This window comes from Sturnus vulgaris, chromosome Z (genome assembly GCF_052056855.1).
Source record: "Sturnus vulgaris isolate bStuVul1 chromosome Z, bStuVul1.hap1, whole genome shotgun sequence".
Lineage (NCBI taxonomy): Eukaryota > Metazoa > Chordata > Aves > Passeriformes > Sturnidae > Sturnus > Sturnus vulgaris.
Genome location: NC_142283.1, coordinates 23437950 through 23582128, shown reverse-complemented (window position 1 = coordinate 23582128; position 144179 = coordinate 23437950). Strand labels below are relative to the sequence as shown.

The following is a 144179-nucleotide window of genomic DNA, read 5'->3' as shown; positions in this document are numbered from 1 at the left end:
CTCCAGCACACCCTTTTGGAGCATCAGAACTGACACTGCTCTGGGACCCGTGAGCAGCGTCTCCCCTCCGCCCTTCCCATGTGGGACACAGATGCCATTCACCGCAGGGTCCTTCCAGCCCGGTGGAATCCCCGCATCTCCTCCCTGCTCACCGGGGCTGGCAGCGCCAGAGCGGAGACTGCACCGCAGGGGAAAGGTGTCCACAGCCGGAGAACTGCCCACCGGGCTGCCTGCTATTGTGCTGTTGATCTCGCAGTTATTGTTGTTGTGTTTCCCTTGTAACACACACACACACATATATATATATCAACATATATATATCACCACCATATATATATATATATATATATATCAGTAAAGAACTGTTATTCTTACCCCCATATCTTCGCCTGAGAGCCCTTTAATTTCAAAATCATAGTAGAGTGAAGGGAAGGGGGGGTTTATACTCTCCTTTTCAAAAAGAGAGGCCTCTGTCTCTTTTAGCAAATACCTGTCTTTTCAAACCAAGACACTTAAGTTGTAATAAATAACTTGGAAATAATAATAAATAACTTGAGGTACAGTGTGAAATTTCTTAATAGAAGAAATAATGCACACATATTTTCAAGAAGACTAGTTCATGCCAACTTACAGCTTCTTTGTGTTTTTATTTTTTTTCTAAACAATGTATTTTTTATACAGTCCACATTTTACAGATTCATAGGCTGTTATGGAGGCATAGTAACAGTGGGGGAGGATGTTATGAATTTTGTGTTAATCTTGAGGGATCTGAAGTAATTCACATTACTTCACATGTAATTGTGAAGTGATTCACAATCACAGTGATTTTTGACCACTCTTAAAAAGACTTTCTGTTTACTCTCACCTTTTCCTTCATTTCAGAAAATAAAATAGAGTTTTCACTCCTGAGAGGACTGAGCTTTGGCCAATGGTGTTGTGAATGCCAGCCTGGAAAATACCCCTGTTCAGTTCCTCCATGCAGAGATTGTCACCACCACTCGGTGAGCCCATGCTTAGGGAGGCATCCCCACAGAAAGCTCCATAGAGCTGTCTCAAACGGTTAATTCTTTTTTAGTCAGTATTCAAGGTTTTCTGAGCTTATACCTGGAAAAATTTCTGTATTATCATAATATATTCAATACATTATTTTTAACCAAATTTTTGTTTAACATACGGAATTCAGTAGAATTTTCGGGAACTAATTTTTCTTCCCCTTCTTGAGCAAAATTTACTCTCTATCCTCTTTCCAACTTCTGTCTTGGATTTAAGTGAGGCTAATTTTTCACAGGCCTTTACTTTCCTGTGCTACTTTCTGAATTGCAAATAAAAATTCATTAAAATGGAAATGGCTTCTTCTAAAAAACATTTTTTAAAAAATGTTTTGTCATTACGTAGGAGCAAAATGGAAGTTACAATAAGATAATCCATCAAATTAAATGCAAATGTATCTTTAAATCTCAAGATTTCCTTAGTTTTATGTTCAGGTGAACTATTGAAGCAAAAGTGAAAATTCAAGCAGCATATATAAGTGACATCAATCTGATCTTCTGGCAATGTTTTGTATTTAGTCAATTATACTGCAGTATTCACAGCAATGACTCTCTAACTGTAAAAATACCAATTAATCTTGACTTAATTTGTGTTACTATCCAAGGAGAGTTTTATCCTACATGTATATTAAAACAGTAATTTGATACCCTAACCTTAATTGACGATTCCACTGCTATGTTATCTCATGAGAAATGAATATCTTGCATCACACTTTATCGTGTCTGGAAAATTATCCTTGTAAGAATAAAGGTGAACCTACAGATCCATTACCTTTTGGCTGTGGCTGGATCATTACTGAGCAATTACAAATTTTATCAAGGGTTTATTTTACCTTTGGTTGCAATGCAAAGCAAGTTTATGCCATATACCCATGATTGCAATTGAGAAGCGATTTATGATACTAATCATAAATCCGTTTTTTTTTCTTGCCCTGCTATGAGGATACCATGTAGTGTAAAGCACCATGTGTAATATATATCATATATATGAATTATAAAGGTCGACTGCAGTGTTTTATTTTCTATTCAGTAGGTTAAAAATTATGAACTCATTTTTTAGTTACTATTCGTTGTGAGATTTTTTTAATCTGTCAGCATATGAATGGTACATTTGTTTTTCTGCTGACAATAGGGAAAGAGGAAACTCCCATGAGAATCTAAAACATACATGCTTATAGAAAAATGACTGTACCTCACTCTGTGTGTCAGTCTGCAGCATATTGAAGATGTAGGAAGTAATTTTCTCAAAATCAAAGACTCAACAAGCAATACTGACCAGCAGTCGTCACTTTGGGCAGATAAAGAAGCTTTTGTTCCTTGCTCTATCCCTGACTAGCCCTTCTATCAATCTTTGCTGTTCTTTACCTACACATTTTTCTGTCTCATGTGCAAGTCCTTAAGGGCACAAAGCATGTGTCTGTATGCTTTAGCATAAAATAGCAGTAATAATTTCATTTGAAATTTATTACAATAAAATATATAGCAATGCATTTAGAAAAAAAAATGTGTTAATGTTTCACAGCAATGCCAGATAAAACTGATTAAGTTAAGATTCTAATCACATTAACTGTGATTATTTTTCACATGGGTTTCAATATTTGCAATGAGGAACCAGTATTGCTGATTTCATTTTAGTGACTATGTTAATTGTCTGAATGAGAAAGATAGACAAAATTTTGCTATTGAGAAGAAATAATTGAACCTCTGTTACATTCCAAGAGATGCACTGCTACACAGCTTTGAAGAGCTTAAGATCAAGTGGTTCACCTGTTCTACCTTCTTGGCTAAGGTCAGACAAGCCATTAGATTTCTTCCAGGAACCAAAGAACACGTGTATTCTTAATACATATTTTATAAATAAACTGCTACTAGTGGTTTTAGAGTTTCATTTTTTCTGGTTAAGTCGTACATCAATACCCTAAGCAGGAGCCACAAGCCAAGACAGATCAAAGTTCAGGAAAAAGAAGGTTCAGGTTTCAGCAGAAATAAAGTACTCCAAAGTCATGATTTTAAAACTACTTTAGTGAATGCTTAGGCATGACATATGGTTAACAGAAGGAAAAGAGTTCAATATAAATACAAAAAGAGATAAATATATGTTTAATATATTTTTAAAGTTTAGCAGGAATTAAAAAAAAATAGTTTATTGATATTCTTCTAAAATTTGGGATATTAAGGAATACAAATATTGATCAACCCACTAAGAGTTGTCCTAGATGTCAGACATTAGGCTGTAAGAAATGAGTGCTTCATCATACCTGCAAGAGAGAACATGTACATAATCATAAAGTGGAAATATTGAATTTATTTTCTCATTTGTAGGCATTTTTCATTTTTTCTCAATTTTAAGCTTAAGGTGGTTTTTATGTCTTGTGGCTAGTTTGTCCTAAAGACAAAACTGTCCACGATTTTGTCCTAAGGTAGGTTAGTCACGGAATCACAGAATCTGTCAAGTTGGAAGAGATTCACATTGAGTCCAACTCCTGGCCCTGAACAGCACCATCCCCAAGAATCACACCATGTGCCCGAGAGCATTGATCAAATGTCCCTTGAACTCCTTCAGGCTGGTGCTGTAGCCACTTCCTTGAGGAGCCTGTTCCAGTGCCTAACCAAACTTTGGGTGGAGAAATTTTTAATATCCAACATAAACCTCCCCTAACACACTTCAAACATTCCCTCACATCCTGTCACTGTCACCACAGAGCAGGGATCAGTGCCTGTCCCTCCTCTTCCCCTCCCAAGGAAGCTGTAACTGCAGTGAGGTCTCCCCTCAGGTGCCCCTTCTCCAGGCTGAACAGACCAAGTGCCCTCAGCCACTCCTCACACCTTTGGCTTCCCCTCCAAACCCTTCCCCATCCTCATGGCCCTCCTTTGGACACTCTAATAGCTTAAACTTATTACAACCAAATGAAGTCAACATTTCCTTTAATTCTTGTTTTATTTTAATTTATTTTTGGTTGTTTAAGGTACTATTATTTAAAAGCAAAGCCTTTCTTTAAAAAATAGAAATACATCAAATCTTTTAGAACAGATAAAACATTTCACAAAATGTCCTGAAATAGTATATTAGTGTTGTTGCTAATACTTTTCATCCTGTCTATAGTGTGTGGGTTTAGATAGCTATGGACACATAAACAAATAAAATAAATAAATAAATAGACATATATGCATACATATGTGAAATATGTGTGTGTGTGTATCCATATAATGTACGTATGTCCTCTTTTATTCCCAGTCAATTCTGTTTCTCTAATCCATCATTTTAACCATTTGTATATTTATTAGACAATTTAAGTACAATCTAGATAATACTGTTATAAATTCAAATTAGTTTTATTTTATATATATATATATATGAAATACCCAATTATGATAGTAGTAAAGAATTAGTTGTTCTATTAATTAAGCGCATTCTAGAAGCTGAGGGGTATTAGCAGACATGAAGACACCGTGAAAAAGTGGAGATAGCTAAGCAATGGCTTATCCTGTTCTTTTGTACACATCAGAACAGGAAATCAGGCCTATATTTGTTTGAGATAAAGTGGTTAAAAATCATTCTGCCAAATGAGGTAGTTCCTGTAAAAGCTTTGTATGTGGAATGTTGCGGTTCAGGTTTTAATTTATGTGTTGTATAAGTTGTTGTACCCCTTGTTCATAATGGTTTTTCCCTTGGTTGTTACCCCTGTTTCAATGTACAATGGTTTTGCCCTTTCCAGCCGGTACCCCTTCTGTCACCCTAAGCCCTGCCCATTCTTCTAGAGCTTTCCCTGCCAGTTTCCTAATCCCCTCCCAAGCCTTTGTCAATGCCTCTTGACCCCTCCTATTGTTCTAGCACCTTCCGTGTCAGTTATTCCATCTTAAGTATATGATTTGATGCCATGTATAAGTCCCCGCCTATGTTTGCCCCTATTGGTTGTATGTATACTCAGTCCCGCCTTACGTTACACCCCTGAACTGTAGCGATTGGTTGCTGTATTGTACCCTCCCCTGTGGGAGGTCCCCTATTTAAGTTGCTGCACGCCTGTGCCTTTTTGGGTTCCCTTCCCTCATGTCCAGTTCTCCTCTCGCCTTCCCAATAAACCCTACCCTGGAACTTGAAAAGGTCTCCCTCTCATTCCTTTGCTTCTCCCCGGACGTTGGAAGTGGCCAAAGGGGGCTTGTAGCCCTAGCTACACTCCTGGTTCCGGGAACCTGGGAGGTAGCCCACTTGTGACGCCGGCAGTCAGCGGAGCTGGCTGGGCTTGCCAGGGTTCAGGTGGTCAAGGCTGTCGCATCAGTGGAAATCAAAGTCATGTTCTAGCTAGCCATGATCTTGGAGATAACTGGGAAAGAAATAGTTGAAAAAATTCCTTGTAGGCCACCAAAAGGCATCGTGGGATTGATTACTGAAATGGAAAATCTGAGTGGAACCTTGCAAAATGCTGAACACCTGGGAGATGTTGAATGAAGCAAGAGACACTGTCCTGTATATAGTACCTTCAAGGCAATATGGCACAGCCACTTTTTTTCTGCAGTACCTCTTGGAACTTTTGGATGCTGCAGGACTTACCCAAAGGCTCATACCCAAAGGCTTAGTTTGCTCAGTAATTTCTACTGTAGGCCTGGCACTCAGACAAGCTGCTCTTCCAGGTAACTCCCCCCAGTTTACACACTGTGTTTTGTGGTGTGAAGTAACCTTTTGGTCATCTTGGGTCACCTGTCCCAGCAAAGGCCCCTCCATTTCTTTCTTGTATTTTCTCACTGACAGATCATGAGACACACACACTCACAAACACCCAAAAAAGTCCTTGACTTAGAATAAACATGACTTAAAAAACCCCAGGATATTACCCAATGACGTGTTTTCAACATCATTCTCATTCCAAATCCAACACAGCACTAAAACAGCTATTGGAGAAGCCAAAATCAGGACAAGCTTTAAACAACTGTTGTCAGTGAATCATCTCTGTTTTCAGTGAAAATCTACCCTATTAGTAGGTCAAATGTTTTTCCACATTTTTTGATGCTAGTGGAAGGACACAATTAAGGTGTACTATGGGTGTTTTCTGGTCAAGCTTGTCAATTAGATAAGCATAAGAGAATAGCAAATTTTGCAGAAAACAAATATAAGATAGTTTTTTCCAACTTTTTGTAAAATATGACCTTTTCTTTATCTTTTCTGCAGTTACAGTGACTTGTGAAGCATGGAAATACATGATATATAATCTTAGAATGTAATCTGCTCATGGTTGAAAATAGAATATTTAGATATAGATTTAGAAAATTTCAAATTGGAAGATGCTTTTGTTCCCATATACATCAGCAAGCCTGTGTTCCTACTTAATAATGTCAATGAGTAGCTTGTTTGTGGCTGAAACAAGTGACTAATTTAGAGAAATTGTCTTATTTTTTGCCACAGATGTTCTAACAACAGTATTATTGAAAGAATTAGTTTTTAGGATGTCTTCTGTGAAACACATTTTTCCCTGGTATCTTCCAGAAGCGAGGATTTTTTAAGACAGAACTGATTTGTGATATGAATTGTCCAGTTCAGTGGTAAAGTTTGAATACATCGTTATCACCTTAATATTTTTAAAATTAATTTTAAGAAAACTGCAACAAACTTTCTTCTTTCTGACAGGTTTTGAATTTTGTTGGAGTTACGATTCAACAGTAAAGTACTGTTTATATTGTTGGTATGGTTTTTAAAGATATGTGAGAGTCTGATTGATTAGTTCATCAATACATTCATAATGCTAACTGAAAATTTTCACAATCAGTGACGAATTATTATGGACCATATACATGGCATATTAATAGCTATGTTCAACTTAAGTATTCAGCTGGGTAATTTATAAGCAAAGAGATTTATTTTCTCTCAACTGCATTTAAAGAGCAGCCAAAACCCAAAGCCTTTTCATTAGACTTTTAAGGGTATAGTATGTTTCTCAGAAACTGACAAGGAAAATGATTCTTATGAAATGTTTGTTTACCTACAAATCAAACATGAATTAATATGCTGAAGACAATTTTTGTACCTCATATCTGCTTCCCTAATCAGCCTTCCTTTTTTGTTTATAGCATGAAGAAAGGGACAAGCAGTTTTTTAAGCTTGTATAAAATCTTAGTCAGAGAGAGTCAGTATCATAGGAATTTCAGCTGCATGTGTTTCTGATGTAAGTTCTATGTCCTACAATAGCTATTTATCTTCTAAGAATTTTTAGATGTTGCTTCTGTGTATGACTATCGCTGAAGTCTATTTGATAGTACCAGTTGAAAGTGGTGCATGCCTTTGCTTTTCCCTTAGTTGTACAACTTCATCCTTGATGTCAGAAATTTGGCCCTACACAAAAGATTGCAAGATTGCAAGAAATTGCTCTAATCTAATATAATCTAGTCTATTATAAGAAATAGAATCTTTGTCAAGACATAATATAATGTGCATAGTAGGGTCATCTTGCTCTTATACTGCATTTTGGGTGAAGCTGCATATGCTGTGCACACAGTAACTTCCATTACTTTCTAGAAGTACTTCCAGGGTGAGGCAGAATCCTTAGGAGAATCTGCTTCCAGGCAGGTTCATTTAGGAATCTTCCTCATCCTCTTTCGAAAAAGAAAATATTTTTTTCTAAGTCCAGTTAGAAGAATGTTTTGATACAAGGACACAGAGGTTATCTAGCACTTAAAAATTTACTTGTACGAGATTAATTTTTTTCCCATTTGCTTCTCCTTTCTGAAATAGAGCATCAAAACAATTCTTTTTTTCCTAATTTTTTTTTCTAATAGTGTCTTTGTAATTTCCTGGTTTGACCAAGAGTTTCTCTTCAGAAAGTTAATCCACGCTGGAAAAAATTTGGTTAGTGCCACTGGGTTTTGCTTCTCCTGCCTCAGTAAGCAGTCCTCTTTCCTCTCAAACTACTGCCTGCAGAGAACAACCTCTTTTGCCATCATTTCAGCTTCATTGCCTCGAAAGCATTGGAAGAGCTCACTATAAACTGAAACTGACCCCAGGGTAACAGAGTGATTTTTTTCACAAATGATTTAATCCATGACTACATTTCATACAGATTTCCAACATGGCAAAACCATTATTTGTGTTGAATGGTACGTCACAGAGGCAGAATAATACTAGTTGTTTTTTTTTTTCTTTTTGCCTTTTTTTAATGTTGCAGTGGAAGATACTTAATTCTAAAGTGTTTGGATTTTTGATCACTTATAGTTTCTAAAGCTTTCAAATGAGGCCTGTCTCTACAAAAGCCTCATAATGTTAAAATGGAGCACAGCTTTCTGACACACCATCGTGTCCTCAAGTTCTTTTTAAGTAGATGGTGATCCTGCCCCATGATTCAAAAAACCTGAGAAGGAGCATAGCATATTCAAAGACATTATTTTTAATTATACTAGCAAATAGCTGTGTTTGGTGAAAAATAAACTTTAAAGGTTTGTACCTGTATGATGAGATGGGCAGAATGACAGTAGCACAAGTATCACTAGATGTGTTGAAAAAACCATTAAAAGGAACAATATTCTTTATCACCTGAACTGTGGTTATCTATACTATATGCAGTTTTGCTGGTTTTTTTATTGCACTACTATGGATTTTTAAAGAAATCTTATGACCAGTAACTTCAGTACAGAGAATACTGAACTTCTCTGCAAAATGATGAAGTATTGAGCTGTTTTTCTTGCCTCACTTTTTCCATCACCCTGAGGTAGGAAAAGCCACTATGACCTTTCTTAGGGTAAATTAACATTCATGTTACTTGACCTCTGAGCTCATTCCTCTCAGAACCTTTGTTCTTAACAACACTATTCACATCACATTCAATGTCCGGATGTGCCTTGAAAGTACTATTTGACTTGAATAACTACCCAAAATTTCAAATAAAATAGTATTTTCTGGGGGGGGGAAGAAGTGATGAGAGACAAAAATTCTGAACATGCACCAAAGCTGATTTTAAAACACAAAACAAAGCAAATAAAAAAAAAATTAAATCCCATTTCTTGAAAAAGTAAGGAATCAATAGCATAAAGTATTTTTTTCTTAACACTTCAGACCAGATTGTCTTTGTCTCCAAAATCATCTTCAAAATAGTGTTCCAACACTCTGCTTAGTCTTTTGGCCCTGTCATATAACTGCATAAATCAGTCTCTTCATCATGGTGTATCACTTTGTGACTTGGAATAAATAACACTTTCTTGAGCATTGTATCACTCTGTGTTTTGGGTTGATATGTTTTCACATTCCAGCTATTTCTATTGTATTTTAACACAGAAACTGAGAAAAAAAAGTTTACAGTCTCACCTTCATCTTTCATATTCAACCACCTGTAGTCCAACCTGTAATAGTAATGAAAATATGTTCACAAATGTAACTTATTTTTATTACAATGTTATTAATTTTTGGTTTGAAGGTTAATTTAACTAAAATGAAATGCTCACGTTTTAAAATCTAATTAAATTAATTGTACTTTCAGAATGAAAGCAGTATTTTTCTTTTAAAAGGGAAAACATAATCTTCAAACTTTTCATCCACTTTATCACCTTTTTACATCAGAGGAGATGGGGATGAAAATTGGTCATACTTTCAGTGGCTGACATTTCATTTTCAGAAATTTATTAATCTGCACTTTTTTGTCCCAATCATAATTATATACCAGAGGACTAAATTATTAGCTCATGGACAACAAGAGGTTCTGGTGTTGCCTGTGTTAGTTGTCAATTTTCTACATAAATCAAGTCCAACTAGAATCACTCATAAAGAAGATAAATTTTTTGATGTATGTTTATTCTTTTGTCATGGTGTCTATCTGTGGGAGGATCAAATTGTTTTTTACTGGACTTTTATTATTTGTATTTTGAGAAGGAAGTAGTGTCTCTGAATTGACATCTGAGCCATAGGAGAACACTATCACTAAAGATGTTTTTCCAAAAATCCATCATCTTTGATATGTCTTGATTGCATCTACACAAAACCAACATTGTCTGACTATAGTGATTTTGGTTCACCTATTTGAGATTTCCTGGCCAATGCACTAGTTCATATGGTGGGTTTAGTGCTGGCCAAATCACCACGGCACCTATTAGAATTATTTACTCATTTCCTGCTATGAGATAGGGTTAAGACGAAAAGCAAAGCAGGCTCTTTGAAGGGTATAAAGAAAAACTTTATTACCAGAAACTGAAAGAAAAAATAGTAAGAATCAGAGTAAAACCTTCAGAACACTTCTCCAATTTACTTAGGGAGAGGAGTCTCTCTCTTCTGTCCATGGAGATTTCTCCACAAGAAACAGTTTTCTTGTGGCCTCGATGTCACAGTGATCAGGTGCCCAGGAGAATGGACATCTCTGTGTAAAAGTCCCTCCCCATAACTTACAGCTTTCCCTACAAATGTTTTCGAGGGCTGTGTCAACTTATGGGGTACACTTTTAAGGATGAAGTGTTCAGAATCAAAGGTTCTCTTTATCTGAGATCATTTCTGGGAACAGAGGTCTTCTTTCCTTGGGGGCAAAGGGTCTTCATTACTCCTGTCTCTCTCTTTTCAAGCTTCTCATCAAATCACACTTATCTCACATCTGCTTGTTCAGAGTGAATACCTTTGCTCATGTCTACAATTTGAACGTTTCAAACACCCTATACTTTTCAATGAATTACAGGGAAAAAAGAGTTTGATGTATCAATCATATCTTCTCCATAGCCTTACAGTAGGATTTCAGCCCAAGACTGAGGCATCACCTCAATCCCTATCCCATCTAGGACCTGACACTTCCTTCTTGTCTGACCTCCATGTCTCCATGGTGTTTCTCTGCGTGTCTATAATCTCTGTCCTTTTCTTTCACTCAAGAGAGATGGAAGGTCTGCAAATCTCATCTGTGCAGTGAAAGAGTTCATATTTCACCTGAGACCTGCAGAGGGTCATGTGTTCCCTGCCGAGTGGCCAGAACTATTTACAGTGGAGAGTTTTCTGGCAGCCACGCTGGGGGAAAGGCTGGGATCTTAGCAGCCAGGCTAGAGCACAGCGGCACCATCCGTGGGGCTGATGGCTCCCCGTCCCCCTGCCCTGCACCTTCTGGTGAAACTCAGCAGCGGCAGCACTCCAGCCGAGCCACGGTCCTGCCGGGACAGGGCCTGGAGAGCTCCCCGGGAAGGGCCTGGTCCTGCCGGGACAGGGCCTGGCTGTGGCTCCCCGGGAAGGGCCTGGCCCTGCGGCAGAGCCTGCCTGGCCGGCCTGTTACCTCCACTCAGGCGGAAGAAAAAGAGAGTCCCAGGACTTAAGATGTGTGTTCACAGAGGCACGTTCAGCTTTCTCATTTGTTTAAAAGGTTGTCAATTCTCAAAACCAATCCCTGATTAGTTTTTGTCAGACATAGAGGAAGCTCTCAGCAGCTCCTCTCAGAAAAATCCCTTCCGTGGGTGGCTTCTTGCCTCCTCCCCACATGCCGTATGTGCAAAACCTGGACACTGACTTTGTTTATACTGTTCTGTTTCTCCACTGGTGGACACATTCTCATCAAAATCAAAAGCAAAAAAACCACTTGTCAAGTCTGAGCCTGCTCATGCCTTGGACATAAACTTGAAAGATGGTGTAAGAACAAAAAGGAGGTATGATTGAGTTTAGAAATTACTTGAAAAGAGTGGTGAAAAAAATTGTGGTTAATATTATCAAGCTAGCATAAATTCAAGAAGTGGTAACCCAAGCCACATTAATAGAAGATATTTTGAGTGTGAGCTTCACTGTAGAGAAAGAAACCACAAGAACTGTCAAAACCAATCACTTTATTATGGTTTTACTGCATGACCCTGAATTGTAAATTTGATATTCTGCTGTGCAGTATAGTTGTAGATGTTTCTAATAAAGCTCAAGAAAGACATATAAGGTTGTTGTGAAAGCAAATGAGAGTTTGCACTATGCTTCCAACTCAACAGCATACCATAGACTCCCCAGGATTGAGTCAAGGGTTTCAGGTCAAAAGAACAAAAGATGTACCAGAATACTATCAGCAGAATGAATGATACACAGAGTTTTACTTAACTTCCTAAATTATAATTATCTGTCAGAGGCATACACTGCATGCACAGAAAGAGATTTTTCAATACATGGAATTAGAAACTACCCCATGCCTCTGAGTATAATCACAGGATTTTAATGTATTTATCAGAATGGGCAAAAAACTAAAATAGTGTTATCCTTGACTGGAAAGTTCTTGCCTATTTATGAATATTTACTTTAGTAAAATGAGCTTCTCTTCCTATATTAAGAGGGTGTTATTGTAACCACTATGACTCCACAGTAGACAAATAAAATAACCTAGTCTCTGTCCTAAGAATACTGTATTCTCATCAGAAACAAAGCATACACAGTAAAAACATTATAAAGAAAAGTAAGAGGAAATATCACAGACCTTCTATGATAGTGACCACTTTTTGTGGTCATTTTTTCTGTACTTTCTTTTTTTTTTAAGGATTCTGTCTGGACTTTGTAGGATCATTTAGAAGAGGAAAAAAAACTGGCAGTCTTGAAATTAAGGAGAATATAACAAAATATGTGGCTTGCATTGGATGTACAGTCTGTAAAACTATAAGAACATTGACAGACTATTTAAACTGGTTATTTTCAGTGAAGTTGTTAGTTTTGATGATATTTCATATAGATGTGGGACTAATATTTGTTCTTTCTGATCTTTCAGTGTATGCCAGGATACTTTTGATGTCTTTAAACTCTCAGACATTTTACATTTTATGAAGTGAATGAAAGCTAGATTTTCTGATGTTTTCCAAATGTATTCTGTTATTTTTCCTCTCTTTTTAGACCACTTTAAGATGTTAAATCAAACTTTTTCTCATAAAAACTTCAAGTTTTTCAGAAATTAATTATTTTCTGATAAATTATTAGGAAAATTCCAGTTTGATTGTATTATTATCAGCTGGTCTAAGTCCTAGTGAAGCTACAAAGTCATAGGGTGTTACAAAAGAAATTTATTTTGAAACTGGATAGTGGTTATGTTAGTGCTAAATAGCCTTGAAACCTAATCTCACCACCTACATTCTTTCCAATTTTTCAATCACACATGTGGGAAAGGTAGGATTGCTCCACAGAAGAAAAGAGGAAGTGCTCCTGTCCAAGACTTTCCTTTCTACTTGTGTTTTGGGGATATTAATTTGGATTTAGTTCAGATCGATATTTCTTCTGTTATTTTATGGTTAAATCTGGAAGTCAAATAGTGAATTTGAAGTAAATTCAAAATGAAATAATTTTAAAGGAGTGACAGCATTTTTATTGATCTTAATAGCATCTATACAGTATCCATTAGAAAGATTTAACGTCTTAGTAATTTTTCTCAGATACCTTAGATTTCAAAAGATATGTCTGTTATGGAAAAAAAAAAAAAAAAAGGAAAGGGTAAATAGAGAAGTGTATCTTTTTATTCAGAAGGTTTCTCATTTAAGCTTCTGTGTCACAGACACATTATGAACAATATTGATTTTCTTGACCTCAGCTGAGCAACATGAAGACTTAGCCTACATTCATTCCTATCTTAAATTTATCATAAATCTCATATGCCAATATTCTATATTTCAGTGTTTTGTGCACATTAGCTATATTCTAAAATCATGTTGTATTAAGTGGCAAAGCACTAAATTTACTACACAATGGGTTAATCTTAGCACGTCATGAATTGTGAATAATAAAACACTTATTGATCCTAATGAAATATTATTATAACTTTTTTTTCATTGTGGAGGGTATTTGCCCAATTGATATTGTACAGGTTTTTGCTAAAACAGCACAGCCACAGGAAGCTTTCTTTATTGTATAACAAGGTTGTTCATCATAATTATGTTGTGTCAGCACACCCATATAGGTCAACTCGAGTTCAGAAAGATAGGATTATATTTCCTTCTGAGTGCAAGCATGTGTTTAAATACTTCCCTCCCTCTAAAAATAATCATAGTTGTACAACATTCTTAATAATGGCTAATCTAAGAGTTATTTCACCCTATAATTGAGAAAACAAGAGCTGTCACAGAAAGCAATGAGTATAATGTTAAGCAAACTACATTGTTTCAGTGACAGTATTTAGTCTTAAAAATGAATAGAAAATATATTTTGCCATAGTACTTTGGTATCTATTTACATGTATTTCCTGTTATGAGTCATTAGCATTAGTAAGCCTTTGCTGAAGTGGTACAAATTTGTTGTAAAGAACTGAAATGTTTTCAAAAGGCTCAGGAAAAAGTGTCTTTTTCTGCATATCATCTTCAGTCTTTTTCATAATTAATTTGAATATATTCAATTTCTTTCAAAACATGCCATGAATATCCTCCTTTTGGCTGAAAGCTAAGAGGAACTATTTTCAATTCAGCAGGCGTCATATTTTTGCATATTATTGTCATTACCACTGAATATAAATTGTCTTACTTCCTTGCTAGGGAAAAAAATGTTTCCAGAAGCATTTTGTCAGAAATTTCTTTTCATTGAATTATCCAGTGTTCATGTATGCTGGGACTTATATGGTTGTATGTTGTAATCTATTTAATGTGTGTGAGTTCTTCTCATTCCACTCCTTTTTAGGTAAATTTTGCACAAGTTAAAAAAAAGAGAAATGGCAAATGAGCCTAAAAAGTGATTGTGATTTAAAGCATGTGTTGTAGTACAATGTACCTTCTGTATTGCTACTCATAGGAAGAGGACATGGAAACAATATAAGGAAAATTTAAGTTTGCTGCAGTAATAATAATAATAATAATAATGAAAATGAAGTCTTTTTAAGCCATGAAAATCTCTGTGCGCTACTTTAAAACAGCCAATTAACTTGCATTGCATACTGGCTTAAATAAGCTGATCAAACACAGTAGCATTCCATCAGTCTTCATCTTGAACTCCAGGTCTCTAAAGGTTAATGTATCATCCTCCTTCATTGATTTCAATCCTTTCAGTTGTTGATATGTTAATGTATGTATTGGCAGTAGATTTTAATTTCTTTCTCATTTCTGTATGATGCAAAAGGCATAATACTTTTCATTAAAAAAAAGAGGAATAATTATGAGATGATTACTCTTCCCTGCGTCCTTTTCTTTCTCTCGGCAATTAAAAAAGAAAAGAAAAGAAAAGAAAAGAAAAGAAAAGAAAAGAAAAGAAAAGAAAAGAAAAGAAAAGAAAAGAAAAGAAAAGAAAAGAAAAGAAAAGAAAAGAAAAGAAAAGAAAAGAAAAGAAAAGAAAAGAAAAGAAAAGAAAAGAAAAGAAAAGAAGAAAAGGGAAAAAATACTATTCTGGGAGAAAAATCACAGGCAAGTTCTTATTGTGTCATTTCTCTTTTAGCTCATCATAAGTTAAAAAAATTATTAACACTTCCTTCATTTGAAAAGATGAGTGTTATTTCAAGCTACAGAAATACACTGAATGGAGATTTCATTTTAATTAGTCTATATTTCCCACTAGCGGAGCTTGTAATTCTCATCAGTCCTGAATCTTTTTTGGCGAGGAAAGCTTGCACATTCCAAACTTACTCTGATGAAGTGCTCTATTTATCCTAATGGTAGCGAGTATTGGGGATTTCTGTTCATATAGGTCTCACATAGTTGTCTATACTGATGAATGTCATTTTGAATGACATGTTGCAGCTCTCAGGTTGATTGGATGTGAGCCCAAGGGCATAGGTAGCAGGCAAAGATGATTTTACTAGGACAGTTTGCATAACAAGCAACTGTCATCTCATTAGCAAGCATAGGCATTTTTGCCACATGCTGTTTAACACATCATCACACCTGTTCACACTTCATTGTCCCACGAATTCAGTTAGGCAGCTTGTTATTGGCTTTATTTTTTCATTCCTTACTGAGAGTTGGTTATTTGGTGCCATATTCAGAGATGTGAGATAGGTGCAGTTTAGGGTTCCAAATATGATGTCCTGCGAATGCAGCTCTGAAGGGTGGTAGAGACAAGGATTACAGTTTGAATAATAACTACCATCAGTGACTGTTTTATTGTTCTTTTTGCTACATGCTGTTCTTTTGGAAACTGCATTACCTATCCTCATAGCCTATAAAACTGATAATTTGACCAATATTTGGTTTGATATGTAATCTGTCTTTTTTCTTCTTGCTATAAAATGCACATTGAAGCCCCAGAGAAAGACTTTTCTACAATAGGGAAGTGAAGGTCCCATCACTTTTTGCATAAGTCGTTCCTGTGTCCTGGCAGATCCTGGTGTACATTTACAGTGGTAGCTCAGACCCTGCACCAGCTTCAGCCCTGGGTTACATGCTGGTGGAAGTCTGTCACCAGCAGACTGGAGTTTTAGTGCACCCGTAGCTAAAATGCAACTTGTCACTGCTTCTGAGGTGTCTGGATGGCCAAAGAGGGCACCCAAGTCTTGACTGACCCCCAATTTAGCTTCTGGGTGGAGAAGTATTATCTTTTTTTCAGTCCTAAAACCAAGAAAAAAATTAGGTGGTACAGATTAGATGAGATGGGTCACTGAACCAGGTGGCTGGTAAGAAGGAAAACTAGAAGGGCATTGTTGCAGCTGCAGATTTGGAAAAGGTGCAAAGAAGGAAAATAAGGAGATCTGGGGAAAGGTTGATTTCACTAGTAAAACAGATGGAAGAGTGTGTTGAAGAAGTGGGAGCAGATGAAGCCAGCTTTGATAAATTGGAATTGCTTGTAGCCCACCTACTCAGTCAAGTTGTACTGCTTGTCCAACTCACTCTTTTCATTTGCTGATGACTGCAATTGTGGAGGCAGATGCATACACCTTCATTTGCTCAGAATAAGCATGTTAGCCACAGAAGGAGAGAGGAAAAATTATCTGCAATGTGCTATATCAATGGAGGTGTTTCTCACATTTTTTTTTGGTGAATGAGAAAAAGCTAAATATAATCTATATGTCTTACAGTGTTGTGCCAATGTAAAAATATTGTTTTATTCAGTTCATTTGATCCTTTCATGTATCCTGTTGGATGTACAGTACTCTGTGAGTGCTACAGCATCTCTGCGTTTTGTTTTATCTCATTGATTAATCAATCAGAAACAGAAAGCTTTAACAACGGAGTTCAGTGAATGAAACCTAAATCTTCCATTGCTCTTCTATAGAGAATATGCTGTATATTGGTGCCTACTAAATCTACATTGGTCCCTTCTCAGGACATTGATATTATCAAGTGGAAAATGTGTATAATTGCAAGTGTATAATTGTGTATAATTGCAAGTGACTTATATTTGAGCTACATAAAAATGTGGCATTCTTAACCCTCTTGGCAGGCATCTGGCCCCTGTTTTATTTATATAGGTCTCAAAAACAATGAGTAATTTTCTGTCACTGTTGCAATACAATTATAATTTCCCAAACAGAGAGTGAGACATGCATGTTTATTTCATAAAGAGCCATATTTGTATTGTTTCACTGCCATCTTGATGAATATTTACAGATTTTTTCTCTGCAATTATTCTGGATAAATGGAGTTTAGTTAATTAAATACCTGTGAGATATTCTGTGCTCTCAACCAGGAATGATTTGAAGAGCTCAACTCCTCTGTTTCTTTCAGTTTCTTTTCATAGGTTTTTCATTACAGAAAACTTGGAGGTGACCCATCAAAATGGATCAAGCGACCCACCTATTACTCACGTGTTGTGCAGCACAGACTCTTTTAGCACATTTTCAAATGGAAGTTTTGTGGCTTTTCTCTTGCAGTTAAGATTAGCATTTCTGAAATGCTCCAAAAGCACGTTACATTTTTTGTTCCCTTGTCTTAATATTGGACCAGCAGAAAGCTGGTACTTCTAGGATGAGGGTATAAGACTGAGATTCAATTACTGACTGTGGTCCCCATTTAGAAAGAGCTGAGCTGCTGCCAGAACTTCAAGACAAATAAAAGATAAAGAGAGGATCCAGAGTGGTTTCTGCTTGCTGCAGGGTTCACACAGTGCTGCTGCCTGCTGTTTCACAATGCTCTGCAAATACTTCTGTTCTCCCTAAGGAGAATATAGCTCACTGTGTTACAAAAAAAGAAAAAATTCCTCAAGTACAAAATATGACTCTGCATGCAGCAAGATGCTCTGGTTAGAATAGAGTAAAATAACTCAAACAATGCCCTATTTGCAAGGCTACCAGCAGTGAATGTAGAAGGAGACATCATGCTGCTTTTGGAGCTGAATAATGCTGAAACCAATCTGACTCATCAATCCCAAAGTTATACAACCTGATAGTGAGATGAAGATGTGGCAGGTATGGTAAAGTACACGGGCAAAAGAAGAAATAAGAGATACTACCAATAACTGAGCTGAGCGGACATAGCTGGCTGGGAGACATCTGACTGATAGTCAATCACTTTATACTATAAAAGCTCAATCCCACATTTTAAAGGCAGGATTTTCTAACATACCCCTTGGAGTGTCTGCAGATTCCTTCCCTGAGTGGAGATACCCTTCAAGATTATTTCTTGTGACTTTCCCACAGTCATTAGTACGTAAGTAACATCAATCTCTGCTTAATATTATTTTTTTTCTAGCTTTAATAAAATTGCTTTAATATAATTGCTTTAATATTGTTTCAAAATGGTGCATTATACTATACTAGTAGATATAGCTCTTACACTCTGTAGTAAATAATTCTGATTAAGATATTTTTGTCAAATCACTATCAAAATAAATATTTATGTAAATATATCTGGTTTCCATCCTTAATTCTGTGAGTGGAAGTTGTAGAATGGATCAAACACAACTCTGGAATTCATTAGACTTAAGTCATTGACAGTCTGAGGGTAAGATTACAGCCAGTGGTACCTAGGTTGCTGTCTGAGGAGGAGTTTAGAAAGTAAGAGAGTTCTTTCTACACTTCATGTCTCAGCAGAAAGGCTTTTCTATTAAAGTTTGTCTGAAACTCCCATTTTGCCCATGACACTGCAATCCTTAGTTACTGCAAAGCAGCACAAAGTGAAAAAGCACTGTCCTTCCTACCCCTAGTCTGCTGGCTGTGTAGCTGTTAGGACTTGATTTCAGAGAAGTAAATTCATAATTCCTTTTGTTATTAGGAAAACATGAATATTTCAGGAAAGGTTCACCCATCTCATTTTTCTTAGTAGTATCCTGCTATTTAAGTGTGTACAAAGAGTGGTCAAATTATTGCATCCAAACTCATACATCCTCTAATGTGTCACACCATTATGCCTTTGAGATGGATCATGGGACTTCTTAATCTTCTGTTTCTTTTTTACCCTAGGTGGTCCTTTCATTTATTTAGCCCTTTGGTCTTACGTTCTGGCCAATCTTTATGAACCTCAGCTTCTCTTTCACCCATGTACATAGCATTAGCTTTGATTCTGTTTCATAATTCACATAGGAACAATGAAGATCCTGCTAGTTTTGAAGAAAGTGCAGTATTTTTTTGTGAAAAGGCGAAGTTCACAATCTTCAATCAAATTATATGCACAATCATTGTGTGATTGTTGCAGCCTCTCCAGAAAGGGGCAGATTTCCCATATTGATGTCACTGCTTTGGAAACACCCCTCGCAATTGCACTTGGTACATGTTTATGTGCATCTGGGTTGACTCCATAGAACCATCTTCAAGGTATAAGCCATGTTGATAGGAGCTGATCATACTGCACACTGCAAAAATGCAACAGATAAATATGTCTAAATATCTGTTTCTGTGGAGAATTCAGGGGACGTTTCAAGGAATATATGTTGTTCCCTTCCCTTCTTCTCCGTGTCTTCATAGAGTATCACTTTCAAAGCACTATGTTTAAAAATTAACTGCCATTAATTTCTTCTACACTCTCAGAAATATTGTCAGATCATAACAGTACTCTGCAGCAGCAGTCACATTCTCTGTTTCACCCTTCTTCCAGGGAGTCAGTGTGGTTCAAAAGTTTATTGACAGGTATGGGGAAAGAAAATTGCATCTCATGGAAATCAGATTCTCTTATGGGATCAAATGCTAGAAAAAAAGCCAGATGAGAAGTCACACATTTAGGAGCAAAGACCATGGGATATTTTTATAAAAAGCAATAATACTTTTCTTTGTAAGTATTTCTGATAGGGGTCTCAATGCAATAATACTGCCAAAAGCACTTCTTGTTCTTGGGAGCAAGTGAGAGGAGAAATGTGTTTTTATCTGCAAGGAACACTGCAAGTGAAACTGCTCTTACAATACTGTGCTCAATTCTAGTATGTATGTTTTAGAAGTGTTCTTTAAAAATTGAAAATGTGTGAAAAGAGGCAACAGAAATGTTTTTGAGGAATTTAGATTCATGTGATAATTCGCCACAAGGAGATTGAGAGATGACTTGATGATATAGCTTAAGCACTCTCACTGAGGGGGAAAACTAAATTTTAAGTGTTGTTTCATCTACCAGAGAAGACAACAAGGATCAGTGGCTGTAAGTCAAAAACGGATAATAAGTGACATCTAGTTTTCTTTTAAAAGTGAGGCTGTTAAACTCTTGGGAACATTTGTGAACTGTTGACATGTTACTATATGCACAGTGAAATCTTACTAGGAAATACAGTTAGAATGAACATAAATTTTGCTCTGACCAAATCTAAGTTAATAAGCTCAATTCAAAACTAACTAAATGAAATTTAAGAAGTTCTGATGATCCCTTTGGCCTCAATCTCTGTAAATTCTGAGTGCTAATTAAGCAACCATTTTTCCTGAGTAAGGAGTTCCGTGTCTAACCACAAATTATGAACACGTAATGTCTTACTGCCCGCTAGAAAACATATTTGTCTGACATGGGTAACTGTATGCTAGCTTGTTAGAGAATTTGCATAGCTGTTCAATATACAAAGTCTTTGTGAGAACATCTCTTTTCTAAGAAATAAAATGAAAAGCACTTGCTGCTTGAAAATTATAAGAATCTGATTTGAATGCCATTGGGGGATTTTCTCTCACATACTATATTACAGGAGTCAAAAGTGTAGCCCAGGAACTGTGCTTGTGTTATGTTTGGTTTAGAAAACTGAATATAGATCCCTCAGGCACCGTTTTTTCAGGCGATCCCCATGTGAGACAGAGCAGAGGTGGAAAAGCAAAGCAAAATCTCTCTCTGACAGATCCTCTCCAGACAACTTTTTTCAACTGATAGGAGAAAAGGAGAGTCTATGTTTAGCTTCCAACCAAAATCCGACTGCTCTGTAGTTTTCAGGCTGTTTGGCTAGGCCACTTTCTTTCCCACTGAGAAAGACTCATAAAACTCATGTGGTTTATTTGAAGAATAGTGTGGAAAACATTGAACATCTGTCTCCTATCTTCTGGCAGACTGTGTAAATGTGTATTTCAACAAAGTGGATTGCAAAATTCATGATCTCAACTTGAGCTATTTTATGCTGGCTGTATCTTTGCAGAGAGGAATAAGTATGAGAGATGAGTAATTAATTTTCTTTTAAAATGAGTCTTATTTTCAATTAGCCTTTGGGAGACCTCCCCTATGTATTGACATCAGTGTTTTTTCCTAACATGTCAAAACGATTCACTGCATTGAAAAGAAAACTTAGGAATACAAGTAAAAATAGTCTTGAAAAGCTCACAATAAAGGAGGCTCAGGGAGGACGCCTCCATGGAGACTTTGCTGGACAATGAGGAGAATTCCTCATTTTGAATAAAAATCCTCAATCTGGAATACCATGAAAAGAGATTTTTAGGTCATTAATATTTTCCTCTCATTGTTTCGTTTTTTCTTATTAGGTTACTCTGTACCTTTGAAATTTTGAGTTCAGATTTGTCAGCTTCAAATCATGCAAGAAAGAAAAAAATCCAGGAATGGAAATGTCACTTCTATTTGACTTAGTTTATGCTTTCTCCCGTTTTCTTTTTTTCCCCTTCTCCTTTCTTTCCTGCCTCCCAGGTCTGGAATTTCAGAATATTTTGATGGTTAGGTACTTATTTTGTGCATGAGGTTAGAATCTTTCTGGGAGAACCATGTGTAATCTCAGATCCAATACAGCAACATTTGTCTTAACACATTTTATTGCTGTAGTTGTATCCGTAAGCTCTCACTCAAATTCTTATCCTTATGTACTCCCCATCTTTGTCAAGGCTTTGAAGATAGTCCTAGTAAGAATCAATATTTGTCTTTTAGGGTTACATCTTGTGTTTCCATTTACTGAACTTTAACTCTCCTTGAATGCCTTCATCCTATGACTGAAATGAAAAAAAATATTAAGCTTGGGAAGGCACAGGCTAGTGCAAAAGAAGACGTTAAGTGTGAGGGATTTCCCTCTTCAGGATATTAAAATTTTTTTTTAGAAAAGATTACTAAGGCAACTTTCAAAATCTGATACTGGCATATCACTCACAGTTTTCATCCTTTTCACTCACATATTCCTTCTTTCTTGGGATGTCTTAGACACACAGATGTAAAAAGGTATTTCTGAATAGAGTTTTTTGGTACTGTTTATTGGTTTGTCCAGTGTTAACTAGGACTGGTCTCTACCTTGCTAATGCTCATTCACCCTGTGAAGGTATCCTTTCAGGGAGGCAACTGTGTGTGACTGAGGGTTAAATTCCAGCCAGGAAAGGGTTGGAATTTAAGTCAATGTGATTATTAAGTCACTCAACATACAGACTGTATACAGAGGCATGATTATTACCACTTACCAGCAGCTGTTAGGTCACTGGTGTGCCTTGTATTGCAGTTCAGTGGTGCATTTTAAGAACTAAATCAGGATTTTTTTGGATGAGCTTCCCAATTTAGAGATTTTATTCAAGACAACACACAATGATGTTTTAAGGCAGCATGAAGTTCAAATTACTGCAGTAATGGATCATCTGAAAATGTATAAATCCAATTCCTTTTTATTTTTGGAACTCTTAATACCATTGCCATTGTAAAAGTACAGACTGAGTCCACCTCTGCAGGAATAAGTTGTACTTTTTTTTGCTGGTAAGACTCTTTCTCCTCCTAAATTCCCAAAGCAGTATTTTTTTCTACTGGTGATGTGATGACAGCTCAGAGATGGTGGCTTCAGTTCAACATTGAAAATATTAGAAAATTTATCCCTGATTTTACTACACATGTTGGAACATCCAATTTCACAGGAACACCCAATCATTTCGTGTATTTGCTGATCTGCCAAGTGATGAGAGGAAGATGTGATTTTTTATGACTTCCATTATCTCTTCTTCTTTTGTCCAGTGGATGCTGGAGGCAAGTCTCAACCATTAGCCCTTAGGATTTTCTGTAAACACATATGGTTTTCATAGTGATATTTTAGGATGAGATCATCTTAGTGGCAAAAACATTGCACAAAATCTTCCTTGTCACTAAACATATTATAAAATGTAGATGATTTCAGAGCAGGCAAGCAATTAAAGGAAAAAATGGTGAGCTATTTTTAAACGTCTGGATTTTAATTTTCTGTTTCTTGTCTGCTAGTTTAGCAGCCAAGACTGGAAGGTAGCAATTGCAAAGCTCGTTTAAATGATGTGCTTTAAAACAGTTGGCAATTGACTTTAACTGTAATTACTGGCTTCTTACCAGTATTTGCAGCTGTATAGTTAAGATTGGTGTTTTGAACCTAATTTTTGGCATTTATCTATATTGTTATATTACTTGCCTAATTACCTTTTCATCAGTTTTATTTAGAGCTTGCACTGAGATATAATTACTTGAATCCAAAAATTCTCTATAGATTGATTTCCATAAAATGGAAAATATGTCATTTGTTATTTTACCAGACAAAAGGTCAGCAAGAAATTTTTTTTCTCCTACTACAGAATTTGCTAGAGATTGTACAATGACCCTCTGCAAAAATCTGGCTTTGCTACTGTTAATCTTGTCTTCTATTCTGGGTAGAATAATATTTTGTCTGATTGTGGAACAGAGCCAAAAACCCTGTCAAAAAAAATACATTCAAAGTTTTCTAGCAGTTCCTAGTGCTGTGAATGGCTAACCTTTGCAGTAACTGGTGAAATAGAAGCACACACACAATTGTTTTGAGAGATCAGTGGCATAGATTGATAATCCTCTTTTAAAACATTTTAAATCTGCTCTGGTTATTACTCTGTTGTTATCTGTTGAAAGCTTGTATTTACTGGAAGGAAATCAGTCATGTGAGCGAAGAATTCAGGATCAGACCCAGTAGAGACAGAAAATTATTTTGCTCTCAGTTGATTAAAATATCTTTGCATACAGGGACTAGGTTGAGAGGATATGAGTTTAGAAAGAATAAATTCGTTGTTCAGGCACTGGAATGGGATTCAATTTCCCATTCTGCCACTCAGCACCTCTGTTCCTAGGCTCTCCTACTGTTGAATAGATAATAGCACACATTCATCCCTGCATTTAGTACGTGCATGTACCTTGCCATGCACAGTGTGCTGCTGATCTTGTCAGCTGAATATGTTGATATAATACAAGTGACAACACTGATAGCAATAATAGTGGGGAATAGGGCTGACAGACCTCATGAGGAGCAGAGCGTGAGAGGCAGGGTGCCCTCTAGCAGGTTGCCCTTCGCTCAGTACCAGCAAGAGATGGGCAGCAATGTCAGAGGTGAATGAGGACAGGGTGGAGGTAGCCTGTGAAGTCTCCCAAGGAGAACATCTGTGTCTCCCCAGGGCCTAGGTGTGATGCTGCCACATGCAAATTCAGTGTTTAGCTCTTCCACCTTTAACAGGCTTGTGCTTCTTGTCCATGGTACCTCCTGTGCTGAGCTGTGGCATCAGTCACAATGTCAAGATAAAATGACCATGAAGATCAGAGGCAGATGAAGAATGAGTCATGGTGTTTCTGCCATTAAAAAATACTTTTTTTCAACTTAAAATATACTATATTGTTCACAGAAGGATTTCTGCTATTTCTCTCATCAGCCCTTTGGCACTTAAAAGCTTCCTTTGTTTTATAAAAGGCCCAGATGCTGATTCAAAATTACAATATTAATTGGTGCAATAGCTGGATGGTAAAATTCTGTGTTACTGACAATCCTATCTTCATGGCTTGAGTTCTGAGCTTAGAGTCCTGCAGTGCAGATCAAAGTGCCAAAATGAGCCCAGTGGTGGAGCAGCTCCTAGTTGGAGTGCTTTAAAAACCTTGTCTTGCTCTGAGTGACAACTGATAAAAATGTTTTCTCATGCCCCAGAAGCCTGACATTGTCAGAGGTCTAAAGGATGGTGCTGTGTTAGTGTTATAGACCTGAGCTTGGCCCTGCAATTGCTGCTGTAACAAGCAAGCTGTGAGGCAGCCTCTGACGCCTCTTTGTCTTCCCTGCTCTGGTGAATCTTTCATGTGCTTTTCTCCCTGATTTTCCTCCCTCCTTACTGCTTTACTAATTAAAATTCTAATCACTCTGACAGCCAGAGCTAGGGGGAGAAAAAAATCATTCTTCCATGCTGCAGAAGGTAATTTCAAGGTGTTTTAGCTGCCAAAGAAACGAATGGAAATTAGACAAAGAAACTGGTTGTCAGAAGGGGGTGAGTTAGCTGCTGTGTGCCTTTCTACTGTAATAAAATATTAAACTTCCAAAGGAAAAAAGTAAAACGGGATTCATCCTATACATTATTGCCGTATATTTAGAGATAATATAGCCTAATTTACCTTTCTGAATAGGGAAAGCTTTTGGTATGTTTATTGACATCAGAATGATTTACTTACCTTGTAGTGAATGCAATGTCAAACATTTAACTTGGTTTGATGTGTGATTGCTGATGATATGTGCTACTTGCTTTTGCAAGCTGTGGTTAAGAATATTTATTTTAAATGTACAGCAGCCTGCAGACACGTATTTAAAATGATAAATAGTTCTTGTTGCAGTGCTGTGTGGTTCATGCTGCAGATACTGTGATACTAGAAATTATAAAATGTAGAATATTATCGCGGTCAAATCTCACCACCTGCTTTTTCAGACATTTTTCTGGCTTCAAATCAGTAATTTTTAGACCTACGTATTTCTTCAACGTGTATGCTTTTGTAACGAAGTTTAATAGCACACAGTTGTTTTAAGATGCAAAACATCCCCCCCACCTCGGTAATCTCAATTGTACAAATATATGAGCCGAATATAACCTCTCAAGAGTTTGCAGCAATTCAGTTTAAATAAACACTGCATCAGCTTTTAGCTACTGCTCGATCTAAATCCAAAGCTTACTCTCTGAGATATCAAAAAATATATGGCTTATTTCTGTTGCTACTGTTTTGTTTCGGCACTGAAGCGTGGAGTTAGGGAGTTTTACAGATAAGCAACTCTCATGGTATTTAGAGCCAGAGCATTTCAACATGTCTGAACCTTTTTCTTCAGCTTCAAGATAAAATGGGACAAGTAGATGATCATACTTGGACTACGAGGATGGTACTGTGCTCTGCTCTTTGTGTCAGAGCCAGTTTTGCACAATGTGGAAATGCTTCTGCAATGCCAGCCTTGTAACCAGAAGAGCCACAGAGTTTTGTCTGTGTTGCATCTGCAGATGCTTGCATGGCAGGTGTTTCAGGAAATGCATATCCTCTTCCTTATCATCCTCCCAACCTTTTCATAAACATACAATGGCAGAATCGTAGCACTTACTTCTGCTATTTTGACACGTCTTCAACAACTTTGCTAGAGTTCGTCATTTGTCTTTTACTGATGGATGAAGAGGATCCTCTACTCAAAGCTATTTCATTTTGCTTGTCACTCCCACAATACTTTTTCATTTGCAAGAGCAATTGTGACTCCCAGTTTTATCTTGAAAATGCCAACTGACTACTGGACCTTTCCCTTCTGGAACAGATATTGTGTGATTGAGGTAATGCATGCTTGCTATAATCACTTTTTAAAAGCCCTCATGAGACTTTTTTCGAAATCCAGCTAGTTCCACTTGAGCAGTTCACTCAGTCAGATGAAATTTTACCACAGTTACATGGTTGAACATATTTTTAATCAAGAAGTAGCAGTCTTTGAATGTACAACATACAGCGGTACTGAAAGAAGAATTGTTCTTCATTCTGCACAACAAAACTCTTTTTTTCCTGAAGCTCCTTCATTTTCACTGGGAAAAAAAAAGAGGAAAATCAGAAAAAAAAAAAAGTGTGGAATCCTTTACTTCCCACCAAGGGTGAAGAGAAGCTATACCTGGGAAAATGGAAACCACAGACAATTTGGTTTACACCTATTTATAAACCAGTTTATACTTTTTCTTCACTCTTCTCGATTTTCCTCAACCCAACATATCAAAAATATAAAAAAAAGGGGCATAAATATGTGTACGGAAGTGTGGTGACGCAGCAGGAGCTGCTGGGGCCACTGCCTTCCTGAGAGCATTGTCTCCATGGGAAAGGGATGGCTCTGAGCACCAGACGCTCACACACCGTAATGTGAGGGTCAACAAACAAAACAAGAGGGGTTCTTTGGGCTTCCTGTGCAGTTTACTGATCTCACACAGAACGGAACCAGGGACAAAGAGCCCAGAACAAAGGAAGGTCCAGGATTATATGTGGGATCGCGGAAGGCGGGGTATCAGAACTTAGGGCCAATGGACTGAGGGAACAGGGGTGGTGCAGAGGCGGGACTAAGGGGTAACAACCAACTGGGATTCAGAGGAGGAGTGACTAGGAGCAGGGACCAATAGGGGAATCAGAGGGTGAGGAACATTCTAGAGCTGGAGTGTGTGAAAAGGATGACATAACTGGGTACTCTAACATACGATTACAAAGAATTGTGGGAGAACATTCCTCCATGTCTTTAAAGGGGCATTTTCTGCCAAGGCTTCTGGATCACAGCGTCCCATACCACAACTCATGGGATGCAACAGAAGAGGAACTGGGAAACTGAAGAAACTCAGTTACGAGAACTGCTTGTTTTTAAATGAAAGCACTAACATTGACACAGGACTTATTTTACTTGGACAGTTGCTGAGCCAGCTCTTACATGCAGGTTTTACCAAATGAATGTGTGCAGTTATCTTTGAAAATGTCACTTAATTGTCAGTGTTAAAACTGTGTAGGAAGTGTTTAGATCGTACCTTTATTGAGGACTCTATCAGTTGATCAAAAATCTCTGAGCAAGAGGCAGGGATGTGTCTTTAGGCAAAAATTACTGAAAAAAACCCAAACCCCACTAGATTTTTAAAACTGGCAATGATTCAGGAAGGTGTTTATTTTGACTGATCTGATTCATGCATGATGACTAAAAATTTGTCATCTACATTAAAATAAAAAGCAAGACTAACAGCTGTTAGCTGTGGCCACCTCACTGACCTCTGATATTACAATTCCTCCTTCTAAGTATTAACTGTTTCACATTTGCCTCTGAAATCAAATAATGAGCCCTACTTAAAGAGAATTGGTCTTTGCAAAAATAAGTTTTTAAGGGAATAATTATTTACCAGCATTATCTTCTTGACATTGTCATCAAGATGACATGGATGGCATGGAGAGCTGATGTTAACTACAAAATTTATTACAATAGATGCAGTTCTTAGATGGTGTAAATCTGACATTTATGTTGTTTTCATGTATCAAGTATCAAATGACGATATATTATTTGTCTTATGGATATCAAAAACAGTGTGCTAAGCCTTTAAGGGATAGCTATGAGATAAAAATTAATTGAGTAAAAGTGGTGGAAATGCTATGCATTGGAAAAAGAGGGTTTAGACTCACTGAATTCTTAACCCAGAAAGTGGAAAAATAGCCAGAAAAAGTTCTTGAGAAAGAGTTTAAGATGAAGTTTTGAGATGCCAGCAGAGAAATCTGTAAAAATGTTAGTCAGCTTTTCTTTACCAGGGAGATACAGGGACACAGGAGGTCCAGGGATCCTAGGGAGCTCTGACGGTCATGTTTCTCAGCCTCATACTCAGAGCAGGGAAAGATGAGGCAAGGTTCATCAAGTCAGCCATGGCCTTATCTATTGGAGCTTTGGAAGCTTCAAGAGTGAAGCTTTCACCTCATCTCTGCCTCAAAACTATATCTGAGCTTACAGTTCCCTTCCCTTGTAGGTGTGCCTGAACTCTGTTGTTACAGAGTGTTCTGGTTAGGGCTCCCTCAGTCCTTTTGGCTGGAGACCTTCCACCTTCGCATAAAATAAAGAAATACTCACTGAATTAGAAAGAGGAAATTAATCTCATCAGTGGTGGCTGGTCCTCAGTCTAATGAGTACTTAATTTTTTATACACAAGGAGAGAACACTGACACCATGACTTGAAAGACTTCTCCCCTTTGAATACCCTTGTTGTCTCTTGGAACAGAGGGATCTAAATGCCTTCAGGCAGAGGTGAGATTGAACCCATCCAGGACAGAAGTCCTAATCACTCAACTATTAAGTAAAACAGAGCTACTACAGTTCCCTCCCATTCTTGGAAACGATGTCATTTAATTGCCCTTACTTTTCTTACAAACTAGCCAGAATTTATAAGTTTCCCTGAAGGTAAAATATGAAAATGAAGACGTGTGGGAGGAGTGGGAGCAGAGGAGCAGATTTACAGGATAGAAAACAAAGAAAAAAATAGTACATAGTTTTATTTAAATGTATCAAATGCTTTTTTTGTTTGTTTGGGTTTTTTTTTTTTTTGTTGGTTTTGTTTTCTTTTTTTGTTCATTGTTTGTCCACCCATCTGAAAAATTAATATTTTGCACAGTCATAATCAGGGCTACTACTATGTCCATATCCTCATAAAAAGAGACAGTTGCATAATGAGTATTTAAAATCTGTCTTTTTAAATATTATGTGTAAGTTTGCTTCAGTATCTGAAGGGCTAAAGAAAGAAATTTGCAGATTTGTGTCAAGTGGCAGTTGCAAGAAAGGATTTTGGCAGCATTTCATGCAGCAGTTTCTGAATTCTCCTTCCCTTCATTTCCTCTCTCAGCAGCCAACAAAATGAGTTGACACAAGGCAAATGCTTGCCAAAGAACTTTAACAAGAGGCAGTTTTTAATTAACAGGGGCCAAAGAAGGTGATAACCCCAAGGGTAGCAAGGAGAAATTAACATGGAAAAGCAGTTCCACGCTTCCGTGGGTCCCAAAAGGCCATTCGTATTAGTGGTGTCTGTTCTGATTGAACCTTTTCCATGTCTTTTTATTGATTCCCTTGTCAGAGTCTAACAAAAACACTGCTGGCCGTCAGTTGTTTGCTCGTGGTGGCAGCTTACGGCTCCAAACAGCTTCCTTGTAAAACATTCAGCACAGCAAGGTCTGTCACTGTGGTTAGCATTTCCCAGAAATGATTAATTTTCTGAAACCCAGAATAAAACCCAACAAAATTAAAGCTAAAGCCTACTGAAATGAAAGAAATTCAGTTCACAGTTTCTCTCCAAGTAACTATTTCATCCTATTAGCTGTTTGCCTGGCTTAGAGTAAAATGTTTTAATTATTAACCTTTTTAAAGTGAGATTTCAGAGCAGATAATCATGCTGGCTGTTTCAGAAAGGATTTAGCCATTTAGCATATCTGGCACTTGCGGAAAGTACTTTTAAAAAATAATATCCTGTGGATAAATATTTCAAGTTTCTCTTCCTGGGATGAAAATGAATAATAAATAAAGCTTGTAAGAGCTTGAGGAAAAACCTGCCTAGCAAGCAAATATAAATAAGTAAAAAAAGAAATGTAATAAATAAATGAAAAGCTGGCACTTTTATGTGTATCAGTGCCTGTTCCAAATTCAACTAATGCCAAAAGGTGGAGGACCGTTCTTTACAACATCTCAGGAAAATCCATGCTTATTTTTGTATATTTCTGTTGAACAGTCAACTCCAGATAATAAATACTATAATTCAATAATATTTGAATGACTTTATAGAGGAGTGCCAGTGTTTACCTTCCTACTTCTTAGAGACATAGAAGAAGGGTGTCATTATATGAAATATGTTCTTATTTTCTTCTTCAGAGGTGGGCCTAAGTGTTGATGTTCACTTGGTTAGTTGACTTATTCAAAGAAAGTGTGGTTCTCCCATTCCACTTGAAAGAATGTCAGCCTCAGCCCTTCAGACATGTTAGGTATTTGAGTAGACAGTGTTGGAGTCAGTAAATCAAGACTCTCTGATTTTTTCAGAGTAAAATTAGAGTGCAAGGATTGAATTAAAGTTTTTGAATGAAATAAGTAAGTGAATAGATGGAATGAATAAGTAAGTAAGTAAACGGAATAAGTTTTAAGTGTTTTTAGTGAGTAAAAGGTCTTAGATGCCTGAGAAATAGTATATGTTCTAATGAAGGTTAAAAAACATACTAGTGTTTCCTTAGAGGCTCCAAGAACCTAGCTTCAGACATAATAGAGTTAGAGTTAAGAATATTGCTTACATTTTTCAGTTAGAACAAGATAGGCCATGTACGTAGTCTATACATAGTCTGGCATGCTAAGAAACTAGGATTCTAATAGATTAAGAAGTAGTGGTCCGAGTTTGTGTCTTAGCTAGTTGGAAAGTTTCTATAAAATAACATGCATTAAGGAGAGCTTGTGCTCTATGCCATAGCTTTATGCCATGTGCATTTTGCCATTGCATTTTGCCACTGCAGTTTTGCCATTGCTTTTTGCCACTGCTTTGCTTTGTTTTTGCCTTTGAGACTGATGTGCTTCTGCAATAAATAACTTTATAGCAACTATTAACTTGCTTGGCCTTTTAAAGAAAAATAAGCCCGACAGTGTGGGTGCCCTAGAGGCACCTGGAAATTTGCCTAAACCTCACAGACAGACTCTGTCCTTGGAAAAGCATGCACAGCTCCCACTGACTTCAGTGGCAGTGACACCTTCTTCAGGGTACAAAGTTGGCCTCTATACCACATCCAACTTTCTTTTCAGCCCTCTTTACAAGAGCGAAGACTGATTGTTGTTTATTTGCACTTATTGTTTCCAGTGTTTTCAGAGTGCACTTTACCAGGAGTGCACATTAATGCCAAAAAAAAAATCTAGTCTGAGATCAAACACTCCATCATACTGTGAGTGAAAATATCTGAGACAAGTGAGAGTGGAAAAATGCCAATGAACTTACTGGGGAAAAATCCAGTGCACATAGAAGACAATATGTACATCTATTTAATGAGACATGTACCCATATATACAAAATGTTTGAATGTTTCATGTAATGATGCCAAAATTATATCCTTTTTTGCAATGGGCTAGAAATGTAAAACATTGAAGTATTTTATCTTCTATCTCCCTTTTTAAAACATCATGGGAGTGACAAATAATTTAATCTTTGTTCCCTTGGCTGACTGCAGACGTCAGTGGATAGTAAGATCTCTGTGATGATCTGCGACCTGCACAATGAGACTCCTTGCTAGTCACAGTTTCTTTTGATTGCTTACATTGTATTAGCTGATAATGTTCTCCTCTCTGACTGTTTGACTAAAAAGTCAAAGTGGAAAGAACACAGTAGATAGTAAACCATGAATAATTAATCTTTCAGATTGATTTTCAGTGTATAATCATTACTAGGGTGATGTACTCTATCTTCAGGAGTCAGAAAGAATGGCAACTTTGTGCTCATGCTTTTATTATTTAGCAGATGCACATATGTAAACATTTTAATAGGAGAAGTTTTCATGTTCTGCAAGAACACCATTTTGTATCAAAATACATTCAAAAGCAGCTGTGGATTTTGAGTATTGCAGTGTTTTGTTTCATTGAAAATGGGAGCTGGGGAAGCTGGGCCATCCTCAGACATCTGCAGTAACTGTCCTGACCAGCCTAATGTCCTTTAATGAGCAGGTGAAACGCCTGGTGGATGAGGAAGAGCGTTGGGTGTAATCTACCTGGACATCAGCTAGGCCTTCAATGCTGCCACCCACATCATTCTCCTGGGAAAGCTATAAACCCACACCCTGGAGGGGTGCACACTTCACTGGGTTAAGGATGGGCTGGATGGCCAGGTCCAGGGAGTGGTGGTGAATGGAGTTACACCCAGCTGGTGGCCAGTCATGAGGAGCATTCTTCAAGGCTCAGTATTGGGGATAGCCCTGTCTTTATCAACAACATGAATAAGGGGATCAGTGAGTTCACAGATGAATAAGTTGGGAGGAAGTGTTGATCTGCATGATAGCAAGAAAATTTTGCAGAGAGATCTGGAAGGCTTGATGGATGAGCTGAGGCCAATTGAATGAGGTTCAATGGGCAAAGGGCTGAGTCCTGCCCTTAGGTCTCAAAAACCTCATGCAGAGCTACAGGCTTGAAGGCAGAGTGGCTGAAAAACTGCCTGGTGGAAAAGGACCTGGGGGTGCTGGTTGATAGTGGTGGAACTGTGCCCAGGTGGCCAAGAATGCCAATGGCATCCAGGCCTGTATCAGCAATAGTGTGGCCAGCAGGAGCAGGGTAGAGTCTCCCTGTACTGGGCCAGATCTTGAGTCCTGTGTTCAGTTTTGGGCCCCCCTCTACGAGAGAGATTGAGAGGCAGCAGAGCTGGGGAAGGGTCTTAAGCACAAGTCTGATGAGGAGCAGCTGAGAGAGTTGAGGGAGTTTATGCCAGAGAAAAGAAGGCTCAGGGGACACTTTATCACTCTCTACAACTGCCTCAAAGGAGGTTGTAGCCCGGTGGGAATTAACCTATTTTCACAGGCATCTAGCGACCGGATGAGACAACAGAGCCTCAGGCTGTGCCAGGGAAGATTCAGTTTGGACATTGAGGAATAATTTCTTCACAGGAAGGGTGTTTAAGCATTGGAATGGACTGCCCAGGGAGATGGTAAAATCTCCATCCCTGGCAGTGTTCAAGAAACAATTGTGTTATGGTTATGGCACTCTGTGTTATGGTTTGGTTGATATAGTGGTGTTGGGTCCAAGGTTGGACTTGGTCTTGGAGGTCTTTTCCAGTCTTAATGATTCTATGATTCTATGATCTTCAACCCATTTCCAAGACTGCTATAGTTTAAGTAGCTATTGTTAACTCTTATAATTTGTAATTCAGTCTCAGTACTATTACAGAAGAACTTTATGAAAATCATTTTGAGCAGTGTCGCTAACAGTTTATTTCCATTAAATTGCACATTATTACCAGCACTATTGATATTAGTATTATTTGTACTATGATCCAAAAAGCATAACTCAGAAATAGACTAAGATCTGTTGTTTATCTCACATAGCTGATTAAGTGTGATTTTAAGTGCAGTGTCCTTTTCTTGCTCTTTTTGGAGATATTTTCACCCCCTCAGAGGAGGTCATCCAAGGTAAATGTTGTCACTGATGCTTGACTTGCCATGACTAAAATGGCAGCTGTGTAACAGCTATGTAACAAGCGCTGTTTGTTTATCTATTTTTTATATTTAGAGGAGATGGTAATTGACATTAAACAGTAGCAGCTATGGTAACGAGATTATTGCAACTAGAGAGACTGTAGATATCAGCATCCATTGTACACTGGAACCCATGAGACTTCATAGCTGCTCTTTGTTACTTGGCAATACGTATTCTCAGAGATAACCCTTTCTCAGCCCAAAGAAAAGAGAGATCTTGTTGTGTTAGATTTTTTTTAAACCTTTTTAAGTTTTCCAAATAAAAACTCTACATAGTTTCCAGCTGAAAAACCCTATAATGCATCTAGGCTGGCAGTGTTTTTTATTATCTCCGTATGTCACCATTTAAATAAAGACAATGAACACTGAGAAAACATTAATCTCCTCTTCCCCCCTCTTGAAAATAAATCTCAGAGAAAATACTGACAAATGATATTTTAATTTGTTTGACTTCTAAAATTATTAAATAATTATGAAACTTCTCTTTAACAACTGGTTGAAGTACTTTATATGCTTTGCTCAAAGAGATGCAGTTTCCAGCTAGTAGCAGTGTGATTGATTTTTCCATATCAGATACATTGTTATGGTCTATTGCTTCCATAGCAAACCTATAACATCTGTCTTCAAACTCAGGCTGCAGTCCTGCACTACTCGGTGATACTTTATGCAACCACATCCTTCCATTACAAGTATGACTGGATTAATATTGATTTTTCCCTCTTGTCCAAGACAGAAGGTCCATCTTAACAGCAATAAATTACACATCTGAGATATGAGGACATGCTTGGTCCTCCTTGGTCTTCATGCCACAGATTATTACTTTGCCTTGAAACCAATTTCTGATTTTTTTAACCCATTACAAGGGCTGAAGTTGAAAGTTGTCTCCAGGTTTAAATACTTTTTGTGTTATGTTGACAATAAAAATTCACAGTCGCTGGTCCTAGAAACAGCTTTTAAGTCTAATCATGAGTGGTGAGAGTGATCTTCCAAAGACTGTGCACAGGCAGGCTTGGAAATAAAACTGTGAAGAACAGCACTAGAGCAGGAATGACAGGCAGTGAGAGCTGACCGCTTGCTCAGAAAGTCAGTCTAATGAGGGCAGTACCAAAGAGAGTAACAAGGTAGCACTGAGCAGCAGTACTGAGTAGCAGACACAGCTCTGTTTCAAGGGTGAGGATGCACTGAGTTAATGATGCACCTTTTATGGATGTCATGTATGATACTGCTGTCAAATCCCTCTAGACTGGTGAAACTTCTCAGAGTTTCCTTTTCCAGCCTTACTTGGCTGATGAAGGGACACAAAATTTTCAGATCCACAATTTGGAATGGGGAACAAATCTGCAGGAAATTGTTCAGTATAGACAGTTTTATGGCTCCTACTCGATTTCACTTGAAACACCAGATCCCTAATGGTGCTTTGCATACTTTGTGGTGTTCTGCAGTGGTACTGACTGGTCACTCTGGTGCTTTTAGGCAATGTTTCATTAATATGAGTTTTATTTTGCTGTTTTCCTGGTTCGTTTGAAGTATTTTTGAAGCAGGAAAGACATTTTTAATATGCTGTTAAGAGATACAGGCTTTTTAGTCTGACAGAGACATGTATGTAAAGATTGAAATTAATGTATTGGGCTGAATTCTGGTGTAGAAGGAAATGATGGAGCTGCAGGGATGTCATAATAACCAGTTGCAAACACAAGATCCCTCTCAGGAAAGGAATTGCTGAGCCAGTGGCTCCTGAAAGCCCTGGACTACCACAGAGGTGGTACCACTGTGTGTGCTCAGTCCTCATGAGGGCATCATCTTTTCCCTTACAGGTAACTCACCCTGGGCCTGGGGTGACTATCTTCCCTTCCCTTCCCTTCCCTTCCCTTCCCTTCCCTTCCCTTCCCTTCCCTTCCCTTCCCTTCCCTTCCCTTCCCTTCCCTTCCCTTCCCTTCCCTTCCCTTCCCTTCCCTTCCCTTCCCTTCCCTTCCCTTCCCTTCCCTTCCCTTCCCTTCCCTTCCCTTCCCTTCCCTTCCCTTCCCTTCCCTTCCCTTCCCTTCCCTTCCCTTCCCTTCCCTTCCCTTCCCTTCCCTTCCCTGTTCAAGCAGCAGTTTCACCAGTTTGCTGTAATCTAGAACCATCTAAACAGGTCTTCCTGTACAATAATAGTTTTTCTAACCCAGAAGCCTATTTTTAACTGCATTGAGAAGCTGTACTTCTAGACAAGTTGAAGGCTACTGAGTTTATTAGTTTAGAGAAAGTATAAAAAAAGGCTAAAAATGGTTAAAATCCAGAAAAAATCCTAGTCTACTTCTTTAAAATATAAAATGTACTTTTTGCTTTTCCTGTTGGCCTCCTTTTTTCTTTTTATAGAACATATAAACTTCTCTATTAACCACCAATTGTATGTGGTCAGAATAAAAAACAGCCATAACTCAATAATAGTTTTTCTCAGGCTTCAAGTTGTGCTGATGGTTCAGCAAGTATTTCTTATTAAATCAAAATTCTCCTGGATAAAATAATGATAGAAACAGCAGGAAAAAATATCATCTTACCAGCTATATCTTTTACAGAACATACCTGTATAGGACCGTCCTTTTAGTGAATTATATCTGTAACTTGGAAAGGTGTTCTCCTCAGCAATCATTGTCTAGCACTGAAGAATATTAGCAAGAAATGTCTCTAGTAGAATATGAACAAGAGGGATAGCAAACTTTATTCAAAATACAGACTGAAATCTATATTCAAAATATTTTCTAATGCTTATGCAATATATTCAAAGCACATCTGCTAGAAGAAACCCTGTTCACAAGCGTGAGATGAGGATAGATATAGTTTTTCTCCAAAGACAGCAGCTCTAATATTCTTAGGGAAAAAGAAAAAAAAAAGAAGGAACAAAACTCTATGTTAAAGTTCTGCTAAAGTACAACAATGATAACTAAAACGAAAAACATTGAGCCTGTAGCAATTTTAGATTCTGCAAAAAGCCTTGGCTAAGCACACCAGCAGCTTTCTGAAGACAGTTCTGAAGCTTTATATTTTCTTGAAGATTTTCTATGCAGTTAGGAAGCTTAGACAGAAATCTTTCTAGTTACTGGAGAGAAAAATGCTTTTGGAGTGGGCTCAAAGTTCAAGCTAGCCAAATATATGCATAAGGTTGGAACAGCTTACCTCAGTTATCTCTAAGTTCACTGGTAGATGGGGAAATGAAGAGTAAACGAAGAGAAATTGCCACCAATGTGAAGGGAACATGCATTTCTTATGTTGTTATAGTGAACATGGAAGTTGAAATACTTTGTAAACAAAATCACTGTATATAAAGCTGCCATAGTTTGAATGCTAATAGTAATGTGATAAAAGTTTAGATTACACTCCCAACCAAGCAAATACAACAGTTTTTTAATGTGTTTATAAACTGATTTTATTCACAAATTATTTGCAAATGAGTTTTTTTCATCATTTGCTGTTTAGAATTTCTTGACAGTATTTTATGTGAAGAAACTTCATTCAGATTTGTATCATACAGATTTTTGACTGGGAGCAACTATTTGTGTATTCATTCATTTGTCCTGTGACAGGCATATTGCACAGGTGGCTAGCCTTATGTCTTAATGTGGCCGTCTGAGCTACCTAGGGGCGTAAGTGCCTTCCCTTTTGTCAAGAAAAGGCTAGAGATATTTCTTTCTTTGTTAGTCTTTTTCCTCTTGTTTTTTTTTTTTTTTTTTTTTTTTTTTTTAATAAACTTGTTATCTTGGTGCTTAAGTGTTTTGTCCTCATGGCAAAGTGTTAATAGCTGTTATTCATGTCACAATGTTTCAAACGGGACCTTTAAATTGTTATGGTTTTCTCATTTCCATTAAAAAGAAATATTTTTGTATACTGATGTACTCAAGATTTAAAAGTCTTGCTGGTCGACAGGAGTGAAACATTTTTCTAGGAACAGAGATTGGGTTACTAAGTTTTTAAACAAATATAGTTTATATTAGGGTAGGTTTTGGGTGAAAAGTCCTTTTTGGTTAGGAATATTGGTGTAAATAGAAAAATATATTAGATTTGTGGTATCAAAAAAAAATCTTTCTTATGCCATAGAGGTTTATAGCATGATTTTAATATGTAACTTGATGACTCTCTTATGAAAGAATTGTTGGAGCTAATAATTTCTTAGATAGGTGAAAAACGCCTCCAGTCTTTTTCTTGCAGGAGTATTTAATTGTTTTCACTAGAAATGCAGTGATTATTTCCTTCACAATAATACCATACTGTGATACTGTATTTGATTAGCATGAAAAATTATTTCAGCGTAGTCCTATTTGAAAATGTATTTGTGATATTTTAAAATAACCATTAAACAATTCTTAAGATGACATTGTTCTTAAGAAGACATATTATTCTACTAGATTACATTTTCCTTCAGCATTACTAAACGCTTTGCTTATTACTTTATTGTGTTGCATAAACTGTCAATATGCATAACTAAAATCTAAAATGGGAAAGGGTGGCACATGATAGAAACTGCAATCATAGTTTCAAACCCCAGCTATATTTATTCTCATATTTGGTTTTGTAATATTTAAAGCATTAGTACATGAGATACAATATTGCAATTTTATGAGTCTCATTAGCGCCTTCAATCAGTGAAAACAAGGCTAAGGTGCGTGAGGTGCTGCTGCTGTTTGAAGGCAGTGAGGAAATCCAGTGTTCCAAGGCAGATATAATCTGTCAGGTTTTGAAGACGAGCAACACTTGTATTCTACTTCTAGCCAGGTGAGAGTGAAGGTTCTATGACTCTAACTTCCTTTGACTTTTTATCTTTGTACATCCGCTAAAATTAACCCAAACCCCTTCCTGCAAACCTGGTCTTGGCAGAGGAGTCTGGGTGCCTTGCATTTTGTGAGGAGTGATGTGCTCAGATGGGATACCAAGGCTGATCTCCTCCAGAGGCCCCTCCATGCTCCTGTGCATGCTCCAGCCTTAGTGTGCTGCCACCCCAAACGAGGATTAGCCTGGATATTTTTATTGTCTCAAATTATTTCAAATTCTCTTAACAGAGGTGATAATGAGGGATTTTCATATTCATAGACTCAAAGCCATCTTCCTCCTAGCCATGGAAGAATTGTAAAGGGGTTATTATAAAATCAAGCCTGCACTGTGTATAGTGTAGCTCTGAAACATAGTTTTTTATTCCTTGAATAAATTAATTGTTTTGGAGAAGTATATTTTTATATTTGAACACAAAACAAAGGCAAATTGGAATATAGCCTTATCTATCCTTATTAATATAGCTTCAAGAGTGTTCTTTCACAATACCATTAAGATTACAAGCAATATACTGAAAAGTTACAGAAAAACTACTGCAAATAAGTATTCTTTGTTACTATGTATTACAATAAAATCCTTAAGTGTAGTGATCAAATACTACTTATTCTAAGATTTCAATATGTATGCTGTGTTCCAAGGAAATCTCAGCACAGTGTGGAAAAGACCTGAAAGAGTCTAGCCATCTCCATTGCTTCCCATAATAACTTGAGTTTGCCCTAAGGCAGAAGCTTCAGAAGGAACTGAATAGATCCATTACTTATGAAAACTTTGAAACACTATAAGAACCTGGAGTGATATTTCATGGAAGAAAAAAAAACTGTGGCAGATTTCATATCATTTATAGGCTCCCAAAAGACAAACACCATTTCCTAAAAGGGGATATATATACAGAGGCAGATGTTATAAATACATGACTCATATCAATTCAGCAGTATTCCCTGAAATGACCTTGCAAATCAGAGAAGACAAGTTGGGTATTCCACTGAGGAAACATTGAATGTGCCTACATGAGCTTTTAGTTTTCATCAGGAGTGTGCTTTTGAAGCAAATCTCCAGGTTGTCTCTACTTACTTCACTTTGGTCCACGGCACACAGACATCAGCTTACTTAGTCTGGTTTTCTTTTAGATGAAACTAAAATGAAATACACTTGGAAAAGCCACTTCATGCATCCCAGCCACAGCCTAGGAGAAATAGTCCCCAGAAGAAAAAGTAAGAAAGAGTACACAAACCCCCCTGAAATGTGTGTTGTGTGTGTTTCAGGCCCTTGCCATCAGCTACAGCTCCCCAGGGCTGTTTGGTTGCTCATGTAGACCCAGCAAAAGCTGGTGCAGATTGCTGTTGGGGATGTACACTGAGAAAGAGTGTATCACTCAAAAGAAAGATCCTGTGGAATATTACATTTCACAGTAAAGAAGTGTAGATAGGATGGGGAAAAAACACAGTCAATGAATTTTTGTAAGAATATTAAAGCTATGGGTAGCAGTCAATGAACCTTGCAGTGGGATTACTGTGCATTATTAATAGCCTGCTTATTTACAGTGGTAAAAATGCTTTTACTTTCTCAAAAACCTATATAATTTTGAGTTGACATATTAAAGGCTTCAGAATCTGTCTACGTGTGCACATTTTTCTTATATTTTTTGAGTTTTCCTTTGTGAAAGGGTGAGTTAATATTTTCTTTATTTAAGAAAAATGAGAAAAAAATGTTGGCTAAGATATTTTCTGTGGCTGCTGAAATTAATAATAAACTGCAAGTATCTGTGTGATACAGAAATGTGTATGACTTTGTGTGGTTAGAAAGATGTGCCTTCTCCCACATGCCTTTATCAAAGGAGTTTCTAGAGAAAGCCAAGTACCTTAAAGGACTTTAATGAAAAATATAGCAGCAACTGTGAACATATCTATGACGTTTGCCAGATTGTTGATTGTGCCCCACTGGACATGAAACAGTAAAAAAGAGAATAAATGAAATTATAAGGAAAAATCTGGTGTGTTTTTCTTGTAAGAAGACTACGTATATGCTGGAGAATTCCTGATGGAGCCCTTGGACTGTGTCTCATCCTCATGCTGCTGTTAAAGGAGACAGGCTGGTTATTCTGGTTGTCTAAGTTCATGGCCCATCGTGAGGTGGCCTTCCCAGGTATGGTTGTAAAATCATTGAATCATAGCATTTGGGTTGAAAGGGAATTTTAAAACCATGGCTGCAACTCATCATTTTGGGCTGGGACACCTTCCACTAGACCAGGCCCCATCCAACTGTCCTTGAACACTTCCAGGAATGGGGCATCCACATCTTCTCTGGGCAGCCTGTAGCAGTGCCTCACTAACTCCGTAGGAAAGACTTTCTTCTTCATATTTAATTTAAATCTATCCCATTTCAGTTTGTAGACATTTTCCCTCATGCCCTTGGAAGAAGTCAATCTCCAGCTTTTTTGTAGACCTTTCTGGAAGCTCTCATTGGGACTTAAAACCCCAGCTCCCTTAGCCTGCCTCCAACAGAGGACATGATGACAAAGCATTTTAGTTTGCTACACACTTGAAACAGTGCAACTCAGAACACTTTTTTATAGCTTTAGACATTTCTTTCTGCCACCTGGCAAAACTATCTTACTGCCTAATCTTGTTGGGAATAGGCATAGGTACAACAAGATTATCATATCATTTCTGCTAGAGTGGGATGTTTTAGTGATTCTCTGTCATTAAAGTCAATAAGGTTAATTATAATCATCATAAGGTGCAGCAACACTGGGTTTAAACTAGAGTTTTCCTGTCCTCGAGGAATGGTTGGTAACTACAACAAGAAAAATTAAACCAAAAGAGGCACAAGTTGGTGTATTATACCATATGCAATTATATGTCATCACACATAAGAGGGGGAATATTACTAAAGAAGAAGAGAGATCCAGGGGGAGTATAAGTGAAGTCTGGTGGCTTAAATACTGTGAAATTTTATAGAATCATCAAGACTTATCATGAACACTATTCACTATCAGGCAACTGATATCACAGTTGGGAATCATTTGGCTTAACAGGATCCTTTGGGAGTCACCATTTTATAATAAATTCTTTGCTAGTCTGGCTCTGCCAAAATGAGGTGGTACATTCTGCATTTTCTGAGTCTTGCAAAACTCACCATGGCTTCTTCTGGAGCATTTTATAAACTGTGGTACATTGAAGTGCAGTGTAAAACAACAGAGTACAAAAAACCCTGAAACAATTCCACAAAAGAAACCACAACAAATCAGGGTGCTATTTTTAATAAGGTACTTGACTAAAGTGATGTTGTTGACACTGGAATGACATCTCTCACTCATATAGTATAAATGTTTTGCATTTAGATTTTACTGAATCTGTCTGCTTCTGCTTTCAGTGACACATCCTTACTAAACAAGCATCATAGAGAGGAGACAGTGCTTGTATTTTTGTTTTTCTTTAAATCTGAACTTCAGTGTTTTTTTTAAAGAAGAGAAAGAATTCTGCTAGTTTTCTGTTTGTTTGCTTTTTCCATACTGTAATCATTAGGGCAAATATCTTGGCTCAGGTTAAATACAACATTTAGTTGTTATCTTTGGCAGATGGATATTTTTGATGGTAGAATGAATTTGAAGCCCTGTGCTCAGAGTTCAGAGGTCATGTGTGAATTTGTTATGCTTTCTGGTTAACTCAACAAAATAAATGAATCTGGTGAAATTCTCATGAAGTGTTTATTTTTTAATGTTTCCATAGTATAGAGTAAATTATAATTTATGAAGTGTAATTGAAGAAAAGTCTAGAGGAAGTTGTGTATATGATTAGGGGATTATTAAATCAACTTTATTGTGTTTTCAAAACTTAAAATATTTTACAGTTACAATAAATTGTTTGAGAGTGCTATCAACTCACAAATTTTAATAATTTACTAAATATTCTGCTGTGAAGTGGAGTATGTGGCCAAATCCCAGGGTGGTTTGTAGACAGAGTATTGTAATAGTAATACAATATTTTGTTTTTACCTAGATAATGGAAAAGTGATCTGTTTTTATCCGTAACACATGGTGATTGTTCATTAGTTTTAATGAACTGTATCTAAGAACTTGCAAGAGTTAGGAGGATGGTTGACATCCCCCTGCTTTTTCTCCATCTGTTGCAGGCTGTTAGATACTGCTGTTGAATGCAAGGAGGGAGCATCACTTATTACCTCTCTTTAAGCATGTTGACCTTTTAGGTTCTTGGAAAAGTGACTGCAATGTCAATATACATCTTACGGGAGATGGCAATTATTCATCTCTCAGTGCTTGCCCAGAAGGAAACAAATAGGAAAAATGTGAATTTATTTATCATGAAGGAGGATGAGACTAAACAGAACGAAAAAGCTGCTGCTGAAATTGGGGGGTGTGTGTGTTCCTTACTTTTTGAAAAATTATTCTTACTATGTTTTGATCATAATTATGATTTTGAAACAGTAGATGAAAATAATCTGCAGGAATTTTTTTGCACGTAGCCTTGGCACACTGTCCTGATTGTAGAATGTAACATAATGAAAGATCTGAGATCTTCTCCAACAGTAGCTGTTCAGCACAGGATGGTGGGAGCTGTGGGGTCAAAGAGATTCAGAGCAGGACTCTTTCCAGATCTTAATAAGGAAGGTCCAACAACAACTGCTGTAATAAGATAGCTGCTTTAATGGGAAGAGGAATATAGATACCCCACAAATCTTAAGTGCCTCACATTATGTGCAGCTCAGTACAGCACAGTTCAGCACAGTCCTGTGCTTCCTTAAGTTCTGTTTATCACTGGTTCCAAAAGGTGCAACACTCTCCACATCAGGATCAATAGTGTAGGTATGCAGCAATGGCATCACTGAGTGTAGAGTGACACCTGCATTTATTGACAATACAGCACCTAGAAATCATAATTTATTTTAATAATATCATTTATGATAAATATTTCAATGTTACACTGTGTTTTTTCTGAAAATTTAAGTAACTAACTCTAAAATAAAAAGAAATCCCTCAGTTTCTGCTACTTCTCCCATGTTAGAAAAACCCTACAGATGAGATGGATGAGATTTGATCCAATTTGCAGTGATTTAATAGAGGGAAGAGTTGTATGATAGCTGGTAATCTATACAGACTATTTGCATCATATACAAATACAATTTCAGAATCTACTGAAAAGATTTGCACGTGTGCATTAATTCATCCATTTATTGCAAAGGGAGAATCCATTTTCTTTCAGATTATGCATATCTCATCTGAAAGGAATCCTCATTTATTAGTGGATAAGACCATGTATCAAGTGACTGTTCCTACCTTTGAAGCAATTTCATTTGTGACTGTATATATATATATATTTGTGTGTGCACACTTCAGATACATTTTGACTTAATGAAGAGCTTAATAAAATCAGGATTCATAGCTTCTGTATAGTCAGATAAATTAGTTAATGCACAAACTGAGCTCTTATGTATTATGCAAAAGATTAGTTCTAAGATTTGCATAATGTGCTACAAATGACCTACTGTTTCAAATAGTAGCAGCTTGGGTAAAAGTGGGTTGAAAGCTGAAGTGACGTCAATAAAGTAATTACTACTAACTTGGCACATCTCATTCATTGTCAAAAGTTCAAGTCCCTGTAGTGCTGAGAGAACAGCTGAAAGACATTGAAGGCAGGTTAAAGCGAAAATACTACAACAATAGTCAGCAGGAAGGGCAGGGAATGGTCAGTGTGATTGGGATAGCAGGGATTCTTAGCTCTTCAGCATCTGATCCAAAACCCCATTAAAATGAAAAGCAGTCCTTGTGCCTCCTTAAAGAGTGTTATTATTCTGAACCACAAGCTGCAGATCTGAGTTATGAGATTGTACTAATTCAGACCTGACTACACTGTTAACTAGGCCTTAAATCAGTGCAATTTCTGAGAAGGGGGGGAAATACTCTTTCCTTACAAATCTTGAAGAAATTATGTAGTGGATTCACTACGTGAGAAACAGCAAGTGCCTGAATTTTCATAACGAGTTTGATCATATTAGGGGGCAGCACCTAGAGTGGATTGGAAACACATGGACTTCAGTCATTCCTTCATTTGGTTCCTGACATGGTCAAAGCCCTTACTTTCTCTTTCCTCAGGTGTCACATAGGAGAAATTTTTGTAAAAACGTCACACAAAATTTTGTCTTGCTATGGCAAACAGCTTACAAGACCAAGTCCACGGCACTAACACTACTCAGCATAGATTTTCTGAATCAGCGTTAGTCTAAAAATATTACTATATAGGCAGCCTATACTGAAGGCATTTCAATCTCTCTGCACACCTGGGGGCCAAAAAAGCTCTTGAATCAGTGCTATTAAAAGACCTTTTTAATTTGCTCTCAAAAAATGATTAAATGGATATTAGAAATGTTAACTCCAGATTGACTGAGGCATGTGAACAGAGGAATTAAAAGAGATGCATACCACCACTGACTGAGTAATGGGCTTCCCTATGTCAGATTCCAAAGAAGCATAAAGGCATTTTGTGTTGGGTGTTGGTCAGGCATGCAGGTACATAAATTCATTTACTGTCATTTTAATCTAATTTTTAACGGGATTATTAATAAATTTTTAAAATAATCAATATGGAAAGTATTATTATTTTACTTATTTTGTTCTTACTGAAGAAGAAAATAGCCATTATTTTTTTTTTTTTTTGCATTAGGGGCAAGAAGAGTTTCAGTCCAAATAATTCTTGGCTGAGGCCGTCTTAAATTATGGTTTTCTCAAGGTAGAATAAGGTCTAATTCACTCTTGTAGTACAAAAATGTGAGCTGCAGCAGTTGAATTTCTGTGTTGCCAATTTCTGCAGTTTGTTAGCATGGCTCTTACAATGTCTAACTGTTCCAGTGAAGCCTCAGGCACAAATGTTGTGTGAAAACATAAGCAAAAGAGATTAATAGGTCTTCAGGTTAGAGAAAAGAAGCTTTGAGAACCAGACGTATTTGCAGAACTGAAAAAATAAGTAATTTTTGTGGCGAGGGGCAGAAAGAATGGCGTGGTGCATCAGCAGAGTGGAGTGGGGGCACTGTGGCTTCCAGAGGGAATGGGTGCCACGTGTGCTGGGCTTTGCTCTTAGCTGCATTCTCAATGTGCCATGTGCTTCTGCTGTCAACAGGGCTTTGTTTGGGGAGGCTTGGTCGGCCAAGAGCCTCTGCATCCTCCAGAAAGGGAGCTCAGCCCAGCTCGCCACCCAGGGCTGGTGAATGTGTTGACCTGCACGCTCTGTTCAGCATCAGCACTTGGCTCCTACTGTGACTTCTGCTGTTCCTCTGAGCAGTGCACAGTGCTGCTCAAATGATTGACTTTTAAATAAAACCCTGTGTTGCTCAAGAACAAATGGGAGAGTGAGCACCCCTTCCTTTCATTAACTCACACAAGCACAGCAGACGGAATGAAAGGACCAGCTGCTTTCAGTACTGAGGTACCTGAATTTACTCCAGCCACTCTATCAGGAGAAAAATCACGTGCTTGAATGTCTGGTTAAAACCTCTTTGAAAGAAGCAAGAATTTGAAAATTGTATACTTCATTCAAAAATCATATAATTTCAATCTTTGATCATCATGGGGAGTAGTAAAAAAGCAAGTAGGGTATCTAATGGTAACTCTTTTCAGAGACTTGGTAACAGCCACAAGCACAGTGTAGTGCAGTCAGGTCATTTTTATCAATAAGATGAAGTCTCATTTTTTCACTAGGAAGCAGTGTTTGTAGCTACCTTGATGACAGCCAGTGTTCTGTCTTAATTAGTAATATCATTTCTACTTCACCTAAAATAGCTGAAGGGTTCTCCTGGGATCTGTTCTTGGATACAATTTTGTTTAATCTTATTATTAATGGTAATAATTTTTTTTCTTGCTTGGATTATCATCTGTATGCCAATGATTCTATTATTTAAACAAATAATTATTACACATTACAATTCCATTTACAGCATGACAATAACAAATCATAGTTACAGCTCATTCAAAGTAAATTAGTTCTAAACCACTAATAAAATTAATTGCAAGATGCTTGATTAAAAATAGAAACAGTTAAAACAGGAGCTCTTTATCATGGTCTTTGATAGTATGTTACTTACTGGAATAAAGCTACTAGCCTTAAATATCTTGGTGATTGTTAGCAAACAAAGAGTAATTGAAACTTAGTTGCTAAGAAACATTATTTTTCATTGTTGACAATAATGATTTTCTTTGATTGCTGCTTCTATTGTTGTTCATTGCACAAACTAAATGTTTTCTCATAACATTGTGAAAACATTCTTTGGATTCCAGTTATTTTATGTGATACCACTAGATTTGTTTTAAAAGCTTACAGCAGCATGGTATGCTCTGGGAAGAGTGGTGGTGTGGGATTTTCTGTGGTAGATGTAAATTTTTAGAATGCCAAAGATACATGAATGAAAGCTGGAACTGCAGTCCAAGGTTCACAAAGCCTTCTCTCATATACTGCAGGTGGAAAAATTTGTACCAATACTTTTCTTGATGTCTAAATATCTTAGCAGTACTAGGTACATTTTTCAGATGTTAACACTGGCTTTTGGGGAAGCAATTTTAGTAATCTAAAATCTGTAGTAATTTAGTAATTTAGGCTTTATTTTTATAGTTTTTTAAGTCCCAAAAAAAGTGGCTTTAGTGCCGCTCAAATAATTAATCAAAATCCATAAAAAATGTAGCCACATTTGTAGCTGGAAAAGCATTATTTGATAAAATTCAGAGCTCTTTGATTGCTGACACAGGCAGCCACCTACAATTTGTTCCCCAAAAATTCTGCTTGATCAGATCATGTAGCTGGCAGATTCTATTCCAAATTCCTTTGTGATTAATGCAAGGGATGAAAAATTAACAGCAAAAATCCTCACTCATATTAGTTGATTGTTTTGACCGATTAAATAGACAAGTTTTGTTTGAGGTGAAAACTCTGCTCTGTGAAAATTGTGTTAATATTCAAATAGCAAATGTTTAAAAAAACAATTTAAATATCTTAATTTTTTTAAGTTTTGGAGTGTTTTTTTAATGTATACATTGTCTTTGAAATGAAATAAAGTGCAATGCATGGCTATTCTAATTCTAAGAGGAAATATTAGGAAAAGAGGAAAAACTTAGAATAAAGTCTTGCACTATGAACTAGAAGAGTCAGTGAGGACTTTTCATTCTCCAGGTGATGCATGTTTTTCTTAGTAGAGAGTTATGCCATATCCCTTTTCTCTTGTCTGCTGAGGTGTCTTTTAGTTATTAACTTCTTCAGGATGACTGAGTGTTGCTTATACCTCTAAGAGCAAAGAGTCTGCAAGTACAGGAAGTGCACACTGCAACAATTTACATGACAGGATTGGTTTACGGAGCAATTTGCAGCATAAATTTTCCGACTGGGAATGTATGCTTTGGAGAGCTGCCAGCTGCAGTTTAAAGAGGAAGGAGGTATTAGCTATTTTGTTTTGACTACAGGTTTTCTCAGATCAGGAGTTATAATCTTGTGTCTGTGAAGTACCTTGAAAAATTAAGTTGGAACCCATCCGGTGCTACAGAGCACAACTGTTACACACATCAGTCCTTGTGCTATAAAGAAAACATATATCATAAGAGAGATGTTTCTGCCAGAAAGAGAAATTAAATTTGTGTCTGTATGTGTGTGCATATGTGCCTGATTATTGGGTTCACATTGTGGCAAAGAGCATTATTAATTTTAGTCCTCTAAAGACTGAATTTCCATTCTGAAAAGTTTGAGATTGAACTCTCAAATAATTTCTGTATTTGAAGATTTTTTTTTTCTTTTTGTTCTGACAAGCTGGTTTTTTTTCATTTATTTAGAGAGGGATAGCTGCTACTTCTTGAAAATGTTGGGAAATGATGCTTGTATTTTTTTGTGTAAAAAGAGGACCGTGTGGGAAAACATCAGACTTGATTTTCTTCTGAAAGGAAAATCACTTCTGCAATACATCTCAGCATCTCCTTTGTGTGTTTTCATGTGTAGTAAATATATGCTGATGTTGATAAAATCTGTTTTCCTAATGAGTGTTTTAGTATTTTTTTGTTCTTTTTTATTAAGTTCCTATTAACTGGCTTACTGTTTAGGTACTGTGACTAATTCTTAGTTTCTAGTTTCTGATTTGATTACTTAATTAATGGTTTCCAGAGTTCCAGAATGATGGTACTTTTATAAATGAAATGCAGCTACCACTGTTTTTGAGTATGGCAGGAAAGGACTAAATGTCAGTCTAAGTTCCTATTGAAATATCTTAAGAGAAAATCAAGAGGAAGAGAAGAGAAGAGAAGAGAAGAGAAGAGAAGAGAAGAGAAGAGAAGAGAAGAGAAGAGAAGAGAAGAGAAGAGAAGAGAAGAGAAGAGAAGAGAAGAGAAGAGAAGAGAAGAGAAGCTATAGGTGAGAATCAGAATTCATCCAGTAGTCAAGGCAAAATTTTAATGGATTTTAGGTGATCTGAATGAGGTAATTACACATTTGAGGGGAGTTTCTCTGTTAGAGTAAGCCAGACTGAGTCTCTCTTGAGAATCTCTCAAGTTTTCAGCCTATGTATTCTACATGCAGTATATGATTTTGCACAGGAGCCAAGCTATAAATTCTGCTATCTGTTTTCTGTGTAGAATAACAGAATGTGATGCTACCTAGTCTTTTGGGATTTTATTCTTTCAGAAGAGAAAGTGTATTCATAAAATCTAGTCACCAAGTAACAATGAGGAAGTACTGTCTGTGAACAGAAAGCAGATTAGGCTGGGGTCGGTGGCTTTATGACTGCTATTCCGGTATATTTTATGTAAAAGGCAAAATGCCAGAGATTTAGTGCTTTTGAAAATAGTGCTATGTAAAGCCTGTGTTGTATGATGAACACAATAGAGGAACAGCAGTGACAGCAAAGAGTGATTTTAATTTCTTTTAATGTTCCCTCTTTCCATAACAGTCCCTGTGTCACATCATCCTTATAAACTGCTGAGTCTCTCAGTAGGACATTTACTCTTGAGAGATGTTTGTCACATGTGGACTGCCTTCAAGCCAGGAATTCAGTTGCATTTAAGGCAATAGGCTGAAGGAAGGCAGTTTGGTAAAAAAGGAAGAAAGGCTTGAAATGCCTCAATAAAACCATCATCTTCTGTGCAGGTTAGCTTCACCTAGGTAGTGAGCATCACTAAGCAAAAGAGAAGACCACAAACATTAGTATGCTCTATCCATGCTGCAAGAATGATTATAAAGCAAGATGCTGAACAGATGTGATATAATAGGAGAAGTCAGTGTAAAGAGCAAAGAGAAGAGCTCATGTTATTGGGTTTTGCCACATGTTTTGTGGAAGCTGATATCTACATCAAAACGTGACCCCCACCTGGCATGTCATCTCTGTCTAGGTGTTTGTTCTCCAGACATCGTAGTTGTACGGGGATGAATGGGTACAACTGTAATGTGGTAATTTATGTATTTGTGTTCATAGTCATATCTATACATAGATATGCTATCTATGAGACCAGTACTGATGCTTGCATTCCCAGTTTACTTCAGAAATGATTCCATTAAAATCAATGAACATATTGGTCCAATTCAAGGGAAAGGAATCCAGTGTCATACCAGTTGAGAAGTGTGTGTGAAAATTCACTTGCTCATGAAAGAGACACCAAGGACATTCAAGGCTGCTACTGCTACCCAAAACAGGAAAGTGAGAATTTTCTGTCTTTTATATGAACTAAAAGGAAGACTTTTAATATCTAGATCCTTATCTAGTTATGATGCTGTGCATCTGTGGGCACTGGGTTAAATTCACTGCACTTTGTAATGGCTCCTGTGAATGTCAAACGATGATAGGACATGTCTGAGCTCTCTCACCTTCTTATGGCTATGGCCTCTTCATTCTGGTTTGAAAAGAAATTTAATCCTTCAGCAAGTCTCATTAAAAGAAAAAAATCGGAGAGGCGAGGAGAGGTCAGGATCTTAAGTTGGGGGCATGATTTAGAGTAGCCTGAAAATATTACAATATTTATGTGCATTTTATTCTGTGTAGACACAAAGCACTTGTCATCCTGAGTCAAGAGAATGAGATGTTTGAGTGTTATGAAAAATGAAACAATGTTCTGCTACCAATGCTTGCACCTTGGTCTTCTTAGTGCAAAGTAGATTTGGTGTATTTACCAGCCCAGATATGTAATGTTTTATTCCTGCATTATAATAATATAAGCACCTATGAACAGCAGAAGGTAAACAAGTTGTAATGTTGCCAATTTTTGAGACATAACTCTGACCTTCATGCTTTTTTGTTTCTTAGGGTGCCAAAAGGGAGAAACTTGACCTTTATTTAAGAAAACTTATAAACCGTACTTTTATAAAAAGGTTCTTGAAAACAGATGGAGAAACATACATAAGCTATATATTCAGATGTCTTTCAAGCTGCATACAATGAAACATCATATAACTCTGTGATAAATTTAGTATCTATAGTTTTTTTCAATGGATAAAATTCTTCTTTGGATTTATTTTTTATAATGGGTATTTTCAGTGCAAGAAGTATGAAGCTGAGGAACTTAATTATTTTATACGTTTTTTTATTTTAATATGTCTCTGTTTCTATCACATTTCTGTACCTGGCATAGTTCCATACTCAGTGTTTGTTTCACAACAGATAGTTGGGCTTCAGGCAGTCCTGAAAATCTTCCTGCATATGTTTAAATTGGAGGCATAAGTGCATGTATTCAGTTACCACATGTGGAGATACTATTTGGTGTGAGTAAAGAGAACAGGAGCTGTGTATTGCCTACCACTTATCTAACAAAATGGCTTATGCCTCCAACATAAATTAGTCATTCAAATTGTGGGAGTCAGAACCTCACAATCCCTCAAAGTCAAATTTTGATGGAGTCAGTATCTCCCTCTGGGATATACAAGACTCTATTTGTAATGCTTTGCGCTTCCACTATTTCTACTTTCACATAAATCTTTTTTGGATACTGTTTATGTTTTGGGTTTCAGATATTTTAGTGTGGCTGTAACTTTTCATTTGCACCACATGCTTTTCCAGGGGAATATAATTGATCTATTCCCTTTTGCAATATTCTGTATTTTATATTCACTTTAGCTGCCTGCCTTTCTTCCTCCACCCCAATAAATTCTTTATTGCAGATTTTTTTTTCCTCAAAAGCTTCCAGATTTATTGTTTGTGTTTTAAAGAAATGTGTAAAACGATAATTGGTGAAGGCATTACTGCTTTCAGTTTACAATGTTACTAACTAGAATGACATTCACTTTGCTGATAAATGTGAGGTGAACTAGAAATTTAGAATAAAGAAGTTGTTTTTTTTTTTTTTTAACTTTTTTTTTTCTTGCAAAAGATTATTAAATGCCCTGCACCATAACTTGTCAATGAAGAATTTTTAGCAGCCAAGGCTTTTACCTATAGTGAATACATGGTTCAGGGTAAGAGGTCAAGGACAAAGACCTCTCTCAGCTGTCAATATTCAGGCAATTGATCTTCTCCTTTTATTTAATCTCACCAGCCACTTCCCTTCCTTTCCTCTCCTTTCCCTCTGTCTTTTTTCCCATCCCCCATTCCACTCAGGGAAACTAAATGTTCCTGCTGCCAGCAGAGCTTAGTGTAAGTGTAATATTACATGAATCAAAGGCCCTTTAGGCCATGATATAGACTGGTAATTTATTACTGAAGAACAGAGGCTTTTTTGAAATTTCCTTTAGTTCAGGCAGATCGCTATGAATTAACTAGGCAAGAGGGCAGCAGGTGCTCTCATTAAATTTACAGTCACTGCCAGCAGACAGGGAAGCATTTAAAAAAAGAATATGCAGCTGTGCTGACACATGTAATTGCAACCATCCACAGACTCACAAGATGTGTGGGGGTAGCCACAGACTTTAGGTCACTGTGCTCGAGCTGTGCTGGCACACAAGGACCAATGCACATTGTGCTTATGATTAGGTCCCTAAAACGGCAAATTGCTTTTACTAGACCTCCAAATGTTGTGTGAGAAACAAATGAACTACTGGCAGGGCTGGGTTTAGTCAAACCTCCCAGCTGAAGTGACCTTGAACTTCAGAGAAGTTCATAGCCTGATTGCAGCTTTGTGGTTTTGGCATTTCTCCACTTACCCTTTGTAAAATAACAGCTTCAACAGATCTCCCCTTGATCTATGTTCTTGGCTCAGATTCTTCAGTCATCAGATAGTGTTTTGTGTATAGCTGCTATTTGAAACTAATGAAATGACATTTTTTGCAGAACCAAACCTATATTTTCCTTAAAATAAAGGAAATTCCATGCAAAGCTTCCCACTAATGATACCTTCTTAGTTTTCCTTTGTAATTGCTTATTACAAAAAAATAGTATAGAAATGCTTATTTTGCACCCCAGACATTCCTTGGGGAAATGCTAACAGAGTAAACTCTTGGCATTGATCCAGAGCTCCTTTGAGTAAAGACTTCTACTGACTTCAGTGAGGTTTTACATCTGGCCTTTAAAACCTAGTTTTAGCTTTAGACATATGTGTTTTGTTTTCGTTACGACTTTTCATAGAAGTTTCACATGCATGTCTGAGGTTCTACACTAACCAAGGTCTTATGCCTTGTTATCTAAGTTCAAAACAATCCTGAAATGCAAATACAGTGGAGTCAGTGCTCTGTATTCAAAATATGTTGTACTTTGTCTATCGCTGTGCATCATAAGCTGTTTGTATTCTGCATGCTGTTACAAAAAATGTGCCTTTTCCTCTTATTTTAACTAAAAAAACCCCGAAAATATTACTTTGATTGATTAGAAAATCACATCTACATCATGTAATTCACCATGTATAACTAAAAAGATATTTGATTTTTTGTTTATAGAAAATTTGACTTTTGATTCTTTCTTTCTCTCTCTCTTTTTCTCCATCCTCTCTTCTTCCTTTCTATTTTCAGAGTGCATTAGGCAAATAATAAGGTATAGTTTCAAGATTTTTGTTCCCTTTAATCTTAAAAAATAAAGATGATTTATATTGCTTTTTTAGTGTGTCTCAGCCTTAAAACAAATAAAAGGAAATATTGGCTCAATTCCCCAATATTTTTCTATATGTAAACTTCTTTTCGGGATTATAAATCAGCAAATACCTCTATATACAGTCATCTATACAAGGCTTTCAGAAGAAGTTTCTTCTTTATTGTCTTGTATTTACAATTTCCCTGCATTCATAAAATAGTCTGATGCTATAGAGCTATGAACAAATTACACTTCTTTTAATAGAGCCATTTATCTGTTTTAAAGATTAGCATGCAATCCCTAGAGACATTTCTCAGCTAATAAGAATAAAATGAATGCCGCTTGAGCACCTGTAATCAAATTATTTTTTATTCCTTAAACCCTTGACAGACTGCAAGTCTTGTAGTTTCCTAGGTGGGCCTTTTACAGACCCTGGTAGTGTACTGCTGGGATTTCTCCTTTCTGTCCTATCACATTTTTCCCTCTCACCAACCATCATTTCTTGAGAGAAAAGTGCACCAACCAACCAACTAACCAGTTAACCAGAAGACTCCTCACAGGATGAAAATCCCAGCATTTTGGGTGAATGAAGCCCCCCACCAGCCATTCCTCAATAGGTGTCACAGCCCGGTCTGAAATGCTGGTGGGAAAAGGGCACAAATCTTTTATGTCCTGTTGAGGAATGTTGTTGCTGCAGACTTGATTGTTCCCTGACAGCTGTCACCGCAAGACCGCTGCACCTACAAAAACCAAAACATAAACAAAAAAATCAAACCAACCCAACCAAATAAAAGGTTAAATTAAGGAAGGAAAAAATCTTATTTGGGCATACTAAAGTCTCTCACAGTTCAAACGAAAACCAATGTGTAAAACTAATTCTATTCAATATAAATTGATTTTTAAGAATAATATTGGTCTCAAATTTAGTCTGATGTTTTCAGACAGAATTCTGTCGTTTTAATTCAAAAAAAATAGGTATTCTGAGCTTGTTACATGTATATTCAAAACTTAAATGGAGCTTCCTTGTATAGCTCTGATGGACTTTTCTATTATCGCCACAGGAAGAGATTTGGTTTTGTCTCATGATATAAAAATGACCTAGATGTGATACATAAATCCATTTTCCAGGCTGGGAAACAGAAGTTATGTTTCTGCACAAAGTTAATGTGTTCTTCAAGCTGGAAGCCCATTTGGGTTTATTCTTGTCCCTCTGAAAATGAATTAATTTAATTAATTTTCTATGTTTTTAATTAACATTATTACCAGAAAGAAGGCCAACAGAACAGACACAGCTTGATTTAAAAAGAAGGCAAGTACTATATGTTGGTTGAAAAGTTACTATATAAGCAGATGTCCATGTCAGGATGTTGCTTTACGGATTTCAGATCAGATATAATACCAGCTTGAGATCGAATCTTTTATTTTCATCTCACTCTCTGTAATATCTCAGCATGGGATTCCCTAGCACTTGTGCTGTCTTCACAATGTCAATCATACTTGCATCTCAGGTGAAACTGATGAAAAAGATTCAAGTGAAAAGAAGTTCTCCAGGTGCCCTCTTCATTTTGTAAGGATAACCTCACCTGTCTGGAAAATGATGGAGTAAAGCAGGAATTAACAAATCCTGATCAAGATGCCTGCGTATCATTTCAATACTAAAAACTTCCCACAGTATATTTCCACATCTTAGACATGCTTTATAACTCCATTTTTACATTAACTCATTAGATGAAATGTCTAATGAAACAGTGGCTAATTTGCCATCTAGGATTTTTTTTCCCTTCTTATAATTATTTGTTAATATTTTTTATCTTTTAAAACAATTAAGATGTGTCCTGTATAGTGAGCAGGAGTCAGAGCACGTTACCAGCAAGGAGCTTATTTACATAACAATGAGTCAATATCTTACTGGCTGTTGAAAACAGATGAGTCCATACTCACACCAAAAGCAAAAGGGGTCCTACAATGAGGGCCCTTTTGATGGGGAGCTGCAGGAAATCTTTGCTAGGAGTTTTTTGGTTTGTTTTTTTAAATGGAAATAAAATATTTTCCTTTTTAATTTTCCTACTACTTTTTAGCTATCTTGAGATCATTTTCTCATGGGTACTGCAAGGTCATACAAAACAAAGGGAAAAAAACCTTGCATGGTCTTCATTAGGATTGAAATAATAATAATAGTTCTTGAAAACACATTCTCAGTCCAGAAAGTCCCTTAATAGTGTAATAGTGGTCTATGACCATCAAAATATATGAACCTCTTAATAACTCTTGAACGTTTATTTTAGACAATTTACTTGGAGCTTAAATATCCTTGATGAGTCACCTGTGGTATCGAAAACCTAGAGCAAATATTGTTACAAATTTATAAAGGAATAGAAGTGTTACCAAAATCTGACATATTTTTTTTCATTATTAGGTGAAATTCTGCAATGGGAAAACACAATATGTTGCCAGCTACCTCTTTGCACTGTCCAGGAATTTCATTTTGCTGATACTGAGATTTCCTTTATAACAGAAACAAAAGCCATTAGGCATAAACCTTCACTCATTATTGTCAGATGCAAAAATCTGCACCTAACCCTGTATTTTTATGTACCTGCTTCTACAGAACATTTATTTTTACAATCTGAGACAATATGATGGTCAGTCAGCAGCTAAGATTATTTGCTTTTCCTCAAAACTTGAGAAAATACAAATATATTTTAAAAAAAGAAAGAAACAAACTAATAAAGCAGTGGTTGGCACAATATCCATGCTGTGGAATAATGAATGGCTGAGATGTACCAAAATCTGGTGGGTTTTTTAAAAATATATTTTAAATAGATGATTTGAATGTCACTGTCTCATTCTAATACAAATACCCATGTTAAATGCAAATTCTTAGGTTTTTAAGTTCGTGTAGGGGACCAAGAAGTATCTTTCTAAAATCAAAATCAGTAATTCATCTTTACTGTAGCAGACATATTATATTATATTATATTATATTATATTATATTATATTATATTATATTATATTATATTATATTATATTATATTATATTATATTATATTATATTATATTATATTATATTATATTATATTATATTATATTATATTATATTATATTATATCATATCATATCATATCATATCATATCATATCATATCATATCATATCATATCATATTTATTATATTGTATACATGTACATATACATATACATGTACATATTATATGATAATATTCTTTCTGTGAAAGAAGAAGAATTTCAAAAATCTTGTTGTAATGCCTTGTCTCAAGGGACTCTGACAAAAGGAAAAGCAGTTTCTTGTTTTTCAGTGGAGCTTCAGTTGAAACTGCCTAACAATTGAAAACAACAGTCAAGTTTATATTTGCTTAATCTTGATCCACGATGAGAAGAATTTGAATGACTGTTTATTGCTGTGCTATATGTCTGAAACACAAAATTCGTGGAAACATTGTGAGCCTTACCTAGTGGGTGTTCTGGTTGGCAACCTTTGAAAACTTCACCTCTACACAGTGCCTGAGCAGGGCACAGATTGGGTGTGAGCAGTGAGCTGACTCCCTGCAGTGATGACCAGAGAGTAGGAGACTTCTCTGAGGGCTCACAGGTTGGGTGAAGGCCACCTGCCAGTCAGTTAGAGGTGTTGAATCTCATCCAACACATGCATGAATGTGTGACGAAAGCCATCCAAGCATATTTTAACCTGCATTTGATAAAAGTATGTTGCTAAGTAATTCTTTCTGAGAAAGCAGATATTTTCCTTGGGAATTTGGAAGACTATTGTAATGTATATTGATATATTGCATAAAGCACTCAATGGGCATTGCAGGTAGGGCAAGGATAACTCATCTCATAACAGGAGATTGCTTTGCCTCTAGTTCTGATAAAGTGATGATTTCAAGGTTTCAAGGGACTTCTTTACACCTGTTTTTTTTCTTTCCTTGGGTTGTGAATAGTTCTATGCAAACTGAGAAGTCACTCTACACCACAGCACTGGTTCCTGCCATGTGCTTGTACTGGAAAAATTCAGGTATGGGTTTGCTCAAAAACATGTTTGACCAAAAGTGATATGCTCATCGCAAGAACATTTTCTTCTAAGCCTACAAATGTTGCCAGAAAGAAATAGTTTTTTGAGTTCATTCAGATATGTGGATTGCAGTTCTAATAATCTCTCTCTCTCTTTCTCTTGCCAACTCTCTTCCACTTCCTTTCCACTTACCTTTATTTTTGATTTTCTTAGTCCTTCTGGTTCAGCCATTTGCACTGTTTCTGTAGACAGATTAAAGTCTCACACATCTGCCATGTGGGCAAGTGACGTACTAGGCTGTCAAAGCCTCCTATGGCTTTAATAAAACTCATCAAGTTCAATTCCTACTTTGGCAGAGTTGGTTGTTGTGGTACCATGGCAGGGTAATGTGACTAAATGTCTGCTTCTTTAACATCCTCACACTTGAATTTTAATTGCTCCCTAGTTGGCTACAGTCTTTGATTATATTTGGCCCCTCTACAGCACCTGTGGCACTCCAGCTACAGACTTCTACTCCAGAATGGATTTGGCATCTCTTCTGAGAGTGTCTCTGTTCCCACTGAAGTACTTCTATCTCTCTGTTACATACACACACATATATATGGTACTCTTTTGCACACACTTCATCTTAATATCATCAATGCATTGAGGAAGCACATGCAGCTCCTCCTATGTTATCTGCCTATTCTGGCAGAATGATAGAAGTGAGACCTTTATCATAAATGTCCCGTATTTTTATAAAGCTAGAAAGTAAACCCTGATGGTTTATTTCCCCTCAAATTATTTCTTGTCCCTACCTTGAAGCCAACACACACTTGCTTTGATTGATGCTCTTTATCAGACTAAAAATCCTTTATTCTATTCAGCTGCCATATTTCTGGGCTGCAAAACTGTTCTTCAGTCAGCTACATACATAAAAGCACAGAAGATAGGACTTGAATACTAGTCCGTTTTTTCATGGCAGGACAAACCATACAAATCTGTTTCAAAAACTCTCCAGTGATTAATATTTGACTATCTCCCCAGGCAATCTGTTCTAGTACTTCACCTTCCTTATCCTTAGGAAATTTTTCCTAGTCTAACTTTTTTCTTTCTCATGCAATTTAAGTGCATTACCTCTTGTTCTAACTGCCATTGATGTGGAGAACAAGGTATTTTCCTCTTCCTTTGTCTATCTTTTTCTAATATGTTTGAACATTGCTACCACATTCCCCTATCAATTTTATCTTTGAGACATGCAATGCCAGTTCTTTTAATCCTTCCCCATGGGTCATGTTTTCCAGACATCTGACTATTTTCAGTTTCTCTCCTCTGGCTTTTTCAACTTTTTTTCCTTTTTTCTGGAATTTTTTTTCTTCCACATCCCACCTCCCTGCTCCAGACTCCTACATACACATATACTCCTATGAGGAGGCTGAGGAGCCTGAATATGTTTAACCAAGATAAGAAAAGGCTGGAGGGAAATAGTTCACAGAATCATAGAATGGGTCAGACTGCAAAGGACCACAGTGGATCATCTGGCCCAATATCCCTGCTCAAACAGGGCGTAAAGCACATTGCACAAGATTGTGTCCAGACTTTTCTTGAATATCTCCAGACAGGGAGAATCCACAGCCTCTGGGCAATCTTTTCCAGTGCTCAGTCACCTGCACAGTAAAGTTCTTCCTCATATTCAGGTTCTATACATCAGTTTCTGCCTGCTGCCTTTTGTCCTATTGCTTGGCACCACCAAGCAGAGTCTGGATCCATTCCCCTGACATCTTCCTTCACATAGTCATAGACGTTGATGTAGTTCCATCTCAGTCACCTCTTATCAAGGTGGAATGGACCCTGCCCCCTCAGCCCTTCCTCATAAGAGAGATCCAATCCCTTAATCACCTTCATAGTCTTCTGCTGGCCCCTCTCCAGGAGCTCCATGCCTCTTGTACTGAGCATTTCATAAGTGGTTGCTGTCTTCAATGCTCTAACACTATGTAGAGAGGACAAATTCTTCTAAGGTGCTTAGTGAGGGGATGAGAGACAAAGGTCACAGATTGAACCAATGGGAATTGCAATTGAATATCTAGAGTGAGAATGGTAAAGCATTGAAACAGGAACTCTGATAGGCCATGAATTCTCTATCGTTGAGAATTTCAAAACTCAGCAGGAATTTCAACAATCTGACCTAGATTGGAAGCTAGTGCCACTTTGATTGGAAGGTTTGACTAGACGATTTTGAGTGGTTCTTTCCAACCTAAATGATTCTGTGAATCTTTGTTGCTTACAACTGATCATATTACACTGTGCTTCAGTAATGCCCATAGAGGTAGTCACAGAATAACAGAATGGTTAGTTTTGGAAGGGATTTCTGGAGATCATTTAGTGGATCTTTTCAGGGTCACCAGGACAGCAAGTTACACAGGAATTGGTCTGAGTGGATTTTGAGTGTCTGCAGAGACTCCCTGACAACCCTGGGCAATCTGTTCCAGTGCTCTGCCACCCTGAACAAAAAGTTCTTCCTCATCTTTATGTGGAAGTTCTTGTGCTTTATTTTATGGCCATTACTCCTTGTCCTGTCTCTGGGCACCAGTGAAAAGAGTCTGCCACCATCCTCTTGGCAACTGCCTTTGAGATATTTTTATGTATTTATGAGTTCCCCACTCAGCCTTCTCTTCTGTGGACTAGACTGGCTCAGCTCTCACAAGAGAGCATTGCTTGTAAGAGAGATGTTCCAGGCCCACCACTGTCTTTGTGGACTCCACTGGGCCCTCTTCAGTAGTTCCTTTCTTGATCTGTGGAGACCAGCACTGAATACAGCACTCCTGATGTGACCTCACTTGACCTGCTGGCCATGCTGCTCCTGATGCATCCCAGGACACCATTGGCTCTCCTGGCCATAAGGACAAACTGCCTTCTCATGATCAACTTGATTTCCAGATCTCCACAAAACTACTCTAGTAGGTCAGCCCTGAAAATGGTGAGGGATTAGTTCTGTTGTTAAAAATTATGGCCCTCAGGTATCTCTAAATTATACTTGACTTTTGCAATTTTATTGACTAAAGTTCATGATTTCACTATACTCCCAGAAATCCAGTAGGACTGCTCTCCCAGAGGCTTTGCATCATTCGCTTATTCAGCTGACTCTGACTACTTAACCCTTCCAAAACTTCCCTGGCTCTTTGCATCCCTCTTTGTTTTTTTCTTCACTTAGTGAGGATTCTTTTAAGTTTGAATCCAGCCCTTTAGAAAGTTTGCAGGCCCTACCAGATTTCTTAGTAAAGGATAATTTACCAAACTTTTTCCTCATCTAAATAATTAATAACACTATGATATTACAGTAGCAGGATAAATAACTTCCACTTTAGTCAATCCCTTCCTTAAGACAAAACAAAACAAAAACAAAACAAAACAACAACAATAAAAAAGCTGCTGTTTGAGTACAGCTTTCTAGTAATCTTTTTTATCTACCTTAAACAATTTCATCTCTATATTTTGAAATTTTTCTGTGAGCATGTTATATGAGATAGAGGTGGTTTTTTTGGCTTGTTTAGTCTTGTCTTTTTGTTTGTTTGTATGTTTTGGTTGGGTTTTTATTTTTTTGGCTGGTTTTGGTTTGTTGGTTTTGGTATTGTCTTTTAATGGTAATTTCTAATGAGGTGGGCAAAGTATCTGGCTGGTTCAATATTTCTTTCTCAGTACTGAAGCTACATGTCTGCACTAAAATTTTCTGTGACTTCTTTTACTTTTTAAGTTAACCAGATCTGCCTTTGCCAGTTTACTGGTGCCCTTTACACCTTCCACATTTTCCTCATGATCCCAGATGATTCTGCTTCCCTGTGAACCAAGAATGGTAAAACACATCAGAGCTATATATTAAAAATATTTTTTTTTCTGATAACTTAAGATATTTTCTTTCATAATTGCTTTGATTTTTCTACCTTTTTTGAAATCTTGGAATTCATTCATGTGAATATGTTGATTGTTGGGCTACCATGTTCTGCCTTGATCACTACCAGAGCCATAACATCTGTATTTTCCCAAAGTTGGAACTTGCTTCTTGAGACACATATCAATATATTCTAAATAATTCCTTCTAATCATATCACTCTTCCTAACAAATATCTGTTAGGTCAGTTAAATTGCAGCTTTTATCTTATGCTACTTATACATCTTCTTGATTGTTTCCCAATCTGTTTCCATCGGTGCACAGAAATCACAAACATGTAACAGTGAGTTCATTCACTGAACTCTCTTCCTTCATATGATGCTGCTATGAATAACTTTATCCTTCTTACTTTAAGGGACTTTATCCAGAGTGTTGCAGTTTCTTCTTGCCAGTCAGTCACAGCTGAAGATATTCTCCTGTAAAGCTAGTGAATGTCACGCAATATGTGTAAACCCCTTTCATGCCATAGAAACCACCCTCCCACAATAACTTATGGACCATCTTCCCAAAGTCAAGGAAACTAAAGCCCTCCTGGTGAACCATCTGTGCAACCCTGCTTTCATCTGTTGGATGAATCTGTCCTGGTTTGATCCTTTGACCCTTGATAGAAGGATTAATGAAAATACTGTCTGAACCTCTGACTTCTTCACCCTTGCTCTGAGCCTCATTGTCACTTTTGATCCATTTAGAGGCATTCATAGTAGTATTGTTAGCATTCAGGTCTTTTGTTAAATCACATTCACTTCAATAGCATATGCTATTGAATAACCATTTTGGAGAGTTTTTCAAAGAATTTGTCATTAGTCTCTGTGCAATAATTATCTAGGGACACTGCAAAATCTTTTTTACACACCAACACTATCATAAGGTATTGTTTTTTGGTCTGAATTAGTTCATGCTTTCTTGATGCAAAAGTCCTTCATTAGAAAGCCAAGAATGACTGTTTTCTAGTAGTTATTCCTTAGTAGTTCCTCACTGTGAATGTATGAGAGCTGGCTTGTTGACGCCATGAAATGTCAAGATGTGACTGCTATGGATGAGCATCAGGGAAATTGCAAAGCCTGGAAATTTCTTCATTTCTCCACTTTTATGGAGGTGACCATCAGGAATGAAATCAAAACACAGAAGTCAAAGTCTCCTCAGGGATAATATTTTACTTACTCTTAACATTTTTTTCCTTATTTTCAAAATAAATTTCTTATCTATTGACGGACTATAGCAAGCAAACGTGGGAATGATCATGCTGGTGCCAAATTATCTTCATTTCCATGATCCATGTATATTTGGTTAAAATTCTGATTGAAAAATATTTGCAAATATTTTTCTTTGGTATTAAATATACAGAGATAGAATGTATGTGATTTTTTTTTCTCCACTGGTAATAATGGTGATATCAAGGAGTAGGGATGGAATACTCAATCAATTATTAATGTTAAATTCTTTTAGGAGGACTCCTGAACTAAAGGGAAGACTTTTTGGTTTAATATTTAGTTTTTAGACACTTCATCAACATTTTCAAAATAATACCATTTATTTCAGAAGTGCCTTTTTTTTTAATACTACAAAAAAGTTTTTCATTAAAATAATATGGCATTTTTATCTTCAACATAGCTTAAAATGTTAAACAAAATGTCTAATTTAGTATTAACCAAGATAAAGTTTTATTCCTTCTTAATAAATTTCAGAATCAGAAAACGTATCATCCCAAAAGATGCAGAAGAAAAGAAAATCCAAGTTATTATAAGTCAGATATTGCACACTCATATTGACATTCATGTGTCAAAGGAAGTGAATTAGAGACTGTTTATAAAATGTGAATTAGGAAAGGAATACAGTTTAGGTTGGGAACATGTTGCTGCTGGGTTAAAGGTTGGACTCGATGATCTTAGAGGTCTTTTCCAACCTTAATGTTTCTATGATAAGTTAGACTATTATGTTATATTAGGGAAGAAGAATTTTAGTAAGATTATATGATTACATGTCTATTGAAAGAGTAACCAATTGTGCTAGGTCTAGACTACATAAAACGAGGAAGAAATAAAACTGAAAATTACTTTAATAGCTGAATAAGTCTTCTCAAAATAATTTCATCTGTTGCTTCTGAAGAGAGGTCTGTAGGGCAGGAAGGAGGGATGCTGCTCATTCCAACTGGATTTGCAGGAAGGGACAGCCAACAGATATCTGTGACAAACAGCATTGCTGGTTTTGTTTCAGGTGCTGCTGAGTCGCTGTGGAGCAGGGCTGTGTCATCACTGTAGAACAGACACCATGAGCTATGCTATCAGCCATCACTCTGCGTGCCAGAGCAAGACGGCAGCCTCTGAGTTTTCTGTCTGCATAGTGAACGGAGGAATCAACTTGCATTACAGGTGTGAAAAATTTAGTTTGATTGATTTAAACTTAATGAGAGTAGTAGACTTAGATTAAATTCTGTGAAAAAATTCTTTGATATGAGGATGGTGATGCACTGGAGATGCCCAGAGAAATTTTGGATTCCCATCCCTCTAAGTGTTCAATGCCAGGTTCAATGAGGTTTTGATTCTAGTCTAGTTTGGTTTTCCTGGTCTAGTGTCCCTACCCATGGTGGGAAGTATGTGTGTGTGTCTCTGTGTGTGTGTAATTAGATGACCTCTGAGGTTCTACGACTGACATTTTGGTTCTAATTTTGTTGGGATACAATTTTCTCAAAAAGGTCTAGAAGTTATTACTGACAATTTTTTAACTTAAAAATAGCTATATTCAACACATGGAAACTTATTCATCAGCTCAGCTTACCATCCTGAATAAACATGATGGTACATGTTTAAATGCTGATGCATTTCTTCTGGGGGAAAAAAAAAAAAAGATGACTAAATGTCAGCATTCATCTTTAAGTATCTGTGTGTCTTAGAGAAGAAAAATATGTGTGGTAACTGAATCCTGCTGTGAAAGTATCATAGGAAATGCTCCCAAACTTCATATTTGGCATTAGCACAAAAAGCAGGACCCTTTATGCTATAAAATAATAGAAGGTAAGTAAAAGTATAATTTAGAGTTGATCATTAAATATTCAAGCAACATATAAAAAGTATGCAAAATGTACAGCAAGTAGGAGAGAGAATTGTTAAAAAATTGACCGAAATGTATTTTAAATTAAACTGTGTGTTTAAAGATTACAAGGATCAACATGAAGCCTAAAAACTGTATTATTCATGGAAATAACATGGAAATCATAGAATACCACAGAATATTCCAAGTTATAAGGAACACACAAGGATCATCAAGTCCAACTCAGCCTTGTACATGGCTTCCTCAAGAATCACAGCATGTGACTGTCAGCAGTAAAGTAGAGGAGGTGCTTAATAAATATTATGTCACAATCAGCTATTGTACATCTTATGGTAGTAGTGGACATGATATTTTTTTCCATTCTCTAAGTAATTCTGAAGCATATTAAGCAGTTAAATCATCAGGTCTAAAGCATTTGAAATGTTTTAAAATATTTTAAACAAGATTGATGTAAAAAACCTAGCTGGTGACCTCTGATCCTCTGATTTTCCATATTTTTTGAAAGACAGGAAGTTCCACAGAACTTGAATAAAACTGATATCAAACCAATGATTTTAAAGGTGATTTTGATGCTGTGCATAATTAAAGGTATATAAAATAAAATAATAGATTAGGACTTGAGGAATACAAAGTTTGCCAATGACACTAAATTTGCAGATGTTGACTCCCTCAAAGACAGAAAGGCTCAACAAGTCAGAGAGCTACAAGTGCAATCAGCAACCTATGAAGTTTAACAAAGGCAAGTGTCAGACTCTGCACCTGGGATTAGGCAGCCCTGTTTGTGTATATAAGCATGGAATCAAAAGGCTGGAGAGCTCTGCTGCAGAAAGGGCCTGGGGTTCCTGATTGATGGAAGCTGAACATGAGCCCGCAGTGCCCTGGCAGCCAGGAGGGCCAGCATGGTCCTGGGGAGCATCAGGCACAGCATCACAACCGGGCAAGGGAGGGGATTGTCCTGCTCTGCTCTGAGCTGGGGCAGCCTCACCTCCAGTGCTGGGGGCAGGTCTGGGTGCCACAACACAGAAAAGACATTGAGCTGTTGGAGAGTGTCCAAAGGAGGGCCATGAGGATGGGGAAGGGTTTGGAGGGGAAGCCAAAGGTGTGAGGAGTGGCTGAGGGCAATTGGTCTGTTCAGCCTGGAGAAGGGGCACCTGAAGGGAGACCTTCCTTCCTCTTGAGGGCAAGCAGGAGGGGCAGATACAGATCTGTTCTCTGTGGTGACCAGTGACAGGACTCAAGGAAAAGGCATGAAACTGAGTCAGGGAAGGTTTAGGCTGGATACCAGGAAAAGGTTTTTCACCCAAAGGGTGTTTGGGCACTAGAGGAGACTCCCTAGGGAAATGGTGACAGCACCAAGCCTGACAGAGGTCAAGAAGACAACTCAGAGGCACACGGTGTGATTTTTGGCATGTCCTGTGCAGGGCCGGGAGTTGATCTGTAATCTCAACATGGGAGAATCGTCCTTGCTGTAGACCTTCTCCCTGGTTCTCTCATCACTGCCTTGGCAGTGAAGTCTGAAGCAGAGGTGTTCAGTGTCTTTGCCTTCTCTGCAACCTCTGTTTCAAGGGTTCTCATTGTATTCTCTACGAAATCCACATTTTCCATAGTATTTGTTTTGTTATTGATGTATTTGAACAAGGCCTACTTGCTGTGCTTGATAGATTTAACTCCAGATGGGCCTTGGTCTTTCTCATTGTATTTCTGCATCCTCTGACAACATCCCAATATTCATCCCTTCATTCATTCTACCTTGTGCATCTTCTGCTTACATCTGTGTTTTAACAGGAGTTCCTTCTTCACCCAGGTGCCAGCCATTTTTGCTCAATTTCTTCCTTGGGGATGCACCATTCTTGAGCCTTGAGAAAGTGAACCCTGAGCGTCAACCAGCTCTCTTGCTGCTTTTGTATAGAGCTTTTTGCATTTTCAGATTTTTCTCATTGTTGTCTGAAAACTATCCATTTGCAAACACTTCCACCTCTGTGGCCATCTGCTCTGTTTTCTTACTTCCTTTTTATTTCACTCTCCCTCTCCACACTCCAGTTTCTGATTTCAGCAATCTGCAGAAGCTGATTAGGCTCAATGATGACCCCATATTCAATGTTCCCAAGTACAGAAAGAGAGAAAGAGTCAAGGCAGTGGCATATTCCATGCTTCCTTTTTTTAAAAATTATTATTATTACACATATTTACACTCTTTTTGGTAAGTACTTCCTGAAAATATATTTCTCAACATTTGTAGATATAAGAGTCTATTAAGAATATCTTTAACTTTTTTATTCCATGTTGATGAGCTATCTCTTGTATTTGATATGACTTGTATATTGCACTAAGTAACTTTCAGTGTTTTGAAGTGAATTCTGTAGCATAAAAAAATTTAAGGTCCATGCAGTATAGAAATATCTCATTTTTTTTCTGATGGTATGTACGATGATAACTCACTGTGGACTATTATTGGCACTTAGAACTGTCTGGTTGCAAATTACACTTTTTTGCTTACTACTTTCGTGAAGTTTTATGCTGCCTTTTCCTTTTGTGTGTGAATTTCTTTACTTCAATATTATTTCAAAGAGGTATCTTCCTGCATATCATCCTGATGTACAGTTAGAAGTCAGTTTAAAAAGACAAAAGTTTGCAGACACACTTTTCTTTTCTTTGGAACAGTTTGTGAAAATGTCATCAAATTTGCAGGAAACAAAGCGGCATGGAGGAGTAAGGGGATAGTTTTGATCATTGCCAAGAACTAGTGCAGCTTTTGGAACTCCAGAAAAAAATAATCCATCTGTTTATCTAATACAACTTTTAATATTAACATTAAAAATCTGCTTCCTATTGTTAGTGTTATTATTTCTCCTGTCTTGTCAAAATCATTCAACTTGCAGGAGAGAAATGGAGAATTTTATCCCACAAGTAACTAGAAGAATTCTTAACAATTCAATACTTGTCTTAAAGAATTAAAAATTATATATTTAGAAAAGGTGCCAGTCAATCTCCTCCAAAACAGCTCTGATATAAAATTCTACTTTCTTCAAATTTATAAACATTGTAATAGCCATACTAATGTTTCATAAGGCACAGAAATTTATTGTTAAGTAAATTAAAGGTGATTTTCTTCACATATCTTCTTCTGTTCTACACACCCATCCTCTATCCAGGCTCAGCCCCTATGCAGAGTTCATGCATTTGAATGATGATACTCCAGAAATTGCTATTGTAGAGTGAAGTGACATACATAAATGTGGAAGGAAGAGTCTTTTGCAAGTTGAGGAAAATTACTGTCTATTTTCTTCATCTGAAAAGATAGGCAATAATAAGGAGATGGTCAGGCAGACCTGACCAGGTAGGAGCAGAATTTCACAGACATAGCTGGTATTTCAGAGGTTTGTGGGGGATGGTGCAAAAATTGGTAACCTGGAGGAGTTGAATATTTTTGTGAAGTGAGCTCCATTGAATATTATTTTTCAAGCATTAAGAAAAATTCACAAGGATTGTGTACATCTACATGCATATTCCAGCAACTGGCTGATCCTTTCCCCTCAGTGTTTGCCAGTTTGCAGCTACATGTTTTATTTTCCATGTGTTGATACAGATTTAAGATGCAAGTGTTTCTTCTGACCCTTTCAATAAAGGTTAATCTCAGTTGGGTATTTCCCAAGCCCTGGGCTCTGGGAAATGAGCCTCCTTAGATTGGGCAGAGTAGGAAGGGAAGATGGTCACTGTGAGGCATCTATGGGATTTAAGGGGAATGACAGAGAAATAGGCAGTGAGCCTGGAGAGGAAGGCTGTCACATGTTGTCTCTGGAAAGCACACTTTTGTGTTAATTGACACCCGTGGCCACACTATTCCTTTTACAGGCCTGGTCTAGCCCTTAATCACTGCCTGTTATAAGCCCAAATGGGACCATTTCCAGTGCTACACTTTAATATTATTTATTAGAAGGCCCAATAAAGCTTTCCTCTGTAGCCAGGCTCTTATTGTATGGTGTCATTACATAAACAAGATTTGGAAGACTGCTTCCACTTACAGACATGTAGCAGAAGGCTTAATCTGAGAGGCCAAGTAGGATGTGATTTTAAGCTTTTTTTCCATCAACATTACAGCAGACTAAATATTGAGGATGATTTGGGGACTAGAGAGTTTCAGCCAAAAACATTTCTTGCAATAAATTATTTCCCTGTTTTCATTCCTTCACTTACGAGACTTGGAAGGTTGGGAGTTTGTTTCTTGATTTTTTTATTTTATTTTATTTTATTTGGGTTTTTTTTTGTTGGTTTTTTTTGTTTTTTTTTTTTTAATTCTTTGGCGTCTGTACCAGCATCAGCTTCCCATATGTTAGAGGCATCTCAGGGTTTATTAGTCAGCCTAAGTCAACTGAGATTTGTTGTATTTGCTTTCATAAAAGCTGTGAGTACTATATACTTCTTGAACTGGAAATCACACAATGCGTCTTATTTGCCTTCAATCACTCACAGATGCAGAATGGTCAGACCATTTCCCTTTAAATTGACCTGAGGGATTAGAGAAATTCAAAGGAATTTCCAGCTAACTAGTGCCTCTGATTTCCCTGACTTTATTTCTTGAGCCTTCGAGGTCAGAGTCTCTGGTAACTTAATCTGTCTCTGCCTCCCTGATTTGTTCACTTCCTTCCTTTTGTTTGCCTCCAGAGCAGTAACTGAGTAGCCAGGCTCAACTCCCGTGTTTGTGTGCTTCCAGAATTTTAAACCAAACAGTTGTGTAAATCTGGTGGGAGGAGGGTGCTCTGTTAAAAGCACAGGAGTCTGAAATTCTCCTTCATAGCAGTTTACGCCCTTTAATCTGCGAGCATCGATAGGTGTAGAATCACATCAAAGGCAGATGTGAAAAACAAGCCTCTTGGCAGTAGTTTCAATCTGGCATGCAAGGACCCCAGCTTCCACTGAAAAAAATCCTGTAGAGATTGGAGAAAGACTAAAAACTGGTCCCAATGCAGCAGAGTATTGGGAACAAGTGAAGGTCTTTCAGCACTCATAAATCTGTCCTGAAGAAGAGGATTCAAGATGTTCTGACTCACAGCAGAAGATACAAAATCCAAGGAGGGGAAGAGGGGAGTTGGGAAGAGGAGAGCAAGGCCACAATCTGCTTTCAATCAGGGATGCCTAAGGCACTTCTCCATCTTTTGTTGGTTTTTGTTTCAGAAACTGTTCAGGAGTCTTTGTGTGGATTGTCTCAATTTTATCAGGGGACAGGAGCTTACTTAGCAAACAGGCATCTGAAAAGTGGCTGATGCTATTAAAAATACCTCTAACTGCTTTGTTTTTTACCTGCTGACATAACTATGATATTTTTAGTTTTGACATCTGCTCTTCATTCAATTACTCATTTTGACTAATACTAAGTACTTGTAGGGAATGAAAGGGGCTTCCTTTGAATGTCTTTGTATGTCATTACATAGCTGACTGCCATCTACTCTATAAACCAGTTTTTATTTTAAAAAATAAATTAGAAACCAAAACCCAGTAAACTTCCAATCAGATTGGTGAATAAAAAAAAAACTAAAAAAAAGGCTTTCTCTTTTGTTTTTCCTTGATTTTTTTAAACATGAAAAGTATTCATAAAGAGTATTGATTCTAAAAATGTAGTTATTTAAAAATCTCACAGTGCATCAATATGATCAATGGAGTAAAAATCTTCAGATATTAACATAACATAACCTTAACATAACATAATCTTCAAAATATAGAACAAGATCTTTCCAAGGAAGACAGTAATTTTTGACTTGTGTTTGCCAAGTAAAGGAAAACGAAACCTTTTATCATTGGTTAAACTGCCACCTTCCTGTCCAATGTGTTATGGTGATTCCCCAAAAACTAATTTAAATGCATGTTTTACCCACTCATCCTGACTAAAATGAGGAAAGCAAGTAAGATATGAGAAAAAAAAGTACAATGTATGATTGTCCTGGAATAATGTTGGATTTTTAAATACCAACAGTTGCCACTTCAAAGTTATAATTTATGTTATTTCTTCATGCTGCCCAGACAGGCAGGTTGTGTAAGGATGAAACAAAGCTTGAGGTACCTCTGAATCTATCTAAAGTACCCAGAAGTGTTTCCAGCAATTTTGTCAATATTTCTTTGGAATTGAAAGAGCCTGAGAAAACTCAGGAAAATATTAAGTTTAGAAATCAATGGGATCTAAGAACATATATGGAGAGAAAATGTAGATGATGAACTCAAAGGAAAAAAAATATATCAGTCTGGTTTTGAAGTTCAGTCTTATCTTTACTTGTTCAAGTTTTAGAAAGGAGGAAACAAATGTTAATGAAGCTGCTGTATCCACAAAGCTTCCTTTTATCCTGTGTCCTCTTTTTTTGCTCTAGCGAGCCATTGCATTGCTCTGTCCTGTCATTTATTGCTTTCTGGCAAAAAGAAAGTAAAACCTTAACTGTGTGAAATATTTTTTCTTCATTTTCATACAAGCATCTTTCCATAAATTTTACAAGTAAATTGTCTCAGATGAAATTCAAAAATCTAAATTCGCTTCAGAGTATTGTTATTGTTTCTAGGAGCCTGTGTAAGTCTATGTGCTTTTGGCTTATCCCCAGTGCACATCCCTCTGAATCAAAAATATGGTCTGTGGTTCTTTTATACGAAATTTCTTCCGTGTTATACTGGTGAATGAGGCACACTTGTTACCTCCCCTCAGCAGAGAAGGATTGGCTGTTTTCTCCCATCCATCTCGGTTTGGGAAAGAGGTATTGACAGTTTAATAGAAGTGACCTCTATCGATAAGACTGTGAACAGAAGTGTGAAGGGGGCTTTGGAACAATGACTTTACTGAAGAAAAATGTGGGGGAATTTAGTTGGCCCTTGGAAATCCAAGGCAGGCTAGCAGGCTGCTAGAGCCAAAGCGGGAAGTTACACACCCACAGTTGTGCCACACAAAGGCATCAAGTGATGATCTAAACAGCAAGTGGAGTATGAGACATGCAGAGAGACAACCATCATATAAAATTGCAAAACTATGTATTTTGTAGTGTGCTTTTTAAATGATAGTACAGATGGTAGTACATTTTTCTTAGTCTTCAGCGGCTAGACTTAGATTTCAGAGCAGGAAAGTTTTTTCTGTTATTCAGTCTACATTTATTTTGGCTTCTTTCCATCTTCTGACTCCCAGTTATACCTTCATGGACAAAGAAGCATGGGCAGATCTATGCTTCAGACCACCATGTACTCTCTGAACTTGTAGCCTTCTGAGATGGTGAAGAGAAGAAGAGGGTCTGGAAGGGTCACTTGTAGTCAGTCCTTGACTTGAATAATTGTGATGTCTCCCTGGTGCCTGCATCCTGCAGTTAATCATAGCAGTATTTAGCTGCATTTTAAGTCTGTGAAAAGAATGAAATTGAGTTCCATAGATTAAAGCCTAGAACCTGTGGTTTTGATCATGCTAATTAATCCTTCATTTATGGAAGTTCTCTGAACTTCCTCTGACATCTTAGCAACTTTTTATTTTACCTGAGTTTCCAAGAAATTAATATTGATGTTTGAGTTCAGTCACACCACTGCTATACAGAGAACTGTCACTTCTTGTATATGAGAAATGATGGCTTTTTCACAAAGTGTATTGATCTCTTTTGCCACCAATTTTCTATTACAAGTTCTTTGCTAATTTTGACTTTCCTATTAGTCTTCTTGAGTTTTTTCCTTCACTGTTTTGCAAATACCTCCTTCCTGCTGAGTATCTGTTTCAATTTATTTTCCCTCAAACACTTTAACTTGTCTTTTTCACAAGACTCTCATTTTGTAACTTCCTGCCTATATTTCTGACCCCTCTAGGACACTCTGGTTTATGATCAAACAAACCTGTTCATAGGCTCCATGAAAAAAGAGACTGTGCATTTGTAGGTTTATTTTTATTGAATCATAGTGAAAATTGCACCTTGAGGGAGGGCTTCATTACATTTAACTACTTAACCAGGATTTATTAAAAATAAACAGCATAGGAGTCAAGACCTTCCAGATGGGATCTCACTTTAAATTTTGCTTCAAAATATATACAGACTTATGCGTTATCTACATATAACTCCTCTGATTAATGAATCTTAAATCAGCCTTGATTAGTTGCTCATTATTTTTGGTTCAGATGCTCCAAAAGTCTTTGTATACCATGGATTTGAAGAGGCTGAATGTGGTTGAATGAAGAGGAGTTTCCCTTCTCAAGGCACTTTTATGTGGGAAAAAATAATTAAAAACACCACATAGGAAAGAATTGACCTGTGCCTCGTCTTATGTCATAATTAAGGTCATTACAGCAGTTCTGGGGACTCTGCCATTTTTAGGAAGTTAGTGGTTGTCCTCCAGTGCTAAATAGGTAAACTCCAGCTTGAGATCAATATTTGTGGGAGTTGAAGGACAACTGGACCTTGGCAGTGAAAGCATCTTTTACCGGATCCTAACTCACAGATTATTTATACTATAAGAAAAAAAAAAATGTATTTTTCTCCTGGTATTTTGAAGAGTCAAAAAATTCTGTTAAAAAATCAGTGGTTTGATTTTATAGAATTTTTTTAGGAGAAGAAGGTATTTTGGTATATAATGGAAAGATTTCACTGAGTCAGGTTTTCATCTGTTGCATCAGTGTAATGCTAAACAAATTCTACTGATCCTAGTGCAATGACATGGGATTTTTTGCTGGATTCACACTGTACTTACAGAGATCAGACTCTAAATTTCTATTTTTTGAATGGACTTTAAGGAAAGTATTGACACTATTTGAAGGATTTCTGCAACACACATGGACTGTGTGTATATGACATATTTTTCTTCACATGCTCATATGACAACCTTTTAGAGACAACAGTAGGGAAAAAAGTCCTTGGCAGAAGTGACTTACAGGCAAAATACATTTTTTTAAAATTTCTTTTCTTTCTGCTAACACTGCAGTGTTGGTAAAGTTTAAATAAGCATACTGCACAGCTATAGAAGAAATAGTCACAACTATATTACATCAAAAACCTGGAGCTCAGGCAAGCAAAAATCAAAGCCTGTGTCAAGTACATCAAGATCACCATCAGGCTTTGTCTGGCTGCTAAAAAAGAGCTTACTCTTGATAAAGGGGGAAAAGGCAGGAGGAAGCAAGGTTTTACAATCATAACTCACATTCCATATCACATAACAGCTACTCCAGGCTTTGTCTCATCCTTTAAATCTGTTCTTTACTGAGGAATTAAAGAAAAGAATGAGAAATCCACAGAAGGAGGTGTGCAGTGCCTGTGCAGAGAATCTCTCTGTGCTGACATCTTGCTGTAATGCCATTTAGACATCACCACTACCAGCCAAAGAAGAAAGAACACGCTGTGTGTGCCTTCCCCTTACCCCCTGCACACTTGTGCTCATTACAGCTCTTTCTTTAAACTGCTGGCTAGACAGCTGGCCATGCCTCAGAGGAGCGTGGGGTAAGGGAGCATATAAATTACTGTTGCATTTTATGGCCAAGATAAACTCAAACTGCAGGGTTATAGCTTGAGCTGACACACAAAAAAGAGAACCTTGCAGGCCTCTGAAAAGCAAAGGGAAGGAAAAGGAACGTAAATGTATTTCAGCTAATCTAGCAGTGGTGGGGGGTAGGGAAAAGAAAAGACACATAAAAGATCTTCTCTAGGTCTAAAGAGAAGAACTAGGTTAATACTTCTGTGCTTGTAACTGTAAATCTGTAATTTCAAATTAGTATTTTTTAAGAAAATTTTGGCTTCTCTGTATTATGTTATCATTGTGTATTCTCAAAGATGGCAAAGAATATGGCGTGATAATTTTAAAATTATGAATTTGATTAAACGAGGTTTAACATTTATATGTTTTCAAGTAGCTAAGTGCTTGGATAACACAGACTAACATTATGCAGGTTGGTCTACTTGGACCTGTCTGTGGTGGCTTCATGCCTCTCACAAATGATAGGCCTGGTTTTTGGGGTTTTTTTTAAAGATTCAAGATACATCTGAGTGTGAAAGAGTTATTAAGAAAATATAATTTCATCCATGTTAATTTCTGATTGATTTTACACAGTAGAGAAAAAATAGTGGTTCATAATTTCACAGAATCACAGGATGGCTCAGGTTGGACAGGACAACAGTGGGTCATCTGGTCCAACTTCCCTGCTCAAGTAGGGTTATCCCAGGGCACCTGACATGAGATTGTATCTAGACAAGTACGGAATATCTGCAGATATCCACACATTCTGTGGGAACTCTGTGTCAGTGTGTGGTCACTTGCTCAGTAAAAATATTCTTCCTCATATTCAAGTGGAACTTCCTGTGCATCAGTTTCTGCCTGTTGTGCTATTGCTGGGCACCACTGAAGAGCTTGGACCCATCTTCTTGACACCCTCCCTCCAGATACACATAGACATTGATGAGGTCCCCTCTCAGTTGTCTTTTCCTGAGGCTGAACAGGCACAGCTCCCTCAGCCTTTCCATTCGTAAAATAAATACTCCAGACGCTTAATCATCTTGTTGCTCATACCTCAACCCACTCCAGGAACTCTGTGTCTCTCATGAACTGAGAAGTCCTTCACTGAACACAGCACTCCAGGTGAGGCTTAACTGGGGGCTGAGCAGAGGCTGATCTCCTTTGACCTCCTGGCAATTCTCTTCCTAATGCACCCTTAAATACCATTGACCCTGGCCACCAAGACACACTGCTGGCTCATGGGGAGCTTGTTGCCCACCACCAGCTCCTTCTCCACAGAGCTGCTTTCCAGCAGCTCACCCCAGCCTGTGCTGGTGCCTGGGGTTGTTCCTCCCCAGGTGCAGGACCTTGCATTTGCCTTTGCTGAATTTCAGAAGGTTCCTCTCTGCCCATCTCTCCAGGCTGTTGAGGTCTTTCTGAAGGGCTGCACAGCCCTCTGGGGTATCAGCCACTCCTCCCAGCTTTGTGCTGTCAGTGAAATTGCTGAGGAGACCTCTGCCCCTTCATCCAAGTCATTGATGGATAAGTTAAACAGGAACGGGCCCACTATTGGACCTTGGGATAAACCACCACAGACAGGGCTCCAACTACAGCCTGTGCCACTGATTATGATCTCTGGGATCTGCTGTTCAGCCAGTTCTCAATTCACCTCCCTGTCCACTCACCCAGTCCACTCTCCCTGAGTTTGCCTGTGAGGACATTGTTAGAGACTGTGTCGACAGCCTTGAAGTTGAGGTAGCACAAGATCTGTTCCCCCCTCATCCATCCAGGTAATTGTTATTGTGGAAGGCAATCAGGGTGGTCAAGCAAGATTTGCCTTTAGTGAATCCGTGCTGACTACTCCTGATCACCTTCTTGTCTTTCCTGTGGATAGAGGTGGCCTCCAGAATGAGGTGCTTTCCAGGGACTGAGGTGAGACTGACTGGATGCAGTTCCCTGCATCCTCCTTCTTGCCCTGATTGAGGACTGAGATGACATTTATTTTCTTCAGTCCTCAGGCACTAGTCCTGATCTCCATGACCTTTCAAAGATGATTGTAAGGAGCACAGATATGATGTCCATCAGCTGTCTCATCACTCCTGTGTGCATCCTGCCAGGGGTAATGGATTTGTAGATGTCAAGTTTGCTTAGGTGTTCTCCAACCCAATCCTTCTTGACCAAGAAAACCTTTTCCAGCATTCCTTTACCCTGATCTGGCTCAGAGATTCCTGCAGGCTGGTCTTGCCAGTGAAGACCAAAACAAGGATGTCATTCAGTAACTCTGCCTTCTCTGTGTCCTCTGTTACCAAGGTCCCCACTTCATTTAGTAATGGGCCCACATTATCCTTAGTTTTCCTTTGGTTACTGATGTATTTGTAGACACTTGTGTTGTTGTTCTTGACATCCTTGTCCAGATTTAATTCCAGATGGTCCTTCGACTTCCACATCTCATTTATACTTACCCTGGCAACCTCCCTATGTTCATTACAAGTGGCTTGTTGCTGTTTCCATCTCCTATGTATTTTCTGCTCAAACTTAAGTTACGACAGGAATTCTTGATTCATCTATGTGTGTATCTTGCTTTCTTTTCCCAGTTTCTTGCTCACTGGGATGCATTGTTCTTGAGCCTGGAGGAAGTGATCCTTGAATACCAACTGAGTCTCTTGGATCGCCCCTCCCTGCAGGGCCTGTTCACTTGTGATTCTTCCAAGAAGATCCCTGAAGAGACTAAAGTCAGCTCTTTAGCCTCAAACAATCCACAATCTCTTGATCTCCACAGCAAGCTACCTTCCTCCCCAACCATCACATCTGCAGCAAGGCTTTTCCCCTTTGTTTGCATAAGTTTCAGCAGCACATGATCCTTGTGGGATCCTCCACTGCCTGTGTCAGGAAGTTGTCAATGCTTTCCAGAAAACTCCTGGACTGTTTGTGATTCACTGTGTTGCTTCTCCAGCAGTTGTTAAGGTAGTTGATAATTGGTCTTTGAGAAGATTTATTTAATTTTGCACCCAGTACTAGGTAGGTTATTCGGAGAACAAAGGATTTGTTTGAATGCCAGCATGGATTTATGCTCCAACCTGTAATACCAGGTGCCAAATATTCAGATAGTTGTATATAAAACCTCCAGTCCATTACCTCACACTACGTAAGTATTCCCTGGGAGTGCCACATAGTTTGTGGAACAAAGAGAAGCTGAAGTATATACAGCTTGGCCCCTTTCCTCAGGAAACTGTGCTCCAGTGCCAGAAGACCAACAAAATAAGTACTGGGTGGACTTGTTTTCAAAAACGTATGGGCTGGAGAACAGTGTGTGGTGTGTAATACTGCTCTGCTGCAAGAAAACATAAAGCATGAAGCTTTATCTTTCAGCCAGAAACCCTGGGACCTGTTGGAGACCACAGTCTAAATCAAGAATCAAAACCCCAGCACAACTGCAAATTGAAAAGAAGTCCATGTACTCTTTTGGCAAATATACAGACGGAGGATGACTTCTAAATGCTTAAAAGGTTCTCAGAACAATTTTGTGGCTTTTGTAGGTGAAAAGAATAAAAATGCCAGATACATATTTGTTATGCTTTTGTGGAGATCTGACAGGTCAGGAAGAAAGCTTTTAAGAAAAATAATTATTTGTTTGCTGTATACTAATAGTATGATGATTGTCACTTAAATAGATTATATTGTATAAATAGAATATCTGAAAATGAGGCAAAATATTTCGCACAATTTATTATAATACAAATTCTACAAAGACAAGCCATAACAATCAACACTATGCACTTCAACAAATGTGGTATTCTCTACACCAAGATTAGTGACTGAGTTTAAGAAAATCCTTTTGATTTCTGTTGAAATATCATAGCACTGTATCATGGTTACAGGAACAAGAGTGCCAAAGATGTAAACAAACTATGTCTTCTGCACCCATCTCCAATATTCCTGGCAAAATGTTAATGGTGGGTCGATTGCAGCAGCTGTCCAGTGCACACCCCACCCCTCAGGCTATGAGCTGGTGTTAAATGAGAGAAGGAAAAACAGACAACCCTGTGAGGCTGGGTAATGCTTCTTCTCCTTCACACTGATGACTCAGCCCTGGTAACTCCCTCTGGGGAAGAGGCAGCCCCGTCCCACCCATCCTGAGGGGGCCATCTCTGCTAATGGCCATAATGGACCTCAGTGGCACCAGCAGAATAGATAGCTGCAATGAACATCAAGGATTCCAAAACCATCTTGTGATTCGTGGGACTACATCATCCTGTTGTGAAACTCCCTGTCCCGAGGGAAGTACTGAACAATGCTTCCTGGATTTTGAGGGTATATAATCCTGCGATTTGGGAACTTAGACTCCATCACCACTGGATATCCAGAGGAGAACCTGAACTTCCACAGGACCACCACTTTTGACAAGACTACAAACATCACTTCAACAGCACTGCAACCATTGCTTAATTGGACTATGACCACCACCCTTACTAAGAGGGGCCAAGTTGTACTCTGATTTGTGGGTTTAAACAAGTTTTTTCTATCATTGTATTTATTGTAATCTTTCAATTGAATTTTAACTCTGACCTGAAATCGCTTGCAAGGTATTTGTGTGGAGTTAATTTCTCCCACTGGTTTACTTTCAAACCAACACACACTAGCAGTTTAAATAAGTTTAAATAAGGTTCAAATGTCGAAATATACTCCCTACCAAAGTCTAGTAGTCTTCCTACCAAAGTCTAATAGTCTAATCTAGTAGTATCAATGTCCTGAATCAGGCATTGATATATAGAGAATTACAAGTGTGTGACTGGACGTAAAAGCTATCTAAGTACTGTAATCTGTTCTCAGCCCACAATAATACAGTATTCATGCATCTTTTCTGCTGTTTGTCATGAATCATGATTGTTGACAAATACAGGTGGAAGGTCTCACAACACTGCATGCAAGCAGGTAGTTCCTTTGTGGGGTTTTTTATCTGTAAGTCAATTAAGTAATTAGAGTTCTGTGGCCATGAGCTCTCCCAGTCATTAAGAGGCAGCTATGAAAAATGTTTTGCATTACAAAAAAAAATACACAGATTTTCCATTACTTCTGGGTTCTCCTATTAGATTATTTTCATTATAAACAAGCCATAAGTCTTACCTGGAATTCACTGTAAGTTCTATTTGTGAAGCAATTATTGAATAGATTAAAATTTAGTGGCTTTATAGTTAAGAAGCAGTTCAAAACCAATGTTGATAAGGTTCTAATACTAACTCTGCTTTGGAGATAGGCTTCAAATGACAAAATTAAGCTTCTGATCAATAAATTTAAAAACACACATTTCTGTTAAATTATTAAATTCTACATCAGGAGATGTTCCATACTAATATTGTGAAGTATTTTTGCAGAAAAAATATAGAACAATTCTTCAAAGGAAATTTAAATTTATGTCATGATTTGTTCTGCTAAAAATTAGATTCATTCAAGACAGATTTTAGCAGTTTGAATATTTCAACATCTAAACCAAGGCAGTAGCTTTTTGAAGACAATGCTGCAATCTAAAGGATGTAGTAACAGGAAGCCTTGTGATCGAAAGAGACAGACTATTTCCTAAAAAAACAAACCCTCCAACATTTATTTTATTTCTTTTGAAGCCAGACATTTACTGGAGTGTCTGTCACCTGATAATGTGTTTTCAAGATAGGCTGGCTTTACAAAGACTCAGGAGAGTCATGAAGCTATTCTCTTGAGAAAACACTTACTTCCTATGGCACTAAGGCATCAAATGATATCAGAGGTCAGATATTATTCTGACTTTGCTACTAAATATTAATTCTCTCATCTGTGCTTCATATATTATTCCTATTCCTATTATTGCTCTCTTTTCCAAAATTAATCTCCATTCTTCCACAATTGCATCTTATTACTCTTTGCTTTGTTCCACTTATGCTCTGTAGGTTGTGTTGTATCATATGGCTTCCCCAGTCGAATGTAATTCTCTTCACTCACTTGGCTTTCCAAATCGTATAAGAAAGTCTAAAATTATGGCCAATGGTTTAAGCTTATTTTTGTTTATGGAGTTTAATTTACTGAGATAAAGTCTAGAGGATGACCATCGAAGTGCTGGTATTGTAAAGCACAGACCAGTTGAAAATCAAAACATTGCTCTGAATTTTGGATTCCAATCTTCCTGCATCTATATTAAATTTATTTTGAGACTATTTCTGATGACCTTACATATTCCATCATCTCATCTTTATTTTGTGTATATAGAAATTATTTGATTGGTTTTGATAGTAATGCAGTTTTGGCAACAACTTTCAATAACATTTGCAGTTTATCCTTTTTACGAAGGAGTGTAAGAGAACTTTAATAAGAAGAAGTGAGGTTATCCAAAGGCTAGCATCATTGAACTAAATAGACACTGTTTTCTATTTTAATTTATTAATTTTTAGTCAATTGCATAGGATATGGATATGCAGCTCACCTGGGCTCACCGTGTAAAACTTCATTTTTCCTGTCTGTCACACCCTGTGAGACAACGTAAGTATTTCTTGTTATGTGTGTGAAGATATGCAGATTTTGTAGGTGCTGAAGAGTGCTTCCTCCCCATAAATGGTAATGATAGAGAAAAGAACGGTCTCAATGAAAAAAGGCACATGTACAGTAATGTTATTGTTAATGTTATTGTTCAAATAGAAACTCAGTCTTTCAAAATAAAAAAGTGTGTGGTCTCTAAAATCCATCCTGTAAGAAACTGTGCATAGCCATAGCAGAAGTATGTCAATCAATTCCTTGCCGGTTTTTCTTTGAAGAAGAAATAAAATTGCTGGAAGCATGGATGTAGATCAATTATTCATCATTTATTACAAAATAGAATAGCTCAACAATTCATAAATGAAAGGCAAGATAAATACCCAAACCATTATTATTACATATGGATTTATTTCTGTCTTTATTACATTTTGCTTTTGGCAGAGACTTTTAAAAGAAAATTTTTATGTGAAAAATTTACTGGGGAAAAAATTCCATTCCTTTTTTGGTTGTTTCGTGTACCTGCGATTTCACTCTTCCATAAAACTCCTCTGGAATAATGGAAATTTTTCATATTGAATCACACAAATGTTTTCAAAGCCACTTCTGTGTGAAATGTCATGCTCTGTAGTTCTGACGAGACACTTAAGAGGAATTGTGACCACATCCTAAATTTCTATCTTGAAGGAAGAAAGCAATAAAAATGAAGAAATGATCATTATATAGACCAACTGGCTGTAGAAATGCTCTTATGTATTTCTAATTTGCTGCAGGACTGAAAAAACAAAAATCATGTTTCTTAAAGAAAGTAAATAGTGGTCCTGGTATTCCAAGAGAAAATTAATATATGACTTATTTGTAAACAGAGTGGTATGATTTCATAGAGCCTTGTCTGCTGATAGATCATCTGCCAGAGTGTGAGCTGTTGATAAATTCCTTAGGTCAGAGAAAAATAAGGACATAGTGTCATTTTAGTTGGGCAAGAGGAAATTGAGCCCAGCTTTGATTTCTAAGGATTTTGCTTTTGGGATATAGGTCTTGGAAAAACTGGTTGTTTCCTCTTGCTTCTCAGATGAGAAATTTTGTCACGGACCACATAGGACAAGAATGCAGCAACTCTTAAAGCAGTATCCTCATTCCACATTGGTGGTCCCTTTCCTGAGGGATTAAAGGGTCAGAATGCAAGGAAAGAATCCTAAACCATTGCTTCCTAGAAGGATTGCATGGCAGGCAAGCTCAAGTGAAAAAATTTCTGCTTAGAAAGAGAGAGCAAGCAGGAAGGGCCGCGCTGCCTCCGCTAGATATCAGAGCTCAGAGTGGTGCATAGAGTCTGCTGGGAGGCAGGCATGATCCTAGGACTACTCTAGGACCTCTCCAGGTCCTGGACCAGCAAAAATGAGTCTGAAAGCCATTTTCCTGGCTGTCTTCACCCTTGGCTGCAAGCTCTCTGTTGGCTCCTTACAAGACATCGCTGCAGAGATCTGAAGTAACAACAGCCAGCTTTAACTGATTACACAGACTGAGCAGGTTTGCCCTGCCTCTCTAGCTGAAGCACAGGAAGGTGGGATGCTGTCCACAAGGAAGTACCAAAACAAACAACATACACAAGTTCCTAATGTGGGAATCTCCAAATGCTGTATGAATCACTCCATTCAACAGCCCTTCCTGAAGTGTTAATTTATGTTGTAGTTAATGCTCTGAATAACTTTGAATCAGTCTGAAGACAAGACACAAAATTTTTATAGGATTAAGTTTTTCTGGCTTTGCTGAATCATATTCATCGGTCCAGTTCATCCATTTTGCCAATTAATCTGGAAATTAACCAATATGTGTAAAGTATCATGTCTCAAAGGTAAAGTAGAATTTTAAAGCAATCAATCTGCCTATTAAGGACTCTAAATGACAGAAGAATAGGGAAAAAACCCCAAGTAATAGAGATTAAAGATTTTCTGAAGTCTTTTTAAATAGACTGGATTATTATCTACAAAAGACAAATGTTTTTAACAGAATTGCAGATATATATTCTTCACAGATTTCAATGCTTCCTGAAATTATAACCTCTCTCATTATCAGAACATCAAGAAATACTACGTTGGTTGATGTCAGGATTGATTTTTCAGTGCTGATCTGAAATCTGTAGTAGAATACAACTGAACAATGGGCAATTACATGCAAGTGGACAGCTCTGCAACTCCTAATGCTGCAAGTTCTGCTGCTCCTGGGGTTGAAGAAAGGACAGCAAAACCTGTCAGATAAGTATAGTGATTTTGTTTGCAACAACAGTTGATCAGAGAAGCAAAAAATAAGCTTTGAACAGAAGAAATGACCTTATTTCTCAAATTTATTTCCCACGATTTATATTCAAGTTTGCAAATATCAAATAATTGAGCTGTAAAGGGGACAGGTGATTGACAAATCCAGAAAATGTAACTGAATTCTTGTTTACCCTGAGTTTTCCAGTGAGTGAGTCACTACAGTTTTTCAGAAGCTGTGATGCCAGGCAGAGCTTCATGTGGAGATAAGACTTTTTTAAAAATATACTTGTTAAGAATTTCCTCTTCATATCTGATGCATGCCTCAGTGGATGTCATAATATTTAAGTGGTTGCTGACTATTACTGTGTAAAATGCACAGCTTGGGAATGTACTCAGTCACTTGTACTGAACTGTAAAGCCAAGGGCAAAAGGCAAGAGAGTTTCCAGGGTGAAGACTAAACTGCTGCATGACAATAAAGATGGTGTTGGATAGAGGCTCACAGCACCAGCCTTACATTCCTAAACAGATCTTTGTTAGGCACAAGATCCACAGTCCCCACAGTAATAATAAAGCAGCATGCCTTCTGTTTTTTTTACACACTTCTCTCTTTGAAGAACTGTTTTCAGTAGTCAAACCTTCTGACAGATTTGATGAATTGTTATTACAATTTGTGCTCTGTGTCCAGCACAAACAGTTCTCAAAATACTCAGAAAAGAGAAAAAAAGAAAATCTATTACAAAACACAGAGGTGCTTTCAGATTCAGTCAAGTGAGATTAGTCAGTTTAATGCGGCTGCATGGCTGCAGCCATTAATTGAGAGCCAAGGGAGATATATTCTACAGAGAGCAGAGCATTTTACAGCATATCTTGGATAAAACATCTCCTGGTCAGTATTAACTCCCAAGCCTTGTTAAACAGCATAATTGAAAGAAAAATGTCACATAATTTTTCTCCTAAATAATTGATGGTGGCTGAGCACTAGACAAAAGACCTGGTTCTCCCTCCCCTCTTTAAGGTTCTCCAGGCCCTGTCTGCAAAAACCTGCCAGCAGTCAATGGAATTTATGGGGATGTAAAAATATTGTAGCTGATCAGAGAAACAGGCTGCATACATGCCTTCACAGCATTTGTTTACTACACTATTTCTATTCTTTTGAGTTTTCGTAGAACCATTTTCCTTTGCTGAATAAAAGATATATCCAAACGAGTTTAGGAAAATACCTTAAAATATAAAAACACTGCTGGCTTTTCTGTTGCGCTTAAAGAAGCTTATGACCTAAAGAAATCTGGGATCAAGTTTTCTGTTTGCTAACAACAGAAGGGAAAATCCATAAAATCAGATTACAAGCTAAAAACTAAGAATAAAAAAAATATATTGTATAAAAAACAGATGGACTTTAGAAAGAGAGATTATAAATCTTTTTTCTTTTTTTTTTTTTTTTTATTTTACATAGGAATTTTGGAAGCAATTAATTTACCTACTTGGAAATAATTTCCTCTAATACTAGGAGGACCTTTTGAGCATTTTGGGTTCAAAAAGAACCTTATACACAGCATGCAATTCATACATAGTTATGAAATTTTGCATAATGAAAGTGACACTTCATCCATTTTCGTCTTCTTCTTTCTTGTGAATTGCAGCTGTTACATCTGTGGCAGTTTCCATAGTAACACTCAATTTTGGACTTTACAAAAGGGTGGGAACAAGTAGCTTGAGAATGATTGACCAGGAAATAGGTTTAAAATGAAAAATTATAAAACATTTAGGGCCTATTAGGGGGAAAAAAATAAAAAAACACACACAACTGAAAAACTTTGAACCCTTTCCAGCCCCTTAGAGGGTTTAAACTAGCCTTCTAAAACTACTCCAAACAGCAGTTCTGGACACATAAAACATTAACACTGTGACCTGAGATTTGGCAGTTTGATGAGACAGTGGTTTCTGCTGTGAAGATTACAGCACTGTAACTTTGTACTAAATTTTCAATATAAAGAGTCCTGTAATTTTTGCAATCATTCCACTTTCTCTCAGGAAGTGATCTTGCCTCAGCAACATGTGTGCTGGAGTCACATGTGATAGCACTGAGGTGGTCTGGACAGGCACTAGAGTATGATCTCAGCGCAGTAAGATTTAATAATGATCACATGGCAGTTGCACGGGAAAAAAAGTTCATAAATTACAAGAATGCTTCCCCTCTATTTGCCCCAAAGTCTGTTTTAAGGACCAGCTCTGTTTTAAAGCTGTGCCTATATATTTAGCTAAAGCTCAAAAGAATAATGGGAGTAGGAACTAGTAGAAACATAAAGAGCTCGGAAGACAGTCTACCATGACTGCTGCACAAGCCCTCCCCATGGAGTGAATACTCTCTAGAAATAACTGTTGCTAATAACTTCAAAGGGAGGGAAAATGGAAGAGAGAGCAGATATTTGGTGGTTTAGCAGCTAAAACTTTGAACCTTTCACCTCTGTATCCATGATGAAAGCCCAGCTTGAAGTTCTCAGAAAAAGTATTTTCTACTTCAAAATGGAAAGACCTTACCATACATAATTGGAAGTGATTTAGGATAAGGAGTTAAAATAGTAGTTTTATGGGGTCACGACCTTTTAACCTCCACATTTTGTCATGGTACTTTTTTACAGCTGGTGACATTTAGTCCAGGGAATAATTTGTCTTGACATGTTTTTGTTTTGCTCTGTGTTCAGTTTTGTAGCAGTGTTCGGTTTTGCAGCAGTGGCACATAAATACTTCTTACGAGTGTTTAGATGCTCTAAATTGGATTATTAGAAGGTTGATTATTTGTCTCATCTTCTGATTTATTACAGTACATGACTTACTATGCAAGCTCATATCTAAAATCAGCATTACAAAGGCATGATTGGAATTCCATGGGAAGAAACCAGACTAAACAGAGAAGGCAGACTGTGTGCTCTAACAAATGGACCCTATAGCTGTTCCAAGCTACCTATAAGTCTTAATTTCATGCAATAACAGTAGATACCTGTTACGAGACTAAAGAAAATAATGGGACTGAGCCTAAAGAGCTTTTATTTCCTGCTATCATCCTTTTCATGATACAATTGCTGCTGTATAAGATGACTGGGCCTCGTCTCAAGTTGTGCAACTCTCTCACGGCTGGGTTTCTGTGTAAGCAACGAAGATGCTTGGAAACACAGACACTATGTGTCTGCGAGTGTGGGCAGGGACTGCCGTTCGGTTAGCAGAGCCTTCACTCAAGTCTTCACCAGAAGAGACTTTCTGTTATATGTAAAAATTAACTAACATATTTATGCATGCATGCATAGACCTGTGAATAAGAGAGTTTAATGGTTTGAAAGGCATTTCAGCTTACCTTGATATGACTTTGCTAACCTTTTGCAGAAACACTGTGACGAGAAAAGTAAGGCATCTTAAAAAACGACTGAGAAGTTTAGCTTTATGAATCATGATAACTGAGGGAAGGCAGGAGAAGGAAAAAGAAAACCAACCCAAACTGAGAAGAAAACTGAAGTACAGCAAGATGACTAGTGAAAGAGTTAAGTTCTTTGCTTCATGCAGCTTGGCAAATGGAAGAACACAAATCACTGCAAAGGAAAAAAATGCTCTTGGAAATCTCTGGAGACTGGCTTCACATGGCTAATTTACAACCACATGCAGCATCTGTCACTTTTACAAATCAATGAGAGTGCCTACTCTCTAACAGCACAGGTTCACTGGTAAAGGTTGCTGGTGTCGGCCATACAGATGAGACCTTTCAGGATGTCAGAAAAGAATGTCGGTGACGCACATTAACACCCACACGCTCCTTTATGTCACTTCCAATTTACTTTATCTTAAATTGTCAGCTAGCAGAGCTCACTCTGATATTAATAACTGGAGGTTTGCATCCAAGCCAGGAAAAATAAACCCTGCTGATAGCTCCATGAGACATCTGGCTTGCTCTAAGGAAAGCCAAAAGTGAAAGATAGAGCTCTTAGTCCTTCTTAGTAGAGTCTGCAGTATTCAGAAAGGAAAAAGATGGTATGACTTACAGATGGCCCGTGTGTAATATACAGAGAAACACTTGCATTTTGTCATTTTTTGTAGATGTTGTTCAACAGGAGAATGATTCAATTCTTTTACAGTACTGGAGTACAAAAGAAAATGTTAAAGCCACATACTGATATAAAATGTTCCCATGAGCTAGAGGTAGTTTCCCCAGCTCTGAGTGTATATTTCTCCATGGTACTACTAGAAATTTCATCCTCTTTCTCACTTTTTTTCCTGTCTTATTGGAGAGACTTAATGGTCTTGATTCACTTTTTGAATTCAGGGGGTGTAAGCTGAGATGTGGGACTTGATGACGGAAATATTATTCGGGTAAATCAACAATGCCAAGCTTGTCTCAGACCAGCTAGCAGGCAGTCACCCAAAGCACTTGTCCATCATTGCTCTTTGGAAGCAGAGGGCAGGATCCCCAGCCAGCTGCAGGGGAGAAGTGCTGATACTCCTAGTCCCCACAAGGTGTACTTTGCCACAGTTACTCCGTGACACTGCAGCTTTCCATTAAGGGAAATCACAGAGGGCCTTGTACCACTCCCCGTGGTAATTGCAACTCTCTTCTTTCATGTACTTAATCAGGTGAATAAAACCATAACTTTATTTTCTGTCTCCCTCGCCTAAGGAAGGGGAGATATTTATCTACAATTTTGAATGAATCTACACATAAGGACCTTGCTCTTGCAGACGAAACTTTAGTATGTTCATTGAAAGGCTAAGAAAATAATATGTTCCCATTTGGATGATTGTTAAACCTGTTTCTCAAGTAATAGGGCTCATTCCCTATTTGTAATTTTATTAACTGCATCTCTACCCTTTTGGTCATATTATTTTCAAGATGAAACATCCTAGAAAGCTTTTTCTTTTTCCATCAGAGCCTTTCCCTGCCTCTAATGTTGTCCACAGGTTGTATCACTTACCTCATTGTCTTCTTTTCCTGATTGTTTATGTAAAATGCATAGATGTCAGTAACAACCTTGTGGCATCCTCTCCCTCAACAAAAATATAAATTTTTTTCTATATTTTATTTTTTGGTTTTAATATATTTTTATTTCCTGGGCTTGTCTCCTCTCCTGTCTTGTAACACCTTTGGAACCAACCTTTGACAGAGAGCAAGACTGAAAGCTTACCTGAAACCTCAGCTACGTAGTATTAGCCAGCTCATGCTTACTTGCATGTTTTAGGTGACTTATTCCAATAAATCTAGTGGCTATATTAGTGATGATTCTGAGCTACAAAAGTAACACTTTATTTACAAGTATGTCAAATTGATCCCAGTGATCATTACCTCTTTTTGTCAGCTTCCTAGAAACAAATTCCAGTGCTCTAAAGTTTGACTCTCAATTACATAATTTTCAGGACTACCCTTGAAGCAACTTTAAAGATTGATGACATGCTTGTCATCCCTTTTTCCTCTAAAAGATAGGTTAAATATGTTTGAGTCATCAGTAGGCACCCTTGGACTGCAGAATAGACATAGCCTCAGTAGCAGTAAATTTAGCAAATGGATGCATGTCAGGATGGCAAAAAAGATTCAACTATCTTTGAAATGTTAAGACATAAATAGGAGACCCCACCCATGTCCTGGGGTGCATCAGGCCCAGCATCTTCAGCTGGGTAAGGGAGGGGATTATCCTGCTCTCTTCTGCACTGGGGAAGACACTCATCTCTTCTTCTTGGTGATCAGCACCTGAGGGAATGGCCTGAAGTTGTGTTGGGGGAGGTTTAGGTTGGAAAATTCTTCACTCAGATGGTGGCTGGGCACTGGAACAGGCTCCTCAGGGAAGTGGTCACAGCACCAGCCTGACAGAGCTCAAAAGGTATTTGGACAATGTTCTCAGGCACATGGTGTGACTTTTGAGGCTGGTACTTTGCAGGGTAAGGAGCTGGACTCGGTGATCTTTGTGAGCCCTTGTGGTTCCCTTCTCACCTTATTCTGTGATTCTGTGATTGATTCTGTGACTCTGTGACTAATTACATCTCTACAGAGAAAGATGTGACATTTACTCAGACTTCTAAGCTTTCTGTAAGAACTGTCTCGATTCTTCCACTTCTGTTTAGGTGATGGAGTTTTGCATTGGAAAAAATAACTGACCTAGTTGTCAATCACCTAAACTACATACATTTCAATAACCTATGTCAGGTGTTAGACAGGGGGAGAAAGTGAGCAGTAAGTACACAAGGCAGAGACTCCCCAAAACAAGGATGTTGCAGAAGTCATTTACGCATTGCAGTGAAAATGTTGCCCCTGGATTTACCTCATTTGGCTGTTACACTGGAGCAGTCACACTTCTTGATATGATAAGAAAACAGAAAAAACCTTGTGGGATTTTTGTTGTTATTGTTGGCAACAAAGCACAATATAGCTCTCCCCAAGTGAAGCCAAACATTTTCTCTGAGTGATTTGCAAAGTATACAATGGGTTGTTAATGAAAAAACATACAGCTATGAAGGACATCTCTGGAATTTTATGTTTTGAAACTGAAGGCAAGAATTCAAGCAGTCATTTCTGCTCTCCAGCTCCAATGGAATCTTCATTTTCATAATGGGGCTTGACATACACAGGCTACAGAAGAAGACAGACCCTGCTCTTGTTTAGAACAGATTCCTGTGATTCCATGTGATGTAGCAGTATGTCATCCCAGACTTAAAATTTGGTCGTTTCCTCGGGATTTTCAGCACTATTATTCTGTGGTAATAACTAAAGTAATTGGAATAATAAGAATTATTTTACTGATGATGCTCTATGATGACTATGTACATTGCTTAGTGAATGCTGGAAATTTTGGCCATATTTTCATTTAAACACTCAGGAATTTTAAACTTAATAGAACCAAAAGGAGTACTGGCAGCAATAAATAGCACATAGGTACAATAGAGAAGGCACAGTTCCTGTTGTTCTGTACAGGTAGGAACTAGTGTTGCTTAATTAGCCGGGGTTGGTGTTTTCATTTATCACCAGTGATTTCCAGAAGGACAAAATGGTACGTAACCTGTGCAAGATACACAGCCTGATACATCTGCTTAGCACCTTTAGTGACCTATACTCAACTTTTACTCAGTTGCTCTTCCTGCACCACTGTCAATCGTTCAGGCCAAGCTGACAGTCTGAATCACGCCTCACTGGCTTCAGTTCAAGTCTATAAAAAACAGACCTCCTACTTGTGGCTAAAATGGAGAAACTGTTCCCAATTTTTTATTCTCTTACATTAATTAAAATATATTTTGGATAAAGCACTGTTAAAAGTATTTTATCTCACAGGAAATCCACACATCTGGTGAAATCTTTCTAACCTACATTCTCAGAGAGGAAACAAACACTGGATGTAACATAAAGACATCCAATGAAGTTCAGAAATCATTGCATAAGATCAATTTTAGCTATTTCCCTGTCTCTATCCAGAAGATGTTGTGCACAGGAGTGATCTTGATATACCATATTGAAATCTATAATTTTCATGACCTGTCAATAAGTGCAAAACTCTGAAACCACAGCAACAGCTGCTGAGGCATGTAGAAATTTCGCTTAAAACTCATGGGTTTACATGGCAAACTCTTGTTTTTTTGATGCAATTGGCGCTTCAAGGACTAACAATATTCCAAATGCCTCATATGGGACAAGTTGCTTTTTTGTGCTGAATAATCATCTTAGGCCAAAATAAGCTGTCCTACAGGCCACACAGTCCAGAAAAATAAAACCAAAAAATTACAAAGAAAAATTTAAAAATAGTCTATGCAGACACAGGCTGCTTTGAATCAACAATAACAGTGTTAAAATTACAAGACTTCTGTTTTATATATTGTGATCAAAGAAGTATATCTTTTTAAATTTAGGTCCTAAGAAGAATGGACATTGTCTGTATTTCTCAGATCTCTTGCCCAGAAAGAATTTTGCTTTATTGTTTTAGATCCAGTTTTCACTATTCTATTTTTTTTCCTTAATTCAAAGTGCTCCGAGGGTTTGTGGTTTTTTTGTTTTGGTTTTTGTTTTGGTTTGTTGGTTTTTAAATAATTTCTTCTTCCTTCCTTTTATAATCTTTTTATGTTCTCTAGAGAATATAGGCAGTTAAATAATACCCGTTTTATCTGTGCATCATGATGCCACAGAAGAAAATTGAAGGAATAATAGACATTGGTCTAGGAGCTAAAGGCTGAACTTGATTCATAAGTGAACAATACTTTCGCATGACTGAGGGAAGAGCAAGCAGTTATCACTGATCTTTTTTATAAGACTCATGTCCATTTGGAAGCTTACTTTAATATTGGGTTTTTTCCTGCTATAATTTTCAGCAAAATTTTAGACAGTGCTCTAGATAAAGAATTTTTTTTTCTTTATATATTCATAATACTTTTTCATTTGTTGACACAGAATTCTATGCCAGAAAAGTGAGAATGCACTGAAATTCAAAGAAATATTTGAACAAATAATGTAAGAATTGAACACCCTTTGTCCCCACTCCTAGGAGTTTGAAGTAGAAATTGCCCAGAAGAGATCTGCACTCTTCAATTGTTCAGGGCGCTGTGGAGAAGAAGAGGTACAGATTGGCCAGGACTGGCAGAAAAGATGCTGCCCAGAAACCATATGCTCTTCGAGCATTCTCAGGGCACTGGCAAGGTTCCTGAAATAGTGTATCAGAGCAAAATAAACTCAAAGCCAAAAATTAAACCTGAGAAATACTTTCAACTGCTCTTACTGTTTGTGCTCAAGACGATGGTCTTCTTGAATAGATCTCCTTGCATGGGAAATTACTTCTCAGCACTGCTGGTGTCATTCCAAACTTTCATTCTCCAATTGTGCATGCAAATCAGAATTCAAAAGCCTAGTGCAAGTCCTGAAGGCTCTCTCTGACTACAGGTGTGCTCAACGCCTACCTTGGAGATGGTGTTCCAGTGAGGTTTTCTCATTGTAGTGCTTACTCAAGAAGTTTTGATTTTTCATTGCTTTTTAACCTAAATGCTGCAATAGCCTAGTACCTAACCAAGCTCTAACAAATCAAATGACATTCAACACAATGTAGAAAAAATGTGTCATCTCCATCTAGATTAAGCAGATATTAAACAATGTGTTTTTCAAAACTAATCAGATGGCAAATGAAAATATAAGCATCATTTAAATACTGATGTTCTTCAAATAGATTTCATGGTGTAACCCCAGCTCTCAATCAGGTAAACAGAGTCACTCACCTCCCCAGGATGAACTCTAACCTGCTATTGAAAAATTTAGTTTCATAGCAGGGTTCTACATGGAGCATTGCCATTTAGATATAGGTTTTCACCCCTCATTTGTGTCCTAAATTCTCCAGAAATGTCTCAGTCTTCAATATATTTACCCATTCTGTATCTAGTCTACTCCATATCACTCTCTGTTTGGATCACACATTCTTCAAAGCCTGTGAGTGGGTGCATGCAGCAGTGAGAGAAAGGTTAGGTCATATAAGTGGTCTTGCTCAGTTGGTTTATAAAGAAATTTAAGGCAGTCTTCTGCCTCCTAATCCTGGTGGTTCAGACCACTGGTCCATTTGTTGACAGATTTTGTTCAAAGTGACTTATTCTGAGTGAATAAGGATTTTTGCCTATATAAACCTGGTCAATGCTTTTTATCTTAGCCATAAAATTCTGTACCCTTCACTGACATAATAGACCTGTGATGCACATAGGCACAAACCCAACATCTTTTGCACATTAACTTCAGTCATTGCTATTTTGAGAAAAAAAATTTACATGGAAATTGTGCAACAATTTGGGGGTTTAAAAAATAGTACAATATTTCTCAAAAATTTTAATCTTATTTGAAATTTTTCCTAAAGTATTTTTGGAAGCATGGACCTCCACTCTATATCTATAGGGGAAAAGTTAATCAAGGAAACTCTAGACTTGAACCCAAGACTCACTCCTTTTTTTTTTCTTTTTTTTTTAACTTCCACCATATTAAATTCTTCCAGCGTATCAGAAGGTTTACATTCTTATTTTTCTTTTTTACTTGAAAAAATATTTACATAGGTATGTTTCCTTCAACCTCCATTTCCTTGGAGCATAGCAATACATATTACTAAAGAAGGTAAGTTACAGTGTATTCTTCATTTCTCGTACCTGGAAATGATGGTACTAATTGGTGGTAGTGATTACTGCTATACTTATGGAAAAGCACCCTTTGGATAAAATCATACTGAATATTTTAGTAATGGACAAACCTGATTCCTTTGGTTTTGTTCCCAGCTCAAATTCTGTCACTTCTACAACCCAAATGCACAAGAGAGGTGTTCGTACATACCAGTCTTTTTGATACTGTAATATAGAAAACATGAAAAAGAATTTTGGCCTCTGGGATTATTTTTTTCTTTCTACTGAAGAGAAGGGAAGAAAAGAATGTTGTGAAATCAACTACTCAGAATTGACCAGAACTTAACCAAGAAAGCAAAAGAATGAGGGGAAAACAAATAATTACAGTGACTCAGAAATGAAGGTACTTACAGGGCTTATGTCTGTGTATTGAGATAATATGCCTTTCAAGGTCCAGTCTCTATTTTTCTGATAATCATTAATATATAAGTAGCTTTAGCTGTAATACAATATATCTGATACTGTTGTAAATACTTTACCTGTATTATCATAATAACTAGTTATTGAGTTATTCATAACACGTTAAGGCATAAGTAACCTATGAAAATTACTACCATTGTAAGACAGAAGCTTTACAGAACAAAAGGTGCAAAGGCATAGGCACTGAATTTACTATAATGACAAAGACATAGAACCTCCACTGAAAAGCTGCTGCATTCTGAGTGTGATACATAATAAGATATTAATACTGTGGAATATAGGCTTGAGAACAAGGCTGTAGAATGTTATGGTTCGCAAAAGAAATAACAGCAGAAAACAGGATAATTGACCATAGAAAACAGAGGAAAGAAGAGAAAGCAAGATTAAATTCTAACAAGTAATCTATTTCTGGAAGACATGGTTAGAAATTGTTCTCCCTCCCCCTTTCATTTAGAAGAAGCTTAGAAATGGCTAATAAGTGTAAAGCAGGTGTTGTGGAAGCATATGATGTGGATTTAAACCATGCATTTGATCAAAATTATTCAGAGAATTGATGGTGGAAGTCAGAAAGGAGTAAGGCAGACACAGGTTCTTTTATTTGCTTAAAGGATGAAGTGATCCTAATTAAATAATCTCCCATGATTTGTGTTGAGTAGTAATGAAATTTTCTTCCCCTGGCACCGAAGTGTGTTTTACAGTTTCTGCAGCACTCTGGGTTTAAATCCTATTATTACTTACCAGAATAAACAAGAAGTTTAATATGATTATTTGGGATGTTCCGCTTACTTAAAGCTGAATTTGTTACTACAGCTATCAATAGGTTCAACATTTTCTTAGACCATAAGATAGAGGGTGAGCATCTGTTAGCCTTTCTGTAATACTTAGAATGCTGCTTAATGAAAATTATGCTCATCTGGGGAGAAATCCTCTCAGAATAGTTTAAAAGGCCTATTTCTAAATATACTTATCTTGAGAGTTGTAACTTTTGAAGATGCATAACACAACAGTCTTGTACAAATGCTTAAGAAATAGGAATAAAATGTATACATGGGGAGGAGCTCCTCTAAAGCAAAAAATAAAACCTTCTGAGCACTTCAAGCATACACTGCCTCTCCCATCCTTTGGTTATAAGGTGACAGAGCGACCACATATTTGTTTCAAACTGAGTGTTTAAAAATAGCTGTGTAAAACAGGGTTGTCAAGTCCAACTGAGGAAAATGCTGAAGTCTTTTTCAGAATAGAAGGATGATATCAAGTGAGGCTGCCTTATGCTTAGTACCAGCCTTCAAACATCCTGTCTTCACTGCCTGTGCTGAGCTGCAAGTAAATGAACCCTGGGAAAGCTGCAGTATTCCTGTATTGAGGTGTTTGGAGTGGCTGGATGGATATTTTAAGTAGGTAATGATGTTCTAGTCTATCATCAGATGACCTTTGTGATGTGACTACTTCTGCTAATTAGGTCCTGTAACAGCACCCTTTTCTCCTATGGACAGAGTGTGACCACTTCAGGACCTGAGACCGTGTCTACCCTGTTGCAAGTTCCATGGCTTAATTAGCCAAGCAGCCCAGGGAAGAGAAAACCTGTGCAGTGTTCGAGGGGTCTGGGTGAGGGCCAGGGCAAGCAGCAGCCTCCTGCTCACAGTGCTCTGCAGAGTGGGCACAGGTGTGATCCTGGAAGATTTCAGCTTGTCCTCTCTGTTTGGTGCCACCACCCTGCCACCCCCTCGGTGCCCCTCCCAGGGGAGCCTTGAAGGACCAGAAGGTAAGGGTGATAGATGGCTTTAAAAAACACTGCTGTATTCTAAAAATGCGATTTCCTCCTAGTTAAACCATGTTTCTTGAAAGCAATAGTCCAGAACTCCTTGAGATCCCAGTTCTCACTGATTTTTTGAATACGTCAAGTGAGTTTTTTCACTCATTAGAACTCATTAGCTAGTTTACAGCATATCACAATCATTAGAGAGTTATTCATTGCTAATTCAACATTTAAGACTTTTGCAATTCATACAGAGTAAGTTTGTCTTATGCACAAAAACATTCTTGATAGTTTTCCTCATTTTTTAATTTTACAGTCATGTTGTAAATTAAGATTTTTCTCTGTTAATATACAAATATTGTAATATAGGTGCTACTTTTGAAAGTAGATTTTGAGCAATATAGAAAGAGGAGAGGATGTATTACAAATTTTTAGTGGATTTAAGTTGGCTTCTGATGATAATTTTCCAAAACTCTTTCCAGCCTGAAGTCATTAATTGGCAGGTGATAAAGTCAGCCTCTAATTTTGGTTTTCTTTTGTGGTTTGAACTTCTGGGACTGTGGCTCTTTTTTCCATTTCATTCTTACAAACCATGGAACAGAGATAATGCAATAATACACAAAACCTTCCTGTTCTTTGTTGGGAAAGCTGTAGTTTAATGTGATCATATTAAATTCAGTACTGAATGCAACTGTGCTCGAAGATTGTTTCAGCTGCTATTAGCAATATTGAACATTTTCTCATGCAAAGTGTTGGAATAGACAGACTCTAGCAAGCGTTATTACTGTGTTAGGATTCCAAGATATAGGTATTAAGATACTTTTTATATATAAGTATTAGGATACCTCATATATAAATATTGATATTAGGATACCTATATGAATATATCATAATCCTACGTAAAAGATTTTGATACCTGGCTAGAACTGTAGTACCTCTGTGTTTAAAATCATATTATATTATCAGCATGGAATGAGAAGTCCATGAAAGATGATGCCATAATGTGACCTCATGCAAACACTTGCATCAGTTGGGTTACTGTAATAGATAAAGTAATCCTTACTCCACCTATTGCAACAACTTTATGCTGTTTAAGGTAGTTTACACTGCATTTTTACTGGGTACTGATCTTCCAAATCTAAATTTCAGTCAAAGAGAACTGAGTTATGTTTTGGTTTTCTATGATCACTTGTCACAGGGTTTCATTAATTTTCATCATGATTATTTTTAAGTTTTATAGAGTCATAAAATCATATAATGGTTTGTGTTGGAAGGGATGTTAAGACAATCTAGTGCCAACTTCCCTGCCTTAGACAGGGACACCTTTTAGCAAAACAGGCTGCTGAGAGCCCTATCCATCCTGGCCTTGAACATTGCTGGGGATGGGACAGCCACAATCCTGCATTATGGTGCCTCACCACCCTCACAGTAAAAACTTCTTTCCTAATATCCAGTCTTAGCCTGTTCTCTTTTTGTTTGATAGTTTGAAGCCATCCCCCCTTGTCCTGTCAATAGGTACACTTATAAATAGTCTCTATCCCTCTGTCTTGTAGGCTCCCTTCAGGTACTGGAAGAAGGCAATCACATCACCTTGAAGCTTTCTCTTTTTGTAACAGCACTATTTCTCTTTATGTAATAGCACAGGAAACAAACAAACACAAAATATTCTGCCTTTTTATAAAAAGGATTTTGCTTTTGAAGGGGAGGTCGCTGGCACTCTAAACTGGCTGCAGTAATTTACAAGTAAAACCAGCAAAAACGAGTGTGATATGAATTGTACCTCCTCAGTGAACAGCACCTATGATCATCAATATACCACAGAAATTCAGGCATCTGTTCTGTTAAACATCTGATTGTTCAAAAATTGGTCTTACCTAAAAAAATCCCTCTGACTAGAGTATGCGAGTATCTTTAGAGCTGCAATTGTCAGCTCTAGTTAGATATAATAGAAATGAACTGTATTATGCTTTAGAGAGCCTTGTATTAGGAAGTCCATGATGTCTTGAAAAGTAGAAATTTCATGTGTCTCTGCTACCATGTTCCAGTGGATATAATTGAACCTCATCAGGTAATTCTGTTGTCTGTGATAGATTCTGTTTTCAAAACTACACGTGTAAAAAAATTTGAATATCTTTAGATATTACTTTGGTGTTTGAAATCCTTTTGGGCTGTCACCTCGGAAAAACGTTAATAGTTTTGGACCAGAACTTTCAAAACTGGCTTTAACAGTCAGTTTTTCATCTTGTCAAATGGAGCCCAATTTTCTGAGATCTCCTGAACAGTGTTTTTTGAGAACAGCCTTTAGACATCGCTGAGTTTATAATTCCTTTAAAGCCTTACATCATGGCTTTACCTCTGAAAACCATTCTTTTTAGACATCATATTCTGATTTTTTCTTAAATTTATTCATCGGTCTCAGTCTAAGTCTGAGCTGATACTCATCTGACCTGATTACTGGTGTTGCTTTGGCTGTTGTTTCCAGCCAGTAGAGTGATAGCACTTCTCTGTTCTTGAGAAGAGAGTCTTTGCTGATATGAATTAATGTCATTCAATGATGAGGTGACCCAGTGGGCATTTTTCCTGGTTTTCTTATATTCTTATATTTTAAGAAGCAGATTTTTCTTAATCTCCTTGAGTATTGTAAATACACCTTCTGAAATATTTCAGAAAAAATTTGGATAGTATAACAAGTGGTTAATTTGCTTGACATGTGGAATAAATTTACTGTACTAGCATCCTATACTTCATCTTCTTTCCTCCAGCTTTTGAAGACATGCTGTATGACATGTATGTACCTCAGGTCACTTCTTCTGACACCTTGGAAGATACTAGGTATATTAATCTACAATTCCAATTTCTTTCCAACATAGTTGATTTTGTTTCAATCACTGAAAGATTTCTTCTATAGACCAAGAGCTAATACTTCTTACACATTCATTTTTGGTATATCTACTGTTTGGGTTTTGTTTTGCTTCCTTTGCTTCCTTTGGCGTTCCTTATGTACAAAATTTGCATGAAGTGCAGATTATAATAATTTTGCTTTTCTCTTTTACAAAGCAATTTTAGTCAGATGAAGTCTGTGAGGTATTTTAAATATCAACAGGCAGCACGGGACTGGCCTCAGTAAAAGTATAGTGATGGATGGGGACCAGAAACTTGTGTTTCCCCAAGGCTGCAAAAAGCTGCAGAGCTGCCTGCTGAGAGCCCTCTCTGCCTGGGCAGAGCCTTCCTCTGAGCCCAACACTGAATAAATGAGCACAACTCAACTTGAAAATGTCATAAACTGGGACGCTGGGGAACCTACCACATGTAGAAGATTCTTTTGGGGCCTACATACAATTATGGCCCATGTTCATTTCTTTTTTTAGCTTCAGTAGCATTAGACACTCTCTTAGTAAGTAAATTACTAGATATTATGAAATTAAAGCTGAAGCTGCTGCAAATCTAGATAATGATGACAGGAATCTTCCCATCCATCATATTTTACATCTCTAGGCACATAACTATGTGTGTATGGTCATGTATATAAATGCATGCAAAATGATATATGCTAAATATTATGTTTACTCAATTATATATTGTAATCAATAATAATTTTTGGTATAATTTTAAATAGAGATAATCATATAAATCACCATATTTTTGGGAGATCTTTGCACAGCTATTATCAATTAATAATAATATTCTAGGTCTCTCTACCAAATGTAGATATCAGAATCCATATGCATTATTTTTGTCTTACTTGAAAAGTGCAAAGGCCAGTCCTTAGTGTTCAGTTATTAAGGTTTCAGGGTGATATTTAGAATTTCATATTGAAACTCATTTCCATGAAATTTTATTGCTACCTCTTGCCAAAACAGAGTTCTCTCATGAAAATAAGGATTCTTGGTTATAAACAAATGATTTAACTAGAATCAATGCCGAAATAAAACCCCCAAATCTTGACTGAGCACTGCACTCTAGCTTTATCCACACAGTTCTTAAACCTGAACCAATGTTACTGTCCTTAGTATTGAAAAATAAGTGTTGTCACCAAATCTATTGTGTAAACACAAAATAAACTCTGTGATTCTTCAGTCCTTTCAAGTGTACAGCTGCACTGGACCAGTTTAGGGAGTTACAGTTAACCTGTGGGATGTAATATGCCAAAGAATAAGGAGGATCGTGCCTCTGGCAAAGTGCTTTCTTTGTATTAATTGCATTCTAAGCAAACAAGCTTATGAGAGAAAGGCAGGAACATTTTTAAAAAAAAAACTATGAAAGTCTAAATTGAAAGCAAAATTTGTTTGAAAAAGAAGGAAGAGATTTGATCCTTTACATAGTCTGATGAAAAAAATTAAAGCAAAAAAATTATTTAATTCATTCTATTTCTGTCTCATGAGACAATGATCATTATGAAGCAGGTTTACTTTAAAAACCTGACAATTAGCATTTGTCTACTTGCCATGTGTATTAACACTCTCCGGTGGAGATTTTAGTCAAGTAGAAAGAAATTGTTAAGTTCTTGTTCTGTTTCAATTTGATATTTGCAGATTGCCTTGTGGAATTTCACTGTTCTATCATTGACATATATTTTCAAGTTCTGTTAAGATTGGTCTATGGCTTGAAAGTTATTTTTTGTTTTGAATTATATTACATTTTTTTATATTTAAATATTCCTACATGATCAAGTGAAAAAAATCTATAATCTTATACCTTCTGAAGTCACTCTCCTAGAAAAATTACCGCTGATTTAATATTAAGTATATTTTCAAAATTGATCACATTACATTGTTTTATAGGCAAAGATACCTCTCCTTCACTGTGAGTCCCACATCCAAGCCAACAAATATACCGTGGTGTAGTCTAATATACCAAACGTAGCCCTTTGTGGCACATGCACTACATTAATTTATTCAATCTATACCTGTCTCTAAATGAAGACTTCTCAGAAACTACCACAGGACAAAAGTGTTTGATTCTTATGCAGGTTGGGAACAGCTTCAAAAATGATGACTGCTCCCCCTCAGGTCGCATGGCACCCAGCCCTGAGTTTGGAAGGAAGGAAGGAAGAAAGGAAGGAAGGGCTTGATGTGCCCGTGAGTCCCAGTGCCAGACCTCAGGTGGTCTCAGTTTAGTGGTGCCATAGGACCAGTGGGGTCTCCCTGGGAGCTGAAAGACACTCAGGTCCAAAACTGCTTTTAGTCATGAGGGTGATGAAGTGTTCTGAAGGGACCAGCACCCCTGGCAAAGCGTTCCCAATGCATGTGTGTGTGCCTCGACTTTGGAGCAGAGGGTGTTTGGTAACTCTCTCCAGCTGTAAAAAGGTTTTTGATGGTTTGACCTTGGGGTTTTCTTTGACTTTGAAAGACTCAATGCTTTGTGCCATCATGTATTAACACTGCTAACACTGGGTGTTCTAACACTATACATGTGTGCTCCTAGTCCTTCATTTTCCAGATCTTTCTTACATCTGAGTCCATGAGACAGAAATACAGAATCAGAATATCCTGAGTTGGAAGGGACCCACAAGGATTCTCAAAGTCCAAGTCCTGGCCCTGCACAAGACATCCACAAGAATCACAACATGTGCCTGAAAGTGCTGTCCAACACCTCTTGAGTTCTGTCAGGCTGGTGCTGTGACCACTTCCCTGGGGAAGGATAGCTGATTTAGAAATATTGGAATTCATTGTCATTGTCATTGTCATTGTCATTGTCCTGCATAGGTGGCCTGGCATATAATCCATATTATCTGATAATCTCAAATCATGTGATTGTAATACCTTCATCTTAAAGTTCTGAAAGTTCTTTATTTCTTAAAAGGTGTATTTTCATAATTATGCATTTTGTTGGCATTTCCTTTGCAAATTCTTTGAGATTTTGAATGGACTCTAATAAGCTTTTAACCGGATCCCAAAGATTAAAGCTAAATAATTTCATGGTCTCCAATTTTCTGACTTACATCATTAAAAAAATGTAATTACCTTTCTTTTTCTTTATTAATCTAAAATCTTTTTATAGGCTAGTGGTCTTCAGTGGCCCTAATCACCAAAGCTTTTAATTTTTTTTTAAACTTGGTTAGAAATTTAAAAAAACCCCAAACCTATATGACTATAAGATGAATGCTAAAAATTATTTTATAAAGTACCAATTCAAATGTTATGAAATAACATCCAAAAGAATGAAAACTATTTTTGATGTTATATTGTCAATTCAATATAAAGTAGAACTACACAAATTCTCATATCAGCAATTTACAAGTTAACATTTAGTTCAAAGGAACTTGGATATGTTTTTCTTCTTCTCTGAAAGGATTGTTATACAGAGCAAGTATGTCTACTTTTTCCAAGAGTTTGGCATGTTCACAATGTAGACTTCATTAATATTGGAAATGGGCTGAAACAAAACCTTCACTGCGATAGTCCCAAAAGGTATGAGAACAATATCTTTTGGTTTGAATCTAATGTCAGACCCATCATTTTCTAATGGAGATAAACTAAAACATTGACCTCCGTGGAACTTGTGTTCAGAGATGATTCTTTTTTATTCAGCACCATCAATGATCACATCACATTAATAAAGATTGCTCAATGCAAAGGGAGTCTGGATTTTTAGACCTTTTGCATTGCTTTGGTTCCCTTTCTGTGCAGACAGTAGCTTTACTTCAAAAAATATTAAGAAAAATAAAAGCCATGTTAAAGTTTTTGCCCATCTTGTTTAATAGAATAAACAAGAGGAGTTTGCTGGTTGACAAATGGCTGAACAAGAGCTGTTAGTGTGCCCAGGTAGCCAAGAAGGCCAAGGGCACGGTGGCCTGTGTCAGCAATAGTGTGGCCAGCAGGAGCAGGCACTTGACTGCTGCCCCTGTAGTGAGCTCCAGTGAGGCTGTGCCGTGAGTGCTGTGTCCAGTTTTGGAGCCCTCATGGTAAAAAAGACCTTGAGGTGCTGGAGCATGTCCAGAGAAGGGCAGTGGAGCTGGGAAAGGATCTGGAGCACAAGTCCTGACGAGCTGGGGGTGTTTAGCCTGGATAAAAGGAAGATGAGGAAGGACTTCACCTGACCTGGGGGTGTACCACGAGGGGATCAGCCACTTCTTGCATGTGACAAGCAACAAGGGGAAACGGCCTCAAGCTGCACCAGAGGAGCTTTAGGTTAGATATTATTAAAAAGTTTCTTCATGAAAAGGAAGAACATTGAGACAAAGAGCAAACCACACAGGAAGGTGGTGGAATCACAATCCCCAGAACCATTAAAAAAGGTGGATGTGGCACTTGTGAACATGATTTGCTGGTGAACATGGTTGTGGAGTTAGGATGACGGTAGGACTTGATTGTTAGTCTTTTTCTGACCTTAGCAATTCCATGATTCTATGAATAAAATAATTTTAAAGGATATCTTTGTGAACACTTTATCACGTATTTACAAAATATAAGATAAGCAGGGAAATCACAAATTACACATCTTCATTTTTAAAAGTTTGTTTCTTTTTTTGAACCTTATTTCAGCTCCATCTTCATAAATGAAAACAATTTACATTCTCTATTTGCAAAAATGTATCATAATAATATTATTGCATGAGAAATTGTTCATCCTATGCAGATTTTTTGACTGTATATCTTTTGTTTCAATGCCTTCCTACTTTTGAGCTTAATTTGGTCCAGAAAGAAGTTTTAGCAAAATTGCCCTATATAAAGCTACTTCAGTGATGCCTCTAGCCTAGATTAAACGAGAAAATTTTTAAAAATAGTCCAAGAGAGTCAAGATCTGACTCCTAGACTACTTTGGTTAACATTAGAAGCAACTTTTTAAGCCATCTGGATGTCACCTAACATACAAATATAAGAAATACAGTACTTTCACTTTTTAAATGATCATATGAAGTTTTTCTTTGGTTTCATTCATTTCACTGGAAATTGCAGTACCACCTCCAAACAATTGGGTGCAGGGGGAGAAGTTTAAGAAAACTTGTGCCCATAGGAATTTTTTCCAGGAATTCATTCTACATGGGGTTTAGGGGGGGGTTAGGGGTTTTTGTTTGTTTGTTTGTGTGGGTTTTTTTGGGGGGGGGTTCTTTTTTCTTTTTAGCATAAAAAATTACTCTAAGGTATTTTAAAGAAAATACTACCATATAAAATTGAAATTATTACATTTTAATGCCAAATTGTTTTGATTTCCAAATAGTGGATGTACAAAGTAGAAATATAATTTTAAGATTGCTATTTATCCAGTCAGGAATATGAAATAATCTGTACAGATAATACATCCAAAAGGTGAAATATGTTGAAACACCTCTGATTTTACATGTCAACTCCATAGCATATTTTCTGAACCATTTACAAGATAATAATTACTTACAGAAGTCTCTACAAATAACTTAGGAGAACAGATGCTCAATCTTTTGATAAAAAAATTTGCAAAGGTTTTAGTTGAAAGGAGGAAAATTTACTGGTCAAAAAATATTTGTCAGTTTTCAATGAATGCAAGCAATAACATTGTTTGACATGTTTCGCATTAAAATGTTAAGATGAGTTTTGGTAGAGGTCCATAAATCATTCGTAACTCATCTGAAAGGATGTGTAGGCTTATGAACTTTCAAGATCCTTTTAATGAAGCTGGCCTAATTCCAAATTTACAAACACACACAAATCTACATTTATTTTGGTTCATGCTGTAATCACATCCATCCTTTAAGAGATCAAATGATCTATGTTGAATCATGTCTTTGAAGTTGCACCATTTAGAAGCAAGAGAAAAATTCAGTGTCTCATCTGTAGATTACCTAATTCTTTTGAAGTCAAAGGATGTTTTTTGCATGGCAAATACATTTGTGAAAATTGCCTATGCCTGTGTTAATATGTGAATATGTTGACACAGTTCAACTTTTTCATACTTTGAATTTCATCTAAAGAGCACTCATGAAAAGTAAAAGCTCAGTAATTATCATTACCCACATTGCATTCAGGAAAACTACAACTGATGTATATAGTATCTTTTGTTTCTTTTGTCTTTAACGACAAAAGAAATGAGCTATGAATGCTCTAAACTGTGAGCATAAATAATTTCTGTAAGCACACCCTTTCTACTGAGCTGCAGCATTTAGTCTTAATAACATTTTTGTCAGAATTACAAATGAAATGCTAGTTTCTTTTACTTGGTTGTTGTTGTTGTTTGTTGTTGTTGTTCTGCCTGATTTTTTAAGGGGGATGGGTTTTGTTTTTTCCAGGGGGATATTGTTCCTGTGAGGAGAAAACATAAGAAAAAGAAATAAAATCCATATTAAATGGTTCAATTTAATTTAAACTTTCATCGAATTGCCTTTATTATTCCAGCTGGTTTTCTTGGTGAAAGGAAGTTCTCTTTGTTAATAAGATCAGTCTAACTCATCCCATTACACCAGCTCTAACCAAATAATTTGCACGCCTCTCCTTCAGGTTTTTCCAAATAGAATTTTTATCATGGCAGTAAAATCTAGTATGGAATAGGTATCATATCTGGGTACTTTAAGAAGCAAAAATGAATGGGGAGACCTGTCTGTAATTCCACACTTCAGGAAAAGCTAATTGGATGTGTCCTAAAGGCAAAGACAATGAGAAATACCTTCTCCCATTCACAGTTGAGTGCAGTATTCAATAATGTTACCATGTTACCTTGTCATTTAAATGCTTCCTCCAATAATTTTTAGCAGGCTTCATTTGTGGATCTCTAAATACTGGAAAATAGCAAGGTTGCAAGAGTTGCTGGAAAGATGGTGTCATAAGCCTAGCTTAAAAATTTTGGGAATATGAGTCCAATATTTGAGGAAATACAGAGTGGTGGTGTGATTTTATGCAGGCATTAGGACAAGCGAGACATTGTCATCAAGCCATGAATTCTTGAACTTCAGCAGTCTGGCCTTCACAGTGCATGAAAACTGCTTCGTTTAGACAGAGCACAATGATGTAGAGACACATTTCCTCTGTGAGACCTCTGCTTTAACAAACAAGTTTGTTTGCTGCATCTTCTCAATTTGTGCTTTCATCCCACTATCTCAGTTTTTCTTCCTTACACCAAAAAAAAAAAAAAAAAAGAGAGGAGTGCAAACATTTCAGGGATGCCTTCTGCCTTTCAGTAAGTGAGAAAACCCACTAAAGCTGTATTACAGTCATATAAATTGCAATTGTGAATCTAAAGAAAACAGGAGAAACTCCAGAAGAGCACTGATGCTTGGAAAGGAGAAGAAGAGCATCAAAGTTGGTGTGTGCTGCTTGGGATGCAGCTGAGCACCCTGAGAGGGGTCAGGAAGCTCGACCTTGATGGCAACGAGTGGAATCCCTGAGTGAAGGAGGACCACAGTGGGTCAGCATTTCTTCAGAGAACTCGTATGAGGAAGAAATTTACAACGGGGCTTTGAAGGGTCACTTGGCTTGCATCGCTTGGCCAGCCAGTAGGAAATCACACTACTTTTGTAGTTATCTCTGCCATAAATTACACAGCTGCTACTGGAGCACCTTTTACTGAGGAAAGCAGCATCTCCCCTGCTTCCCTAACCCACCTCGTGGTTTTGTAGGAATGCATGACTCATATATTCTTTGCTGGAAGAAAAGACCAAAGCGATAGAGTTTGCAAATTACAAACTATTATGGGTACAATTTTGTTTCATAGAATTTTTTTTTACGGTGCATGTGGGCAACAACCTGTGGTTTTCTGTGCTTAGAAACAGCAACTGGTGAAGGTTTCTACTGTGACAATAACATAATTTAATCACAAAAGGCCTTATTCTGCACTGTCTTTTTGTTGAAGCCCCGAAAGCCCTTTCTCTTTGAGTCGTCACAGTTGAACCCTGGTGCCATAAAGTGCCTGACAGTCTTACTCCAACAATTCTGAAGCAGAACTGTGTTCTAATAAACAATTACCTTTACCTTCAAATAACTGCCTCCTGCTTGAAATTTTTTTTCATAATAATAACCCAAATTAATATAGATAAATAAAATATTTTTTTAAGAAAACAATTTCTGTGGTCAATAAAAGGGGAAGTACTGTTAATAATTTGTACATGATGCTTCACAAAATGCTGCAATGTGGGATAGGCTGCCTTAAATTGCTACATCTTTCATTATGATAAAGAGACAATGACTTGTTAGAAAGTATAGGAAAGACCTCAAATATGACATGAATATTTTCAGAAGCCTGGACATCACCTATAAAGCCTCCTTTCTTGAAAGTAGGTGTATTGTTTACACTTCATGAAGTGTAAATTTATGGGCCAATATGGCTCATATTTTTTTAGTTGCCCTAAGTCAAACATGTTGACTTTGGAATTGGTCACAAAGACAGTTAAAAGTATAGTTCATGGGAACACAAAGGAATTGTATTTCCTCTTTAGAGATTTCTTTGTTGAATCATGTAGAAACTATTGATTATATTTCAAAGGCAGGGTTTTTTTTAAATACATGCCAGTGACTTCATATGTCTAGAGCTGTCTGAACTTCAAACAGATTTGGGAAATACAGTAGATAAAAGGAATTTATGAGAAATAAATTATGTTACAAAAATGGCAGAAGTCTTTACCCAAAAGAAGGGTCCTTTAAAGGAAAGAATGGAAAGAATAGCCTTTTTCCTCCTAATTGATAATGGGGAAGTTCAGAAGTAAATATATGCCTCTTAGTAAATAATTTAAATTAGAGGGTTGTGATAATAATTTTCAAAGTATTCATGAGAATCTGTCCATTTTTTTCTTATTATTATGAAAATTTATATCCTTTCTTATTTGATTGTGTGTTGTCAATGTTTAGTAATTTAGATTTTTCTATCCTGAAAATGCTCACATCTTCAAAAATTTGATGTTCACCTCCCTTACTTTCTCTGAGGACATGAGTAGAAAGACACGAAGAACCTTGGGGAGGCACTGGCATCTTGTGCAGCGTTCATTGCCTGTGATTAGAGAAAACTCCTGCAGCCTAACACACACAGCCAAGAGCCTGACAGCACGGAGGACACCCTGGGCAGCTCTGCACCCTGCTCTGAGTGAGGCAAAACAGGAAGCAGAAAACACTGTCCCAGGTGAAAACCTTCTCACTAATCCCTGGGAAAGCAGAGAGATGCAGCTCTCCTTCCTGCAAGGTCTGATACTTGTGCCTGAACGTGGCTTCAGAAGGAGGTGGAGATGTCAGAGTCCAGGTGTGGGAGACCCTTAATAAGGAATGCCAGGAACAGCCCTTCCCAGGGACACAGTGCAAGCGTGTGACGTGTTCTTCTGGCAGAAAACTAGGTGCTTCTAGTACTCATTAAAGTGTTGGGACAAAAATAATTTAAGATCTTGGTAAAGATTGCTAAGTTGCAATAAAATTGTTGAGGGTCTTTGTTTTTATCACTCACTAATAAGGTTAAAATTAAAAGGATTTCTGTTAATTAATGAATTAATTGAGAGCACTGAAAAGACCACCGGCTTTAAATTAAACATAATTTAATTAATTAATATTTATTTATTATTTATTTATTTATTTACACATTTCTTAATTATTTAATAAATAATTAATTTGGTTTATTTTGGGGTGGGAGTGAATTCCTGTAAATATATGGTTGCGTGGGGATGAAGAATTTATCTTTCAGAACAACATGAAAATAATTAATTTCTTGAGCTTACTGTAAGGGACAATATCTATCAGCTATGCCATTCCAAATTAATTTGGTTTCATATTACTAAAAGTCCAATTTTTCAGGACTATTCATACCAGGGAATTGTTTCTTCAACATTATGGCAGATTGCCTGTTTGGGAGGAGGAAGGGATAAAAAACATGGCACAAAGGAAAAATATTGTTGCTCTGGGCAGATGGGATTCTCCTACAGTTTTCAACCTTTCAACCACTCCCTAGATTTCCTATTTTATCCTCTGAACATTCAGGCAGAGTGAGAGGCTGTAGGAGAATGCTAACAGTGACATTCTACTGGATCCACACTGCCTCGATGTGTCCCCATTGATTTGACATGGTTGACTTGTGATTTCTTGATTATGACTTGTTTGTCCACTTAGACTCCTTATTGTGGAAGATTTCCTTTCAAGTGACATCTACATCCATGAAGGTACCTTTAAATCTGCTTTTAGTAAAATAGGTGGTGAGGGAAACTGACAGGTAAAATTGCCATGTTATTGAAAAAACCCAGATACATGTATTTTTAGTGAGAGGCAGTGCTTCAGATGCCTTTTTACTGACAGGATTAGAATGTGACATTTGTCCTTTGCCTTTGTCACACTGCTTCAAATGGTTTTCAGTGCTGCTAAAAAAAATTTGAAAAGGTGGTAGTCTTATCTTCCAGACCATTGACAGGTATCTGCTAAACTACTAAAGTGGATACAAATGAGTAAATCTCATGCACATTTGTCCAACACCTCTACCAGATGTTATCAAACTACTTCAGGGAAAATGTAAGGATAAAAAAATCCCATCACTTCCCTATGACAGGAAGGCAGGAATCTCTCTCTCTAGCATCACTTGATTATAAGGAATGAGTCCAGGATACCTTCTGGCACCCCAGAAGTACAAAGGTGTATTCTGCACCTTAGTGAAGCATCTCAGAACACTGCCACATGGCTCAGTCTTGCCCCACAAACCCAAAATCACTAAGAGAGTTTTGGGATCCAAAAGTTATTTGCTGAGTCATCCCAGCCCTCTGGCCAAAGAGCAAAATGAGAGCCAAACTCTGAAAGGCAACCTCGTACGTCTTGCTTTGGTCCACCAGGTCAGGAAGTAGTTCTGGACAGCAAACACTTCAGAGTTTTACCTTTTATTTCCCAATTCGGGCATTTTGGGCTGTTGAATTTAACATTCTTCTGGAAACACTTAAAAAGCTGTGAATCTCCAGCCTTCACTCTTATCCAGTCAAAGTTTTTGATTTTTATTCTCTTTTTTTCAACTGTTCTTGTCCTCAAAGTTATAGTCAACTTTCTTCTGGAGGTGAGAGATCTGTTATTTCCAAAATGAGAACGTATCCCTCTGCATTAAATGGGTGTAATGTAGGATATAAGAAGTTGTGACCCTTTATAACAGTTTGGGTTTTTTTCCATTTGCTTCACTGAAACTACAAGGACAGCATTTTGAGTTTTCCTTCATGTTTTTACCTCAGAGGTTGGCATGTTAGTATTATGAAATTAGAAAAGCTCTGGTTAGATTAAAAAAGATGGCAAATAAGTACATTAAGTACATAAAATCCTCCTATTCAACATATATATGTTTTACATGAGCACAGCATCACTGAATTACAGCACAAGAGCAACATAATTTGCACTACTTGCATAAGTTTGTTCTACCTTGGTTCTACTTATTCCCTCATAGCATAAAATAAAACAATTCTTTATACATTCCTCAATGAATGTACTTTTACATCTTTCTTATCAAATCAGTCTGACACTTTTCCCTTTCAAGCCTGACATGCCATTAAACTGATGTGTAAAGATTTTAAAAGCCTCAAAACCCAACTTATTTTACACATTTCTTAATGGTATAATGTAAAATTGGCATTTAAAAATTGAGACACTCTTATCACATGCTTTAATTCTCTATCTTTGAGGGGTGCAATGTTTCATCTTTTAATCTGTCGTAGTGACTGCTTCACTCATTAGTTGCTGTGTCTGTTGATGGAAATTTATAGCCACTGTAACTGTGAAAATTCAACATTCTTCCTCCTGCCTGAGGATATGTTTCTTTTGAAACTAGACCTACCCTGTTCTTCATTCATACAATATTTACATGGAGCTAATCATGGACACCGTGAAATTTGTAGCTTCAATAACAATGAAGCTACATTAGCTATCCCACCTACAAATTGATAATTTCTTGGTTTCTTCTAAAAAAAGTCTCGTTTTGCATTCAAAAAGTTACATCTAATATGCCCTAAAGAAACCCAGTGTTAATGAGTGTAATGAATCTAATTTTAAAAATCCATGGAAATGAGGTTTTTTATGGGAAAGGTTTGGAAGTTCTGAAAAGAAACCAACGACTACCTTTGTCACCCTTTCTTTTCAAGAAATTGTATGAGAAACAGAGATGACTTTCAAAGCCTTTGACCTTGTGTGCTGTTGGATAAGATACTGGAAATGGCAGAAGTAATAATTTCCAGCAGATGCAGCCAGGCCACATTATGTCATTGTAGTGCTGGCTTAAGAATGAGTAAGTGCAATTAGGTGGCAGAGCTCGAGTGAAGAATCAGGGTTACAAGCAACCCTTGTGGGCAGTGTAGTACTACTCCTGCTGGTGTAAGTGAAATCATCAGGACATTCACAAAAAATGAAACTCGCTCCGGATGTACAGAGATACTTCCAGAAACAAATAAGTTGTGTTTTAAATCCTGGTGCAATACAGCAACTATAGCTATTGAGGAGTGTAATTTTGTTGAAGTGATGGCTCCCAAATCTCTCCAGGGACATTTCCTCATGCAAGCACATTGTAGCAAACATATCTAGAAGCCACAAAGCTTTGATTATCAAAGTAATTACAGTAGTCTCATCAAACTGGAAACATTTCTTTTATCATCATAACAAGAAACACGAAAACACAAAACTCCATTTGTATAGCATTAGGAAACGTAAGGGATTGAAATCTCCCATATTTTGCTTTAGGATTTTTCATAGTATTTATCAGAGTGATTTTTCACTCTACAGTGCTCTACATACATTTACAGATTTACCTCAAGTGAGTAAAAAACACACAAAAACCATAAAATGTCTGTTGTCCTATGAAAGGGAATACAACACACAATTTCTCTTCAATCACAATGAAAAAAATGTATAGTCTCCTGGTAAAACTCAATATTACTATGATGACAACTGTTACAGAGTAATATTTTCTTCATCTCCATTTCTTTTGAGGATGAAGCAGAAATAGTTTGGTTAGTTTCTTGGTTTCCTGTTTTGCCTTTTTTTTTTTTTTTTGCTTGTGTTCATACTTAAGTAGGAGTGTTCATAATTTTCTGGCATTAAACTAATTTAGAGAAATTAATTTGGTGTTTAGCTATCTAGTTTATTGTTTATTTTTTACTTTTTCGAGGGTATGCCCTCCAGCAAAGACCCAGTATGGGTGAAATTTGTCTATATCACTGAGATTTCTTTTAAAAGATATTTTTACCTAGTGCAGAATAAACTGGGGATGACCAAGGAGCAAGACCATAAGTCATAAGACAGGTGTTACTGTGGACACACTGTTAGAGATCTAGGAAAATTACAGTCTGGAAAATCGTTCTAGGGCTGGAGCTTTTCCTGTTCTCTCAGCTCTATTCCCAAGCTGATAATATGTCAGCTTTGGTAGGGAGATTTTCTCCCAGGATGATAACTTGGTCAAAATAGAATGGAATTAATAATATTAAGATTAACACCTGGTACCAACCATGGGACTCTTCCTGAACTACAGTCCCAGAGGTGTTTTTTCTCAAGTATCCAATGAGCTACTGTCTTGTCTTAGCTCTGTGGAACATGCTATGAGTACAAATCGTGCTCTCAATAAAGTTGTCTCTCTCCTATCTTGAAAGATGACCCTGTAGCTGTGTGTCTTATTTCTGCCGCTCCAAAGGGTTGTCCCTAACCCACGGCTACCTGTTACCTTTTTGTGGAGAAGTTGATTATGCCCTGGCTTACTACTCTCTGGGTCTCCTTAGAGAGCTGTGAGATAGAGATCCAAAAGCTAGCGTTGAGCCTTCTCCAAAAACTCTTATTAGGTGCTATCAGCCTTGGAGCAAAATTTCATGAGGAACAGATCCCTGCCCACTACACACTTAGAGCTAAACCATGCTGCAAGCAACTTATTTTCTTCTTCAACACTGCTAAACTAGGTCTATGCCTTTCATCTGAACTTTTTTTTTTTAACTCTTCTGATTCAGATAAGCCAACATTAGCACAAGTCTAGTCTCACTTTCATGGAATAAAATACTATGATTTTCAGTACAGCATTAGAAATATAACTCAAAAAGGGCACCCCAAAATGTACATCCTATTCTGTTTCTCACCAGAGGAAGATTTTAGGTTAAGAAAAAGAGTGTTTAATTTTTCTAAACTAAATTAATTTAGGAAAATTAAACTAATTTCCTGTATTCAGGAAAAAAAAAAATTCGCACACCTCACCTGCCAGTCTTGTTCTAGCTGAGAGTCAAGGATTCTTTTAGTCTCTTTCTTAATACAACCTTCTTTGTCCTGGAAACAACAAATGCTGTGCTTTTGCTTAGCCTTGAAATGCACTGTTAAAAGTTAGTCAAGGTGCCACTGACAGACCTTCTGAGAGGGACAATGTTAGCATGCAAATTATCCACAAATTGGTGATCGAAATCTTCATCTGATTATTTTTCTCACAAAGCTGATTTTCGTTTTGACATTTTCATAAGTCATAGGGACTGTTACTTTTCTGACGATCTTACTATGTGTGTAATATAGTTATTTATTAACAAAGATCACAGATAGCACATTAGTTAAAAAGCTGTCTAAACTGGCCTCTTGCATCCCACTCTTTTTGGACGGGTTTGGATTTGCATTATGGTGATCTTAAAAGTCATGAGAAGAATCTGGAACTGGATTTGATCTCTTAGGGGAAGACTGTCTACAGACAAGGATCTTGGGTATTCACAGTGATAGAATGATTACAGAGAGCTTGTTACAGCTTGATAGACCTGGATTTTTTTCCAATCAGCCATCAGTCATGAAGTTTGTGAACATGTGGATCTTCATGAGCAGTTGCTGTAGACACAATTGGATCTGAAACAGTGGGAAAGAGTCAGCTGACCAGAGAGAGGTAAAAGAGAAAGGATTTTGTGTTAGAAGTTCAGTAAGACTTCACTACTTGAACAGCATTAGCAGTCTAATACCAGGTGGTCTTATAATAGTTGAGGAAATTACAGATCGGGAGACTGGTATCCACTTGCATTTTCCCTCCAACATTTCTATTTGTGCAGGTACAGCTGACTTTCTATAGACAGGCATGTTACCAATCATACTTGCTGGAGAGAGGCAGAGAAAATAATGTGGTCCTCAGAGATTTGCCTCACCTTTGTGCTATCTAGCCATGGCATCATTAAAAGCATTAATAAAGTCCCTCTGAATTTGGGGCAGTACTTAGATATAGCCTTTCACTGAAGAAAAGAGAAACGCAAAAATAATCCACATCCAGTATAGAATTTTCCTTCGGGGAAGTCTCAAGTAATTTTGTGTTATATGTGTCTCTCCAGCCAATTATAGGCATTCACTCAGCTGCTTATGTCTGAATTTGTCAGGTTTCTAATGTAATATATAAATCTGTTCCTGCTTGACTCCAAAACCACAGCTGGTTTTGATCAGACTCCTATAAAAAGGAAATTTCAATTAGCAGTGATCCAAACATATTCTGGAGGTATATTTTTACGGCTGCTTGACGAATAGCACTCTTTGTTTGTAAGGGTGCGTGTGACTCTCAAATTCAAGGCAGCCAGAACTGTGAGTCATCACCACAAGCACAGTTCTTTGTTGCAGAGGTCACATTCTGCCAAAACCAGAGGAATTAGCTAGCCAGATTGAATTAGCGGTTGAAACACATTAATTTATGCTACATAAATGTTATTGTGGCCCTGTGGGCAAGTACTTAGGTCATATGCTTTATGAACTATTTGCACCAAGAGGGCTTTCCAGCTGTAAATCAGCTTCGAAGCACAGTTTTGCAAAGCGCTCATGGCTGTGCCCTGCGCTTTTCCCCGTCCGCACTGATCCCATCTCTTGGCACACTGATCGCTCGCCATTCTGCACGTGCTTTACAGGATTTCCTACAAGAGGAGTGGATCGGCAGCCAGAGCAGAGCTGGGGCTGGCTCTGGTCGAGAAGCTGAGCGCTGGCAGTGGCCGATGCCGCTCGTGGGCAGCTGCGGGTTTGTGGCTCCAGGCGCCTGGCAGGGCTGCGGGAGTCGGGGCAGCTGTGCGGTAAATGGAGACCTTGGTGTCTCAAGCACACGGACAGCCCAGCCCTTGACAAGGCTGTTTCTCTTCTGAGGGAGGAGGGGAATTAGATACACTTTTGGCCACATTATTTCAGAGCGAGAAAAAGTAGAAGTCTTTTCTCGCTTCAAATTATGGTAACTGAGGACGCATGCCAAGAAAGAATTATGCATAAAGATAGTGTTTTAACTTGTTTTTATGTGTTTGGATCTGTCTCTGCCAAAAATCTGACAGAGCCTCATTGTTGCAGCTTTTCCATCACGAAGCCACTGACTGCACCCAGCAAACATTTCATAAATAATGAAGTAATTGGGGGCATTTAGTGTTGTCTGATCGTGTCAGCAGTTGCAATGTAACACACTCTACCTTCCAGCAAGCCAGGTAAATGCTACAGCCGTGTGAGAAGGGAGGCAGTGTTGGTCTCCAGAGGGGGAATGGTCTTTTTAAACAAACATATTTCACCCAGACTACTAATTCCATCTTTTTTTTTTTTTTTTTTTTTTTTTTGGGGGGGGGGGGGGGGGGTTTGCCTGCCTTTGCACAAAGGATTGTTTGTTTAACTATTCAGTTTTGTTCAGCTCAGCAAGCAGATCCCTCGCACTCTTGCACCACTGCTACATTTTCCCCCACCGGGTGCCTCAACACGTCTCCTCTTGTTTGTAAATGTAATACAGCCAGCGCCTTTATTGGGTATCTCCAACGCCGCTGTTCTCAAGGACACAACCACCCCATTTCAGATCCTGGACTGCAACCGCTTTTACTCAGGCTCCCTGGTTTCTGGGCTTGTTGATTTGGGAATCTTGGACATTAATCATGTGGTGTAAATGACATTTTTCTTCATGCTGAATATTTCAGCAGGATCACAAAAGGAATGTTTTTATAACATTAAATATTCATAAAATCATGCTAAAATAGTTAAGGGGATGTGAAATAGATGAAGATTTAAAAGCATAAATATTTAATATTTTAATAGCTTTTCATACAATTTTTTTTTTCATGAACCTAGTGCTGTTACCATACAGCTGTTATTTGAATAGGGAAACTATTATTCTTTTAAGTGTTTTCTATTATAAATGAAATAGTTTACTCTACTTAATAGCAATTTTGTTTTGCTTAGCTTATGAGAAAGACAAAATATTGAGGTCTGAGAACTGCCAGCCCTGCTTGTGTGAGTGATCTCCATTCACCCTGCTGCTGAAACAGTCCTGTGTTGACTGCTTTTAGTGCAGGATCCCATTCACCATTACAGGATTGCAAAACAGCTATTAAAACTCCCAGAGTGTAATTCTTCTGCATAAATACCTTTTCTAGAAAGTAAATAAATTATCATCTGAAGTGAGGTTGATTTTCAGTGATGATGAATCCATATGCTTCCCATTAAACCTGCCTTCTGAAAACTCATGGCAGGCAAGAAAAATTTTTTTTTTTTTTTTTTTCTTTCAAGTGTATCTGTCTTGTTAGTGTGAGACTAGAACCTCTGCATGTAGCATGGTTATGTGTTTCCTAGGAAATTGTTTCGTCAATAGAAGCCATAGACTAGCTGTTTGCTATGATTCATTAATTGGGTTAAGGAAGTAGGGATACTTATGACAATTATTTGGGAAGCTGTGTAAAAAGATAGCCAGACAAACCTCTCTAATCCACTTACAACTCACAGGAGCCAAAGGGTTGAACAAGCCTATTAAACAAGCTATACGCCTGTCTGTTTGGAGGAGCTGTTAAATCATGAATCTGTGCACAGTACCTGAGGCAAGTCTGTTAAGAAAGATGTTTTGTAGCAGATTTCTGTTCTATTAGGTATGGACAAAAAGTAGAATAATTTAAAATGTGTCAATAACTCAAGGCAAAAATGCGTAATGCAAGAAGCAGCATCTTCTTAACTTGTAGTCAAGCATATCCAGTGGTAACTAGTAAGTGGAATGCTGCTCATGGAATCAGAAATCATTTTTTTGGTAGACTATGTGAAAGGTTTTTAGCAAAAATATCCCACCATGGTTTGTTATTGTGGTGTCTCTCTGGAATCCAGATTTCAACTTTAAAAATGGAAATTATAATTATTTTCAGTCATCTTTTCCTAGGAGAGAGTCTGAAAACTTGGCTTAATTTTCAGCTGGGTGAATCTATAGCACAGAGATATTTTCACATTTTATTACTGGAAGGGAATGCACAATTTCTTCACCTCTTCAGGGCATACATGCTTCTGGATGTGGTCTCTGCAAAGCATTCCACTGACAAGAGTAGGTGGTGACAGTGGTCAGACACAGAGTTTCATGGATTCTGATTGCTTCATGCTCCCTCCCACGGATGGGATCACATTGCCCAAACTGTGCATGGTTACCTGATGAGTAGACTCTATGTGAGCTACAGTCTATTTCTGATGGCACATTCCAATTCGTGAACACACAGCGTTAATTCAAGTTCAATATTCAAGTCTTCCTCAGTCTTTCCTCTCCAAACCCATGCTGGTGAGGAGGGCTGTGCACTGCTCCTGCTTTGGGCTGCCAAGTGTGCACCAGAGAGAGTATGCAACATGGGCTGGGCCTGGGGACTGCCTTCTGAACACTAAACACAGACAGAGAAGGAAAAAAAAATTTTTATATTAAAAAAAAAATAAAAATAATTCAACAGATAGGTTTTACTGATTATCTCCAGGGGATGAAACCAGCTAGCCTGACATTATGTTCCCTTTTTCAGAATCAATGTTTTCCACCTCCTGGCTGTAACATGTCCCATGGCACTCTCTTCAGTTGTATTTGCTCTGTCTTCTTCCTGTTGCTTTTCATGGATATTGCTCGAATGAGGAGAGAAAAACAGGCCGTGGCACTGTCTAAAGAAGGGTGAGGGAAGAAGGTAAGAGGGCTATGCTAATGGTTATACTTGAATTGTCTAGAGACATGGCAGAAGCTTTAATTAAATGCTCTATATTTAGTAAATTTTGGCAGTTATGATTGATTTATTATGTGTTACAGCAGGTCTTGATTTACTCCATTGCATTTATACTACTGCTTTGTTTTTGTCACTTATGTGCGGCATATTAGTCATGAGTTCTTGTGGTTTGCAGTTTTTTAGTTACATTGTGCAAAACACACTCTCTACAACTTGAAACCAGGTGTTTCAATATGAAAGCAAATCACTCCAAGATTTACACAAACCACTGGTTTAGCAACCCATAGAGCTTGTCAAAATGTATTTGTATTCAGATTTTTTTTCTAAAAATGATGGTTCTCTCTGCAATGAATTTTCAGATAGGCATGTTTATAATTTGTAATATAGCTAGTCTTGTAGTAAAGTATCATATCAATTAATTGTGTGTCCGTTTTTTAATACACGTGCCCTGAATCCTATGCCAATAATTTCAACTCAAAACAAAAGCAAAGGTCTTAACAATTTTAACTGTGACATTATTCACGTTGATCCTGTATTTTAGGCTAGTGGAAGTGGGTTTATGATGCATATTAATTCACAGGGAAGAAGAACATTCCTAGGATGACCATTAAGTTTAAGAAGAAAATGTGTCACAGCATGGTTGTGATGTAAGATATCTGTGATGTTAATTGTCAGGACTTGTGCGTCTGCTTGAGAGATCAATGTACTTGTTTAGCTCAAAATGCTAGTAAATTATTGCAGAGACCACTCAATAGAAAAATCATCTCATCCACGGAAGCATTGAAGTGAGTATTCTGAATCATAATAAATTTCAGTATATCCATTGTGTCAGGCATACTGACAAGGTCACCAAATGCAAAGGAGGTGTTGCAAATAGTTTTAGTGTGTTCATCGCATGAAAGTGATGAAAATGTTCATGATATCTCAGGAAGGAATTAGGTGATAGCTGGAAATTTAGAAAAGCATTTTAATACTTTAATTATTGTGCATCTTTTAAGCGGTAATAATTAATGTGGAATTTCTCCTTTTGCAAACATTTGTTTATATGTTTGTATTTTTTGAAGGTAATTGGTGTATTTTAATCACAAGTAATATGCTTAACATTACAAACTTGATTTTCTGAGTTTCTGTGAAACTGAGTGGAATCTGATCTTGTTTGCATAAACTTAATAATAATGGTATCAGTATTAAGCTGATTTCAGTGGAGTTTCCATTGATTTCTTTTGGGATCAATATCTAGCTCCTGTTAGTAAAAGGACTTTTTGTCTGCCTAAGTTATGGAATGGATATTTTCATTTTCTTCCGTTTGTTTTGTAAAGCAGTTTTTTTAAGTATAATTTTTGAATCTTGTTTTTTTACTTTCTCTTTCCTTTAGAACAAGCCCTCGTCTTTATCTTGCCAAACACAAGAGAGGTAAATGCATCCTGGGCTGCCTTAAAAGCAATGTAGTCAGCAGGGAGGCAGAGGGGATTCTGCCCCTCTACTGGTGAGACCACACCTGGAACAATTTACACAGCTCTGGGGTCAAAACACAGGAAGGACATGAACCTGTTGGAATGAGTCCAGAGGAAGGACACCAAGATGGTTAGAAGGGTGGAGCACCTCTCCTATGAGAAAAGGCTGAGAGAGTTTGGGCTGTTCATCCTGGAGAAGGGGAAGGTTCTGAGCAGACCTTATAGCATCCTTCAGTACCTAGAGGGAGCCTACCAGAAAGCTGGAGGGGTCTTTTTACACAGTCATGTAATGAAAGAATGAGGGGCAAAGGCTTTAAGCTGAAAGACTTGGATAGGATATTAGGAAGAAGTTTTTTCCTGTGAGGGTGATGGAGCACTGCAACAGGACACCCATCAAAGCTGTGGCTGTCCAGTGCCTGAAAGTGTTCAAGGGTGGACAGGGCATTGAACAAGCTGCTCTAGCAGAATGTGTGCCTCCCCACTGCAGGCAGGTGGAATGGTGTGATCTATAAGGTCCCTGTTATTCTGTGATCTTTGGTCCTGCCCTTTTGCAAGATGCAATCTTCATTGGCAGGACAGGCTTGAGGCCCTCTTATGCACCAACTCTCCTTGCTCCTGCCACCTGCCACCAGTGTATGCCTCTGTTGCTGCAGCAGTTGTTTTGGATGACCATTTGAATGGACAGCTGATACAAACACTTTTAAATAAATACATATTTTACCCTTTTGTTTTTCAAAAGATCATTTCTTCAGTGCAGTTCTGCCCAGCACAGCCAGTGGGAGCGTGCTGTAGCAAGGATGTGATATTCAGAGCTAGTACTGCTAGCAGAGGCTATTTTGTGAAAATAGTCCTGCTTTCTATTAGAATTTTATCAGAAGCGATTTATGAATGGCTAATATCTAAAATATTTCTTTAAAAAATTAAATAAAGACCTAATAGATATGGAACTTGGTATCAGGTAAATTTTGGGTGCTGGTAATAAAACAGAAATGTAATTTTAGCCTTCACTGTTAGGAACCCAGAGACATTATATAGGCCTAAAATATGGGTCAAATTTTAGCTGTGTGTAGGACCTTGGTGGTTAAAAGGTAAAAAGGATGGTAGAGATATTGAATCTCAGTGCTGACACTGCCAAAAGATGATCAGACTCTGATTGTTTGGATTTCTGATGAGTTTGGATACTTGGAGTGAGAGAAAAGGAAGTGAAAAGAATGTTTGAAGTCTCAGGTATCTTAGACTCTCAGGATCCCAGCTGGTGGATCTTAAACCTACATTTTTGTGGTGGGGTGGCTGCCAGATGTCCAGCAAGTCCTTCTCAGCAGAGCAGAGGGAGCAGACACAATGAAAGAGGTTGTGGGTCGAGATAAGGGCAGGGAGAGATCATTCACCAATTACTTCCATGGGCAAACCAGACTCAGCTTGGGGAAATTAATAAAATTTGAGTTAATAGTAGAGCAAGATAGTGAGAAATAGAAAAATCTAAAACAACCCTACGCCCCACCCCCCCTTCTTCACAGGCTCGACTTCCCTCCTGATTGTTCTGCCTGCCCCAGCAGCACAGGGAAATGGAGAATGAGGGGTTCAGCAGTTTTTTCCTCTTCCTAAATATGTTATTTTCCTCTTCCTAAATGCATTATTCCAGAAGCCCTACAGAAGCACATTGAGGGGCTCGGCTTTGGCTAGCAGCAGGTCTCTCTTGACATTGGCTCTGTTGGACGTGAGGGAAGTTTTGGTGTCCTGCCACAGAAGACACCTCTGCAGCCTCACCTCCCTCCCCAACCAAAACCTTGCTACATAAGCCCGAGACAATGAAATAAAGGAGTAAACATATATTCTGTTATTTATTGTGCCCACTGCTTCAAGTAGAAAGGGTCAAGGCCTTAAACAAGTTCTTAAACACTAAGAGAAGCAAAATAGGCAGCAACATAATAAAAAGATAAAAAGGTCTGCAGAGGTAAGGAAGACTGGAGTTTTGAAGTGTTACCTCCATTTTGAATAATTTGGAGGATTCCGTTTGGTTTGTTTTTTCTCTTGGTGTAATCAAATTGAGGCCTACCATAGAAATTGAAATGAATAGTATCAACTTTGAAAGACTTAGAAGCTGTGATGTCTGGGTTTGAATCTGAATTCTAATTTATGGAAAGCCATTTGGACAAAACAGCATTGAGTATTATAGCTTATTCTTCTTTTCTAGTCAGGTATATCTTTATCTATGTTTTAGTTATCAAAGACCTCATAAATAGCAACCATCTTTTGCATTGTTAATGAAAGAATTTTGAGATCTCTTTTTTTTTTTTTTTTTTTTTTGAATGAAACACTAGGAAAATGCAGGATTACAAAGGTAGAGCATTGGGGAATGTGCATAGCTGGAAGGAAATATCAAGAGCTGGGAAAAAAGGTTGGCACTGACATATTTGGCTTTGTTACTTCTTCCAAAAACAGCAGTAACTCAGGCATTGAATACTAGGTTGAAATCGAATTTGTAGCTGTGAGAATAAAGGACAGTATAACATATGTAGCAACTTTTCTTTTTCATTCCTTCCCCTCAAAGGTTCTCTGGTTTTGAAAATATGCCAATCCAAATGTGCAGCCTCTTGACCTAGCTGATTGCTTTTATGAATCATTAGATAAAGGCTGGGAAAAGACAATTAAAGTAAATTGCAGCGAAATCCTGGTCATACAGACTGGAAATGGCTCGCATTTTTTACCTATGTGTAAGTATGTCTAATGTAGATAGTTTACAACAGTTCTGCAACTTCTTACAGTCCCCTTTTCTTTCAGAGGTTCTAGGTTCTCACTGAATTTGAGCATTGTCAGGAGAATAGCTCTTCGAGAGGTTTTCTAAACAGTCTTAACTCAAAATGCAATGAATAAATTTAAAGAAAGCTCCTCCTGCTTATAACTCAATGTTTCTGCAACTATCTCCTAATTTTAAATTGCTTAAATTGCTGCACTCTCTTGATTTACTGTCAAGTATCTCTGAGTTTTGGAGATTTAAGAAGATTGCACAAAACTTAATTTCATTACTCTTTTCGGTAGAATGTTGTGCAGTTTCTTTGCTGAGATAGAGCTCCCTATGTATTGACAATGACTTCTTCTCCATCCCATGCACAAATGGCAAGAGTTATATTTAGGTGTGCCAAAGTAAATAGTAAAAAAACCATGGGAAATAGGCAGCTTTCATCTTTCCTTCATGGCAAGCTTATTCCAATAGTATTGACTCAAGCTAAATTATTGGAGGATCTCCTTTTTATTTCATTTTGTATATTATTTGTTGACATGTCAAGTTTATCTCAATTAGGGAAAATGGGTTTCTGTGTTTGTCTTTAAGCCATTTCAACATTAGATTTAAAAATGAAAAAATATTTCTATATTGATATAGAGTCAAGGGTAGTATATAGTAAGTCACATGATTTATATTGATCTGATGAACTGTGATATTTAATTTTCAAAATGTTTGTCTGTTTTTTTTAATGTAAATTTTTTCTAGGTATAATCTGATTTTGCATATAAGCAGAGTTATTCTGTAATAATAATAATCCATAATTCAATTTATATAATTTCCAAATCAGACTTCTAAAATATTTTAAAATTGTAAATGAAAAAAAATTGATTTTCCTATTTTTATCATCACATTTCATCCTTTCTAGGAAATCACAGATCTAGTATTGAGAATATATAAAATAGAAAAGGGATGACATTTCAAAGGCTTAAGAAGATCTTCAAATAAACAAGAATTATAAATACAAATTCCAATGTCTTTCTGGGGTATTTATCTGCATGGGCCTTCTGAGGTAAGATCAGTACCCTCTATTTTCAACATCCTTCTTTAAGATAGAACATATTGTGGTTTTATTTTAGAGTACCACTAATGCATGCAGAATTTCAGCACTGTAGACTCATTTTTACCATGCAGGAATGATTCAGTGTTAATCACCTATTTTAAAGGAGAAATAAAAGCAAACATGGTGTTTGCTGAGAATAGGTGAAGATTGAATTACTGGGCACAAACTCAAAATTACATTGGTAGGTAACAATCAGTTTATTTTCACCTGACACTTTCAAATAATGTAATTTGATACTGTAAACCTGACCAGTTTTAAACACAAAAGAAAATCACTGTTTGTTCAGCAGACTTGGACCAGAATGGGAACTAAGTGTGTTTATTTACTACAGTTCATAAAGTAGCTGGATCCATCAGATAGGTTCCAATTTTATCTGTACTATATATCTTACCTATATGCTTATTTAAGGACAGATAAAACAGCAAATTAATTAGTTTGTTAATCTAATCTAAAGCCACGTGGAGTAGACTTCCCTATTCCTATGTACAGTGTGAAGGGAATTTTCACACTTCAGGAGAATTATATTTTCTGTGCAGTCTTGTATTTTGGCAGGCTATGTTTGTCTCATATGAGAAGAAGCTTATGTGTATATTATGCATGTTTATGTATATATAGAGTTAAGTGAGCAATTATGAATACATCTGCAGATGTCACAGTGAACCTGAAAAAAAGCATTGCTGAACATAAGTCATGACCCTGCTGTTGACATGCTTTATCCTCACTTTCTCTTCCTTGTTTGCTTTTGTAAAGGAATGGGATTTGGATCTGTACAATTAGATGACAGTACCTGTTCCATGCTGCCACTTTCAGGGGCATGAAGTCATTCTGCACCACCTTCCACTCTCAGGTACTCAGGGTCTCTCTACAGCTCCTTCTATAGCCATGCTTTGAGCTGCTGGCTCTGCATGATATGTTCACTTCTGCTCTTTTGTGTGATTTTTGATATGGAAGGTTTGCCTCTCCACAGGTATTGTCCTAGTGAATGATGAAACACACTACTGCAATGATTTGTAATTATGATGTAGCAAACAGTTATCAGAGTTTTGAAGAGCCATTTCTGGGGGGAAAAAGCCATCATACAAAAAAAAAAAAAAAAAAAAGGAAAACACTGAAAAAACCCCTAATGCCTGACTGTAAGCTTCTGCAAAATGCTAGAATTGCCCCCCAATGCCTCTTTGTGCTTCTGCAGCATGGGTGTAACTATGCTGACACTTTCTTAGTAGTATTAGTCTAGTGGTCCCTAAACTCTGAGCAGAATATTAAATCAGATCTGATTAAATTGGGTTCCCTTGATAGAGCAGAAGATTGCTTAAACCTTTCTAATTTGTGACCTATGATTGTGCTCAGTTAAATGTGATATTAAGGTCAAGGTCTAACATAAAGTCACAGAGTACACCACAAATTCATTACTACATTTTAATTCATGTAGTGACACATCTAAGAACATGCTTCTTTACCTTTGACCCTCAGTTGTAAAGGAAATCCATCTGTTCTTCCTAGGTTATGCAAACCCCTGGAGACTAGATTGCCAGGACTGTTAAGGATAAAGAAGGTCGCGATAAGGAAACATCTGTATAAATACTCTGTCATTAATATTCTCCTTCATAATGAATGTCGGCCAAAAAAATAAGGACCACAATCAACGATGTCTCTTGACAACTTTCAGAGCAGAGGACACATTGAGGGGTATTTATAATGTCCATTCCACTTTGGAGTCTTGCTTGGGTACAATTAAGAGGACCAAATAAAGCACCTAAATTTCCTCCCAGTTAATAGCGACAGGTACCATCAAGGCACTGATTCACCACCAGTTAGATGCTGAGGAAGCAATACAAAAACTGTCTTTGTTCTGAAAAACAATATATGTCAGCAAGATAAAATGGATACTGAGCAGCAAGAGAAAAACTGAAGGAGAAAAGAAAATACTAAATTATAGTGAGAATTAGAAAGCATTTTATGGTAAGAAGTCCTGTCTACATTCTTTTTATGTGCATCACATTTATTTGGCTTATTCTCTATATGACTATTTTCAAAGGTTAAAAAAGGAGAGTTTATGTTTTCTTTGCAGTAGCTATTCAGCCAGTAAAAATGTTATGTATTTGGTTGTATCTTGTTCTTTAGCACTGTCAACCGCCTGTCAATCTTCATATTTGCAGAAAAGAAAACACACCAGCCACCCCACTGTGCTGAATGTGACAGCATTGTAATGTCAGAGGACCAAAAGACAGGTGATGGTTTATGATAGAAATAAATCTTTTATGAGAGCAAACTTGGGAGAATTGCAGGCTTTTGTATGGAATATATTGCTGTACAGCTATCACTGACAATCTTCTCAAATGCATCAGTTCCATAAGGCAAGGTTTTTATTGTGTCTAATCATGTATTGAGTCACTGAGGAGAAAAAGGAGAAGGTATATGCTCTTTGTATCTATATAATATGCAATATATACGTGTATATAGATATGTTCCTGTCTTCATAAATATTTGAAAATAATTAGACTCATTTAATGATCCTTAACCTGACTCACACCTTTATGGTACGATTCTGATCACTAAACAACATGCAAGAGTGCTTCTGTGCATTGCATTGTGAAACAGGACAAGGTGCTTTCTGGAAAAAGATGTTCATTTGAAGGGCAGGAATTGGAGTTAAACTTGGTTTAAATTGTAAACCAAATAATCTCATATTTCTTGGTATATGATAGAATGTTGCATTTTTGGGCTTCTTTTAATATGTTGCCTGTAACTAGGTCACAGAATCATTTCAAGTGTTTTTTTTCCAAATATGCATAAAACAGTGCTATCCTCCCAGAAAGTCACACATCTCATAGCCAGGTAAAATAATTTGAAGAATTTTATTTATGAGATTTCATCTTCAAAGTTATGTTATTCCACAATAAAAGTAATTGTTAAGAATCATATAAAGCTCACAAACCTGTGTTTTGGGTTTTTTTTGTTGAAAAAGCCTGGATGTGGGTGAAAATTTCTGTTCCAGAAAGCCAAAATGTCATAACAAACCTAGCAAATAGAGTTACAATTCTAGTCTCTCCTCAGCTGTTTACCTGGATATTGTACAGCACTTTTGTCATTCATTTGCTAGCCTGACCACACATGAAATTATGATTACAAACCCCACCCAGTTTTTTCTCTTTAAAATGGGAATAATTTAAAATGAAATTCCTTTTCATCTCCTCCAAAGTTTTATGCAGTTTTATGCTACCTTTTCCCCTTCTTCCTATACTGATGATATTTTAACTTTTTCATATTGCAGTAGCTTATTTGACCAGCACACTGTTTTGTTCTGTATTTGGTTATGCCTTTAGCATGGACTCATGGCAAGGGTCAGCACACAGTCATGCCACCCACAGGGCAGACCATGGGTGGCAGGGTCTTTGTAAGCAAGGTAATCATATAGCAGGTAAATGGTTTAAATTGATATCTGCTACGTGATACAGCAGTGGGTTTTGAGGTCCACATGCTGAAGCCCAGACAAAGATCTGTGAAGAGAACATAAAATGCAGGTCTTTCATTTTATACCGGGGAAAAAAAAAAAAAAAAAAAAAATTCTTCATCTTGCATGAAGATCTGTGCCAAAATCTTGCAGAAATGCCTCACAATTCTGTCCAGCTGCATAAGGGCAGTGGTTAGGGTGCTTCAGTGAACCAAAAGACATGATTACCGTGCATGTGACATCTGTTTTAGTCTCATGGCACTGAGTTGCAGTTCAGGTAGAAAAAGAATGCACTGACAGGCAGACACTTGGGAAGGATCCCAGTCTAGCTCGGTCACAGCTGAACTCAGTGTCCAGTTAATTCCATTTACCAGTCCTGGAAAGTGAAATATATTATTTCATACACTCTTTTGCCAAATAATTCCCACTAGTAAACCTAGTTCTGAACCTCTCTAGGCTTCAGCTTGGGGATGAGTCTTTTGCAAAGTGGCTGAGTTGTGTTTCCTGTCTACTGTGCTTGAGCTAAAACCTCAAATTTTGTCTTTTTGCACAAACACGTGTATTCAGAGACCTCTTTCTGCCTCATTTTTTAATAAAAGGTATGATTATTAATTAGAAAAGTCAAAGGAAGGAACAGGAAGAGGGGGATTTCTCAGCCCAAGTTCCCTCATTCACATTTTTTTACCACTCTGTTTATTTGCATGTGGTTTTTCACGCTTTTTTTTTAAACCCTCTCAGTCCCATCTGGCAAGCAGCACCAAGTGTCTCTTCCCAAAACTCCCACTCTAGGAATGCTGTGCGGTGCCAAAGCACAGGGTGTGTTAATGTGAAGGCCAGAGCTAGCCTGCTCTGCTGTCAGCTCATCCCCTGCCAAGCCGCGCTCTCCGGCACTGGGCTGGAGTCAACACACACAGCTCACATCAGTAGGCAAAGCTTTGAGAGCTATCCAAATGGTCCAAATGCTCATCCAAGTGACCAGGCATTTGAACAGATCCACAGTAGGGCTCATGAACCTGCTCCAAGAGCTCACTGTAAGTTTTGTAGGCTTCAGGGCTTTCCCTTTCCGCAATTTCCCTTCCTTCTTCCCTTTTGCTAGAGCTACTGCCTGCTTCTCTTTGTTCACCTGTGCAGCCTGGGGTCTCCTCTGTCCCCACGAGGGACAGGGTGACCTCTCTCTGTGTGGCTCAGCTGTGCTGTGGCTGGAGCAGGGACCTGGGCTTCCCATTCTGTTGGCATTGGAGCTGCTTCCTGCATTTTTGCAGGCTGTGTGAACTTGAACAACTAATATAATCCTCTGGCATCGAACAGTGCTGTAGCCTGTTGGTGTATTTATTTATAAAAGCCTGAGAATTTGCTATGAGATCCCATAAAGGGAACAGCTAAAGAACAGATCTTTTTTTTATGTTAATGGCTTGGCATCTTTTTTTTTTCATACATAAGCCCTGTCTAGCCTGTTGGACAGGCAGAAGGTCTGTCATTAGTAGGGTTTTAAATAGAATAATCTGAGCCATATTAATGGCTCTAAGATAAAGTCTGGATATCACTGTATCTAAGTCTGTATAGTAATTTTTTCCCACATTGAAACTGAAGTCTCTCTAAATGGCTACCCTTCATTTGAGTTGGTTCAGACTGAGCAACAGAAGAGGATAATTTAGAGAAACAGAGTTAAATTGCTGTTTTACTCACAGACTTGCTAGTAAAAATAACCTATATTTCTCTCAATATTTTAATAAGCAGAGGAAATTACTATGAATCTCACCACAGCTAAGAATAGTTTTAAAATACCTGTGTGCTTGTAATTAATTTTCTAAATGCCTATTTCTATTTATATATATTTATTGAGATATTAGCTTGATCCAAAAGTGATGTATGCAGATTGCTCCTCTGTTATATCCATTTTCCTTTCTAGATATTAAACTAAAAAATAGACTAAGAACCAGAATCTAAAATCCTAAATGTGACTAGCTAATCTCAATTTCACAAGGAAAATGAGAGACAAAAATATTTCACTGAAAAGTAGTAGGTCTTAATTTTTAGTATTAATTTTTTATTCTATAATACAGAAATAAAATTTTGCAGAAATCTTTCAGCTGTACATTCCAGAGGGTCTTCACTTTTAGAAACTATGATAATAGTACAGAAGTATTTCTCTTAATAGTAAATCTGTAGCAAATGTCTTATTCAAAGGCTGGGAAATTGAATTACCCTTTCTGGAGAATAATATATATATATATATAGTACCATCTCAGAAAGATTTTTGCGGACTGAAAAAGGAGTTAAAAACATAGTCTTATAAAACTCTGTAAGAACTCTTGTATAAAGTAATATTTACATTTTAAAATATTTTAATATTTTAATATTTTCACTCAAGATTGTACCTTTGGAAAGCCAATTTCACTCTGAAAGATAGAAAGATGGAAATCTCTTTTACGTATTTTGCACTTTAGTTCTTCCCCACTCCATGCTCTGTCACTCAGATTGCCCTACTAATTTGTTGCCCCTGCTGAAAGGCTACATCCCATCTCCAGGGACAGAGAAGTTTCCAGTTTTCAGAGATCAAGGAACACTGGAGAACAAGGACAATTTCTTCAAATGACCTATCCTTTAATTGTGACCCCTGCTCATACAAATTAGGTCAGCTGTAATGTCCCTAAAAATGAGTCAATTCTAATCATCTTAGAACACTCTCCTTTAAATCTACGGAACATATTAGTGTGCAAATTATTATAAGTTTAGGGCAGCTGAGATTTACTTACTAGAAAAATCTGCCAAAGATTATTCACTTTTTCTTTCCTACAATAAGCAATGTGGATAGAAGTCAATATAGACTACAGACAAGATGGAAAACTGGTTCATTTACTGTGATTTATATGTCAAGAATAAAATTTTTAGGAGGAAGAAAGGATATGCAAGTGTGTGTAAGTAGATGATCTGGAAAAGGGAATAAATATTATGTTAGTTAGAAACATGTGAAAACAAAAGGGAGAAGGGTACCATGAGAAGGAAAGCAGTTAAGTCATTAAGTCATCCCTGTGGTTTACTATACCTCTTTTAAAAATTCTTCTCTCTTTACATTATTAGCAAAACCTATTAAAAATAAAATATTTCAGAGCAGAATACTTTGTTGAATGATTTGAAGAGGAAGAGAGCTGGTGTATGGAACAGACCTGAAGGAGTGAGGAATATGATCGAGCTGAAGAGGCTCAGGAAATGACAGAGGGAGACAAAGCACAGAAAAGCTGTGAAAATTGAGGGAACACCATTTTGAAGGTAAAATTTAGATACGTAAATTAAAAGTAGAAAGTGAAAAAGTTGGTAAGATGATTTTTAGATAGGACAGGCATAGTCAGAAAGACAATTAAATCCTTACTGTCTTTTTTGGGAGTATCCACCTTTGGGCTACAAAAAATCTCAGAGAAAAAGACAAGATTTTTTGCTATATATTGTAAGAGATTAAGGAATAGATTTAAGAGTATTCATGCAGTCAATGAAATAAAAAATGAAAAGCAAAGTGTGAACTGACACCATAGGACAAAAATAAAGCACAGAATGAGAAATGCTGTTTTTTAGATGTTTCGGAGGCACTTAAGTTTGAGTTGAGGAATGAGCACTTTGGCAGGTTACAGATGAAGAGAGAAAGATGAAGAGAGAGGAATCATTAGGACAAAAGAGGTTGTATGAGCTTTTGGCACCTTTGACAGCTATTAATTATTACGCCATTACTGATTTTCCCAAGATTTGCAAAGCTTTGGATCAGATGTTCTGGGAGAAGAGTCCAAGTAGGGGTCAGGAGAATGGCTGTTCCCATTTATCAGGAAAGATGAGGTGCATGAATACAGCAATGTTGGTTGATGACTGTTATTGTAGGGTTAAAATTAGCATGAATGGGATAGATGAAAGATGAAAATTAGTAGCTATGAGTGGATTAGAGGACCTACAACATCCTCCATGTAGACCCCCGAAGGAGATAAAAAAATTAAAAAGAAGACAAAACTGAATATAAAAGGTTTTTGCACACAATAACAAACTTCAACCATTATAAAAGCCAAAGTTATGAAAAAGAAATTACTTCTAGGGAGGTTGATCTTCTCTTCCTACTTTCTACAGATGTCTCTGAAACAGAGGGTTGTGCTAGTTAAACATGTTGGAATGCCCACGTTTTCAATTTTTTTCCTAAACTTTCAAATTTGAACTTCCCTGAGCATTTTCCCCCTTTTATACAGATTGCCTTTAGCAGATTTCACATGCTTTAACTTAAATATTTAAGTTAAAAAGCACTTGCAGTAGTTCTCACTTGTCACAATGGGGTTTATATATTTTCACACAATCCAAACTGCCTATGTAGATGAAAGCCAAGAGTGGATATAGAGCACTGGAATAGAACTTCACACCTCATCTACTTTTAAAATGTTGTTTCCTTCACAGGAGTAGAAAGAAAAGTACTTTGCCATTTCTGTCTCTAAAATCCATATGCTAAAGAACTAAGGTATCTATACCACAAAGAACAAAATACCTATTCATTATAAAATGCACTAGCTAAAAAAAATAATTTTAATGGCTAAAAATCACTGGTCTCCCAGATGCCTGGCAGTTATTAGTACCTACATCCTCAGAGATGTTAAAAACTTGATCCATGAAACAAACATTGACTTTGTTAAAGTACTTTTGCAGATGTAATAGCAAAGGATGTCTGGTCAAGCGTAAGAACTAAGTGAAAGTCCTTTTTTATCATGCTTAAAATATTCAGGAAAATGAGAAAGACCATGATTCTTTCTGGTGAGGACCAAACAGGCTCTACCATGAGACATGAGAGATGGTCTTGAGTGTTCTACTAGCAGTCTATGTGGCCAGTGACTGGGAAAACTTCATCTGTAGCTACTGTCATGATCAAATTAAAGTGGGAAATTTTCATTATAGCCAACATAATATCAAGTATTGAAAAAAGAATGGAAAATATTTGTCAACTAACTAAAAGAGCTTTAAACAAAAGCAACATAATTATATTTGAATAAATTATTTCAAAATAATTTTTATTAATTTCTCTTTATAAATCACAGATCAAAGATTTAGAGATAACTATGTATGTCTGTTAGGTGGAATACCATTGTAAAACATTGAAAGTGAAGAGATTTTTATGTTATCTTGTAAAATTAACATGTAACGAATAGATTAAATACTGAATTTAGAGAACAACTTCATTCTCACTACTGAGGATAGAGTGGGAAGTCTTTAGGGGTTAATTTGTCATTTGCAGACTATCTGCTTTTGTAGATACGCAATTTTTTCCGTACTCTTCAAGCTGATGTTTCTTTCTTAGACTCTATCACTGAAATTGGATCTATTTGAATATTGACAAACAGAGGGAGGTAATTGAGACTGAGCAGGAGAAACAATGTATTGTGCCATGTGCAGTTCCTGCATCTGTAAAGTTATCACGAAAAATCAAGAATTTCTTGCAATATTAACATTATTAACATTAATGTTCAATTTTGAATATGTCCTGGCTACAGAATTTTACTCAGAGTATTCTTATGTTTTCATTCTAGTATTCCTTATGATGTTACTGTCATATATGCAAATGGTATCTAATGTCGTGTAGAGCGTTCAACTCAAATGTCTTTTCTTCCACACTGAATCATGACTGGTTCTTCTTGGTTCACTTCTAAAGCATACATTTATTTTTAATAATTTTATTTCAAAGTCATGAGAGTCCTCTCTCTTGCTAGCTGTTCGTTTCATTTGCTTTGCTCTGCCATGAGGCTTCAGGGATTATTCTTTGTCCTTGCATTCCTGAGAGTGGAATTTGCTGGGGTCTGATAAACATGCATTTCATGAAAACACTAGGAAGGGAGAGCTGGGTCAGTAGGGTAATCCCAGCTGCCAGCACATTTAACATACCACAGAGAAGTAGGAGTCGACAGCAGTGGGATGGGAAGAGCAAAACAGACCTTCAGCTGAGATTTCCCATCTCTCATCTGTACCTTTAATATTATATCAGGGAGTTAGATAGATTTCCTACAACTGTCTACACCTGACCCTATGTCACAGATGATGTGATCTCAGCATTATCATATCTCCTCTGAGAACTGTGGTATATTTTTGAGTGACTAAAATGCTTTAGGATCTTATGCTACCTGAACCTGGATAGGATTGGATTCAAACAGAGCTGTGTACATACCCCCTGTGAGGCAAGAATTGGAGGGTTTCAGTAAATGTATGTCTGGTTATCTCCACTGCTACACAGCTTCATATGCAGAAAATACATCACACTTTGTACATTTAAAAATTCAATTGAGAGGCCAACTATTTCTATCTAAAGAGTAATAAAACTGAATGAAACCTGACTGGGAGGAGAGGCTGATGTACCACAGGGCTGTGCTGCCATCCAAGCAGCCTTCGCATGCTGAGAGGATGAGCAAACAGGAACCTGCTGAAGTTCAACAAGGCTAAGTGCAAAATCCTTCACCTAGATGAGAAACCCTAGGAACCAGTATATGTGGGGGGACACTCAGCTTTGCAGAAAATGGCCCAGGGGGGTCCCGGTGGACACCAAATTGAACATGGGACAGCAGAGTGGACTTGCCACCAAAGTGAAAGGTGTCCTGGGGTACATTCAGAAGAACATTGCCAGCAGATTGAGGGAGGTGATTCTGTTCCTCTGCTCAGCCCTGGGGGGCTCCCACCTGGAATGCTGTGCCCAGTCCTGGGCTCTTCAGTACAAGAGAGACATGGAGCTTCTGGAGACAGACAAGCAAAGGGTCACCAAGGTGATGAAAGGACAGAAGCTTCTTTCCTAGGAGTGCTGTGAATGTTCAACCTGAGAAGAGAAGGTTCAGGGGAATCTCAATGCATTTAAGTACTCAAAGAGAGGCTGCCAAGAGCACAGAGCCAGGTCCTTCCCCGTTGTGCTCAGTGACAGAAAAAACAGAGAAAATGGGCACAAAGTGAAGCGCAGGAGACTTCAGCTGAACATCAACACCTAATCACTGTGAAGATGACTGAGCACTGGCACAGGTTGCCCAGGGAAGTGGGGAGTGTGGAGTTTTCATCCTTAGAGATATTCAACAACTGTCTGGAAATAATCCTGAGCAACCAGCTCTAGGTGACCCATTTAAGTATGAGAATTTTATCCCTCCAGAAATCCCTTCCAAACTCAAAATTTCTGTAACTGCGATTCTGCAACTCTGCGATTCTGTGATTCTCTGAGTGTGGATTTTCTGCATTTATGCCCAAATCAATGAACCAGAGAGATCTTACTATAGTCATTGAACTGTTATGAGCAGAATTAATGTCTTGTGTTCTCTGGGAGAAACCATATTCCCATAACTTTGGCCCTAATCCTCACACAATATGTTACAGTGCCCTGGTGCTGTAGGATCATCTATGACAGGTTTAACTGTGCTCACAAGTATGTGTTTCATCACTGTTATATTATACCAGTTCCAAAAGATTCTTTCACAGATCATACTAAATTTTTCTTGATACCTACTACCTTTATTCCATGCCATTTCTAAAGTCCTTTCTCCCACTTTGTCTTCACTTGTTTTTACTTCATTAAAATAGATTCGCAAGGGTAAAGATACTTTTTGCTGCATTTACATTAGCAAAAGCAATATATAGTGTTTATTTTCTTATAATTATTTTGAATATCTGCTCGCATACCACTTCATCCTAATGCTAATGTCAGTGGGGTTGGGAAAAAAAAGGTTTTGTGTGGACTGTCTTTCAAGTGTTTTAAACTGTGCAGACTTAAGATGTCTCTTCCGTACTGGACAATGACTATAGGTTACAATGCCATCTATAAAATTAAAAGAATAATCTGCCATTGTTCCTCATTGAAACTTTGTAAAGCTTTCAGGATTCTGTAGGAAATGAGAAGAGCCCATTAGGTATCTTTACTGGATTCCTCTTCAGAAAGGGGCATTTATTTGTGATCCTCAAATTTGCAAGTTTTCAGATATCTAGTGCTGTTCTGATCATTTCCCCAAAATAGGACATAGGAATGCAGAGTGCATTAATGTATGCTCTAATTTCTTGTACAGAAAGGACAAGGATGAAAAAAATTCCAAAATTTGCACACAACTACCATTACTGCATCAGCAAAACCAGTAGAATCAAAAATATTAGGCCACCAGAACCATCTGTGTTCTCTCAGGGGAATGACCTGAGCTGCCAAGCCTCCTCCTCCTTGTTTTTTTCTTTCTTTCTTTCTTTTTTTATTAGAGACAAAGAAGTTTTGTTTTCCTTGATTTATCCAAATATTCTATTCTATTTTCCTATACAACTTACATTGTTCTATGTGATAGTGTAACTGAGGAGTTTTATAACAGACACATAGAGGATAACAGTCTTACAGTTGTAGATTTCTCCTTACCTTTGGCATTTCTTGACATTTGAGAAGTTCACCATGTATATTTAATACTTCACGAACGCAGGATTTTTTGGTATTTAAGTTCTTGAAGCGTCTTCTATTCTTACAGGAAAAAATATATACAAGAAAGGGAGAAAACTGTAAGGGATACATTGCATATATATGTATGCATATATATGTACTTCGAATCTTTTCAATTTGCAAATACTGTTTTTTGTTTCATTTTCAAGGTAGATATCTGGGCAGTCCATGAACTCTTTTACTCTTGGTCAACGCTGCCAGAACAAAACAATCTAGAACGTCTTAAACAAAAACAACAAACTTCTTTCCACTTTGTAACTTATTTATGAAAATATCAGCCATGTTAAAAGTACCACCTCAACCAGCATTAGCCTATTTATTGCTAGAGAGATTCGTGGTAATTCTGTTTCAGTTAAACAATGGTCATTACTGTTCACCATCATTAGATTCAGTTGATATGCTGGGAGACAGCATCTCATAAAATACAGTATTTAAAGCCTTACTTTCCAAATATGCCTAATATACAAAGTACCACAGAACTGTCACTATTTCAAATAGAGGACAAAAAATAAACTGCTTCAAAATTTAGCAGAAAGGACAAATGTTTACCAGATGCAGGTAGATTGCTGCTCTTGCATCACCTGTTCCATCAATTTAATATGGTATTAGGGGATGGGTATAAAGCTCTATTCTGGAAGATGTTTTGGAAAAATCCACAATAAAAAAAAGTCTTAAGTTGTTCTTGAGGCACAGAGAGAATAAACCTAAGGGTTCATTTATGTTTCGGTGGGAAGTGAACTCCCAAAAAAGAGTAAAGGTTTCAAAGGTCACATCAGTGAGCCATCCTCCCAAATAACTGCTACATTTATGAAGAAAGGATATGGTGTAGACTTTCTTTCAGGCCACCCATCACTTCTGCTTTTCTTCTGCTTCCTCAGCCTCAGCCAATGCTGTGCACACTGGGCTCAGAGGAAGGAAGCAAAACTTGGGACAGAAGGAAAACTGTTCTTCCCATACAGCTTGCTTTGTTCTTCCAAGCACAAGGCAACAAATACCTATTTAATCCTTTACATGTTTGCAAAGCATTACATTCAGGAAAGCTTTCATAAATAATACCTCCCCAATGACTAATTATAAACACTATTACACAAATGTGTGGAGCTAAATCTGTTTTCCAAGGTTACAGAGACAGCATGTTTCTCTAACATGAGTGCTTTGCTCTGAATCTGATGGATACTTTATGTCTTACAGAGAAAACGGTGATGATATGTGATTTTGTGCAGCAGACACTAAACAAGCAAGACCTAGTTGCAGTGTTCTCTGCTCATGTAACTTCAGAGCGACTGCAGGGAAGAGTGGTGAAGAAAAGAGATGTGTATCACATGCCTTTTTGGCTGAACAAAACCTCACAGGGGGTCTAACCAAACATTTGCACATTTGCAGCTCTCCAACCCCAGCCTTGGTTCCTCTTATATTTTCTTGAGCAAAGATACTTCATTAAATTCTGTAATTTATTTCCTTAGGAAAAGTTTTGGATTTTTTGTTTTGTTTTGTTTTGTTTTGTTTTATTATGTTTCTGGTTTCTGGTTAGTTGGTTGGTTGGGTTTTTTTGTGGTGGGATTGGTTTGGATTTTTGTTCAAACAAACTAATAGTTTTCATGGTCATAAATCTCAAATAACTGAAAATAAATTTTTTTTAGCTGCTCCACGTGCTCACTTTTGGGATGAGACTAGACATGGAAAGTCACCACCCTAGAAATGAGTGATCTGTTTTGAGTGTGTGAGTTTTACAGCCATACACGTGCTCCGCCGTGTGTACATGCCTGTGTTTTAAAGCATTGTATGTTTTATATAATGATTCACAGCAATATCATCATGCCAATAAATGGCATGTTTTGTGTATTTATGTTCATTAAGTGGTAAGTAAGTCCAAGAGTGATTTTGCTGTTGCTTCCAGCCCTGATCTTGTGCAGTACACTGGAGAGGCAGTGGCTCAGTGCTCTGGTTGCCTGTCTCTGCGTGCAAACACCAGTCAGCTTTGCTGCCTTTCGCTTACAGCACTTTTCAATAAGTGCTAAAGAATTGCTTTAGGAGCTGGGGAAAGCTGACAGATCCCCTGTGAGATTAAGTGAACACACTTGCCAGAACAGAAAGTAGAAAGAAAATTTGCTTGCTCGAGGAATGCATGCTTTGGCTTGCTGCTGTCAGAAGAGAGGTTCCATAGGTGCTAGCAGTAGAAATGGACTGTTATTTAAATAACTGCTTTTATATACTTAATAAATTGTAAGTAAAGAGTAACCAGATTAAGCTCTGATCCATTTCTTTTTCAGGGCAATTAAACCCACCAATACAAAACTCCCCTAAGCTCCAAGATCCCCAAGACCAAAATGAAATATGTTGACATATCTGTAGTGAGTAGTGAAAGGCAGGTGAAAATTTAAATCCTTATGCCCATATGTGAGAATTTAGACCTATCATTTTCTTCCTTACAGTCTGGCTATGTCTTAAAGATTTATTCAAAATATTAATTTCATTCTGTTATTCAGTCCTACTGTTGGCTTACTTGTCAATGACAGGTATGCATAAAATAATAATAATACTAACAAAAACATTGTGTATTGACATGCCAGTCTTTCTCACAGGTACAGTTCTATCAGCTTTTTAAAATCTGTCTGCAGATTCACTGGATGTGTAAATGCGTTGGAACAAACTTCAGCTATAGAAGGATTTCTCTTGTGCATGCATCTTAGTTTTCTGCTCAGACAATGGAAACAATTCTGTCTGAATTAATATCCATATGGAGTCAGAACGTGAATAATTTAAAGCAATGAACTTATAAACAAACTTGGGGAAAAGAAAGTACTTTCTTTCCAGAAATTCTTTATTAAACACTATTGCTCGTAAGTTGTTAGCCAGGATGCAGTATTAAGAAAGAACACTGAAAAGCCTGTGAAGAATGCTTATGATATGTATGTAATGTTTATTGTAACTCTTTGTCTCCTGCTTTTTGCTTTTCAAAGACATAATTGCTGAAGAGGAATCTCCTGTAGGAGATTGTCCTCTTGGTACTTTCAGCTACTAATTAGACATGCCTTCTTACTTGTGTCTAACTTATTAATCAAATTAGTGAAGTTTTCAGCAACTTTTCCGTGGTTCTGAATGAAAGGATGAAAAGAGTCCATTGAGGTAAGTATTTGTGAAGCTTCAACACAAGATCTGTGTCTTCTTGTGAACTGGAAGCAGGCATTTAAAGGTGTTTAAATCTGAGGCTTGTCCATGGGCCTCAAGCAGACTGAGGTAAATCCATTAAATAAGAAGCAGCCTATTTTTTTTAGAACAGTAATTTTATGGAAGCTAAACCATAGGAGTTCTTAAATAACCAAGAATGATTTAATATGCTGTAGCTGTTTGCTGATTCATGAGTTCATGATCAGGCATATCACGAGTGGGTTGTTGGTGAGGCTGTTCATTATGTTTATGATGTCTTTTGGAGGCATCATGGATGATTAGGAGGTATGATGTAGATGGGCAAAAGTTATGTGCAGGCAGTGACAAATCTGATCTGTTCTGCATGGTCATGGAACACAAAACAAGCACATTTAAATTCCTCCATTTACTTTTGTATAGTAGAGACCAAATGTAGCTCTATACAGGGAGGTAGAGTGAGCAAATCACTGTGCAAGGAGGCAGCTAATTGCTGAACTTGATTGCAACTGCTAATCAGAGTCACAGAGAAAAAAAGTGTTGGGAATTAATTAGGCAAGGACCTTCAGAACAGCAGCAGGAAGCCTCCAAGTGACCTTTATTTACAGTCAGTTAAACAGAAGTGTGACTAAAAATGCCAAGGAGCAAATCAGATTATTAATATTGATTGCTTAAAGAAAATGAATAATTTAGGAGCAGTTAGAATAAATATGCAGTGACAGAGATGAAAGAGCACAATGTACTGCCTTTCCAACATTCATCTATCATGGAGCAGTGCCCCTTCACACAGAAATGGAGAATTTCCACCATCACAAAACATAATTAGTTTCATGACCCAGCATGATTGCTGTATTGCTGCTACAAGAGGTGTTTCTTTATTATTATTATTTTCCCAAGGCAGCAAGATGTGGAGGAGGACACAGGCCTGCTCAACAGTAGCTTTGCTTTTGTAACTTTTCAAAGAGATCACATTCAGGTACCATGGGATTAACTTTTAGTTCTTTGTCAAAAAATAGCAGAAACGTGGTATGTCATTTTTTCTGACATGCTGCCAGAGTGACCATTTAGAACAAAGCTTAAAAGCACCTGTAAAATCTCCTGGTCCTAAATGCCCTCTTCTTCTTGTTTACACAGGATTTTTTTGTTTTTTTCCCAATGATTTTTACAGTAATTATTTAAAATCTATCCTCCATTTTCCCTAGTTTTAGTCTTATACCCTAATAAATTGGCCCAATAGGTTGCAGGAACATAGGAATAGATAATTTGTTTATTTCCGGTGGGGAGTTGTACACTGAATTTTTCTTTAATTTACACATTTTAATAATAATTATAATAACAATGTCATAAAATATAATCATAAAGTCATATTATTATAGTACTGAAAGTACAAGTCAACAGTAAAATATCTGCATGTATATTAACCAAATCAATCATCAATCCCATTTCTCATAATCTTACCTGAAAAGGAAGCTGGGTAGCACTATTCCTGTATTTCTTGTCTATTTTTTTATGTCAGATAATTCTCTCATCTTATTTTGTCCTTTTTTTTTTCCCTTTCCCCAGGAAAGGAGACAAAGGTATATTTAGCCAAGAGAAGCAGACCACACAAATATAAGACAAAATTGTTTCCTACCATTTTGCTGCTACTCTGTCCAGTGACTTTCAGACCTGAAATTGTACAGAAATAGATGATTGTGGAAATTTTCTTTTTTCTTTGAGAAAAAAAAAAAAGAGTGCTACATAATAAGTTTTCAAAAGATGGTACTTAGATTAATTGGGCAATATGATGGCTGTTTTTCCACCTTTACTGTTACTGGTCTCAGAGGTGGTGGCACATGCTGCCTTTGACTACCCGGGGGAATTCTCTGTTGGCTGTGTTTAATATAAATTAACATAAGAGTCTGATGACAGCATCCATCTGATGATTATGAGTCAAACTTTCATGATCATATGTGTCCTCACGCAGAGGAAATATGTACACAGCACAAACAAAACAGTTTAGCACATGTTTTATGTGTGTAATGTATCCTTGGAACATAGATACATGGGGCAAAACTGTACTTCAGGCAACATTTTGGATGAACCAGGGGAAACTGAACTTTTAGAACACAATCCTGCTTCTTTCCCCTGACAGCTGACTGTCAGAGGCTGCCAAATTTGAATGAACCACGCAATTTATGCAGAAAGGAAACCTGTGCTGGTTATTCATAAACTCCTGTACCTTCAGTCCTGTGTAAGCACTGCTTTCTTATCCATGTTTGGCTTTTTCAATGTGGGAAGGTGTACCGTGCAGTAAGGCAAGTAGGAGTACACTGAAATCTGTGGTATTAGGAGACATAAATGTTTTAGTTCTCCTTTTCCCTACTGCCAGAAAAATAATTACTTAGAGATGAAACAGTGAGTTTGCATCTCTGATAATTATTTTATTTCAGATTACTTTTACTATTTGCATTAAAGAGACTGCTGTGAGTCCCCAAAAATTACAGAAACTGTTTCTTATTTTTGCTTTGGATATTCCTCAGTGAAACTGAGTGATGATACCAGCAGATTAATAATGCAAGTTAAGAAGCAATGAACAAGGAAGTCATGGTCTCAGTATGAATATAAATATATTCCAGCTTCGTAAGACCTTACTGGTGTGAGTTAGGGCCATTGATTTCAATGAAACTATTTGGATGAACAACTACTCACATTTTGAGCATTAATATGACAACAGACTATATCACGCTTCCACTTTCTTGATGTAGTGAAAGAATGAAGTGCTAAAATTCAGCTCATCTATGTAGCTTTAATTAAGCCCCTTAGCATGGAAGATACTCTTCATTAACAAACCAGTATTCTTTATTTTTCTATGGACCACAGACACATTCACAACACATGATGAACAGACAAGGCTAACCCTAATGCATGAATAACATTAAATCTGGCATCAAGTGCTTGTCTTTGCATATGAAATAGGACTCTTTTAAATGCAATTTTTTAAATGAATGCTAGGAAAATTTTAGCTCATATGACAAAATTAATTTTAGTTTGTATGTGAACTTTAGCTTAAAAAGTGGATTACATCCTCATCTTAAGAAGGGAATATATCTGGCAAGTGGATGGTATAGTAAAATGAGTTACTTTAAGACATGCATAGCCTGGCTTACATCCACCAGATTCATGCCATTTTTGTGAGCTTGCTAGTCTCTTGATGTCACAGAAAAATGTGAACAGAAAGAGAGCAGATTAAATGAGTTTCACTTTTATGTTAGGCATGCAAAGATGCTTGCTGACCTCTCATTCTTTCAAAACCATCTCATTATAAAATCCACTGTGAAGTTCAGGGGAAAAAACAAAAAAATTGACAGCTCAGCTCCAGCTTGGGAGCAGTGCAGGACGGGGCTAGCAGGCACCCTGCTGCTCTGGACCAAGTGGTCCTGGCAGTGTGGTGTGGGAAGCCAGGCATGGCCCCTGCCCACACGATGTGATACCTGGCTCCTTTTCAGTCCCTGCTGCTCATCTCTCACTCCCATGAATGCTGTAATTATGCTGGTTGCCACTTAAAAGTCAGCGTTTGCCAAGACCTGTCACTGAGCAGCTTCTGAAGCACCAGAGCTTTGCAGGGAACAACTGTGTGGTACCTGTTGACAAATGCTGGCTTTTAAATGGCACCCACTGTAAGGGAAGCCCTTTCAACCTTCTCTAACTAAGCCAGTGGGAAGTAAACTACTTGTTTTTCCACATACCTTTCTGTACAGCCTTCCCCTGGTGTGTGGAATGTCCGTAATTTGAGGGAAGTTCAGGATCTTCTTGGGAAGTGTCCTTTTTGCTGAGTAAAATATTATTATTCAGGGGATAGTTCCTACTTTTTCTCTGCCAACTCATTGCTTTATATTTTAAATCAATCTGTAACAATTTACTTTTTTTTTTGTAATATACAACTGCTATTCAAAGAAAATGACTGGAAGAAGACACAGATTTAATAAAGTACAAGCTAAGAAGCTTAATCCCATCAGATATCAAATAATACCTTTTTTAAATGGAGGTGTGTTAAAATTATTACAGTAGTTGAAAGATAGGTTGCTGGTGGTTTGTAGGCAATGTGAGCACCGAATGAGTTGCAGTTTGCTTCACATAATGCCAAGACTTTTCCCTCTCCTTCCCAAAAGGGGTTGTTCTACTTTTCATTGTGACACACAGCTATGCCAAGTTATTAAGCATCACTTGATACAATGACATGCCTATTAAAAAAAAAAAAATTCTCAACATTGTTCTTGGTGCAAAAACAATGAGACAAGCTCTCTTAACCAAAAAAAATTCCCTGTTTAACAGGCCAATGTGCTGCACTTGGTATACGGAAGCAGCAGAGGCAGACACTGGCTGAAGCAAACAGCACAACTGCCTACTTCTGTTCCTGTGCTTGCCATCACCCAAATGCTGTCACAGCACTCAGACTACCACAGCTGGAGGGGTGGAAAGTAGAAAAAAGGAGGGAGTGGGATGGGTGGACTAAAAATTAAGAATTTATACATGGAAGGGCTGTTAGTTCCAAAATTATTCTTTCTCTCCATGGCTGTCACTCCCTCATTGTTTAACTAATCAAATTGTGAAAGTACTTAAGCAAATGCCAAAATCCCATGATATTTGAAACATGTGTCTTGAAATAAAGCATGTGTTAAAGTGTTTTGTAAAACTGGAATAACAATAATGGAGTTTGGGGGATGTCAGCAATATTCATAAAGGAATTTTACTTTAATGTGGTGGAAGGTTGTCATCACTACAACCCAGCCAGCTCTCTGCAAAGTTACCTTTCCTTTAAATTTACCTTGGAAGAAGGACTCAACACTGAGTGTTAAAAAGGCATTGGCAAATGCTGAAAGTGATTCCAGACACTCCAATATGTGAGCACGCTAATGCTAGAGCAAAAATGTTGATTATTTCAACAGAATTATGCCTTGGAATAATTTCTCATATCTGAATAGTATTTGAAAAATCCTATCATGTTTAGAATAATGGCCTAATCCTGACTAATTCTGGGAATCCTTCATCTCATGAAATTTGTGCTATCGCACAACATGCAGTGGATCAGAGTCTTTGTGAGCCAGATAAATGACAGAGAAGCAGAGCAGTACATGAGCCAGTCTGTACGTGAGAGGCAACCATAGCCCAGCAGACAATTTAATCTCACCCACTTTCCAAACCCAGCCTGTATTATTGCAGCACTGGCTGATGTCTCACTGTAATAAAGTATCATCCTTGGAAGGGTGCATGTTTCTGTTTTATCCCTTTGTTTGTACACAGATTAAAGCATGTTCCCCATTGACTGTAACCTATAATTGAATCAAGGATTCTGTCACTGTCGTGGAGAGCAGGATTGGCGCTTGAGTGGTTTATGAGCATAAGCAGCACAATCTGAAGATTAAACTTCATCTTTGATCTTCAGGCTGTGACCATGGATTTTCTGTTGGTAGTATATAGAAAGAAAAATAACAGAAAAAATCATGAGTGAAAGAGACACGGAGGAAAAGAGGTTAGCTGGGGATCAAAGACAGTTTGGTTTGGTGTGAAATTTTGATACAAACCAGTTAGCTAAAATAGTGGAAGATTTTTATTGGTCAAAAATTTTTTTCATATATATATATATATATGTATAAAGAATCTATTAAAATTCTTGGAGAGGAGATCATTGGATCCGAGTGGGTGAAGAAAGCTGCTTTCTTAGTCCTTTAATCTTCTGAAGTCTCAGCACAATTTTGAATGAGGAAAAAATCATTTTCCTGCTCTTTACATGCAAGTCACAGTTTTCTTATGGGTTCCAAAGTACCCGTGGCCTCAAAGCACTGCTGCACAGCTGCTCCTACATATGTTGCTGCTGAAAGCTAAAACTTGCTGAAATAATCATTCCCAATGTTTGAAGAGAACGTGTTTTAGGCACTACTTGATGCATCTTGTTTCTTCAGGGAGCCTGAAGTCACAGCCCAAAACAGCAGCAACATCAAAAATTCGGGGTTGATGTGGGCTTTTGTTGTCCCCACTCTCATCCCCACTCTGGTCTCTGGCAGTGTGAAGGACTACAAAAAACTACTTGCATCATAAACCTTTATTTCAGAGTAAGTGATATGATTGATGTTTTTATATAATTGTCCATGTTGGATAGAAGAGCTGTAAATTTTTAATTTGTACATGGAAAAAGGACAATACAGGGAACACAGTGTAAAATGTTAAAAGTGAAAACAAAGGAAGAGGCAGTTTTACGCTATTCCACTGTCACAGGATAAGAGATGCATTAAATATAAGCTAGCAGGATCAATCATACATACAGGTAAGATCAAACAAACCATATGGTAACCCTGAGAGACAGATGTCCTTCCCAATTCTTTCACTCCATCAAGACAAATAGCTGCAGTTTGGTTACTGATGCAAATCAATAAAACTCTATTGAAATCTGCAGCAGTGTTGGGACTTCTTTTCTCTATGAATCTGTTTCTCAAGTTCGGCCCACTATAAAGTATTCAATGACAGAGTAGTTCAATATGTTTTTAATTTGTTTCTATGCTCTTTTTTCTCCGTTGAACTTCAATACTGGCAGCTATGACAGGCAGTGAGAAATGTTCAGAGAAAGAAATGGAGCATGGAAAATGTTG

The 144179-nt window shown here is 37.3% G+C and overlaps 1 long non-coding RNA gene across 1 annotated transcript; it reads left to right on the top strand.

Moving 5' to 3' along the window:
• The first annotated feature begins 25339 nt into the window (after nt 1-25339).
• LOC148219743 (uncharacterized) lies at nt 25340-125425 on the top strand. The gene is made up of 8 exons (XR_015799669.1): nt 25340-25441; nt 64088-64242; nt 117016-117171; nt 118583-118620; nt 121213-121375; nt 122312-122455; nt 123257-123353; nt 124007-125425. It is a non-coding gene; the product is annotated as an uncharacterized LOC148219743 (long non-coding RNA).
• The last annotated feature ends 18754 nt before the right edge of the window (nt 125426-144179 follow it).